This window comes from Calliphora vicina, chromosome 2 (assembly GCF_958450345.1).
Source record: "Calliphora vicina chromosome 2, idCalVici1.1, whole genome shotgun sequence".
NCBI lineage: Eukaryota > Metazoa > Arthropoda > Insecta > Diptera > Calliphoridae > Calliphora > Calliphora vicina.
In genome coordinates, this window is record NC_088781.1 from 117,580,018 (window position 1) to 117,724,196 (window position 144,179).

Consider the following 144,179-nt stretch of genomic DNA (forward strand, 5'->3'; position numbering starts at 1 on the left):
GCAATCGAATCAGGTCTATAGCTGTTATATTGATGTATGAATCATGTATGTAAGTTAATTGGGGTCTACGGAAATTTGATTTCAACATACAGACCTGACTATATCTACTCCCCTATATATGTATAACGATCCGGAATATATATACTTTGTGGGGTCGCAAATGAAAAATGTTGCAATTACAAACCGAATGATGAACTTATATATACCCTTTCTAGGGTATAAAAATAATTATAACCCTTTAATGCATATTGTTGCCAATTGTCTACATTCTAGTTCCACTTAATTTTAGACCAACATAAGTTTGATGCTAATTCAGATTATCCTTAAGCAAAATCAAATGGAGTACGAAAAGTCTCAGCTAAAGAAATTTAAGTTATAGGAAATATAATAAAAAAAATCAAATAAATATTTGATACTTTATAGAAAAATTAAAGTAGAAATCATGCATTTAAGGGATAATGAACCTAATTGAAATCTTTGAACGCTGGTTCTTTATTGAATATATCAGTTTAATGTTATTTCCAACTCATTGTACTGTTCATCACTCAATTGCCCTATAAAATGTACGGTTGAGCCAACATTTTCATCTGTGAGGAATTTGCAATATCAGCAAAATGAAATACATGTACATAAGTATATGTAACAATATGCTAAATAAATAATGCATCTTCTGTTGTACATGATTGTATAATATTTAAAGAAAAGCTAATTTTTCTGCAAACGTATGATTTTTTTTTGCATACAAACATACCAAAGGCACAGTAGTACGAAGTAGGAATAAAACAAACAAAAAACTATTTTTCAAAAAAAATAATTTTTAATACTGTTATACACTATATTTTCTATAGAAAATACATTTAAACACAAGATTTTTTTATAGAAAATACTGCTATAGTTACACAAGATTTTACTATAAAAACAATTTTATATAAACGTTTTTGTATAGGAAATACTGTTCTACTCAAGATTTTATACTACTATATAAAGTCTTCAATAGAAAATACTGTTATACACAAGAATTTATATTGAAAATACTATTATACACAATATTTTTTATAGAAAATACTGTTTACACAAGATTTTCTATAGGAAATACTGATTTTCTATAAAAACAATATAATTTTTTTTTATAGGAAATACTGTTCTACACAATAATTTGTTTTAAAAACCTTTGATAAATTAAACAAGTAAGAAAGTATTGTCGGTCAAGCCCGACCATATGATACCCTACACATATATATGATTCTAAACAGTTTTCTTTTGATACGTAACTTATTTGTATTGAATATTATTTAAATAAATAATACTTTTCGGATACGGGCCTTATATGGGAGCTATGATGCAAATTAGGCTTATATATAACTTTTTCATGATGAATTTGGGTTGGATATCTGTATAAATAAGATATTTATGAGAGCTTAACTATTTTCAGAGAGAACAATCGTATGGGGGCTAGAATAAATAATGGACCTATTCTAACCAAATTGGCTCCGTCCTTGGGACAATAGAAAAGCTTGTTCGAAATTTTGTCGAATTATCTTTAAAATTGCGACCTGTAGTTTGATTACAATGTTTATATGGACGGACAGACAGACGGACATCGCTTAATCAATTCAGAAAGTGATTGGTATACTTTAAGGTAGGTGTTGGGTCAATATTTTAGTACGTTACAAACATCAGCACTAACCAAATATACCCTCCCCAATATGGTGGTGTAGGATATAAAAATTGATTATGAATAATGACAAATATGTTTTATAGAAAATACTGATGATATACACATAATTTTCTATAAAAGTGAAATGTTTTTGAAGGACGAAATTTAGAATATAATTGAGATAATGACTTGAATTTTTTTTTTTGTTGGACCAAAAAATAATTTATCTAAACAAAAAAATTAGATCGAAATAAATGTGGATCAAATTGATCCTAATATCTGCAAGCCTATTAAAATTTTGATACATAATTTTAGTTTTAGAATGTTTTGTTTTAATAAAAAAGAGTTAAGTCACTTTCTTAAAAGTGACTTAACTTTTAAGTCACTTTTTTTCCTCCAAAAAACATCAAAAGTCTAATATTTTTTTGAATTTTTAAATTGAAAATCGTTTATTTATGGATCAATAATTGATGTTGCTCTGAAATCTTCTGCATATTATTGGTAATTTAGTATTCTAACTAACAAAGGAACTTCGAGTCTATTCGGTCCAAAATTACGACCTACATTTTTAAAAAAGCGGACCAAGGTATGGCAAAATTTTAATTTTGAGGTGCCTATAACACGGAAATTATAAGAGATAATGTTTTTGGTAACTGTATTAGTTCAGAAGATCTAAGGTTACCGTATTTACCTTTAAACTTTCGAATTTTCAAAAAATCTTAGTGGATGTACATAGGGAAAGAGGAACCTATACTCAAAGATTGATGTTTAAACGTGTTGGTTACTCTTTTATAAACGGTGTTTTTTAAGTCCGATAGAACTTGAAATATTTTTATTCGAATGATCAATAAATGTCATTAAAATTATTGCCACCGTGGCTGTTCTTGACAAAGCCTATACTGGACGTCATACTTTGACCAATTTTTCGAACATTACTGGCAGTATGTCATGGATAACTTGAACAATTGTTGGCCTCCAAGGCGTCAATTATTACTGGTTTATCAGCAAAAACAAGTGACTTCACGTGGTCCCACAGGGTATAATCAACATATATCAAATCTCATGACCATAGAGCCTGTCATTTGGGCTTTCTGGAAATCAATTTATCGGCAAATTTTTATTTCAATAAATCGATGGTTGAGATCGCCGTACACAGAAAAAATTATATTTCAATTCAAACATTTATCCCATATTGAACTGGTTTCAATTATTTCATAATTAAATCAAGTATTCATTTGCTCAAAAACAAAATTTCTTGATATTTTCTATTGAATTTTGAGTTTTGAATTTGATTATTTTGACAATTGAATATACAATTTACGTTATTGGTTGAATTTCAAACACAAAAATTATTGAATAGATAATTTTCGTAATTGAAACACAAAAAATAACAAAAATGTGTTTTCAATTACGAAAATTATCTATTCATTTTTTATTCATATTTGAATTGAAACGGTTTAAGAAATAGTTTTTTCTGTGTAGGGCACGTAGCGCCACTCTCTCGCCCGGATCAATATCATCCAAATTTTCAAACAAAAAATTGATCATTGATCATGGTGCGATCGTAACACGAGCTCTGGCTAAATTTTGAAGAAATATGGCCATCAGCGTGTAAACTGTACCAAACGATATGTACTGGAGTCTGTAGGGTCTGCTGTGGATTGGTTTCACTCCAAATGCGGCATTTTAGTTTATTATCAAACTCGTTATGATAAAGATGAGCCTCATCGCTGAATACAATTTTGGGATAAAACAGTCGTCCATAAGTTGGGCAAATTTATGACTGATTTTCAATAATTTGATAGCGTTCTTTAAGCTCAAAAAGTACCCTTTATATATCTAAGATTAATTCAAAAATTAAGGTAGCTGTAGATTTTTGGTAAAATTTCAGACATATTTGGACCGATTTTGTGGATTTTCAATACCAAAATATCCGAATGTATATATGATATATTGATACATGTTTTGAGTTCGTTATGTAGCTGAGGCGTTGGGAAAAATGATTTTATTTTTTATGGTTACAAAGTTTTCATACAAATTTTATATATATTTTATGGTGAAGGGTATAAAAAAGAATTTGAAAAATATTTTGTTTAAATATTTAGAGCATATTATTTTGCCACTGCATTTAACAAACATACCGCAAGCAGAGACCTCATCATCATCACCATTATCATCATCATCTCTGTAAGTAAAAGTATTAAAGTATCATATCCCCGCTGATATGGAATTTTTGGTATTTTGTAAAAGATTAACTCAACTTTTGGCATGTTGTAGACAATTCAAGTGTTTTTTCTATCTTCTGGCTTCGTTTCCTTCCTCTTTTCGTACAAGTTTTACTGGTTGATTTTTAAGTAATTGTTGTTGGGTTGCTGTAGCAACAGCTCATCTTCCTTTAGTTGGTCATTTACTGGGATGTGAATTCTTGTTTAACAAACATCTTGCATAATCCAAATTTTTATAATCGTAAACAATTTGAGAGCAGACCGACGACGACCACCAATAATATATCGTCAAAAAAAAAAATACAAAAAACCAGCTAGACGGAAAGTCATACAGACAGCCGGAAGGACGGACGTTCTTAGAGTCATATAGTTGCAGCAAAACAAAACATTAAAGGGTTCCGCAACATCAAGTGGAAAATTGTTTTGTTTTGTAATAATATTTTTTTGCTGGTGTTTCTTTTGGGTTAATCTGTATTGCAGTTAAATAATGTTCCAGACATATAAAAAAATAGTTTTCTGTATTACATATTTTCCCTTTTTTTAAAGGGCACATGTTTTATTAACGATTTTTTTGTTTTTTTGAAAAAATGTTTTGCATGCCATGTGTAAAAAACACAATATTATTTACTGCAACTTCCTCAAATGGGGGTTTTTACATTTTGTTGCAATACATTCGCCATGTAAATGAATATGTATTGTACAACACTTTGCTGCATTTAATAAATTATTCATAGAGAATGTGTTTGTGATTGTGTATGATGGACAAAATGGTCAGTTTTTTTTAATGAATTGTTTAATTAACCTTCGCTTTACCAAAGGTTTTTTATGTACGTGGTTTACCAATACCCACCCGGGTGCTACTGCACTTCTATACATATATCCGACGAACAAAATTTTAAAAAATCGAAAAAACCTTATAAAAAGTTTAAAATGTTTTTATTAAATAATATAGAACTCTAAAATTTGTTCATTGAGTCTAAATTTTATTTAAATCGAAACAAAATGAAAAAAATTATTAAGCTAACAAAAACCGAGTGGTCACCCGGGTGGGTATTGGTAAAGCGAAGGTTAAAACGTTAGCATATGAGGGGAAAATCCAGAATAATATTCTATAAATTTTAAAGCATTTGAGAGATTTTTATTCAAATGTTTGCTGTTGAATCTCAGTTAGTTTTGTGTGTTATAAATGGAAAATTATTTAGACAATAGTTCAAATATTTCATGAATGAGGTTTGCATTTTTATTAAAAAGAACCTGAACAAAAAATGGCTGCTAAATAATGAACTTGCAATTACCCAGCAGTTCTAGGAGACTGTTCCGAAGTTGAGATTTTACTTATCATTTAGTGTGATAACTAGTTGACCCTTTTCTATTGCAATGAGACTGTCCTATAGCTGGTCCAAAGTAGTCAATGCATTGGATTCAAATACCGGTTATATAGAGTCAGTTATGTAACTAGCTGTCTAACTGGTTGCATTGTCAGCTACATAACTAGTTATTTTAACATATACGTATGTTAATTGACCTTAAACAGTTAGTTATTGAGATATCTCCTAGGCAGTCCAATAACCGATAACATACCTTCCTCCGACAACTCTCCAATTGATAACTTCTGGTCGCTAAAATAACTACTTTCTTAAGTACAGTACAAAATAAACGTTTAAAGTGACTAAACTGTAGATTAAATTGATCGTAGAATCCAAAATAATATATATTCTGGGTCCTTATGAAATTATAAGACGATCTAGCTTTGTCCGTCCATCTGTATATCTATTGATAAAGTTTGTTTGGTATTGAAAATGGTCAATATCAGTCCATGAATGGTTACTCTATACATCCCATGTAATCTAGCGTGTAAACAATTGTTTATCATGTTAATCATGGACCGATAATGACCACTTAGGTGACAATTGTTTACACGCTAGATTACATGGGATGTATAGAGTAACCATTCATGGACTGATATTGACCATTTTCAATACCAAACAAACTTTATCAATAGACATACAGATGGACGGACAAAGCTAGATCGTCTTATAATTTCATAAGGACCCAGAATATATATTACTTTTGATTCAATGATCAATATTTCGATATGTTACAAATGGAATGACAAAATGTACACCACTTTTGTCATGGTCGGTATAAAGATTTAATAATTTCCACTTAATTTTTGTTTAACACTTGTTTAAATAATAACTTATTACATCAAACTCTGTAATCACTGAAAATATTATTTGCTACTTAAAATGTTTGCCTTCAACTAAGTATTTAAGTTTTCTCATTTATTACCTCTAATTAAAAACATTAATTTTATATAAAAAATTTTAAACAAGTATCACTTTATTATCATTTTAGATTTATCAATTAAACTAGTCCATGTGCTACTAATTAAACTTAATTAATCTTCTGTCTCTGTTATCAATCAATAGATTGCAATCAAACATTTACAAAAAAAAAAAAATGTCGCCACTACATATTGAGAAGGTGGAAAATCATTCCACAGTTTTTGGTTGTATTTAGTATTCCAGCAACCTCTACAATTATGTATTACAGAATTTTATGTAAAACATTGTTCATTTGCACAATGCAGTTGAAAATTTACACTGTTTTACATATTAATTTTAGTAATGAAGGGTTTTTCTTTTAAAAAAGAGACACTGAAAAGTACTATGATATATATTATTTGGTTTTTAAACATGGTGCTCAAGGCTACGAATAGCTTTTCTGAAGAACTACAACTTGAAATTTAGATTAGTTTAAAGGGCAGCCGCATGGTAGAGACAGGAAAGAGAGCAGCTCACTTAAGTCCAAACAGTAGGTGCTTTTGTGTTACCTGAAAATATAAATAGAAGAGGGCCAGATAGAGCTGAAAAGAGAAGATGAAATTCAGAAGAGTAGAAGAAAGAAAGAAAGAAAGAAAGAGTAAGGATGTTAGAAGAAGAGAAGTCAGGAGAATATTTGAAATTTGTTTTCCTTATAAACTTCATTCATCGACTAAGAAGAGATCAATTATATTCATTATTATGAAATATGTAATTAAACACTTGATTTTCCATCAATGTCCCCATGTCCAGGAACCCATATAAACAATGAATATCTCCCTGTATCCTCTAACTTCGCGCTGCATACTGGACATTTTAGGGATATAATGACAGTTAGTACTGATATCGGGTAAATATGGAAGATCGCAAAAGAAGATTGAAAAATAGTGGATAGAGTGAATGAAAACGTCATTAGAAGGAATCAGGGCCACCCTGAGTTTCGATTCGCATATCCGACCTTAATAGGTACCTGCTCTTCATAATGCAGGCATCTATACATCCCAATTCTCTATTAGATATTTCGGAGAGGCTACTAAAGGATCGTTTCCTTGAGAACCTACCAAGCAGATCCCCCAGTTCTGGGCAATTACATAAAAAGTAAACATTTGTCCTTCCTCTTCTTAATTTTGACAACTCCGGCATAAGTTATAGCACGGATGCCAAAAGTGCAATGTCCGGTGATCACCTCCCCCATGATGCTGAGTTGTAGTCGTTGCATTCTAAGTAGATAAGACGTGTACTTATACCCTTTTTTGGAGGCATCCGTAGAAATGAATAGATCCATTATGACAGGGGAAAGACCGTCATTTAATTCCGCATTGGCCGGAATTAAGAAACCTAAGCGATTTATTCGGGGTCGTCGATGCTCCTGTTATCGAGATTGCCATTCTCCTGAATACCTGTTCAAAGACAATGCAGTTTGAGACCATGTCCATTGTCCTGCACGGAACAGAGACCCCATGGAATAATAGCAGTTTAGTAACCATATCGACTTGCTAATTTAAGTTTCTGGGTTTAAAAACCCGGCTCTTCCCTTTCTGTCAAGAATTATTACAAAGTTTTTTGCGCTGTCCGGGTAACGGGAAAAATTCACCGAAAAGAGGGCCAACAATTTTAACAAAACTACGCTAATTCCCCAAGGCTGGAAGAAAACCCCATCCCCACTTCTGACGACGAGGGATATAATCCCTCCACAAAAAAAAAACGATTAGGGATATTCACTGATGGATCGTGTACGAAGTTGGGTATAGTGGGAAAGATTTTTATATTGCTCAAACTAGTATGCATGTGTCTTTTAGACGTTGATTAGAAATCTGCTATGTAAAGGGTGTCTCAATAAGAATGCACTTTTTCATTTTAAAATAAAAGCACGTATTTTTTGAAATAGTTGTGATTATTTTATTGGCTTGTAAAGAAGATATGTTCCAATTAAGTATGGAGTAAAATATCTGTCAAATGGCCCCCACAGGACTGGTGACAGGCCATTACCTTTTTCATGAAATTGTCCATGCATGACTTTTTCACAGAGATGTGGTGGTATCGCACTTATGACGCGGTCAATCTCGGATTTAATCTTCATGGCCACTTGATAATTTGTTCTGTTCTCGGTGTGGCAGATGGCGCCGCCCGGCCAAAATCTGCACCAGACAGTTATGGATGCATGTGTTTCTCATGAATTGCATGAGGATTTTCTAAACCTCAAATTCCACAATGTACTCACGAATCCATTCAGATAGAAATGTACTTCCTCGTGGAGGACGACTTTTTTCAAAAAATTACCCATTCAACAAATTGCCGGCGGTTTTTATGATATGCTGGTTTGAGCTTCTGAATAATCTGAATTTTGTATGCATGAAGGTCTTTTATCAAAATTATCTGCGTAGTGCTTCGTGAAAATTGAAGTTGTTGAGAACGATGCCGAATTGCTGTTTTGGGGTTTTCGGCGAAACTCTCGTTTACAGCGGCAATGTTTTCGAGAGACCGATCGGTACATTGACACACAGGAGTCTTACTGTCGATAACCTACCCAGTTTCTTCAAATTTGTAATAATGGACGACTTCCTCTTGCTTGAGTTGCTAAATACTGACTTGGGTGGTTGACACATTCATACGTGCAACGGGATGGTTTTCTACCAGTAACTGACGCGAGTCAGTCTGTAATGTTGAGAATCTGTTTAACCTAACCCCGAAAACGTTTTGCTTATGTTTAAAACACGTTGCTACAATACAAATAACTTTTTCAAAAGTGCCTCTCTTTATAAAGGAGGCTAAAGAAGAAAAGTATTTAATATCTTGGTTTAACTTGTAAATCAAAAATTTAGATTCTAAATTATAAGCAACCACTTGAGGTACATAAGCCCGCGACTTTTTGAATTTCCCGGCTCTTAACTGTCATTTAGTTTGTTTTTGACAGCCATTGATAGCAGACTACCTCGTGACTTGAAGAGAAATTGGAAAAAACATCACTCAAATAAAGGCTTAGCTTGATAAATACTATGTGAACTCTTCACCATCAATTTTAATGGTAACAAAGTGGTTTACTGAATATTGTTGTGGCCGTACAAGCACGGAAGATGTCGAACGTTCTGGGCACTCAGTTGAGGTCTCTCTCCCGAAATAATTTAAAAAAAAATCAAGATATAGTGTTGGCCGATCGGAGATTGACATTGCGAGAGATTGTGGAATCTCACATGGCTCAGGAGTTTCAATTTTGAGTGATCACTTGGGTATGAGAAAGCTTTCGGCAAAATAATTGCCGCGTTGGCTCACAATCGGTTGCACAAAAGGGTATACACATGTGCAGTTTCCATGGAAAAAATCTAGAGTTTCCAAAAAACCGAAGAATATCAAAACCGCGGTTTCGGTTTTAAAAAATTTGTGATAATTTGTTAAATATCAAGTGTTATAGAAACAAAATCCGTTGATAACACTGTACAACACCAAAAAAAATTACGAGGTCCGACCAATAAATTTTTATAGAGGATACAAAAAAAAAAGACACGTGTATCGGCGTTTTAAAAGTTTACATCCGAATTTCATTTAAGGGAGGGTTAAAGTTTCCCAACTCTGGCACATTCTTATTTTTAATAGGCATAAGAAACCATGTGATCCTTGCATTTTAGGTATAAAATGTGTTCAGCAAATTTATGTAAAATGTTAAGAAGATAATTTTTGTAGAATATGTTAATACTCTTTTTTGTCTGGGTCTTTTTTGTCATTCTTTTAAAAAAGAGCAACAAACTCCATTAAAACAGGGATTTAAGGAGTTAAAATGTTCAACAAAAATATTCTCCGTGAAATTTTACTATAAGTCCCTGAATACACCAAAACGGAAAATCCAACCAGAAAGTCAGAAATAAGACACAACAAAAGTGAGCTTAGGGTTAATTTCGCATTTATTAAGAATTATATTTTTGACTAGTTAACCCGTGCGCTTTGCCACCCCAATTAGAAGAGTGAAATAGTACTATTAAGTCTTTCTTTGAGAATCTGATTGTAAATGTCTAATTTCTTATTTCTGTGTCCATTATTATAGAAAATGCAAAAGAAAGTTACCACTCAAGTCACCTTTTGTGAATTCAAATTCATTCAGAATCATGTGTGCCTAATTTTAAATTTTTAGGTTTATTATTATAAAATATTCAAAAAGTACCATTGCAATAAACAAATAGTACCATTGATTATCACTAAACCATAACCCGTCAAGTTTGAATGTTAAATTTGTATAGCCTTTCCTGTATTATCAACTAATTTTGTTTCTATAACAATTAATAATTAAAAATTATCACAAAACCGAAAAAAACGAAACCGCGGTTTTGAAATTCTTAGGTTTTTTGGAAACTCTAGGTCCGTTATTATAGTAAATTCAAAAAAGTACATATGAGAACAAAGAAAAAGTACCAAGAAGTATGGCCTTGAATTTTCACTCACTTGGGACCATAGACGCCTAATTTCATATTTCTATGTCCATTATTGCAGAAAATTCAAAAAGTACCATTAGAATATATAAAAAGTACCAAAAAGCCCCCACTTGTGGTTTCCCACTCACTCCCATATAAGCTTAATTTCATGATTTTAGGTTAATTTGTGAAGAAATTACAAAAAGTCGAATAAAGAAAAAGTACCATAAAGTCTATCTCTAGAATTCTCACTCACTTAGGACCATATATGCTAAATATCATGTTTCTAAGTTCATTGTACCATTATAATATAGAAAAAGTACCAAAAAGCAGACACTTGTGGATTCCCACCCACTCTGGCCCACGTAAGCTTTATTTCATGTTTCTAGGTTCATTGGTGAAGAAATTACAAAAGGTACCATTCGATTAAAGAACAAGTAAGAGTACTATATTCGGCCGTGCCGAATCTTAAATACCCTCCACCTAAATATGATGGTATAAAAGCTGAAATAATATAATAATTGTTAGAAAGACTAGTTTACGCAGAAGATATTTTATTTCAAATGTACAAAAAATTGTATCTAATTCAGCAATTTATAACTGAAATTCCTATTAGAACGTTTGACACAGTTAATTATTGTGTTTTAATTGAGAAATTGTCGTCTAAATTTAATTTTTCTAAATCTTTGTGTACATTATTATTTTCTTACAAAGGTAACCGTAAACAGTTTGTTGGAACTGGGTTAAACGATCTACAATATCTGAGTGTCAAAGTGGCGCACAGTGGTATGAGAAACAAAAAGAGGGAAACAAATCTGTAACTTCTAAACCCTTAGTCCGATTTTAATGAAATTTCACATGCGCAAAGGGGAAGTGTTGTCGAGTTTAAGTCTGGACCTCAACATTTTTCCCTTTTAACCTCAAGTGAAGAAACAGAGTATATAAAAGGGTATACAAATATATTTAGACAAATTTCAAAATATTTGGTTGTGGGACTTATGCGGGAGCTATGACCTATTACGATTCGATTGTCATAAAATATTTTTACGTGATTTTTATGTATTTATATGAGAGCTGTGGCCAATTATGGACCAATATTCACAAAATTCAGTATTATGATTTTTGAATACAAATTACTGATCTGTGTACTATTTTGGTTTAATATATGGATGCTATGACCTATTATAGTCCTAAGTATTTAAGGGCTATTTTTGTAGAATTTCATATAAACAACGCTATTAACAAGAGTGGATCATATGTGGGATCTATGCCGAATTATGCACCAATATTTAAAAAATCTTGTAGTACGATTCTTGGATACAAATTACTCATCGGTGTAAAATTTTGGTTGATTGTAGATTTTTATGGATATTTGTGCAGGGTAATGTGTTTTCCTGAAGAAGTTCTTATATGGAGGTTATGACCAATTATGGGCCTATCATCATAAAATTTGGTACATCGATTTTTGTATATATTGAATAAATTTGTTTTAAATTTCAACCTGATAACTATATTTGTAAGACATGTATGAGGATATTAGTGATTTTCGGGAGTGGACCTTATATGGGAGCTATGGTTAAATATGGACCGATATTCACAAAATCCAGAAGTATGATTACTGGATTCAAATTACTGGATCTGTGTTTAATTTCATTTTGATATCGATATGTTTATAATAATAATATCTTTTTTCGGAAATGGGCCTTATAGGGGAGCTATGACCAATTATCGGCCAATCTGTATAAAATTTAGTACAGTGATATCTATATATATGAGTATAATTTTTGTCGAATTTTAGCATGATAAAGATATTTATAAGAGATATATGAGTACTTAACTGATTTTCGGAAGTGGACCTTATATGGGAGCTATGGTCAAATATGGACCGATATTCACAAAATCCAGTAGTATGATTTCTAAATATAAATTACGGATCTGTGTGAAATTTTGTTTTGATATTGATATTTTTTAGATATTTATGTAGGTTATTGTGTTTTTCGGAAGTGGTCCTTATATGGGAGCTATAACCAATTATCGGCCGATCTTCATATAATTAGGTACAGCGATTTTGGTATATATGGGGATTATTCATGTCGAATTTCAACTTGATAGCGATATTTATAAGACATTTATGCTTATTTAAGAGATTTTCGGAAGTGTACTTTATATGGGGGCTATGGTCAAATATGGGCCGATCCACGAACAATTTTGTAATATAATTTCTTTTACCACGAGACTTATTTTTGCTGAATTTTATGTGGATATTCCTATTCTGTAGGCATTTATAGACCATAGAACCATATTTCGGGAACAAATTTGTATGGGGGCTAGGAGAAATCATGGACCGATTCTTATAATTTTCACCAGAGTTACTCCGTTTATCATAAAAGTAACGAGTGCAAAATTTTATGATATTAGCTGCAATATATTTACAAAAAATGTCCAAAAATATGTGAAAATTATTAATTATTTTTTGAGGTTGTCCCACATTTTCATTCATAACTTTGGTTCCACTGTACCGATTTCGCTGATTTTCAATACCAAACTGCTTAGGACAATAATAAACATTTTTCTTGTAACTCTACTAAGTTTGTTTGCGTATTTTGGACGTGAGCGTGTTTTACACAGACGGACAGACGGACAGACGGACAGACGGACAGACGGACAGACGGACAGACAGACGGACATGGCTCAATCGACTTAGAATTTCATAAGGATCAATAATATATATACTTTGTTGGGTCTCAGATGAATATTTCTCAATGTTACACACGGAATGACAAACTTATATATACCCTCATTCACCACTTATGGTGGTGGAGGGTATAAAAAGTACCAAAAAGTCTACCCCTAAAATTCGCACTCACTTAGGACCATATATGCTTAATTTCATGTTTCTAATTCCATTGTCATATAAAATTCAAAAAGTACCATTAGATGAATAAAAAAATACCTATAGTTCAGTTCTCACATTTTGGTACCTAAATATTGTACCATATTCCTAACACAAACTTCACTCAGATACATATTAGCTAACTTTAATGTCGATAAGTGAAATAATTTAAAATATTAAAAAAGTACCATTAGGAGGAAAGTACCAATTTCCCTTTTCTTCCTTGAAACAATCAAGTTCGATCTTTAAAAATATTCCATTTTGCCAAAATTGTTTATGCTACAGACATGTCTCAAAATATTAAAATCTGTGTTAATGTGCCCAAGAAAAAATATGTTTTAAAAAAAGTACCAAACTGTTTACCCAGATTTGGCCCAATATACACCTTGGCACTCGAGTTCCAAATAACACCCTGTTAGTTAATTTTTGTACGAATCCAGGAACCAATGTTAAAAAATTATCAAAATTGGCTTAATAATTTCAACAAAATGTATTTTCCCGATTTTATCCCCTTTTTGGTACCTTTTTTATCCCCATTGCTTTGGTAAAATTTAATTCAAATAAATTTTTGTATCGTGGTGGGAGCTCATAATAAAATATTCGAATGTCTATGTCAAATTATAGAAAAACATATTTTATGAAAAAGTACCAAAAATAAACACAATTTTTATCCCTTAAGGGTTCGAATTTCCAAAAAGTACCAAACCTATATTTTTTATTTTGTGTTAGTTAAAGAATAAGATTTAAAATTTGTATCTATGTTTATTGGTTTAAAAGATACATAGGGTTCAAAAAAGTACCAAAATACAGTTTTTACCCGTTTTCTCCCCTAAAAGTTTCGAATTTCCAAAAAGTACGAAACACCTGTCAGCTTATTTTTTAAATGGAGTAACAGCTATTTTAAGTTTTTTTGTATTTTTATTAGTTTTGAAGATATAAGGTTACCGAATTTACCCGTTTTTACCCTTTTTACCCCCTAAACGTTCGAATTTCCAAAAATCCCTTCTTATCGGATCGTTTTGGGGAGGAAGGAACCCACAGTTAAAATTTCGTGATTCAGTCAGTCAGTCAGTAACGTTACTCTTTTATATATATAGATTTCAAACTTGATGGGGATTAAATTGTGGAAAATTAGTACTTTATCTTCTAATTGTACGCTTTATTATATTAAATTATTTTACTTATGTACATAATAGTTGACAATAGTATTATTTCTTTATTGTAATAGTAGTTTTGGAATATTTTATAATAATAAACCTAAAAATTAGACACACATGATTCTGAATAAGTTAGAATTCGCAAAAGGTGACTTAAGTGGTACATTTCTTTTGCATTTTCAATAATAATGGGCCCAGAAATATGAAATTAGGCGTTCATGATGCTGAGTGGGAATAAAAAATGTGGGTCTTTATGGTACTTTTTTAATTCTAACGGTTTCGGTTTTAGGCCGATTAAAATCGAACACGAAACTCTAAAAAAGTCCATGAATTAAGCTACGAAATGCTGTATTTAGCCCCGAGTGACTATTTCTTGTTTCCAAACCTGAAGAAATGTCCCAGCGGAAAGAGATTTGACTTCAACGAATCTCTCAAAAAATAACTATTTTGATGACCTCGACAAATCATATTTTTGAAAGGGATAAAAAAATTGGAGAAACATTGGACAAAGTGCATAGAGCTCAAAGGAGACTATGTTGAAAAATAAAATAATTTTTTATTCAAAAACCTTGTGATTAAAATAACCAAAAATAATTTGAAAGAATTTTATTTAAATTTAAAACACTAAAATCCTTTCCTGTCATACAAATAGATGTAAATATTACTAAGCACTGAGATAGGCAAAGTTACTTTGAAATCATATCGATTTGGTTTACAGCAATACAAAGATAGCTGAGATTAAAATGGTACGTTGGAAAGGGTTCACTAATTTGGCGCCTTTATTCTAGATCCAATACTAAGATTTCATTTCAAACGAGAAGGTATTTTGTATTGAATGTAATGGGGTACATTAACATTTCTTGCATTCCTGTCTTTATATCTTTCATTTTTCGCAATTAAGTAAATATTGAAAAATCATTGAATTGTAAATGATGAGTTTGGTTTGTTAATAAATGAGTTGGTTTAATTGTTCTTCCATATCTTTAATATTTATTTTTATATTTCAATTCAGAAAATTCTATAAATGCTCATTCATTGTTATAAATAAATTGTTGATATAAATTCAATATTTAATTACATCTATAGAACACAACGTTAATACATTAATACTCTAACTACTATGAAGTACATTGTATATTGTGAAAAGTACTTAAATATTTACTTAGTGATTAGGGTAACTATGTTCTGTAAATGTCATTTAAAAGTTCTACGTTGTTGTGGTTTCGGCGACATTCTTTAAATAAATATTTTAAATCAAAAGAGGTCAGTCATACTTAATCATTTTAATAATTTGATGAATGTTTCTTTTTGTACAATGTCTAAGGGTTTTTAAATAATTAAGATTTTTGTGAAATTGTTTTTCAGCTTGGTTTCTTTTTGAACAACAGCTAATTTAATTAAATGTTTAAGAAATGTTTGTGACCTTTGTATTTAATTAATATTCATTATGAAGTTTATGAACTTTAATAGGTTTGAAAATAGAATTTTAGCAAGTGCATGAAACTAGTTTGACATTTGAGGTGATAATTTAACAAGTGAGAGTGTTTATTTGGAAGGCTCTTGAACATAAATCTTGTACCGACCTGTTTAGTGATTAAAGGGAGCATATAAAGGGTGTTTTAGAAACGGAGAACTTTAAATTGGAATTAAAAAAACCGAGAACTGTCACATCAGCTGTCACAGAAAACAGTGCTACACAATTTAAAGTTCTTCACCTCTTAAAAAGCAACTTTATTTCAAGAAAAATAACAGTACAAAACTTAAGAAAACTTCCAAGTTATTACATTCTGTTCAGCCATAAAAATCCCCCCCATAAACTCCACTTCAACCAATAAAAATTATTTTAATCGACCCCAAACAATTCATTAACACTCCATCACATAATTTATTCTACAAACAAAATTAATTACAAATTTAAATCAATTAAAAATACAAACCATTATTTAACGGCTTCTTAATCATAATCATAAACACAACCCTTTTGTCATAAATTTTATTTTGAATAAAACAAAACAAAGAAATTCCATAATTTGTTTATTTGAATTCTTAATAAATTCAGTAAACATACTATATTTTTTATCTACACATCATACATACATTGTAAATAATCATGTGGTAGAAATTATGAGGCACTTAGAAACACATAATAATTATGCACTCCTTCACATATAGACGACAACTGCGCACTTTATGGGCGACCAGTTACTAGTCACCAACCAGCGAACTGCCTGCCTAATCAACATCACAGGCTGAATGCATTTGGCTACAACATCGAACAGCTATGCTCCCCCGATTTAATTATTGTTGCTATTTTCATTAATTTTTTTTATTTTAGATGATTGTTTTCATTATTATTATTTTCTTTTTTATCAAGTTAATTAAAAATACAATACAATACAATACATAAAAAAACAATTGGTTTTTTAGTGACATTTGGCAGTGCCCCATGCAATTTGTTTCTTCATTTCTTTCGGTTTTTCTACATCTACAAAGAGTTGCCTGCAATTGAACAATGCACAGTAGGGCCGAAACTTTAAAATTGGGAGCAAATGCTAGTAAATCCTCCCAAGGGCGTCTTCCCAATATCTTTTACTTACCATTGTTGACAAATAGAATTTAATGAAAGTCATATTTCTTAAGATGTTTGTAAGTTAGATGAAATTAACTTCGAATAATTACCCAAACGATTTGTAAAAATCATAAATAAATTTTTAAAAAATTAAGTTGAAAAATCAATGATTTTTCTTTAATTTATGTTCAATTTTTACCAGCCTATAAAAAAGTACTTTTGCAGTTAAATCTATAAGATTGTTACAATATTAATAATAAAATTGTTGATTTAATGATTCTAATGATTTTTACTCTTCATCATAAAACGGTTAAAACTTTTAAAAACTCGACGTCATTACCTTTCCATTGATATGCATAATGTAGTATCAAACTATTTATTATACTTTAAATTAATACATACAAATTACACTATGTGAAAAATTACGTTCTAAATTGATTCATATCAATTGGTGCTTACTATGCGCTTCTCATTATTTCATGTACCCATCACTATTCTCTTTTTATTGCGTTATTGTTGTTGTTATACCCTTCACCATGAGTGACAAGGGTATATATAAGTATGTCATTCCGTTTTTAATTCCTTCATTTTTCATTTTCGACCCCACAAAGTATATATATTCTGGATCGTTATAGATAGCGAAGTCGATATAGCCTTGTTGACCCCAAATAACTTGCATACATTATTCATATATCAGTATAACGTGAATTCTTCCGGCTCGGTTGCTATTTAAAATAGGCCCACAAATGGCTGAAAACCGGGGCTACCTCGCTTTTTGGCCTATTTTTGATCAATGTCTGGATTACTGAGTCATTAATATAGACAATATGGATATCTAATGATAGATATTTCAAAGTCCATTGGAACGATGTACATATATAAGGCTATAAGTTGGATTTACAAGGGGTCAAAATCGGGAAACATCTTTTTTTGTAACCCGAATTTTTTTTCATCAAAAAAATTTGTTTGTTGTAAATTCTTTTTCAAAACAAAAATTTTTCAAAACTAAAAAAAAAAATGTTAAAGAAGGAACAAAAAATTAAAAAACAATTTAAACAAAAATTTAAATTTTGTTTAAATCATGTTTTTGAAAGAAAGTTGTAATGTGGATAAGTATCTATTTACTTTCCCGTACATTATATAAAATAATAAATAATAATAAATATAATAAATAAATAATAACACAGTGCAACAGTGCAAAAAACACACGATCATGACTATATAGGTTCGACTCTACTACCAAGGGGTAGTAAAACCCTATACTCAGTTTGTACATTTTGGTGACCGATTTTATTTGATGGGCCCCCAAAGTTTCTGAAAATCAGTTGGGCCTCTAAAAAAGGTGTCATAAGTTTTTGGTTAACAGTTAATTCAGACTTTGTGATACGGCTTAACTTTATATGGAAATAATATAGCTAAGATTCCGCCAAATAAATTTTGTTACAATTTTTTTTCCCAAAAAATAGCTTTTTCGTGCACTTTTGTTGAAAAAATATAGGAAGAAAAATTTATTTTTTTACTTTTTTTAGAATAACTTCTAGGGTATCCTAATTTTTCAGTAACAATATTTAGCAAAGTTGTAGCTACGGTAAAGTTGAACAACTCTTGAGAACATATCCATGCATTCTGAACGTGTCTAGTCACTCTAAATAGCACGTAAAGATCACTTTGTACCTTAACACTTTTGTTTTTACTATTTTTTGACTCTAAAACAAAGATTTTTTGTTAAAATAGTATGATCAAGTCCACACTTCTATGTATGTTGTACTGTATTATTTACTCGGCTGAGGTGTTCGGAATGTGGATCAGTGAGTGGACCCTCAATGTCACACATTTAAAAAAAAATCGCCAAAAAGCCATTTATGATCCGAATGAGCAGGAATTTAAAATGTAGATAGTCCTTGAGAAGGTCTATATTTAAGTTTAATTTTGTTTTAAATTTTGCTCGATCTTTTTTTTGTATTTTATATATGATGGGCCTACGAAAGGTCGAAATTTGTTTTTTATATACGGCGTATACTTGCGATAAAATTATAAAGAAAATAAAATAAACCTGATCCCTATAAAAAATTACACGCATCCAAAGTTGAAGCATCTTTTTATATATTTCAACTTTGTATGCGTGTGTTTTTTAAGTTTTTTCCCAAAAAAGTCCCCATATTATTTCTTTTATAAAAAACTAATTTTCTTCGTGGTTATATACATTTTTTTATGATTTGGAAAGAGAACTTAATGCAAAAACGTATAAAGTAAAATTTTACTAACTTAAGCGGACATTGTACCCCCCAGCCCTATACAAACTTGGCCAATTTTGAAACAAAATTTTAGGTTTGAGTAAAAAATTCTAAAAACGCAAAGCACCGATCCTTAAAAGCTCGTCATATTTGTATAGCCCAATATATTGTTTATATACATACAAAACGTTTTTATTACCGTACTGTAAATAGCATCAAAGTGGGCTATTTTCTAAAAATAACTCACTTTTTGGAACACATTTTCTCCGTTTTAGGAATTTCGATGTTTGGAAAAAAAAATGGCAACATTAGTGATCCCAAACACTAATGTTTTTGTTTTAGAGTCAAAAAATAGTAAAAAACTAAAATTTTTAAGCTACGAAGTGATTTTTGACAGCTATTTAGAATGCCTAGATATGTTCGGATTGCATTGATATGTTTACAAGAGTTATTCAGATTTACCGTAGCTATAACTTTGCAAAATATTGTTATTGAAAAATTAGGAGTCCCTGGAAGTTGTTCTAAAAAAAGTGGCCCATAAAAAAACATCGGTCACCAAAATGGACAAACTGAGTATAGGGTTTTACTACCCTTTGGTAGCAGAGTCGAACATATACTGTCATGATCTTGTGTTTTTCCAAAAGTCTTCATTTGTTGCATAGTGTAATAAAACATTTAAATCATAGTGATTAAATCACTTTGATATTAATTTATAAAAGTCGACTGATACAAATCAATCAACATATTTTTTTTCGGAACGTGGACGTAGTTCGAGTGCCGATGAATACATTGTGCCAGCGACTTCATTCGATTGTTTAATACAGAGACTTCGGTCGTTTGTTCAAGACACAGGCTTAGGCCAACTGTTCAGAGATTTCAGCCAACTGTGCAATACAGAGACTTCAGCCAACTGTGCAATACAGAGACTTCTGCCAACTGTGCAATATAGAAACTTCAGACGTCTGTTCAGTACAGAGGCTTCGGTCAACTGTTCAATACGGAGACTTCGGTCGTCCCTTCAATACAGGGATTTCGGCCAACTGTTCAATACAGAGACTTCGGTCTTCTGTTTAGTACAGGGCCTTCGGACGACTGTTCAATAACAGAGATTTCGGTCGTCTGTTCAGTACCGAGACTTCGGCCGACTGCACAGTGGGGCAGAATCAAACTTTTTTGGAAATAAATCTGGCACATCTAAACGGCCTGTCCGATCGGAATAAAATTTGACGAGGGCATAGCCAAGGAGTACTCGAGTTTACGTTATTAAAATGGGCCCTAAAATGTTCCATTTTTGCAACATTTTTAAACATGTGCAATTTTATTTGTTTTCCATCCGATTTAAAGACTTTGCACTCGGCTAGGTCTTGAAAAAACATGCTTGCGTTTGCTCTTATAACTACCGAGTTATATTCTTTTTAAAATTGGATTTTAAATATTTTGTCCATACCTTGGACCGCTTTTTTAAAATAAAGGGCGTACATTTGGACCAAATGAACTAGATTGGTTTTGTTAGTTATACAACTAAATTACCATTACATATACAAAAAATTTCAGAGCAATATCCATTATGAATCCAAAAATAAACGATTTTCAATGTAAAAATTAAAAAAATTTTAGATTTTTGCTGTTTTTTGGGCGAAAAGGTGAATTAACTCTTCTTTTTTTTTAAAAAAAACTTTCTTTAAGAACTAACAAATTTTTCTTGTTTAGACAAGTTAATTTTTGGTCTTACCAAAAAAATTTCAAGTCAATATCTTAATTAGATTCAAAAATATGCCACTTTCAAACTCAGTCCTTCAAAAATATTGCACTTTTTCATATGTGTTTTCAAGACCTAGCCGAGCGCTATACAAAACTTTAAAAACGGATTTGAAAAATGGCACGTGTTCAAGATAGATGCTTCGGTCAATTATTCCCCTAGTTAAGTTCATTTATTTGTATCATAGACTAAGTATCTAAAATATAATACCTTTAGTTATCAACCGGTATAGTACCGAAGATAGACATCACCAGAATCGTCTGCATCCAAACGTATTATCGTATGTATTCGGAATATAATGTTAGTAATCATCCGATCCGAAGCTATCGTTTGTGACAAACTGCCAAGTAAGTGAGTATCGCCGGCGATTATAAAAATTCCTGAAGAATCCGGGATATGCATCACCAGAACCGTCTTCATTCAAACGTATTATCGTAGCTTTTCGTAATTCGTTATATCGCACTCGTTCAACAATACTGTATTAACTCAAAATTTTTAAAAATTCACTTTTTGCAAGAAATCAACTAACAAGATCAATATATATCTACTGTAAAAATTTCAACGTATTCCGATTACTCTTTCATCTCGAAAACCACATTTGAGACCATTTTCGTGATAATTAGTGACTACCTTGTATCAACAAAAAAGTATTATTTTGAGTTAATACAAAAATTTAAATAGAAATACATCGTATATTTTCATAGAAAAATGTATTATTTTGAATTGAGCCTTTATTCAAGTTAAAAATAATCAAATTGTTTTATTTAAATTTGGTTGTATTTTGAGTTGATACTGTTTTGTCGATAAAATATTACAAAAAATATCGAGAAGTTTTAGAAAAATGGTATTAACTCAAAAAATAGATTTATTTTGCAATAATTGCAAAAATTTTAAAGAAAAACAATATATATTTTCAAATATAATTTGTTTAATATGATGTATTCGGATTTTCAAATTCTCTTAAAATGTAATCACAAACAGTTTTTGCCCTCTACTAAACATTTAAAAATTTTGAGTTAATACAGTATTGTTGCATGAGTGCGATATATAAAACTTATTATATATAAACTGTTTTAAATATTAAATCAATAAAGAACGATATAATCGACCCAAGAAAGGGTAAATCACTTGTATTATCACTTAAGGTTTGTGGATCCGTAAGTCTACAAAAAGTCTACGACTGAACACCTCAGCAGACGACACAACCACGTTACAAAGCTGGAAATGCTTTTTACATATGAGGTGTTAACTTTGACACCATGTATCGCTGTTTGTGCTTAAAACTCGTACCTTCAGAGGCAATAATCGCTCTCTATTGATTTTTCTGGTTTCATAATAATATGACCTGAAGTTTAGAAGTTACATATTTATGTACTACTTAGGACAATGTCTGTGCTTGAAACTCACATCGCCAAAGACAATATTCTGAAATGTTTCAAATTACAAAGTAACCTCACCATTTTTTTAGAAATTTAATATTTAGTGCCATTTATTTTTCCATCAGCCCCACTGTGCAGTGTGTTATTTAGTTGCAGCAGCTATTTAAAGTCATCAATTATATAAAATGTTCATTCATTGTTACATTTTAAAGTTAAATCATTGATGAATTTATTGTTTTAAGTTCTGTTGTATTTCAAATATGAATTACAGCGGTATCGTTTGATTTACAAAGAAAGAAACCAACAAAATGTATGAATATGCTTGTTTTATAACTAATTGAACTTGGGATGCAGCAATGAATGATAAATACGAACGAAGCGTTTTAGTTTGAAACAATTTGTTGTTTTCCAATTATTTAGAATATAAAAGAAACTCAAAGAATTTCCATGATCTGCTGGTCAAAGTAAAAAATGATGGTAAACAGTTCATCAGTATTTTCATCAAAGAGAAATTTTTATTCTGGATTCTTCAAAAAGGAATGAGAGAACAATATTCATTATTTATGATGAACTATTTTGTTGTCTAGCTCAGGGAATGTATGAATTCAGGGAATGTATGGGTACACGAGAAGCGCTATTCTGTGTTCAAATATTAATTCAGAACTGCCGAGACGCCCAGAAAGATGTTTTCTTATGTTTTTTTGATTATGTGAAAGCGTTCGATATGGTCAAATTAATTTTTTTCTTTTGTTGAAAAAAATTTTCTACGTTACTATATAGAATTTTTATATGTTCCGGAAAGATAACTTAATGAAAAAGTGTATAAAGTAAAATTCGGCTCACTTAAGAGGACATATCACCCCCCATACGTATCCAAACTTGGCCAACTTTTTAAAAAAAATGTCGGTTTGAGTAAAAAATTCTAAAAAGGCAAAGCACGAAAAAGCTCTATACTTGTATAACCCCATATGTTTCTTAAATACTTGTTAAGTGCTTTTACAATCACACGGTAAATAACGTCACAGTAGGCACTTTTCTGAAAAAACTAATTTTTTGGAACATATTTTCCCCGTTTTAGAAATTTAGACATTTGGGTCTATATTGGTTCTAAATCTTGTTATGATATCTTTTACTGTTAAAATTTTACATTAAGTCAAATTTTATATTGTTATTCGTGGAAAATCACAATATTATATTTTTTTAGTTTTTAAGGAAAATGAAGTCCCAAAATTTTATAACATTATTTAATTTTACTAAAATATTAATCCTAAAGTCACAGTGTTTTCAACAGTATCAAATACTTATATAAAAAGCCTTTATTTACTCCTCAGAAGTTCCACAAACCTTGCCCCCTTTGTCAAATATGTAATTTTTTTCATATAATACGCAAAAGATTAAATGCATGGTTATTTGTAAAAAAAAATGTCCATCTCAACGCAACGTTGAATAAACAAAATATAGAAAACGAGCTATTACAGAAGTTTATATATATGGGAGTTCTAATAAATGACCAGTGGGACCCATCAACGGAAATTAAAACCCGCATAGATATGTCGCGATATCGCACCACTTTTGCCCAATTCTTCTGCAATACAATTACCCTGATTTCCATCGTGTCCAGGGACCCATATAAGCGTTATCCTACAACATCTCGCTATCTAATTTAGGGATACCCGGAATTCCTCGGTTAACCTAGATGTCGTGAAGACACCCGCTATATAGTAAATATACAGTATATCACCACATATTCCATAATACCTCAGCCAATTGGATGCTCGTTTAATGGCAGTAATTTCCTCCTGAAGAGCTGAAGTCAAGTAGCCTAAAGTAGGATTTTAGTTCTTAATGTAGAAACCTCCACGGACCCTAATGACACTTTTAAAAGTTAAAAGCTCCTTCAATATCAAGAAAGGCAACAAGTGACTACTTCTTATGTGATAGCGACTCTTCAACGGAGCCAACTAACTAATGTAGAGCTGTTTCCACCGATCTGCCCTTAGTGTAGGCATGTTGGGATTTAGAGATGAGTTCCGTCGGAATGGTCATTTGATTTGATCTGTAGTCCTTTGATTTAGTATGGGTCGCCATACCTCCTTTAGGAATGAAGACTACCCTACACCTTGTTCACCATGTAGGAATATATGTAGGTTCATCTGATAAACGCTGTGTGAGCCATGGTACAACTATTTCTTTAATATAATAGCGACTGATAATATTTCCCTGTTGGATTTATGGTTGGTATAAATATAAAATATTGATGAAATCAGAAAATGTTATTTTTCAGGGTATGAAAATTCTATATGATATCCGAAGGAGTAATCCAATTTTTAAGTGTAATTCTTCTTTCTTTTCAGTTTCTTTTCACTCCATCTGATAACATTGCTATTTAAAACACGGATACTGATCTAAAATAGAATACCACACTCATGAATAAAGTAGTACTGCATCAAAGTATATTTTGTAACTTTTCGATCGGCTACCAGAAAAGACGAAAGTACTTATCGTATCGAACTATATTATTGAATGGAGCATCACTACAATGTGGATTGGTTTTCACAGTTCTATGGCTACTAAAATGGAATGATGAAATTAGGAAGCTTTTTTCTAAAGTGCCCACCCATTTCAAGTCGATTTTTAAATAAAACACATTTTTTCATTTAGTCGTGTTGATCATCTTGTGGAATAAACTTACTGCAGAGCTATTTCCTGTTATTTACAATATATAAAAGTTTAAATCTAATCACCCTGACTTCTTCTCATAGCCTGTCTTCCTAATATTAAAACAATTATCTCACATAATACCAGTTTAAATTCTAAGATGATGATATCAGATATTTTCTACAAAATATCCCTAGAAGGAAGTGTTGCGTTACTGGTTCCTGTATGAAAGCGATCTTTTCTAGTTCTAACACTGTAGCGTTGTCAATGAAGAAGACTAATTGAATATATTGAACAGATCTCAGATCTAATATCAACGAACTGGTTCAGTTTTGGTTATTATAACTGGTGATAGGTATTGTTCCAAGAAATCCTTAATATAAAGTTCATAAATTCTGTACTACTTCTTTACATGAAATATGGTAGTGTGATACAAATTTCCTTTCGCATCCGAAATGGCCAAATTTTGGCTTTGAGAGTCTTTGTGGTTTATGGCCTATTCGCATAGACCTGAGATTCAAGAAAACTCCACATGAAAAAAGTCTAACGTGGCTAGTTCTCAATACCACCACGTGAGATGGCCATGCCCTCAAATTGCTCGTACAGAATGTCCAAAATCCACACCAAACACTGACTTTTTCGGGATGCATTGGATCTCTTGTGGATTATTATAGTCCCAAATTCGACAAATTTATATGTTCAAAAAATGGGTCTCGCCGTAATATGGGCATAAAATTTATCATTTACACGTGCTGTTGAACGATATATCCGTTAATTGTGAGTTGGCAAAACAAACTGAATAAATGACAGAAAATTCGACAGATGTAGCTTCAACAATATGGCTGCTATCAACTGTAAAAGTTAGGAAGTCTCTATATATTTATATTTATAATGAACTCATTTGTAGTTTATTTTAATATAATTTGATCCTACTACCAGAAATATTTGCAACAGTTTTATTTTTTCCAATATACAAGTATTCTCTACTAAATTATGAAAATCTTTTCTCAACTATGTTGCAGCAACATGTTGCTAAAAGCAATTATTCTACATATTCAACCTCTACTAAATGAAATTCCTTAGCGCATTGTAATTAAAAAAACAAGATTTATAAAAAAAAATGTCTTTACAAACAACAACAAGGCTAAACCATGTGCGTAGCTCCAGTTTTAAAAACTGGTTCAAAAAGGTCTTAAAAACATGCTGACAAGCCTAAAGAGGATGTTGCTACCTACATGCCGATACATACACGTACGTACGTACAAACGCACTCACGTATCTTTAAAGTTTAAACTCACAGTCAGATACATGAATAACAAAACAGAATTAAAGAAAAACCTACATAAAATTGTATGTATTTTGTTGTTGTTTGAGCACTTAAACGGTCAATGAACAAACTGCATGCTTTGTTATTGTTTTAGTGTTGTTGTTTAATATTGATTAAATGAGTAAATGGGAAAGACAATGAGTGAGTGAGTTTTTCATTTTTTTTGTATTTTTTTCTTCTGGTGTGTGTTTGAGAGAATTGTAGTAAGAGCTAATGCCGGTTTGTTGTGAGTTTTATCATAATAATGCAGTTAGTGTTGGTAGAAGAGGGATAAGGGGGCAGTTGAAAAGCAAAATGTGTACGTTTTTGATGTAAATATTACCAGGAAGGTTTTGTTAAGGATTTAAAGGTTTTATTTGGTAAATTATAAGCTGTTTCCCATATTCTGAACATTATGAAAATTTCAAAATAATGAAAATACAAAATTGGTAAAATTGTCAGCTGGAATAAAATACTAAAACCTGTTTTGTCTGCATCAGTATAAAAATATAAAAAATCACATTTTGTATGTGAATTATTGCATAGGTTAGGTTTAGTGGACAGCAATTCGTCAAGCAGCTCATTTGGGTCCATTCAAAACTGAACCCATTGCGATACCCAAATATAAACAGCAGGGTATTTATAATGCTTCTGTTGTATCCAAGGTGAACCAACCATATTCTCTAACGAAAGAGTCCCAGATTCGTCTTAGATTCATCCTTTATAGCTCATCTAAACACGATAGGAATGGGATTCCAAAGATACGTTACCTCAAGTTTGTCAGAGCCGGGCAGTGGCAGAATAGGTGGGACACAGTCTCCTCCTCTTCTTCGTTTTCGTTGTACCATCTTCTAACATGTATCCTAATTATATAGTGTCCTGTAATAAAGGAAACAATTAGCCTTATTTGCTCACGATGAAATTTAATAAGTAGATTCGTCGTAAAGGCCAAGTTGATTTTGCAAGGGAAATACCAGAATAGGGATCGATCGCCTCCTCATCCATCATCACACCCCTTTTGGCCAATTCATCTGCTATACAATTACCTTGATTTCCATCGTTTCCAGGGACCCATATAAGCGTTATTCTAGAATGTCTCGCTATCTCATTTAGGGATACCCGACATTTATTTGCACAAGAACTGAAGTGAAAGACCTACGATTGAAGCTGGAATTGGGCTATATAATAAGCAATGGCTTATACACAAATTAGACAACATAAAGGCCTATGATTAAAGAAATTCTGGACTATACAAAGATCTACCATTGAAGCTTAAATTTAACTATATAAACACCTACGATTGAGGCTGAAATTGGTCCCTATAAAGACCTAAAATTTAAGCTAAAATTTATCCCTAAAAAGACCAACGACTGAAGCTATAATTGGACTACGATTGAAGTTAAAATTGGTACCTAAAAAGTCCTACTATTGAAGCTATAATTGATTCCTATAAAAACCTACGATTGAAGATAAAATTTATTCCTATAAAGACCTACGATTAAAGCTTAAATTAGACAATATAGAGCCCTATGATTGAAACAAAATAAACCTATGATTGAAGCTAAATATTCCTATGATTGAAGCCAAATAGAACTATAATTGAAGCTATAATTGGAATACGATTGAAGCTAAAATTGACTCCTATAAAGTCCTATGATTGAAGCTGTAATTGGAATACGATTGAAGCTACAATTGATTCCTATAAAGACCTATGACTGAAACTAAAATGTTACTATATAAGGACATGCGATTGAAGCTAAAATTTAATCCTACAAAGACATACGATTCAAGCTTAAATTGATTACTATAAAGACCTACGATTGAAGCTAAAATTGAATCCTATAAAGACCAACAATTGAAGCTAAAATTAGACAATATAGAGACCTTTGATTGAAGCTAAATATACCTATGATTGAAGCTAAATATATCTATGATTGAAGCTAAATTTGATTCCTATAAAGTCCTACGAACGAAGCTATAACTGGAATACGATTGAAGCTAAAATTGATTTCTATAAAAACCTACGATTGAAGCTAAAATTGAATCCTATAAAGACCAACGATTGAAGCTAAAATTAGACAATATAGAGACCTATGATTGAAGCTAAATATACCTATGATTGAAGCTAAATAGATCTATGATTGAAGCTAAATTTGATTCCTATAAAGTCCTACGAATGAAGCTATAACTGGAATACGATTGAAGCTAAAATTGAATCCTATAAAGACCAACGATTGAAGCTAAAATTAGACAATATAGAGACCTATGATTGAAGCTAAATATACCTATGATTGAAGCTAAATAGATCTATGATTGAAGCTATAATTAAAGCTCAAATTGATTCCTATAAAGTCCTACGAATGAAGCTATAATTGGAATACGATTGAAGTTAAAATTGGTCCCTATAAAGACCTACGATTGAAGCTAAAATTTAACTATATTAACACCTACGACTGAAGCTAAAATTGGTCCCTATAAAGTCCTACGACTGAAGCTAAAATCGGTCCCTATAAAGACCTACGACGGAAGCTAAAATCGGTCAATATAAAGACCTACAACTGAAGCTAAAATCGGTCCCTATAAAGACCTACGACTGAAGCTAAAATCGGTCCCTATAATGACCTACGATTGAAGCAAAAATTGTACTATATAAAGACCTACAATTGAAGTTAAAAATGGTCTCTATAAAGAAAGACATTTTACGATGCTAAAATTGGACTATATAAATACTTGAGATTTTTGTAAATGAACAAATTATGTGTTTGAGTCAGACCTGCAGACCTTGAAAACTATTTTTGATTAGGAATAAAAAAAATTCTCTAGTCTTATTGCCTAAAATCTTATGAAGTGAGGAAGCGACTTTGGTACTTTATGCCACCATCCCCGATTTAAACACTCTAGTGTAGTAGAGTAGTTATAAGCAAAGTAAACAATAGCGTGCTGCATGTAAATATTTTGAGTGTTTATTTAATATGTGAGCAAAGAGAGAGAGAGTGTTATGAGTTTGAGTGAGTTAGTTGTTTGTGTTTTGTTTAGGTCTTGTATAGATCTTATTTAGTATAGTCTAATTTAGTAGCTAACTGATGGATTTACGAGACGGTTTATGAGATACGGTCGTTTGAAAAACAATTTTTCGTAGAAAAAAATAAAATTGTTTTGAAAATTTTATAAAAAAAAGAAATACGAAAATTAAAATTTTTTTTTGAAAGAAAATTTATGAAAAAAAAATTTAAAAAAATTCTTATAATCATTTGAAAATATGCTTATAAACCAGTTATAGTTTCTTTTTATTTGTGCATTTTTTTATTAACCAAGCAAGCATGACTAACTTACCAAATGTCAATTGGATTTAATGCAAAAAAAAAAACCTTACGGCCGTGCAGAATTAATAAACTAAAAGAAAATTCTTGAAAAAGATAAAAAAAAAATTGAAAGAAACTAAAAAAAAAATACATTAAAGCAATTTCAACACCTGTGCAGTGAAGTTGAACTGTTTGCTGCTTCTTTACAAGACGATTTTGAGTGCATCAGAAAATTTTCAAAACATATTTTAAAGTGAACAAAACAAACTAAAAAAGCAAACCAGTATTTTAACTTATTAACCAAGAAATTTGGAAAAAATCATTAATTTAAAATGAAAATTATGTATTACTAAAACATGTTTCAACATGTTTTTGTTATTAAACGCAAAACATCATATAAACGACCTTGTCTGAACAAAAATCTTTAAAGATTTTCTAAAAAATAATTACATTTTCACAAAACCATTCAAAAACGAATTTAATTAAAGGCATTCATTGTAATCTCAACATTTTAACAGCCACTACAAAACAAGCAAACAAAAATTTAAAAAGAAGTTTCACTACAATGCTTTTTACTTACAACACAAATTTATAAACAAAAAATTAAAAATTAATTAGCTTAAATGAAAATACCGCAACTAAACACGTCATTTTGTGTTTATGTTAAGTTTAAACAACTTGTAAATTATAATTTATAAACAAAAATTAAATAAATATTAAACACAAAAACTTACATAAGGATTTTTGCCACATACTTGTTTTTTTTGGGGGATTACTTTCATCTGCAAACTCTTCGGCTGCTGCTATTTTTGGATTTTTATAAACTTTGTTTGCTGATTAAATAATATAATAATAATAATTTTACGGTTTTCTTGAAAACCCAGCAACCTTAATCATCTTTTAAATCATCTTTCCTCTTTGTTCAAAACTTTAAATCTTAACTTAACAAGGTAAGTCTTTAAAATCACACAATTTGTTTGTTTATTTTTATCTTTTACATACATTTTTAGGTAATTTAACTGCTTAGACAAAAAAAAAACTGAAAAAAAACATGAAAAGAAAACTTTTGTTATTTAACTTTGTTGTTGAATCAAAGTATATACTAAGATCATCTTAATATAAATTTAATGATCTGTATTTTTTTATGATCAACATCAGCATTTTATTATTATTGAGTTATTATAATTAAAGTCAATAGTTTTTTTTAATGGAGGCTTAGCTAAGTTACATAGTTAAATAAAAATAATATAATTTTCAAACCCATAGAAAATCTTCTCTATAATTGATCTTTAAGAATTAAACTTCAAATACTCAACATTGTGCAGAAATTATCTTAGAATTCAACAATGAAAATTTGTTGTTCAAATATGAACATTTACAACCATTTCTTTTCCGATTAAGACCAATTTGGAGGTTTTTCATGAAAAATATTGTGAAAAATGTGCCATAAAAAGCGTTTAGCACAAAAAAGCTTTTTCAAGCATACATGATTTTTAGGACAAAATGAATTTTTCATGATTTTTCTATAAATCAAAAATATTTTTCTATTTTTCACTAAAAAGCTTTTCCAAGCTTAAAAGCTTTTTACATAAAAAATGCATTTCTCACAGTATTTTTATGATTTTTCGAAAAAAAATTTTAGAGAAAAACATATTTTATTTAGTTTTTCTCTAAAAACTAATTTTTTTCAAAAAAATATTTTTTTTCACAAAAATTTTCTTTAAAAAAAACTTTTGCAGAAAACAATTTTTTTTAAATTAAAATAAAATATGTTTTTCTCTAAAAAAAAACTATTTAGATTTTTTTAAAATTTTTTTTTTTTAAACAATAATTTTTGCAGCAAATAATTTTTTTGTAATTAATTCTACGAATTTTCAATTAAAATAAAAGTTTTATTATTAGCAAAATATAAATTGCATAGTTTTAGAACAAAAAATTATTTTTTTTTCAAAAAAGCTTTTTTCAGCAAAAAATTTATTATTACCAAAAAAGCTTTTACATAAAAAATTAATTTTTCGCTTTATTTCTCACGATTTTTCAATTAAATAAAAGCTTTTTCTCTATAATTATTTTCTTAATAAAAGCTTTTCATCAGCAAAAATTTATTTAGTTTTACCAAAATAAAGTTATTTTTTACAAAAATGAAAGCTTTTGCATTGAGAATACATTGTGCACGTTCTTCACTAAAATATTTTTTTAATTTTTCATAAAAAGAGCTTTTATGGATAAAAAAGCTTTTGACCAGGAAAAGTTTGTTTTGATTCCGAGCTAAAATATGACTATAGAAATATCCAAGATTAAAGCTTAAATTTAGCTTCAAAATGTGTTACAATTGCAGCTCAAATCAAAAGATCTAATGTAGAAGGTAAAAAAAGCTCTATGATTGAAGCAAACAAATATGAATCTCTATAAAGACAAAATTTCACAGAAAATCGTCTCTTCCCAAAAAAAATTACTTGTTTCTCTAAATTGATTCAAAAAAGTGTTCACACAGAAACTAATTTCATGAAAAGAGCTTCTGAGAGTAAAACAGCGTTTGACCCAAGCTAAAATATGACAATAGCAAAATCCAAGATTAAAGCTTAAATTTTGGTCCAAAAGAAGTTACAATTGCAGCTCAAATCAAAAGATCGAAAGATCTACGATTGAAGCAAAGATTTATGAATCTCTATAAAACTTTTTTTTGACAAAAAATTTACTTTTCCCTAAATCAATTGCTCATTTATCTAAATTGATTCAAAAACAGAAAATAAAATGTTTTTGATAAATAAAGCTTTTGGGGGTAAAAAAGCTTTTGAGCAGAAAAAGCTAGTTTTGGTACCAAGCTAAAATATGACTAAAGAAAGATCCAAAATTAAAGCTTAAATTTCGCTTTTGAGCAGAAAAAGCTAGTTTTGGTTCCAAGCTAAAATATGACTAAAGAAAGATCCAAAATTAAAGCTTAAATTTCGCTTCAAAAGAAAAAGAAGTTAAAATGGCAGCTCAAAGCAAATAATCTAATGTAGATGGTAAAAAAGATCTACGATTGAAGCAAAAATGTATGAATCTTTATTAAAGCTAAAATATGGCTCTATAATCTCTTTAAAAATACTTATGATTGATATTAAAATATGACTCTACAAGCAACTACGATTGAAGCTAAAATATGACTCTACAAGCAACTACGATTGAAACTAAAATATGACTCTACAAACAACTACGATTAAAGTTAAAATATAATTCCAAAAATACTTTCCCTTGAACCTAAAATAATCTTTAAACCGATCTACGATTGAAAAAACCTTAAAATATTTCTTACTAGTTGATCGCCCCGGCTTCGCCCGGTGGCATTTACTAATGTTAGTTCTTCAAGTTTCTCCAACCCACTCACACCAGCCTGTTCTTATTTATTTGCAAATAAAATATCTAAATTTGTACTGCATACTTTGGGGAGCTTTTTTATTACAGTTGACTGGACTCACAAAAAAAAGTATTTCCGAATTTTATCCGGAATTTTTTAATTTTTTTTCTTTACAAACCATCTCCTGAAAATTTCGAATCGAATAAAAAAAAATCAGCCAAATCGCACCAGCCGTTTTCACGTGATGACATTACATACATGGACCATTTCATTTCATAAAATATGACTCTAATGTCTTTAAAAATTAGGCTTAAATATGACGGTACAAGCGATTACGATTGATGCTAAAATATATTGTTTCAAAGAAAGTTTTCACTGAAACTAAAATTGGACTTTAAAATTACTTACGATTGAAACTAATCTAAGAAATATCTTTTCTAGCTGAAGTACAAACAATTTTGATAAATTTCATTGTATTTTGTTTATCTTAACAGCATTTCTGTTACTACTATCAATTGATGCCATCAAATCATTCGATTTACTGCAAAGTTAGTTGTGGTAACTAAAATTGTGTATTTAAAATGGTAATTTCTCATATTTCCTACATTTGTGAAGAGATCTGATTTGTAATGTTGAATTTCAATAGTGATCAAAACATATTTATTGTATAAGAAACAAAAATTCATAAACAAATAATATTAATATTGTTTATTAGCAAATAAATGATGTGACAAATTAATAAATAATTTATAGTTTTATTTATTTATTTAAAAATCAATAAATCTTGACCTTTATGATTTTTACTAAAAATTGACAAAGTTTTGAATATACTTTCTTTTATAAAACCGTTTGATTTGATTGAATTTAACATTTGAAAATAAAACTCCCAAGAGTCATATTTTAAAAGACTTTAGCACATAATTAAGCAAATTTTTATTATAATTATTTAAATAGCCATATAACAAATGATTAAATAAAACATTAAAAAATATATTTTATATAAAAAATATTGCATAACAAAAGCTTTATTATAATAAAATAAAAGGCTGTTTATAGTTTATATAAATATTTATGGCACCTTTAACAAAACAAAAAAACTTTATATAAATAATTACTAGCTAAATTAAGGTAATTACTGAAATAATGAGTTAATTAAACATTTTTATACATTCATATTTTTTAGTTAATAAATTAACTAATATATTAACTAACTGTAGTTTTTTTTATAAAATAAAATTATTTAAAAACCTTTTGCTTTTTCGTTAATTATGATTTATAAATCATAAAATTTCTTTGGAATTCCAGTGAACTTATTGAAATTCTTCGTAATCATGAATGAATGTTTTTTAACAAATTTTAAAGCAGGTTTTTTTATTAAACAATTTATAACAAAAATTCATATCAATGTTTTATTAATGACTAAACATTAATTCTATGTTAAATTGGTTTAAATAAACTATGTAAATTTTTGGTTTATTTTATCAATGAAGCTTTAAATTTACGACTAACTTCAAAGCTTGCTTATCAACAAAGTTTTAAAAAAAGCCTAAGACATTATGTTTAAATTAATGTTTAAGTTAAGGTTTTGTTGACAAAATATTAGGAAAAAAGTTCCCACATTAAAATCATTATTTTATTACTCAAAATATTGTAATAAAATTACTTTATTTAAACCTAATTAAGCAGCTTATTAATTAATGTGTGTGTATTTTCTTCAAGCCATAAATAAATTCTCTGTTGTTTTTTTTTGTATTTTATGGCCAAAACTAGATGATAAGTTTAATTACAGTTTTGCTGTTTGTTTTTGGGGGTTTTGTCTTTGGCCTAGACAATACATCATTAAGTTAAGTTTCTTACGGTTTTTGGAGACAAAAAAGAAGTAAAATTGCTTTGGCAAGATAAATAATAGAAAAAGATGACCTTCAAGAAAATGAAAAAGACCATAAAAAGTAATAAATTTGAAATAACTTAAAGTGCAATAAGAGAACTTAGTTTAAAATCATTTCAATATCACAAATATAACAAAAGACAAGCTAGATTTAAGGGTGCTGCAGTAAAGAGAGCGATCGTTCAATTTGCAAGATTAACTAACTCTCTCTTTTCGCTAGATTACGAGTTAACCCGCTGAAAGCGAACAAATAAATTCTTATTATTAAAATTTGTTTATTATTTAAATAAAAAAGTTAATTTTTAACTATAAACTTTTTTAAGTATTGTAATTTGTTTAAAGTTTATTTGAAATTAACAAAATTATTTGAAAAACCTTGCAATTTTCATAAACATTTTTATTTTCCACTTAAAAAGCAACAGAATACAAATTTTATTTAATTTTTATGTCTGTTCTTCAACATGAGCTAATTGCATTCAATTCTAAATGAGGTAATCTTAATTGCTAAACTGAATTTTTTGTATAGTTTTCAAATATTACTTTTAAATACTTAAATGAAATAAATTATTACAACATTTAATTGCTTTCAAATGCTCGGCATCAAGTGTTTTTTCTATAGAAAGCAGACATGGATTTGTTCATAACAATTAAGAAAATTGATTAAGTGGAGTTAGGTAAAACTATAAATTCATTATTGATTTCTGTTATGAATTATGTAAATCTTTTATGTTTTAAACATTTTGTAAATCGAAAAGAAAAAGTAAGAGGCTTTAATATTAAAAAAATGATTAAAGAAATGATAAAAATATTAAGAAATTTTATTGCACAAGTTTTAATTACACTGTCCAACAGCATTTTTGAAACCGACTAGCGACCCTATAATTCTGAAAGGGCATGTTGAGTAGATAATTTTTGTAGAATAAACTTATAGTCCAGCTGGTCTGAAATTTTTTTTTACAGTGAGTCAAAATTTTCAATTTTTGATTGAAGGTAGCATTATACTAACTGAAAAAAATGTTGTAAGTTAATATCTGAGAGAATTCTTATTGTCAGAGTTATATTGTGGAATTTTATGGGGATCATTTTTGTAGAAGATCTTAACCCCCTATCTCCTCTCTTTAGGGGTCAATTTAATACCTATTTTGAGAAAATCAAGAAAAGTCCTTTCAAAAAGGACATTTAAGGATTAAAATATTCTACGAAATTTTTGGGGGTAAATTTTCATTGGGGGTCACCAAAGACACAAAAGTTGTAAATAGAGCGCTTTACGCTTAATTAGCAAAATTACAGGCCATATCGGGTCTTACATTTTTTAAAAAACAGCCCTATGCTGGATTTTTATTTCCGAGAGATTTTAAAAAATGTTAAATTGCAAGATTATTTTTTGATCCAATTCCACCCTATTGTGCTTATTGGGAAAATGTTTGCAGCCAACTTATTTTTTAGTGTAAAATCTGCCCTATTCTGGAGTGAGAGTTTCAAATTTAGACATTTTGAATAGCAGACAAGTTTTTATTTATTGGATGTATAAATTAAAAATGTGAGATTAGGGAGGGTATTATGCGTTTGTGCAGATGTTTGTAACGCCCAAAAATATTAGTCTAACACCCACCTTAAGGTATACCGATCGACTTACAATCACTTTCTGAGTCGATTAAACGATGTCTGTCCGTCCGTCCGTCTGGTCGGCTGGCTGGCTGTCCATGTAAACCTTGTGCGCAGAGTACAGGTCGCAATTTTGAAGATATTTCGATCAAATTTGATACATATTATTTTCTCGGTCCAAGGACGAAGCCTGAAATCGGTCCATTATTTCACATAGCCCCCATACAAATGTCCCTCCGAAATTGGACTTTATCGGTCATAAATGTTTAATTTATATATGTATCTTCACTAATTCCGCTCCAAATAAATTTTATATATACGAAATTCATGTCACCAAATTTTGTTACGATCGGTCCATAATTAGTCATAGCTCCCATATAGACCCACTTCCGAAAATCACTTTAACGTGCATAAATCTCTTAAAAATGTTGGTAAACACACAAAATTCAACATAGTTAACTTTCATATAGACATTAATCGTATGTACTAATTTCATGGTGATCGGTCCATAATTGGTCATAGCTCCCATATAAGGCCCGCTTCAGAAAATCACTTTAACGTGCATAAATCGCTTAAAAATGTTGGTATACACACAAAATTCAACATATTTAACTTTCATATAGACATAAATCACACGACATAATTACATGGTGATCGGTCTATAATTGGTCATAGCTCCCATGTTAGGCTCACTTCCGAAAATCACTCAAAAATATATATTACTGAAATTTTAAAAGAAAAATGTTTTTGCTCTTTTACTTAGTGTAGGGTATTATATGGTCGGGCTTGACCGATCATTACGATTGTTTAATAGAATTTCAGCTGTAATAATTTTATAATTATTCTGAATATTGTATAAGCTAAAGATACAATATTCAGAATAATTATAACAATTCCCAAAAGAGATTAAGTTTCCATTGTTTACTTAATGTAAACAATTAAAATGTTGTTATTAATAGCTTGATATAGTTATAAAGCAAATTCTTTACTTTTTGCTTACCTAGACAAAAATACCTTTTAAATTGTTCATGAATTTAATTGAAAATTTATGCAAATTATTTAAATTATTTGGCTAGAAATCAATTTTACTTTTCGTATTATTACACAGTACAACACATGATTTTGGGACTCAATTCTGACAATTGCACGTGAAAGTAGCCCCAAAAATAAGAACTTCCGCATCATTAGTTTTGTCAAGTTGGCTGCCGTATTAATTTAATGGCCATACGAATTTTTTTTCCTCAAGGTGGATTTTTATCACTTTTTCTATATTTTAGCACGGTTATATCTCGTATACCGTACGGAATATCTCTTTTGTGGCTGAAGCAAAATTGTAGATATTGAATAGTAGAAAAAAAGTACGGAACATACCTACCCAAAAAGGATGCATCCAGTACCTTAAAAATCGCCAAAATGCCCATTTTTTTAATTTTTTAACCAATTTTTCACATTTTTTCCTCAATAACTGGATTACAAATCCAGTTATGGACCGATCACCATGAAATTAGGTCTTGTGATTTGTGTCTATATAAAAGTTATTTATCATGAATTTTGTATGTATACCATAATTTTTTACAGATTTATGCACTTTAAAGTGATTTTCGGAAGCGTGTCTTATATGTGAGCTATGACTTATTATGGACCGATCATAAACAAATTCGGTACATATAATTTGTTCGGCCCAAGGACGAAAACTGTTGAAATTGGCTGAAATCGGTTCATTATTTCACCTAGCCCCCATACAAATGTCCTCCCGAAATTGGACTTTATCGGTCATAAATGTTTAATTTATATATGTATATACACAAATTTCGCTCCAAATAAGTTTTATATATACAAAATTCATGTCAAAAAATTTTATAATGATCGGTCCATAATTATTCATAGCTCCCATATAAGACCAGCTTCCGAAAATCACTTTAAAGTGAATAAATCTGTTAAAAATTATGGTATACATACAAAATTCATGATAAATAACTTTTATATAGACACAAATCACACGACCTAATTTCATGGTGATCAGTCCATAATTGGATTTGTAATCCAGTTATTGAGTAAAAAAGGTGAAAAATTGGTAAACAATTTTAAAAAAATTGGCATTTTTGCGATTTTTAAGGCACTGGATGCACCTTTTTCGGGTAGGTATGTTCCGTACTTTTTTTCTACTTTTCAATATCTACAACTTTGCTTCAGCCACAAAAGAGATATTCCGTACGGTATACGAGATATAACCGTGCTAAAATATAGAAAAAGTGATAAAAATCCACCTTGAGGAAAAAAAATTCGTATGGTCATTAAATTAATACGGCAGCCAACTTGACAAAACTAATGATGCAGAAGTTCTTATTTTTGGGGCTACTTTCACGTGCAATTGTCAGAATTGAGTCCCAAAGCAATGAACTGAAAAATGTTGTACAGTGTTATTTATGTATTTAAAACAATTTGTTATGGTTTGTTTGACTTTTTTTCAAATTTCTAAACAAATTCTAAAGACCATATATGTTGCTAAATAAATTTATAACAATAATTTGTTTTTGTTTGTTAATGTTATTGTTTGGAAATCCGTTTTAATTAAATAAAATGGAAAGTATTTAAGCCATATTTAATGCTTTAGTTTGACAAAAAATCGTGACACACCTTTTCAATTCATGACATATGGGGATAAACAATTTGTAAAATATGAATATGAATACATTAGACTTGATTTTGAAAAGATTTATATAGAGATTTATTGTTGTTTGTTTTTTGCTTTTATTAAAAAAAATATATATTATTTATTGAATTTGTTGCTAAAAAGCTATAACATGATAAACAATGTAAGAATGATTTAGTGGAAAAAATAAGCTAAAAAGAACCAGCGACATTTTTGAATACAAATACTTAGTTTTGAATTGTATCTTTTATAAAGCCTAAAATTTACTTCATAATTTTGAATTTTGTATACAGATTTGCTATTAAATTCTTTTATAAGGCTTTATATTTCTAATTTTATATAATTTTCAAAGGGGTTCAAACGCCACCTAATAGTTTTATGCGAAATTAGTCTATGGTTGTTATATTTTACAGTGTTATAGATGTTTTAATTAATAAAGTTCTTTTTAGAGTCATTTATTAGACTTTATTTTAAAGAATTTGGAATATTTTGAAAAGGGATACATAAGCCACCTTAATGTTTTATGCGATATTAGTCTATGATTGTTATTTTTTACAGTTTTAATGCTTTTGACTTTAATAAAGCTCTTTTTAGAGTCCTTTATTGAACTTTATTTTAAAGAATTTGGAATATTTTGAAAAGGGGTTCAAAAGCCACCTTATTGTTTTATGCGAGACTAGTCTATTATTGTTATATTTTACAAGGTTAATGTTGTTGACTTGAATAAAGCTCTTTATTAGAGCCTTTTATGAAACTTAATTCTAAAGAATTTGGAATATTTTGAAAAGGGGTTCAAGCTCCACCTTATCGTTTTATGCGAAATTAGTTTATGGTTGTTATATATTTACGAGGTTAATGCTGTTGACATTAATAAAGCTATTTTTATAGTCCTTTTTGGAACTTTATTTTAGAGAATTTGGAATAATTTGAAAAGGGGTACATAAGCCACCTTATTGTTTTATGATTGCTATATTTTACAGTGTTAATATTGTTAATATTAACAAGGCTGTTTATTAGAGCCATTTGTGGTACATTATTTTATAGAATTTGGAATATCTTGAAAAGGGGTACTTTAGCCACCTAACGTTTTATGCGAAATAAAGTGTTAAAGTTGTTGACATTAATAAATCTCTTTATTAGAGTCCTTTCTGGAACTTTATTTTAGAGAATTTGGAATATTTTGAAAAAGGGGTACATAAGCCACCTTAACTTTTTTAGCAAATTAAAAAATTCCGTTAAACTCTCTTATTAATATAACAGTTTCCTGTCCATTATTTTATTGTAAATATTATATTTTATTATAAAGTAACTATTTAGACTCTTTTAATAACTAAAACTCTCTATGCCAAGCACGTTCTAAATACCTGTAATATTTTCTTTTGGATAGCTAAGTTTTTACACCAAAACCAAACTCAACTTAAATCAAACTAAGAAAGAAACGTTTAGGTATTTTATTAACAACTGTGACAGGTACTTGGCCGGATACTAGACAATAGTTCAACATACACACAAGAACCCAATAATTGTTTGAACATAAAAATATCTATGTTTTCTTAATACTTGTCTTTTAATACTTATATCAATTGTTAACTACGTGATCTTATACGATGTCTGGCTTTTTTTAAACACAGGTGTATCCTTGTTTTTTTCTTTGTGTTTCTCACACATAAATTTCGTAAATCTATAACAAACTACGTGCTTAAGGTATTTAGCGCCTGTTGAGTAAACTCCACAAACAAAATTGTTGTCCTTTTTTCCGTTCTCGTTATCGGCAATTGTTCTAAATTCTGGGCTGAAGTGTATCAGACAGATTTGTTTAGAAATATAAAGCAGAGATTTGTGGTTGTTTAAAATTAATATGCTGGACATGTTTAAAAGGAATATTGAGAATTAATAAAAGATTTCTAAAGAAACTTTTTTTTGTTAGTAAAACAATTAATAAAAAGAAATATTTAAGAAAAAGAAAAATGAATTTTTTGAAAAGATAAAAAAGTTGTTATGTTTTGGAAATTAAAACAATAAGTTTGGTTTTAAGGTATAGATTTTCCTAAGCTAGAAAAATATTAAAAAAACAAGTAAGAAAGTATGGTCGGTCAAGCCCGACCATATAATACCCTACATCAAGTAAATGAGCGAAAACATTTTTCTTTTAAAATTTCAATAATTTATATTCGTGAGTGATTTTCGGAAGTGGGCCTCATATAGGAGCTATGACTAATTATGGACCGATCACCATGAAATTAGATCGTGTAATTTATGTCTATATGATAGTTATTTCTGTCGAATTTTATTTTTATACCAACATTTTTAATTTTTATGCACATTAAAGTGATTTTCGGAAGCGGGTCTATATGGGAGCTATGACTAATTATGGACCGATCGTAACAAAATTTGGTGACATGAATTTTGTATAAAACTTATTTGGAGCGAAATTTGTGGAGATACATTTATAAATTAAACATTTATGACCGATAAAGTCTAATTTCGGAAGGACTTTGTATGCGGGCTAGGTAAAATAATGGACCAATTTCAGCCAGTTTCAATAGGCTTGGTCCTTGGGCCGAAAAAATTATATGTATCAAATTTCATCAAAATATCTTCAAAATTGCGACCTGTACTCTGCGCAAAAGTTTAAATGGACAGCCAGCCAACCAGGCAGACGGACGGACATTGTTTAATCGACTCAGAAAGTGATTCTAATTTTTTGGAGTTACAAACATCTGCACAAACGCATTACCACTATGTTGATGTAGAGTATACAAAATTGAAAACAATCCAGAATTGGGGATAGTTTCTCTTTAAATAGTAATTTTACAAGACCTTACTATAGAATTGTATCTTTACAAGGTACTTTTCTTTAGAATTGTATATTTACAAGACTCTTTTCTATAGAATAATATCTCTATTAGATACTTTTTTTATAGAATTTTATAATTACAAGACACTTTGCTATATAAATATTTACTAGACAGCTTTCTATGGACTAGTAACTTTACAACTCTTTTCTATAGAAAATTGTCTTGTCAAGATAGTTTTCTGTGGAATTGTATCTTTGCAAGACATATTTCTATAGAATAGTAAATTTACAAGACTTTTTTCTAGAGAATAGTATATTTACAAGAGGCTTTTCTCTGGATAAGTGTTTTGTCAAGATACCTTTCTATGGAATTGTATCGTTACAAGACACATTTCTATAGAATAGTAAATTTAAAAGACTTTTTTTTAGAGAATAGTATTTTTACAATGCCATTTTACAGTAATATAGTATCTTCACAAGACAATTTTCTTTACAAATTCAGTTTTCAAATTTCCATCTCATATCATTTGGTTTTTTAACTTAATTTAATAAAATTATTTAAAATAGTTTTAAAGTTGTTACTTTCCTGTTTAATATTTTTGCTATTGTTTAACTTTGAAATTTATATTTTCCCATAAATGTCACTTTCTTTTTTTCTATGTGTATTTGTTTATAATTTTTATTATCAATTGTTTTAACTTAATTTCCCTTTCTTTGTTTAAACATTAATGCAGTAAAGACAGCAAGAAGATTTACAAATCAAGATTTTCTCTTTATAAATAATAAAACCTTAAAGAAAATGAGGAATAACAATTTTTTAGTAAGTAAATAAATCTAGATTACAAACATTTAAATGAAGAAAAAAAATTAAAAATTAAGATCATGTAGATTTCCGTGAATAAATTTGCTTGGCAAATCTTATTTGTAAGACAAATCTTATAAATATTTTAAACAAAATGTTTTAAAAGTTTAAAATTATGAAATAGAATGGAGTTGTAAAATCTGAGTTTAGGTTAAACTTTTTCTTTTTATAAATTTGTTTAATAAAGTTTATTTTGATAAAATTATTATAATTTAAGCTTTGTTGGCTGAAAAAATGAAAAAAATCTGTTTTAAACTTTTCAAGTTAGACAAAAAATAATGTTTTAAAGAAAATACGAATTATAAAATTTTTTTTTTTTTTTGTATTTTTTTTAATGGAATTGAAATTTTAGCTTGCGTTATTTGAAATTTTACTAAAACCGTTTAAAATTACTTCGGTTATTTTATAAAATTTGTTTTTATATTTACAAGGTGTCATATTTAAAGAAAGCATTTCTTATTTTAAGTAGCTGAATCATCTCTTTTTTTTTTGCTAAATTTTTTGATTTTTTATAAACCTCAGTTAATTTCTTTGTTTGTATGTTTTACACACTTGTTATTAACATTATTTATTATTAATTTACTAAAATTTTGTTGCGGTTACCGGCACCTGTATAGCAACAGTAGCAGCACATTTGTATTAACATTCCAATAGTGTTGACTTTGGGGTTTTACACTCAGCCCGCAAAAAAAAAAACTTTTCAACTTAAAAATTCCTAAGAAAACAAATGAAACATGACTAATATAAAAATTATGAAGAATTTTTGAAACAAAATTCAAAATCTTATGAATACAAATTTAAAACGAAAAACCTCAAATAAATTTGTTTATATTACTGACATAAAATTCAAGAAACAGGTTAAATGAATTGCTCTAGTTTTGAAATAATTAAAACAAATTTAATTTAATTAAATTTAAATGATTGTTTTTGTTGTCTAATCGTTAGAGTAATTGTTGTAAATTTACCATAAATTTATTTGTTTACCCACCAACATGCAAACTTAAATACCTATATAAAGTCTCAAAAGAAAAACATTGTAATTTAATTTAATTGAAATTTTTATAGTTTCTTAAACCTCAATTTTGTTTTTAACTGTTTTTATTATACTTCGATAAATTTAGATATTTACACAAATGAAAAATTGTTTTTTTCATCAAATTAATTTGTTAGTTAATGGTGCGGTAAACCATCATACAAATCATAAAAATAATAGAAAAAAAGTGAAATTACTTTAGTTTAATATATTGTAATAAAACAGCAAAACAAAAGGAAATAAATTGTTAACTACACTTTCTTTTATTAAAGGTTCAAAGTCATGACTTAAACTCTAAACTTTAAGATTTAGCCTTGTTTAACTCATTGATGCCACCCATGAAGCCAATATGCTTCTTTCCTTTATTAGATTAATAATTGTATTTATTTGAAGTATATTAATTGTAAGTAATTATAAATAATGATGCCTCACTTAATAATTTAAACAAGGTATTAGTCATTGAGGAATGTTGTAAACAAATTGTTAAATCAATAAGTAAATATAAAATAGTTGCTTCATTACTTAAGATTTTTAAGAAATTTTAATTTAAATTCATTGCAATTTAAAATTTATTTCATACTACTTTGTTTTCATATGCATATAATGGAAATTAATTTAATATATGTTTTTTATATTAATTGTATTATTATAGGAGACATTTTCAATTGTTTACCTATTATAAACATGAGGTAAACATGAGCAATTTTTAAAAACCTTTCAAATTATTTTACAAGTATTTTCAGTATAATTTTACATTATTTACATTGTGTAAAAAACTTAAAATTTAATAAAAAAAACTTTTAAATTCTAGAAATATAATATTTACAAGTAATTTTGCCTTAAAATTATACTATTTAGCTAAAATTTACATCATGTAAATAATATAAAATTTTAGAAAATTTATTATTCCTAAAAATTTTCTCTTTGTACAAGAAATGTTTAATTGTTTGCCTATATTTACACCATATTTACCTATTATTTACATTATGTAAAAAACTGAAAAATTAATAAAATCTTTTAAATTCTTGAAAATTAATATTTACAAGTAATTTTGGTACATTTTTAACTATTTACTTCATGTAAATAAAGTAAAATGTTAGAAAATTTATTTTTTCTAATAATTAAATCTTTGTACTAGAAATTTTCTATTGTTTACATGATGTAAATAATTAAAAATATTTAAAATCAGAAAAAAAAAATTCATTAATTTAGAATTTTTATACTTTGCAAAGGATTTTTGCCTAATTTTACTTTATTTACATTGTGTAAAAAACTGAAAAATTAAAATCTTTTAAATTCTAGAATTTTAACATTTACAAGTAATTTTGGCTTAATAATACATTATTTACTTATAATTTACATCATGTAAATAATGCAAAATATTAGAAAATATGTTATTTCTAAAATTTAACTCTTTTTACTAGACATTTTCAATTGTTTACCTATTGTTTACACGATGTAAATAATGAAAGATTTTTAAAATCCCTTAAATTCATAAAAATTAAAGTTCCACAAAGGTTTTCTGTCTAATTTTACATTGTTTACCTATTATTTACATCATGTAAAAAATCAAAAACCGTTCCAAATGTAATTTCTGTAAATATTTTAAGTTTTTTATTACAAATTTGCATTTATTTACCTATTGTTGACATGATGTAAAATATGTAAAATAAATTTCACATATTTTACACACACATCTATTTATACTTACCGTATAGTAGTAGTATTTTTGATGTTTTGTGTGAATATTTATACTTTTAGCATTTTATGTCTAGAGTATATAGATATACAACTTCCCCGCCAGTTTCATTTTCCTAAACTTTAAAAATCCATATCTTCAGTTACAAGCAATTTTTTAAAAAATTTCTTTTTGATTATGAATCGCACGATTTATTACTATTATTTGATAAATAAAATTTTTAATTTTTCTAAAAAAATTTTTTTTTAAATTTTTATTTCCCTAATTTACAAAAGTTAGCAAAAATAATATTGATCGATTTTGATAATTTTTTTTAAGAAATTGCATACCATGTGAACTAATATCAACATCTAAAAAGATTTTCTATTCAAATTGTTCAATATTGCAAAATAAAAAATTTATATCTTTTATTTCTAATAATAAATTTTATTATTTCATGAAATATTTCCTTAAATTTTACAAATTTGTATGAAATTTATAGTGTTCTTTATTATTTTAGTTTACCTCAAAAATCAACGACTTTTTTGTCAAACTAAAGCATTAAATATGGCTTAAATACTTTCCATTTTATTTAATTAAAACGGATTTCCAAACAATAACATTAACAACAGCAACACATTTTTAATATACATTTATTTAGCAACATATATGGTCTTTAGAATTTGATTAGAAATATGAAAAAAAGGCAAACAGAACCACAAACAAATTGTTTTAAATAAATAATAATACGAAAAGTAAAATTGATTTTGAGTTAAACACATGTATAAATTTAAATAATTTGCATAAATTTTCAATTAAATTTATGAACAATTTAAAGGTATTTTGAACAATTTGTTTAGGTTAGCAAAAAGTAAAGCATAAGGCAAACAACATTTTAATTGTTTACATTAAGTAAACAATGGAAACTTAATATCTATTGGGAACAGACGCGGGTCCAGAGGGGGTGAAATAAGAATTCCGACCGGAAACCAAAACGTTTTCATATAAAAATGTAGAACAAATTCTAATTTTTAACCCCCTCTGATTGGGAAAGTATTGCAAATTTTAATAGCCAATTGTAAGGGTTTTTACGATGTTTCTAGAACTTGCTGAAAAAGTCTAAATAAAGAACATCTCATAACCTTGTTAACATTATTTCAGCATGAAAAATTACCCAAATTAATGTGTAATCCTTTAATAATTTGATAAAAATCTTGATATTCATCCCTTTGCTAAACAAAAAAAAGCAGCCTGTTTGACACCATAAAGCAACACGTTTCTGTAACAAGTAACGCCTTGCTGTTAAACAAAAGAGATTAAACCAAAATTCTATTGAAAATTAACAAGATTTTCATAATGATTACAAGTGAAAAGTGTGAAAAAATCTATACAAAAACAGCAGAGAGGAAAAATTACAGAAATAGGTAATGAGATAATTGGCTTAAGAAAAGGAAAAGGAAAATGAAAAGAAAAATAAACTGAAACTGAAAACTGCAAGAAATTTAAGAATTTAAAGTCTTAAGATTACATCAATAATTTAGTTTAACTTATGAACAAATTTACATCATTAACAAACATTCATTGCTATAGGACAAATTATTCAACAAATTTCACATTGTTACATACATTTTTGCCTTTACTGCAGTTGCATTTGGAAACTGAAGTGTCAGTCATTATTCCCGGCTACTCAAGTGTCAACATGAAGGACACTTTTTTTGCTACATATTTACTGATTAAAAAGTTACTAAAGCAAAAAAAAAAAAACTAAAGTAAAATTACTATAGTTTAAAAGCACATAAACCCATAACATGAAAGTAAAATGAAGCCAGAAGACTTGCTCTACATTGTAAATTATAAAAATCAGAAGGATATTCTCACAGTTTAACAATATATATTTTTTTCTTTACACTTAAACATAAGCTCAATTAAACTTGCATGTCGGACTCAAGTACAGCATAATCTGAGCAAAATTTTTTCAACAAAAAAATAAAATAGTACTTAATGAGCTTTTTTTTCTTGTTGTGGCCCCTATATAATGGAGACCAAAAATGACATACACACAAGAATGCAGAAGAAAACACGAAAAGAAAGATGAGCAAAATGAGGGCAAAAAGAATTCTTTTAAATTAAGTATGAAAACGAAAAAAAAATAAATTAAATTTAACAATACTTTCAATTAATTACACTTTAAAGGCAAATGAACAAGAGAAAAAAAGACACTATAGCGAAAATTTCAAAGCATACAAGTTCAGTATTAAAAGCTTCCGTTTTGAGGCGGTATTAAATGTATCAATTTCAAAAAGAAATTTTGAACTTTATTCCCAGATGTGCAAGAAAGAATTTCACACGTTTTTAGGGTTTTATTTGAAATAAAAAAATCAGAACAAAATAAAAATATTAAGGCATTTTTAAAGTTTATGTTAAAAATCCCATGAATGCAAATGTAAATATGTCAATCAATTAATATTTTCAAACAAAACCTAAAAAATATATAAAAAAAATCTTTAAATTTGTTTTAAATCTTATTACACAAATAAATTTTTTTGGAAAAACACACGGACTGAACAGTATAGATCGGGGTAGTAAAACCCCTATACTCAGTTTTTGGTTTTTGATTACCAGTCTTTTTTTATGGACCTCCAAAAATTCTGAAATTCAATGGGCCCTTAAAAAGAGGTGTCATCAGTTTTTGGCCAACAGCTAATTAAGTCTTGGTGATACTGATTAACTATATATGGCATTAATATAGCTAAGAGTCCATGAAATAAATTTTGCTTACAGCTTACAGGTACCAACTGACCTTTATGAGCTACTTAGAGTGCCTAAACACATTCAGATTGCATAAATATGTCCACAAGAGTTGTTCAGCTTTAATCTAGCTACAACTTTTTCAAATATTGTTAGTGAAAAAATAGGAGTTAGTGAAAAATGTGAAAAAAATTTTTCAAATTTTTAAAAAAAAAAAAAACAAGAAAAAGCTTATTTTTTTAAAAAAATGAGAACAAACTTTTTTTGGTGGACTCTCAGCTATATTCTTGCCATATATAGTTAAGCGGTATCACCAAGTCTGAATTAGCTGTTGGGAAAAAACTGATGACACTTTTATTTGAGGGCCCTCAGATTTTCAGAATTTTTGGAGGCCCATAACAAAAATTTGGTAACCAATATCGCCAAACTGAGTACAAGGTTTTATTACCCTTTTGTAGTAGAGTCAAACCTATGCAGTCATGATCGTGAGTTTCTTGCACTATTGCACTGTGTTATAAATCGAACATAGATATGATATTTCTGTTAATTTATTAAAAAAATATAATTTTTTTTAAGCATAGGACACGAAAAAGCTATTTTTTGGACAAAAAGTTAAAACAAAACTTGTTTGGTGGACTCTTAGCTATAGTATTGTCATATATAGTTAAGCGTTATCACCTAGTCTGAATGATCTGTTGGCCAAAAACTGATGACACTTTTTTTTGAGGGCCCACTGATTTTTAAAATTTTTGGAGGTCAATAAGAAAAGACTGGTAATCAATAATGCCAAACTGAGTACAGGGTTTTTCTACCCTTTAGTAGTTGAGTCGAACCTATACTGTCAAGACCGTGGCTTTCTTGCACTGTGCTACGAATCGAACATAATTTAATTAATTAAAAAAAATATTTTTTTTTAGGTGTAAATTGTGACAAATGTTATCACAAAATCATTGCTATGGAATTAAATGTCCTTAGTTTTTCAAAACTTATCTTCTCTAAGAACATTTTAGACGGGCCACTTTCATTTTCCCTTAAAAAAAATTAAAAATTTAATATTTCCTTTATAAAACCTTACAAATGTACAGTTTTAAATCAATTTCCTTAAACATTTTATTTATTTTGGAAAACAATTTCTTTTAAAATGTTTTCAAATACTGACCATATTTACTGCATCTGCTTTTTTCTCTTTATATATTCCCATTTAATTTACATATGTCTATCATTTTTAAAAAAAATAAAAGTAAATCTTGTTTATGTAAACCGGAAATATTTTACTATCACATTTATTTTTTACCATTTAATGTTCTAAATTTACATTGATTTGGTATGGCTGATATTTTGATTTCCATTTTCAATATTAACGATTTCAAAAAAACACTTTCCTTTCAATTCATGCACAATATGAAAAATCCAAAAACAAATAAACATTTCATTTGAACATTAAACTGATTTCACTACCTGCCTTAATTCAAACAAACATGTGTGTAGAGACAGACGGACCGACCGACCGACAACATTCTAAAGAACCCAATATGTTTGTTCAGACTTCTGACAACTGCATTCCAATGGTGGTTGGTGACTGATGATGATGCTACAGCTTGTTTTTTTTTATTTTTGCTTCATTCTCTCTTTCTCTTTATTTCAAATTCAAGTGCAAATGTAGAAAATAAATTTTAAAAATTCCCACACTTGTACAGATTGAATGCAGTTTTTTTTTTTTTGGTTTTCGTTGGATGTTGCTGCTACTGGAGTGTCTTGTGTTTTGTTTAACATAAAAAAGGACTACTTATTTAGTTTTGGAGTTTAATGAACGTTGGGTAGCTTCTTTTGTTGTGATTTTTCCATGGATTCCTTGTGTAGAGCATTTAGTTTAGATCTAGTTGGAAATCTTAGACATCTGCTATTAGAGTAATTTATAATATTTCACGAATTTTCCATGCTGCTGCGTATGTTGTTTAGCAGATTTTTTTTTTGTAGTGTAAAAATTATAGAATTTTGTATTTGGTGTATTTTTTACAGCTGTTGTACTCTTGAGAGGCGTTGTAAATTTAGCAATTGCAACAGATGGATTTTGTAAATAATATGAGTTATTGTCCTGGGAAATTTTTTGTTTTACAAATGAGTTTGTGAAGGCTTAACATTAATGAAGCAAGAATATCTACCTCAACAAAAATTTAAAAATTAAACAGAAATCTCAAAATTTAATAAATTGTTAAAGGCCCTCCTGAAAACTTTCTGAAATAACAGCAGATTAGTATAAACAAAGAAATGTTTAAAATGCATGGACAAATTTAACTGCTTTCTAAATGGACCGCCAGAAAACCTTTTGAAATTGTAGGACAATACTGAAAAGACAGCTAATTCTTACACTTCATAAACAAATTGAACTAATTTCCAATTAAACTGCCTGAAAACTTTTTGTTGTAGTAGCAGGGTGGTAAAAATAAAGTAAATTTATAAAATATCTAAAGGATTTAACTAACTGTTAAATGGCCCGCCTAAAAATTTCCTGAAATAGCTGAAAAATGTTACAGATCAAGCAAATTCAAAAAATGTATGGACATTTTGAAATTGCAGCACAATACAATCCACAAAATAGCTGACATATTTAAGCAATCATTAAAGGTCCTACCTAAAAACTTTCTGAAATAGCAGCAAAATTCTACAATTAAAGGCAATTCATAAAATGGAAGAACAAATTTAACTAATTGTTAAATAGCAATAGATGCTTTTTATTTAGTTTTTGTGAAGATACAATTTTTTTAAATTGAAATTAAAATTTGATTTATGAATATTTTTTAATGAAATTTTATAGATTTTTCCATTGAAAATGAAAAGATTAAAACAAATTTTGAAATTTGTTATTACAAATCCCGCAATTTCCAATAAAGTTTGAAAAAATCCCAAAAATGGGTTATAATATCCATACCAGGGGCGAGGTTATCGGAATCATTTACAGAAGGGATTACTATGTTTTGATATCAACTACGAGATTTGAGCATTTTTACTTTAAATTTAAATTTTACATAAAAATAGGCTTTTTTTAATGAAACTGGTCTTCTCGGTAACAAAAATTTTTATTTTTCAGTTAAAAAATTTGGCGTAAATTTAGCTTTTCAAAAAGTATAAATTTTCTTAGAAATTTTTTAAATCATTTTGAAAGATAAAAGTACTTTTTTACAGAAAGCTAACCAAAAATCGATTTAATTTTTTAAATTCAAATGCATATAACTTTGGAGTCGATCACGATTTTTAAAAAATTTTTTTCTGTTTGACATATACATTTATTGTTAGCCCAACAAAAGAAAAATCTACAAAATCGGGGATATTTGGATCCGATGTTATAAAAAAAACTGAAGTAGGGTAAAAATTTTGAAAATTTAGTTTTCAAATGTCAATATCTCCTAAGCTATAATAGATAATTGAAAGCTTTTTTTGATAGGTTTTTTTATAGAGCTCAATGAGGGGATTCTATATTTGTAATCGCGCTCCTGGTGAGCTTATGAGGTCCAAATTCAAAACTTAAAATCGACATCACTTCCTCTTTGCGCATAAGAAATTCAAATCTTTTTATTCTAACCAATGTGTAATTTCCAGAGGTTTTTAGGCGAACCATTAAATTTTTTAAGTTTTTTAGTTTATTTTGTTCTTGAATTTTAGGAATTTACTTTATTTTTACTATTGTGCTCTTAAGTCAAACAGTTTTCAGGCAGGCCATTTAGAAATTAGTGAAATTTTGTCAAGAATTTTAAGAATTTGCTTTGTTTTAACAATTATCTGATAATTTAAGAAGTTTTATCTTTAACATTAAGAAATTAGTTAAAGTTTTTTAATATTAAACATAATATTATATATAAATAGGCCACACGTTTTTTTGTGGTACACTTTTAAGTATGTTATTGTCCACCAATATTGATGAAACATATATGGTTTAAAATGTTATTTTCTCTAGATTTGCAGAACGTCATATTTTTTTTTAATTCTTTCCATAAAAGTGGTTAAAAAGCGTTTAAAAGTGGTCGAATTTCGGCCACCGGGCGATCCTAGTATTATATAAATAACCAATCAATGTTTGTTTTTCTTAAGTCTTTAACTTAATTGCACAAGCTTTTCTTGAGTGTTTTAACTTTCAAACTATTTCAACAATTTTTTAATAATTTTAAGTGTAACTCTACTAGAATTATGGCCAAAACGTATGATATAATAAGAAAGTTTGTTTTTATAATTTTTTTTTGCCATCATAACTCAACTGGTTTTGCCAGTCTTTCTAAAGAAATTCCTTTTTAAACTCTTTCATCTAAAGGAATTTTAATTTCTACTCCCCTTTTCTTTAAAACCACAAAAAAAAATCATATAAATTTCCCCCCCGATTACTGGTTGGTTACAGTCCTGTTTGGCTTATATTACTGGTTTTAAATTAACTAAGAATAGCTAAGAAGATCATTCATTGGTAACCAAGAGGAAGAAGATGCTGTTGACCATTATCATCATCATGGTTTTGCTGATGACTTAAGATTGCTGTTGTCAAACAAATGTGGTCAGTAGTAGTTACAGTACGAGTAATAGTGTTATTGTACTGCCAAGTTGTTAAACTAACAGATCATAAAATTTGTTCAAAAAAAAAAACATGTTTTTTTTTTGCCGGTATGTAAGAGTTTTTTTTGTTGTTTTCCTTTAGTTTCTTCTTGTATTTTGTTGCTGGCTTCTTTTGCCATCTATGAGATTCTTTTTTTTTACATATCCGTTGGTATCATGTCTTAATGGAATTAAAGGTTGGTTGGTCGGTTGTTTGTTTGCTTTATTTGTTGTTGTCATATCATTTAACAGCAGTTTTTTTTTTTTTTTGCTTTTGTTCATACCTAGATTTTTGTTGTTTGTAAACAAGTACTTGTACTAAAGTTAAACGGATGTTTTATGACCACAATGAACAAAAAAAAGTAGCAAAAAAAGTTTTTTTTTGCATTTTTTTTGATGGATTTGTTTAACAAAAATTGGTTAAATGTGTAGAAAATTATACGATTTTAAGGTATTAAACTATGCAAAGAAGGTGTTGGTAATGTATTTAAAACATAAGGTAGTGACAAATTAAAAGCTTTACTTTTAACTTAATTTAAAAGGAATTTCTTATAGCATTTTTTAAGAACCTTTAAAGCTATTAACAAAAATGTTTGACGGGCAAATGTTGACATCTTCCTCTGTTTACTTATACATTTTTCAGGCGGCCCTGATTTCGTACATACATACATTTTTAGGGGTCTGCTTGATTTACAGTATATTTTGTTTAAATTTTTAGCTTTTATTTTGAAACATTTGTACAATATAAATATATTCAAACTATTCGCCATTATTAGCTATGACTTTTTCTCATCTTTCTGACAACATATGGATTCCGCACCAAACGAACTGCTCATCTTTTGAGATCAAGAACGAATTAAGCCAAAATCAGATATTCTCTTCAAAAGTGAAGCTTATCCCAGAGAGAGCGTTCTGCATTAATCGAAACAAATAGTAGTCGGACAGGGCATGGTCTAACCTATAAAGCGGATGATGACAAAACTTCCCAACCACTTCATTCTAAATATATTTTAACATGTATTGTAACATGTGGCCGAGCGTTGGTATGGTTTCGGCTGGTTGGCTGAGCTTCACATACGATATATTACACTTCGGGTTATCATAATGGATTCATTTTTCATCGCAAGTAATAATTTGGTGCAAAAATTATTTTCTTTTATAGCATTGAAGCAGCATTTCAGACATACAAAAATCGTCTCTCGTCTTCAATTCGTATGGTATTTAATTTCCCTGCTTTTGGATGAATCCTGCTGCTCACAAACATTTTGAAATTGCTGATTGAGCTCCCAATGATTTTGCAAGCTCCTGTTGAGTTTGCCTACAATTATCATGGAGTAATGCCTCCAATTCTTGGTCTGCAAACTTTTGTGGTTGACCTAAGCGATCTTTGTGTTCTTTGTCACAATCACCACTTCTGAACCGCATAAACCATCTCTCGCACATTGAAACCGATAGAACATATTCACTATAAGCTCTGATGAGCAAATGGTGTGCTTATGCCAAAATTTAAAGAAGTAAAGCAAAACTTCCCGCATATCACGCTTTGCTGGTACAAAATTCGATATTTTCGAAGCAAAAAAACTTTGTTTTTTTCACTATAATGTTCAGTAACTAAGTGAGAATAAATGACAGATATGCACCTTCAGAATGACATATAAATTATTAAAACCTAAAACCGCTTTAAAAATATACGCACTTAAATTTCCAAAGCCAACAATTTCATATATGATTGATACATCAATGTAGCCGCTAAAGTCCGACTTAGGTTTTTATTTAAAATCGAGAAAATCGGCTGAGATATAAGCAAAAAAACCGTGACTTTTTCACTTATTTTCATAAAATTTGGTTGCAGTAATTTTATTCACCAAAATTTTGTTTTACACTAAATTTTAGTTTTTCACTAAATTATTTTTTTTCCGAAATTGTTTTCCATCAATTTTTATACCACCAAGGGTATATATAAGTTTGTCATTTCTACATTTTTCATTAGCGACCCCACAAAGAGAGCGAATTCGATATAGCCATGTCCGTCTATCGGTCTGTATGTTGAAATAAACTTTACGTAGCCCTCAAATAACTTAGATACATGACTCATACATCAATATATCGGGAATTCTTCCGTCTCGGTTGCAATTTATAAGGAAAAAACCGGGACAACCTCGATTTTTGGCCTATTTTTGATCTATATCTGGATTACTAAGTCATTAATATAGACAATATGGATATCTAATGATAGATATTTTAAAGTCCATTGCAACGATGTATATAAGGCTATAAAAAGTTGGACCTACTATAGTTCAAATTCGGGAAAAATACTTTTTAGCCCGATTTTTTTTTTCATCCAAAAAATAATTCCAAAATTATTTTCCAACATTTTTTGAAAAATTAAAAAAAAAATTTCCGACAAATTCCACCAATTTTTTTTAAGAATTTTTTTTCGTTTTTCTAAAATTTTGTTTTTTATTAAAATTTCTTACCGCCATTTTTTAAACAAAATTTAGTTAATCATCAAATTATTTTTTTTCCACCAAATTTTAGTTTTTCACGAAATTTAGTTTGAAAATATTTTTTTCCCTCGATTTTTTTCTTAAAATTTTTGTTTTCCCAAACTTTAGTTTTTTCATTAAAATGTTTTCCTCCAATTTTTTTCACCAAATATCTTTCCACAAAAATGTGTTCCCCCCAAAATTTCTTTAAATATTTATCTTGAAGTAGACTTTGGTGAAGGGTTTATTATCTCTCTTAAGTTAATTTAGAGTTTATACAAAAAAATCACTTAATTTTCCTTTTAGTTAAAGTTTAAATGATCAAAACAAAATAAATTCATTAGCATTTTACAGACAAAACTACAACGCCTTAAGTAGTTAAACATTTTCTTTCATATTTCATGTTTTAGGAGTCAGTCTAATGATTGTAAGCCGCCTGTCTATTTAAAATAAATTAAATTGTTTATTAATCAATCATTAACTTAAAAACAGTAAAATTGTTATTAAATTAGTATCTATGTATATAATTTTGATAAGTTTCTATATTTTTTGCAATTCGGCTCTTTTGTTAAGGCCAATAAATTAAAGACTTGTTACAGCAGACCCCCCCCCTGATTTATTAATAATAACAAATTTTAATCATAGTTATAAATTATGTATGAAGTTCAATTTCATAATATAGAACGTTTGAACTGTTAATTAGTTAAAGTAAATGAACAAATTTGCGGTTTTCAACTAATGGTTTTGAAAGAACGCAAAAGAAACTGCTGAAAAAAAATGCCAAGGGCTTATGAAAAGATAATTTGTTAAACAAAAATATAATGGAGAATAGAAAATAAAATGTATTTTGAACATAACAAAACAGGTGGAATGTAAATTTTGATAGGTTTGGAGGGGAGACATTTGAAGGTAAACAAGTAAGAGTGTTATATTCGGCTATGTCGAATTTTGTATACCCACCATCAATATAGCTATAACTTTTCAAAGTAACTTATGTTGTAATAAAGCTTACTTACATAAATATATCGAACTGCAGTTTCGATACTTTGAGCTGATTCACACACGTAAAGTTTTTTTGCACAAGTCTTGAGTTTGTAGATGAGAGAGGAGAAGAGATTGAAAAGAGTTTCCTTTTTTTCTTCCTCTCTCTCTCTTCTATAAACTCAAAACTTGCTCTACACCCGAAACAATTGAAAGAAATTTGTTTCGGGAATGATCACATGGCTCAATGGTTTCAATTTCGAATGATCACATGGGTGTGAAAAAGCTTTCCGCAAGATAGCGGAAAGGCTGCGTTTGCTCTCTTCTTACATTTCCAAATAGCTTTAGTTGTATAAATTTATTGCCATTTGTATTTTTGTATTAAAACACATTAGTTTTATAATGTTTTTTATTTTATTACCCAAAAATTAATTTAATTTCTTTTTTTTTATTTGCAGGTATGTAAACTATTGCCCAACATCTTTATCTTCATTTAAATATCTCAAGATTTCAAATGTTTGTATTAAAATATTAAACAATCTTTCAAGTGAGTATTCAGCATCATCCTTTCAGGGTAAAAAAAAAATATTTTATTTTAGTTTTTGAGTAGTTTTTTTTTGTGGACGACTTGAAATTTAATCTTTAAGAAAACAGTAGTTGATCAAATGCCGGCTATTTGCTGTTGAGCCACTTGAAATAAACATTTAAATAAACATTTCAAATCAGGTCCAATAGATTTTGGTAATTTTCAAAGACATAGTCTTCTGTTTAAATATTATTTAATGTTGCAGTCAGAGGAGTGTGTGGGTTTTTTGTAGAAAATAAATATTGATATAGATGCAAAATAAAAAATCACATAAAAAGTAAACAATTGTAAAGTATTTAGAAAACATAATGTAGCTGTGATAAGGCAAAAAGGCGTCATGAAGTAAATAAATAAGGTTTATCAAATAAACAACATTTAATGGAAAATAGTAAGGAATGTATGCAAGACGCAAAAGTTATACTTTAGAGTTTAAAAAAAGTCTTTAAGAAGATCTCACTGAGACTTACGCTTGAAGCTAAGTTGTGTCTTTATAAAAATCTTCATTTTGTTTTGCTCATAACTCCTAGATTTTTGTTACAATTTTGCTGATTTTCAATAGGTATCTATGCTAAAGTAACACGAATTGATAGATATCAAAAAAAGTTATAACAACCTTTTGTTTTTTGATTAACCTTGATTTAAACATACTTCTATTCAAGATTTTAAACAGGATACTGATTTCTTTTAATTGCACCTGTAATTACTCCAACAATTCTAATCATAAAAAACGGAAATCTATACAAAATACTTTAACTCTTACTCAAGAATATTTTTTCTTTGAAAATCCAACTCCAGTCTTAATAATATTTCCACATAAATTCTATGCTATAGATTTTACTTCCGTTCAAGGAAATTCTTTTAAACCGGCTTGACTGATACTTATAATGTTAAACATATTAAAAACTTATCAAATATCGTCAATAAATGACATTAAAACTAAACACAAGACATGAAATAGTTTAAGAAAAAGGCAAACTTAAAATCAGGGGGGGGATAATAGTCTAGTCTATCTATACACGCAACAGGAAATCTTTAAATGAAGAACAGAATGAAGAAAAAAATGTAAGTACTTCCTTGCTGGCAGGCATCATTATAATTATAATGATATTTAACACTTGAAATTAAACACAGAATTGTTATACCTTAACAATAAATCTAATTAAAAGATGTTAAAATAACTTTTCATGTAAATACAAATTAAACAAAAAAAGTTCCTAAGAAATCTTTGACAATTACTTCCTGTAACTTCCGTTATAAAACAAACTTACAAATAATAATAATTACATTTACAAAATTATTTATTACTTTATTTATATGAACTTTGTCTTGAAGCAAATATTAAGTTTTTTTTGCTCACTTTTTTTCACAACTAGTTTAAGCTAAAAACCACATTCTTTTAAACAAATTCTGTTTGGTTTTCTACTACTTCTTTTACTTGTTGACTTTTTTTTGGCTTAAACTCATTTATAGCTGACTGGCTTGTTAAATCATTGAGGCTTGAACCAAAAAGTTGGAAAAAATAAAGAACTGACGTGTTACAACCAACCGGTTACAGTATCCGGTAACAGTTTAACTATAAATAATTTAACAAAATTTTTGTTAATTTAAATAATAAATTTAAATGCTGTTTTGTTTTGTTTTTAGAAAGATTTTAATTTGTTTTTTTCATTAACTTTTCATAAAAATTTTATTATAAAAAAGTTAAAAGGAAAATTTTTTCAAACGTAATTTTCCTTTTATGTTGTGTGTGTGCCTGGTTTTTCATTTCAGGTGATTATTGTGTTCACAAAAAAGTTAAATTTATATTAATGTTAATATGATTTGTTTAAATGTAAAAGCTAATAAGGGAAAAACACAATTAATGCGAACGCAAAAAGGTAATTTTAAGGGAAAAAGAAAAGTTTTACAAAAAAAGCTTTAAAAAATATTTTCAGCAAAAAAAATAAATAAGATAGGAAAAAGCTCTTTATAAGGAAAGCACAAAAAAGCTATTTTCAGCTAAAAATTAAAAAAGCTTTTTTATAAAAAAGATTTTTCCATCAAAACTTTTTACTAAAAAACTTTTATAACACGTTTTTTTATAAAAAGCTTTTTTTGTAAAACATTTTGTTATAAAAAGTTTTCCGGAATTCATATTTTTTTTTTTGTAAAAAGTTTTATTTCAAAAATCTTGTTATGAATTAATAACGAAAAAAGCTTTTATAACTTTAGCAAAAACTTTTTGAAATCAAGCTTTGAAAAAATACTAAAAAATCTTTTTTTAATGAAACTGTAATAGAAGCTTTTAATGAAGAAGGTTTTTTTTAATATTTTTTTAAAAATTTTGTCACTTTTCTCAAAAGAGTCAAAAGCTTTTAATACGCTTTTGACTCTTTTGAGAAAAGTGACAAAATTTTTAAAAAAATATTAAAAAAAACCTTCTTCATTAAAAGCTTCTATTACAGTTTCATTAAAAAAAGATTTTTTAGTATTTTTTCAAAGCTTGATTTCAAAAAGTTTTTGCTAAAGTTATAAAAAAAGGTTTTTTTAAAAACAAGCTTTGATATAAATTCATATCAAAAAGCTTTGTTCGTACAAAATTTTTCTTTTTTTGAAATTAAATATTTTAATTCAAAACATTTTTGAGCTAATTAAAATCAATTTATCAACAACTTTTTAAAAATAAGCTTTGAAGACAAAAAATATTTAAGTTTTAATCACTTCATCTTAAAAGCTTTTAAAAGCATATTACAAAATTATCTCAGAAAGCTTTTTATAAAAACAAGCTTTGAAATAAATTTATATCAAAAAGCTTTTTTCATTTAAAATACTGTTGTTAACATTTTTGAGAAACCATTTAAAAGCTTATTAATAAAACAAATTCAATAAAAGAGCTTTTCTGACTTGAGAAGGTCTTTGTATAACAACTGCTTTGAAATAAATTAATTTCTTAGAAAATTTTAATAGTAAAACTTTTAAATAAAAGAAAATATTTAAATTTCTTTAACCTTTTTATTAAAAACTTTTCTGCTAAGGCTTAAAAAAGCTTTTTAAGTGTTAGAAAATACCCTTCTGTTCAATATGAAAAACTTTTATACAAAAATCATTCCATTTTATTATAAAACTCAATACAAAAACTGATTTAAAAACGATTTACATCTAATGAGATTTTTTAGAAGCTTTTAATTTTTTTTTTCAAAAAATGTTTTTAGTCGAAATGATATTTATTAAACAAAAGTTTTATTATTTAAAATTTGTATCAAAGCTTATTAGAACAAATTTTATCAAAAATGCTTTTTATCGCAAAAGCTTTCCTTAAATTGAAAATCATTTTAATTTTTTACAAAAAAATATTTTTCTTTACTAAAAGTTTTTTTGTTTAAATTATTTCTATTCAAAAGCTTTTAATGAAAAATATTTTTATCAAAAATATTGTTTAAAAAATTGTTTCTTGAAAAGTTTTTTTTAACACAAAATTTCTTTCTGGAAAGCTTTTTATCAAAATATTATTTTTAAAAAAAAACTTTTTTTCTGGGAAAGCTTTTCATCAAAAAGCTATTATTACAAAATATATTTATCAAAATGAGCGAGTTATTACACAAAATATTCTTAAATTTTTAAAAAAAATTTAAATTTTAAAAAAAGCTCTTAAGAATAAAACATTATTTGGGAAAGCTTACCATCGTTTTGTCTACAAGAAGCTTTTTATTAATAAAAAAAAACTTGATTAAACATTTTTTTTGTTTAAAAAATTCAGAATTAGAAAAAACTTTTCTAGAAAAAACTTTTTTAAAAGAGTTTTTTATTTATTTAAAAATGCAAAATTAGAAAAAACTTTATTTGGGAAGTTCGAAAAGCTTTTTATTCAAAAAGCTATTTATTTAAAGACTTCAATTCCAAAAGCTTTTTATTCAAAAAGCTTTTTATTTATTAAAAATACTTTTTACAAAAAAGCTTTCTATATTTTTATGTTAATTTTTTTTTTCTTTCTTGAAATATTCGCTTTAACGCGTTAAGTTTTTATTGTGTTTCCCCTATCTTTATAAAGAAAACGCAATTCGTCTTCACATATACAATTGTCATAAAACCATCTAATGTTTATTACATTTGATAAGAGACACACCTTGATTTTATGTACATTTTAACGTTTTTTTTTTTCTTTGTGCGTCTTTTTCCTGCATACGCTACTTAGTTAAGTACTTAAGGTGTAAAAACGTAACTAACTCATACGTGGAAACATATGAATACCCTCCATACTTCCCAAAAAAGGCGCACACACCCCAAAAAATAAAAACACTCCCACTCTATTTCCTTTCTTGTAAATATTTTATATGTTTCATTCTTTTTTTTTTAGGAGGAAGGAAAACTTTTTTCAATTTCTTTGTTATGGAGACATTTTGCCTTTCCACTTCTTTAAAATAATTGATTATTATCGCCAAATAGAAGAAAAACCTTTAAAAATAAATCAAACAGTATTAAATTTTAGGGTATTAACAGAAAAAAATAAATCTTTATTGAAGTTTCGATATAGGGGTTAAGATAGTAAAGCAGACTTTTGTGTTTGATTTTTTTAAGATAGTAAAGCCTATGTTTAGGTGTTAGTTTAAAGAACACTTTTAGTTAATAGCCAAAAACCTTTAAGTTGTATGATTTCCTTAAATTTAATTAAATAAACTGTAAATACATAACTTGGATATAAATGTTAATATTTGTGTTAATTTTTTTCTTCTTCAAACCATATAATCTGCCATTTAAATGTTTGTGTCTGCAACATATGTCTAAAATTAAGTTGAAATTCTGGCCATTACAGTATTAATGTACAAGTTGTATGAACAACACATTACATTAAAAATTAACATGACACTTGTTCCCAAACCAAAAGCCAGCAACGAAACCCCTTTTTCTGAAGGACTTCTGCAGCTGTAATAGACTGACTATGCCATGTAATGTCACCAGCAATTTTTAGCTTAAACAAATTTTGTTTTTTTTTTTTGGGTATAAATTGCAATTTTTATGAAATGATTTTTTGGTTGATGTATTTTGTTTGGGTTTTGCAAATGACATGTTTAGCATGTTGTTAGTAGTATTAATAAAACCAAATCTTTTTACTACTTCTGCTACATACTACGCAGAGTTTTTCATAACCCCTAAAATATGCAGTAGAGATTTTTTTTGGGAGTGCATTATTAAAATTGTAGTCACAGATTAAATGCTATCCAGCTGTGCTATAATGACTAAAATGCAGTATTTAACTGAGAAAAAAAGAGAGGGAACTAGAGGAGACAGAGAGAGGGAGTGAGATAGATGAATTCAGGTTGTTGTAGTGGTTATGTGCATATTTTGTTTTGTAAAGTTCCCTGAAATTTTGCTTATTTTATTTGTTAAATTTGCCGTCTGCTTTAATGGCCACAATTCAGGGCTATAATGTAACCATAATGTAAATGATGGAGATTATAAGTTAAAAAAAAAACATTTATGCATTAAAATCGATTAAAATTTTAACAAAAATATTACAACATGTTTAACATATTGTACATTTAGGGTTATTCTGGGAAGACTGAAGTGTACAATAACATGAAAGTAACTTTCACTAAGCCCCTATTAAAAAATTGAAAATTCTGCAATTTTTAAACCATAATTTGAAGCATTACTGTTTAAATAACAAATAGTAAACAAAATATAGCATACCCTAGGGATTACTAAAACCAAAAAGTACTTAGCCAAACTTTACAAAGCAAAATTATGAGCTTTAAATGATAACAGGCTTTAAAGTTTAGTAGAGACTCTAAATACAGAATCAATATCCAGTTTTTTTAAGTTTGCAACAATAAATTTCTAATTTTTAAAGTATTTTAGTTTATATTTTCGTTTAATGTTGTAATTTACTATATTATATTTAAAACATTTTATTTTATTCCTCTGAAAATGATTTATTTATTTATAGTAATTGTTTTTCCAGAAAGCAATTAAATAATATTGCCAAGTATTGCCATTTAAAGTGTTTAAATATGAAATATATAAAAAGTATAGCATAACTTAGGGGATTAATACAATTAAACAACACTTAAGCAAGAGAGAGAGAGTCACAAAAATTAAAGATTTAAATCACAGCATACTTTAGAATGGTCTAGAGATTCTAAATACTAGATAAATATTTTCCTTAAGAATCTTAATCCATATATTTAAAATTTTCTTAATATTTTTAGCCTTTTATTCAGATTATTTTTTTTTTTATTGTGATTTGGCATTTTCTTTAATTTATTTATATTTAAATCATTTTTACTCCCTGGCAATAGATTTATTTATAGCAATTGATTTTCCCAAAAAGCAATTAAATACAATTGCAATAAATAAATAACCGATTATGAATTTTTTTTTCGTTTATAAATCTGACTCATAAATCCTGCACAAGTGACATAAGTTAAACACAAATATTTGCACAATTTATTTATTTATTTATAAAATATGTTTATTTTCAAAACATGAGGCATTAACAGTATTAAATTCGAAATGAAATGCAACAACAATATAACAAAAAAAAATAACTATTTACTTGATAAATAAATTAAGAAAAAAACTATTAAAAATAACTTAAATGTTGAATAAATAAATATTTACAAAACAATTAAACAAACTATTGTGAAAGCCTAAAAGTAGACTTCGTAAATTGTGTATAAATTGTACTTTTGACTAGGCACTTCTTTTGGAACCAGAGACTCACTAGTGAATTTTAATAACTCAGTCTACACTTTTGGTATTTTTTGAAAAAGTCACCAAAATAGTGGACAAAACTGGTAACTTAGATTTCAGGGTATGTTCTTGAAATACAATCAAAATCCTGTTAGTTATTTCCAAATTTTATTTCTCAACAGGAGATATTGATTTAATAAAGGTTGCTGATGATAACTTCTGCGTGCCAGAAAATCCATAACAATGAGCTAAGTGTTTATTTATCAATGTGTTTTTTAAATTATTAAAAATGAAATAACTTTTTCTTAAATTTCAAAAATCTGTTTTTTAAAAACATAAATTCACATGTAAATATTTAATATATTTTAATATTGTACTTCTACACATATTTAATCGTTTTCACTTAATACAAATCATATTATTTTAAACCCACACCCTTTTAAATTACAAACATCAATACCTACTATATGTATAAAACACATTTATCAATTTTGCTGTTGCCTACTTTAAGGCTTACAGAAAAAAGAACTTTGTTTTATAATGAAATTTTATAACCTGCAAATATGTGAGCCATAAAGAAAAACATTATAAACTGCAAAAAACAAGAAATATTACAGCATTTTTTTATAGCCATAATATAAAAAATACTTTGTACAGATTTAATACATTTTTTTGTTTGATGCAACACTATTTATTAACTATTTCAGCAGTTAAAAGCATACCACAAGGCTGTTAATGTTAAATGTTTGCAAAAAAAAATAAAACTTATAAAGAAGAACAGAGGAAAAAAATCTGTAAATTTTTAATACAGAAAGGAAAAAAAATTAAAAACAAATTGTAAAAAATTTCAATGTAAAAGCTTATCGACTCGTTTAATCATTAAATTATAAAAGTACAGCATACTTTATGGAGTGTAATGCTTTCAGGGAGTGATTTATTTATTTTTTAAGTTTTCACTTGATTGTGTAATAAAGTGATTATTAAAAATAAAAGTATATATGTATATTGAATTAAAAAGCAAAATTTTAATTTGTGAGCAGTAATAATTTGAATTTTTCAGTATTTTTTCAGATTCTTTAAAATTTAGAAATTATTTAGATTTTTCAATAAAATTATGTGCATAAAGCACCATATTGAGTTCTGATTATTTTTTTATTTTTAAAAAAATTTAAATTATTTTTTTAAAAATTTTTTTTTATGAAAAATAAAAAAAAATTCAAAATGGAATTTTGTTTTTCAATACAATATTTCTTTTGTTTAAATACATATAAAATTTTTCATAAAATTAATTTTTTTTTTTTTAAAAAAAAAAATTTTTAGTTTTAAAAAAAAAAATTTTTTTTTTCAACTAACATAAAACTGTTTCTTAATACAAACATTTTTTTCAACACCAAAATTTTTTTAAATTTATTTCGCTTAAATTTCCCTCCGTTTGTTCGAGCTCTAGCTCTGCTATTTTCTAAAATTTTTGTATTAAAAATTTTCAAAGCTGTTAAAAAGTGCAAATATTAGCAATCAAAGGAACAGACCTATTAATTTCCAACCAATATTTTCCCTCTAATCTAGCAATTTTTTTTGTTTTAGATCCAAATTAGTTTCTCATTTTTTTTTTTATTTTTTTCATGTTTTTTCCTTAAAAAGTCTTTAAAAAACCTTTTAAAGTTCTTAAGTTTAATTTAATATTATTTCTTTGTTGATTTAAGGCACAGAATTTGTTGCCCATGTTTCGGTTTTTTATTTAAATAAGTGTGAAATTCAATTTAAAATAAAATTTTTTATACAAAATTTTTAAATTTTTATTATCCTTTTTTGCTCTTTAAGCAAACAAATTTACTCCTTTTTGCACTGAGCCACTACTGTTGATGAATAATGGTATCCAAAGGTTTGGTAACATCTTTAAACTCCTCAAAAAATTTAGATAAGCTCGATTTTGTGTTAAATTTCAAGACAATCTAAACCTGCCTTTTAGTTAAAAGAAATGTTGCTTCTCAAACTAAACTTACCATATTGCCTTGTCTGTTAGTTGAAATCACGTTCAGATTCAAAATACTACCTTGAGAGTAATATTTTTATCTCAAATATATTCACTAATGTCTTAGGTAGTTTGAGTTTAAAATTAAACAAAATTGGCCATGTAGAGAAAAAGTTATGAATTAAAATGTGAACCCATTCCGAGCAAATTTTGGTTACTTTAACATTTTATGTCGATTTATGTGAAATTTTTCTTAGCTGGCAGTGGAAATTACAATCATGAATGTAATATTTAAGAAAGTCAAAGTACAAACAATGTGAACCAATTTATTTTTTCTTTATGTACAAATTCTTTAACATTTAATCCTTCAGAGAATGATTAAGTTACCTATAAGGTATTTAAGATTCGTTTCTGCCAACTCTATTTTGTTTCTGTTGATTTTTTGTTAGGAAACTCTATGTACTATTTTTTATTCCACTCTGTGGTCGCTTATGCACTTAACATTTTATGATGTTTTCCTAACGCCTTAAGCTATGCTACACTAGTAGTTGTTGAAGTAGCAAAATAAAGCAAACAAGTTGTGGTGTCAACTGAAAGGAGCTAAACTGAAAAGAGTTTTCTTTTTTACAGAATTAACTAGACAAATTTGAATTTGTTTAGGAATTTAATTCTTTTTTTTTATTAAAAAGCTTTAAAAAAAAGTATTAAAGGCTAAATACCACTAGCGATTTTTATAAAAATTACCGAGGGCAGTAAATTTTAGCTTCAATTGATAAAATAAATTAATAGTTAGGCTAGTTTTTGGGTTTCAAAGTTTCATTTGATAACGAGGAACTAAAGTTTTTCAAACAAATGTTTACGACTCTGTTTTATTTCGTCATAGAAGTATTGCCAGATAATGTCGTTTTACTATGTACTTGTCTAATTTGTTTAAACAACACTCTCCAAATGAAAATTTGTTTAAACTTTTTTCTGTATATTTTTATCTTTTTGTTTTTAAAATAACATTTCAGTTTGAGTTACTTTTTTTTTGCAAATGTTGGAGTTGTTTTATTTTGGGTTCTTATTTAATTTTCTGCATATAATTATAGCCAGCAGTTTTGGCCAAAATGAAAAAGAAAAATGACTGACTGACATTATCGTCTATAAAATAGTTTGGGGTCAAAACACAAGCAAAAATTAAACATAAAATTTATGCAGAAAACTAGAAACTTTATAGTTAAGAGAGAGAATTGCATGTGACTATAAAGCAACTAAACAGTTTATGATAGTTTAAATAATATGACAAATAAATTTAAAGAACATTTTTTAAACTCCTTAAAGTAGGCTATAGATTTTTCCTATGACTTGTTTAAATGCATGTGAAAGTTTTGAAAATGTTAATTAAACATTTTTAAAACAGGCTTTAAGATTTTTCCTATAATTTATTAAAATTGATGTTAATGATTTTTAATTAGCCTGCTAGTATACATTGCTTTTTGTTTTATTTGTTTACCTGTTAGGTATGCTTTACTTATTTCTATTCTATTTATTTGTAACTGCTATTGAATGTTAATACTACTCGTTGGCATTTGAACTGTCATTCATTGCTTTGCCCTTTAAAAAAAAATTCTTTATAAATTTGCATTTTTTCGAAAAGAGAAACAAATTCCATTTTTTTTTTTAAATTCATGCATTGTCACGGTATATTTACTTTTAATTTTGTATTGAACTTGCTTTGAGTGAGGCAAATATATGCATTGATTTCTTGTCATCAACGTATGCAATGTTATTGCTAGAGTTTACTAACCTTAAAGTATGCTTTGGATTTTGTGCTCATTTTATTTGGCTCATCAATTAACATATGTATTGCTGTTTATTTGATTTGTTTTGCTAGAAATAGACTTTGCAATTAATTAAGATAGTTTACCCTAAAGCATGCTTTAGTTATTAAACTTGTTGTATGAAGCATGATTATTGTTAAATTACGTTAAAATAAGATATAAAGTCTGAACTAAAAAGTCATCATCTATATTTACTTGATATGTATTTGATTGATTGTCCTTCAGATACTACGTAAGTACGTTTTCAATTTTTGCTTAAACAAACTTGTAATAACCCTGAATTATGTTAAGTTATTTTCAATTGCACTAAAGTTATGCTTTAGTTTATTTTCTATACATGTCTTATTTATGAATTTCTTTAGTTTAGTTTATTTACCTGTCTTCTCTATAGAATTTCTTATAAAGTCGATTTATTCCCTTGGTTTTGTCTTCATATTTATTGCTGTGTAATTCCCTGTACATGAGAATTGGATTTGCTTTGAACTCCCTAAAATATGCATTGATTTTTGCAGATTACAGGTTATTGCTGTAATGAATGAATTGTAATGCTGATTGAGGTTTTTTTTTTAACAACACATGGCAATTTTAAATTCTGTATGAGGATTTAAAGGGCCAAAGACCTCTAATAGGTTATAATATTAGGTTACAGAAAATAGCTTTAAATTTTTAAATCATAGTAGAAATACTAGAGCATAGAGATGTGTGTTTGAAAAGGATTTTTTTTTGTAGAATAACAACCCCTAATTTTTTAAATACTTTGTGCAAATTTAATTTAAGGGCAGAAATTTATACATTCACATTTTAGTTTCAAACTTAGGAATTTATACAGTTGAAATTTAGCTGCAATCTTAGGTCTTAATACAGTTCAAATATAGCTTTAATCGCAGGGCTTTATACAGTGAATTTAAGCTTTAGTTGTTAGCTTTTATACAGTAAAATTTTGCCTGCAATTATATGTCTTTGTACAGTCCAAATTAAGCTTCAATCAAATGTATTTATACAGGCTACACTTAGCTTTAATCGTAGGTATTTCTAAAGTCCAAATTTAGCTTCAACATTAGGTCTTTATACTTTCCAAATATAGCTACAAACTTTGGCTTTATACAGTACACATTTAGCTTTAATCGTAGGTCTTTATACAGTCCAAATTTAGCTTCTATCGTAGGTCTTAATACAGTCCAAATTTAGCTTTAATCTTAGGTATCTATGCAGTCCAAAATTAGCTTCAATCGTAGGGTTTATACAGTCCAAATATAGCTCCCATGGTAGGTCTTTATACTGTCCAAATTTAGTTGAATCGTAGGGTTTAATTCAATCCAAATTTAGCTTCAATCTTAGGTATTTATACGGTCCATATTTAGCTGCAATTATAGATCTTCATACAGTCCAAATTTATCTGCAATTATAAGTATTTATACAGTCCAAATTTAGCTTCAATTGTATGTTTCTATGCAGTCCTAATTTAGATATAAACACAGGTCTTTCTACAGTCCACATTTAGTTTCACTCGTAGGTTTTTATACAGTCCAAATTTTGCTTCAAACGTAGGTGTTTCTACTGTCCATATTTTGCTTTAATCGTGGAACTGTATGCAGCCCAAATTTGGTTTCTTTATTTGCATGTTTGGTATTTTGTCTCAATGACTGGTTATTTATTATCGCTACGATATACTGACGATAACCAGACTAATTCTGTTTCATTTATTTGCTATGATCCCTTTTTGCTCTTTGAACAAACTAAGCTAATTCCATCCTTTGGCCATGTTCCCTGTCTGTATTTGTTTTATTATTGTGTTATTTGTCTAACAACCTTCTTAAAAAGTCTATTGTAATAAAATTTAAATATTTGGCTTTGTCTGTTTTCTTTTATTTTCAGTAAATACTTTTTCACGCCTTTGACTCAAACATTATGTCTTGGGGTCAAATGTTAAACCCATACACATATGCTATATTTTTCTACTGCTTTTTCTGCAAGCACCCTGAAGTATGCAAATATTATTTTTTTTAAAACGTAATTTGTTTTCAAATAAAAAAATTGCCTAATCAATTATTCACTTATCTACTGAAAGGCCTTCTTTAATAAGAAATTACGCCTTTAAATTTGTTACTAGAAAGTGTAGGAAAATGTGTTCTTAACACAAAATATTTTATGGTCTGGTGAGCATAAAAATTTTTTTTTTATAAATAACAAGCTTAAGAGAGGCCATAGTGTTAAAAAAAAGGAATCAATAAGCTTTAAAAGCCAGCAGGCATTCATTATATAAATATGTGGGAAAATGTAGTAAAAAGTAATTGAAAATGTTAAACAAAGAAAATTTAAAAATTTTGTAGAGAGAAAATTTAATTAAGATTAAAGAAAGAATAAATTAAATTTCATTTTAAAAGATATTTTTTAAATAAAAAATTGTTAAATTGTTCTAGCAGAAAATATGAAATTAAAAATATTGCACACTTTTTTCATTGCTAAATATTATGAAATCTTGCACAAATGAAGCATAGTTCTAGGGGTGTTTACAAATGAAGCACACTTTTAGGGGAATACTAAATTCTATCCGTATTAAAACTAAAACAATTTTAAATTTAGTTGCCTATATTTACAATAAAATCTGCCCTAAAAAATATTGTTATAAAAATAAACCAAAATTTTTGTTTCAGCTTAAGTGATAAAGTAAAATTTCAAATTGTTTTTAAATTGAAACTGATGTTTTTAAAAACTATAAAATCAAATCATGAAAATGCTGTGTTTTTTTTTAGGCCTGAATTATTTAAATTCTATTTCCGTTTTCCAAAAACAAAAATCATGTTCAAAAACTGCATATTAATCTAGACATAAAGTTATTTTTAGCCATAATAAATAAAAAAAAGCAAGAGTGCAATATATGTAATGGTATTTAACTAAAAAATCAACCATGCAAAACACCCCTTTAGTTCAAGTGTAACTGGTAATTTATGGCTTGTGTTTTTTTTTCTTTTTGGAGTGGGCCCTTAACACAAGCAGGAAAAACATTATAAGAGGTGGAACATATAGGAAAACATATTAATAACAAATAAAATCAATGATAAAAGCAACAGTTTTTGAACAATATTGAAAAATAAATCTAGAAAATTTAAAAGCTTTATGAAATTGTTTAAAAAACAAATATTTTTAAGAGTCTTAAGTAAAAAAGAAACTTAAACATTAAAATTATGGAGGGTGTTTTGCTTTAAATATAGAAATTTATACAGTCCATAATTTAGCTGTAATAATACAGCATTATACAGTCCAAATTTGGCTGTAATATAGGGGTCCATAATGTCAAATCGTAGTTTTAATCGAACTTTTTAGCTTCAACATTAAATCATAAACCTGATACAGTCCAAATTTAACTGAAATATAATTCACATATTTTAGCGTTTATACAGTCTAAGTTTAGCTGAAACATAGGTCTTAATAATATAAAATTTTAGCTTCAATCGTAGTTCTCTATACAGTCCAAATTTAATTTCAATCGTAGGTCTCTATACAGTCCAAATTTAGCTTTAAACGTAGGTCTCTTTACAATCCAAATTTATCTTCAATCGTTGGTCTCTATACAGTCCAAATTTAACTTCAATCGTAAGTCTTTATACAGTCCAAATTTAAATTCAATTGTAGTGGTCTATACAGTCCAAATTTAGTTGCAATCGTAGGTCTTTATACAGTACAAATTTATCTTCAATCGTTGGTCTCTATACAGTCCAAATTTGACTTCAATCGTAGGTCTCTATACAGTCCAAATTTATCTTCAATCGTTGATCTCTATACAGTCCAAATTTGACTTCAATCGTAGATCTCTATACAGTCCAAATTTATCTTCAATCGTTGGTCTCTATACAGTCCATATTTAAGTTCAATCGTAGGGGTCTATACAGTCCAAATTTAGCTTCAATCGTAGGTCTCTATATAATCCAAATTTATACTCAATCGTTGGTCTCTATACAGTCCAAATTTAACTTCAATCGTAAGTCTTTATACAGTCCAAATTTAAATTCAATTGTAGTTCTCTATACAGTCCAAATTTAATTTCAATCGTAGGTCTCTAAACAGTTCAAATTCAGCTTCAATCATAGGTCTTTATACTGTCCAAATTTATCTTCAATCATTGGTCTCTGTACAGTCCAAATTTAACTTCAATCGGTGGTCTCCATACAGTCCATATTTAAGTTCAATCGTAGGTCTCTAAACAGTCCAAATTTATCTTCAATCGTAGGTCTCTAAACAGTCCAAATTTATCATCCATCGTAGGTATCTATATAGTCCAAATTTATCTTCAATCATTGGTCTCTATACAGTCCAAATTTAGCTTCAAGCTTAGATCTCTATAGAGTCCAAATTTTGCTTCAATCGTAGGTCTCTATACAGTTTAAATTTAGCTTCAATCATAGATCTATATAGAGTCCAAATTTATCTTCAATTGTTGGTCTCTATACAGTCCAAAATTAGCTTCAATAATAGATCTCTATACAGTCCAAATTTATCTTCAATCGTAGGTCTCTATACAGTCCAAATTTATCTTCAATCGTAGGTCTCTAAACAGTCCAAATTTATCATCCATCGTAGGTATCTATATAGTCCAAATTTATCTTCAATTGTTGGTCTCTATACAGTCCAAATTTAGCTTCAAGCTTAGATCTCTATAGAGTCCAAATTTATCTTCAATCGTAGGTCTCTATACAGTCCAAATTTATCTTCAATCGTAGGTCTCTAAACAGTCCAAATTTATCATCCATCGTAGGTATCTATATAGTCCAAATTTATCTTCAATCGTAGGTCTCTATACAGTCCAAATTAAGCTTCAATCATAGATCTATATAGAGTCCAAATTTATCTTCAATTGTTGGTCTCTATACAGTCCAAATTTAGCTTCAATCTTTGGTCTCTATAAACTCCAAATTTATTTATGATTAGTTAATTATGCCTTTTAATAGCACAAATTAAAAAGTTTTTAATATTCTTCTTAATTTTAGGCTAAATTGGCTTATAAATGGGTTTACATGGTCGCTTTGAATGAAAGAAGTCATATTTTATAGTCACTTTCTAAACAATATTAAAAACTATAAATAAAACTATGTTTTGTAAATTATAATTAGCAATTATTAAAAGAATTTAAAATACTTTTGAAAGTTCCCCTAAATTTAGTTTATTTAGTTTCATTATTTAACATTCTTTTAAAAGTTTCCCTAAATTTAGCCCATTTATATTAATTATTTTGCATACTTTTAGGAGTTCTCCTAAATTTAGTCTATTTAAACTAATTATTTTGCATACTTTTAGGAGTTCTTCTAAATTTAGTTAACAGAACAAACATTGCTTAAATGTTGTTATTACATTTAAAAGCTAATATTTTTCCAACCACAAAATCATTATTTTTGTTCATAAATTTAATACTAAATTGCCTTGAATTGTTTGTTCTTTTTCTTAACACAAAAAAAGCCAGCATTTTAAACTTTATTTTAATATTTCTTCATTGTATCTGTTTCTTTCATAAAAAAAACTTTATAAATTATATAGTTTTACGCCAAAGTTTTTTATTTCCCTTTAACATTTACGCACAGAAAACATATAATACTTTATTATTTCTTGTTTCCTTCAGTTAAACACAGATGGATGTGTTTTTTTAATTACTACAAATTTAACTTGCTATTGTAATATTTCTGAAGTTTTTTCCACAAAATCTGCTAGCTATTATAGTAAAAAAGTTAGGGTTATATAAAAAAATTTGAACAAGTGTTACTATGCTTAAGTTTTATTTGGAAAGTTTTTTTAAGGCATGGAAAAACAAGAAAATCATGAAGAGGAGGTAGTTTGCTTTAAAAAAAACTATTAAATTGGTGAAGAAAAGAATTTTATTTAATATGATTTCGTTTTTAAATTAAAGCTTTAATCAAAATATGTTATCCCCCCTAAAAGTATGTTTCATAGATTGCTAACCTCATTTTCAGCTGGTTGTTAATTTGTTTTGCGATCCTTGCTGACTTTCTTATAACTTTAACTGTTTTAAGAAAACTGTCTTCTTACAAAAAGAAAAAAAAAACTCATTTATGCCATCAAAGTGGTAAAAGTTTTTATTTCATTTTGCTTTTGGTGTAGCCAACCACAAAACTTTAGATTATATAGAGTATACTTTAAGGCTAAGTAATAAATTTTGTGGTCAAAATATTAACAATTGTTGTCTTGACGCAAAAGTAAAATGAGCAACAACAGACATAAACCAAAAGTATTACAACAAAAAAAAAGTTATTAAAAGGAAATTAAAAAAACACTTAAGGAAATAATAAAATATTTGTAGCATACTTTAAGGAGTTTTACCAAATTTGTTTTCAAACATTAATTATTAAAGTCAGCTTAAGGGCTAAAGACAATGAGGTTAAAAGCACACAGGAAATAATATGAAACAAAATCTTTTAAATTTAAAAGCATACGTTAAGGATTAATTCAAAAAAGAACTAAGACTCTGAATGAAATGTTAATAAATAATTGATCAACAATAAATTAAAACAAGCCAACGTTTAAATGGAGAGGGTTGAACTTAAATATATAAACAAAAAATTAAAAAGAAGAAAAAACAACGGCATACTTAAGGGAGTTATACTTACAGAAAAGTAGGCATTTTTGTATAAATTAGAAAATTAAAACATGTCAATAAGAAACTAAATTTATTTAAATTATATAGAATATTTTATAACTGACAAAATTTCCATTTTACTTCTTTGTACATAAATTTGAGTTATTTATAAATTTAATTTTAAAAATAAACCTTCAAACCCTTTTTATATAAACATTCATGTTTTTTTCTATTTAAAATTCCCTAAATAATTATGCAACAATTGTTTGTCTAGGATATTTAAACACAAAACTACTATAAATAGTATTCCACGAATAAAGACTATTTTGAGGCTCTTGAGAAATTCCTCTAAAATTCTCAGAACATTAAAAAATCTGGCAAAATATTTAACATATTTTCTTTTAACAATTATAGGTATTTACCATATTAATAAGGGCCAACATTAACACATAAATTAATAAATTTTGCCTTAATTTAACAAAGAAATAACAACAGCTGTTATTATACAAACTAAAAATTATAATAATAACAAAGCATACTTACAGGCTTTCAGTTGAAATCATGACAACATTTGCTTAAATAAATTATTGTTAGATATATTTACATATTGCCCCAAAATAAATTATACAGTTTTTTTGTGGCCGTAATATAAACAAATCAATCAATTTATAATTAATAAACCATAAATAAGAAAATAAGAAACAGATAAAATAAATATTCAACAATGAAGTTAGTTTAATAAAAAAGAGCATTGAACTCATTTTAACAACCAACATTTGCATACTTTCGGGCGTTTCTTTCACTGTATTTAATTGTATAATTTAAATTTGAATAAATCGGAAAATATGTATAAAAACATTTGAAGACAGAAAGAAACTCGAATTAAAAGACAGATTTTGTAATATATGCAAAACTTAAATTAAATTTAGAGCCTTTTGTTTGTGAAAATGATTACATTTTAAAAGATATTGTATGAGAAAATTAATTTTTAGGGTGATGTTCGAAAATTCGAACTTATATTTTAAAAATAAAAATGTATATGTGAACTAAAGGTTCACATGTAAATATTTATTTGCAAAAATCAACTTTTTTAGCAAATCGAACATTCAAATTTATTTAACGGATTTCAAAATTAATTTTTTTTTTACCAAAATTCAGAATATTCATGAAGTTTTTTTTTACATTTTGAAAGATATAAACAAAAATCAGCTTGTGGAGTTATGTTCGAAAATTCAAAGACAATTTATCAATTTCGAAATTAATTTTTTTTCACAAAACTTAAAAATTTTAATGAGTTTTAAGAGTTAATTGCTAAAATTAAATTTGTTCGTAATGTTCGAAAATTCGAATTTAAGTTCGAAAAATATTTCGACTTGGAATGGTATTTAGTGTTGAAATTAAATTATTTTTAATAAAATTTAATAACTTTTAGATAATTATTTGCATAAAAACATGATTTTTCTTCATGTTCGAAAATTCGAATTTAAGTTCGAAAAAATTTTAAAAACTTCAAAATGTTATTTATAGCCTTTAGATTATGAAAACATAATCATTTTCCTGATTTTCTGAAAATTTTCATTAAATTACGTATTTCGAATTAAATCACTAAAATTTTAAACTTTTATGAAATTTTATCACATTTTAAAAGTTATGTTCGAAATTATAGATTTTTTTAACAAGAATTTTTAGCATATTTATTGTCTAATTTTAAAAGTTATTTGCAAAATTCAAAATTTTTCTTCATGTTCGAAAATTCGAAATTAAAATTTTTTACGAAAAAAAATAATTTTTAATGGATTTTTATCACATTTTAAAAGTTACTTAGAAAACATAAATTTTAATTTTCTTAAAACTTTCCTTAATTACGATTTTCGAAATTAAAAATTTGTTAAAAAATTTCGAAATTTTTTCGAGTTTTTATCATATTTTAAAAGTTATTTACAAAACATTCGAACTTTATTTCGGAAAATCAAGCGATTTTTAGAAAATTTTGAAACATAATATGAACATAATTTTTCATTTTCGAACATTCGAACTTAAGTTCGAAAATATTTTAAAACTGAAATGACATTTTTGTTTTTAATTTAAAATTTATGTTTCATCATGTTCGAAATTATTTTGTTAATTTCGAACAAATTTTAGTTTTTAACACATTTTTTAATTTTTTATTATATTTCAAAAGTTATTTACAAAAGTATTTTTTTTTTTTCGAAATATTCTAAATTTCGAATTTAAGCTCGAAAAATTTTGAAGACTGTTTTTTGAGTAAAATTATTATTTTTTATTCTCCTTAGGAAATTTTGAAAGATAACATGAACAAATAATTTTTTTTCAAAAATTTCGAACATTCGAACTTACGTTCGAAAATATTTTAAAACTGAAATTGAATACTTCCTATATCAATTTAAAATTAAAACAGCTCTATATCAACAATTGTCATATTCATTATTGATTTTCATCAAGAGATAGGGAGAGACGTGGGTGCTCTTATCTCTCTCCCCCCTTACATAGAGAAACCTTAAAATCTTTAACCATAATTTCCGGTAATTGTGTGCCTAAATTAATTATTTCCACTAATAAAGCCTCATTTCATGTATAATTATGCCAACATAAGCTTATTGAATTCAAACTACAACAGAGACCCTTCTTCATACAAATCTTCACATGATTGCAGTCCGTTACAGTTGGCCGCTTGCATGTTCATTCGTTCATTCATACCTTCTACACCCCCAAAACAAAACAGAACTGCACTCATACAGTGTGAACGCACGATGGAATTATGATTCTGCCTCAATGGCTGTCATATGCATCAGCCAACTACACACAAAATTTAATAAAATTTTTTTAACTAAATTTTAATTGTGGGGAATTGTAATTGTACTTGTACTCATGTTGTTTAAATTTTTTCCATTTTTTTTTTGTTTGAAATTTAATTGTTATTATTGTTTGTTTAATATTTGTTGTTGCTAGTTTGTACATAATTTCGCATTGTTCGTAGTACGTCTAATTTAGCGTGTGAAGATTTTCGTTGTTGAAAAAAGTTGTTTTTTCATATGTCTGCGTTATAATTTATGAAAAGATGATGATGATGATGTAAAAGAAAACTTAGCTGAAATATGAAATTGAATAAAATAAATTATTTTCAAAATGATTACAATGGAAAATTGTGTGAACAAATTGAGGGTGATATATTAATTACGAATTTTTTAGTTACAAAACTTAATAAAGTTTCTGTAAGCTGAAAAATTATGGATTTTTTTCTACTATTTCTACCATTTTTTTGAGCTCTTAGAAAAAAGCACTTCTCAGATGCTGTAGTGTAAGGGCTCACATAAACCTTGTTTCAAGTGGAAACTCACTATAGAAGAATCATGAATTCTGTAAGAGAAAAAGAGAGTAATTGCTAGAACTTTCTTTACCTTACTGAAAAAAATATTTTTATTTCTTTTTCTATTGAAAACTATGCTTTTATTTTGTTTCAATTTAAGTTTTCTAATAAATTTTCTTCTTTTGTCCAGAAATTTTTAAACATTTCTTAAATATTTTGTAACAAATTGATTTAATAAGTAGGTCTTGTGTAACTTTAGACTTTTTTCCAAACATAAAAGTAAAAAAGAAATATAAGAAAAAACTTTTCTATAATTTATGGCCATTTTGTTTTCAATGACTAAAGTTTCAAGTGATGATATTTTTTCATATATTTTTACACTTATGTATGTATAGATGTATGTTGTAGTTATTGCTTTAAAACGTTTCATTTACTTAACACGTACTAAAATATAATGTAATATGTACTAACAGTAAAACCTCAATAAATTTAAAAAAAATATTAAAAAAAACTTTTACCTCCTATGAAATTTTCTTAATATAATTTGAAATCTCCTTAAAAGTTTGATTTTTCTTATAATTTACTTTATGTTTTAATCACATTTATCCATGTTCCACTGTAGTTTTCCCAACTTCTGTTCATTCCTTACACAAAAAAAAACCTTAACGTTATTTTACCTACATACTCATATTTGTACAATTTTTCTAAGCATTATATTTTTTTGCTGCCACAAAAAAAGCAAGAAACTTATGAAACTATTTCTTTTTTTTAGACTCTACAAGTTTATTTAATGTTTAAAAGTTCACAAATATGTCTGTATGTATGACTAGGGTTTACTATAAGCAACATTTGCTTACTTACTTGCAGAATATTACACACTTTAAAGTGACAAGTTATGAACATGCATGAGATTTCTTAAGAAACGAACTCAATTTAAATATGTTCATATTTAAAAGTGTCAAATATTGTGACAAAAGTTGAATTAAAATGAAACTTTTAAAGAAAATATTCTAGGTATTTAAAAAATTTGATAATGAAAGCATATATCTGGAGGACTAAATAAGGCTGGAAGCAAGTTTATGTCGGAATATGGTCTTTAATAAACTGAAACAATTTTTCAAATCTCTTGATTACTACTAAAGTTTTGATAAAAAATCGGCTATTAAAAAAACAAAAAAGCAGTATAAAATAACCGTAGATTTTTTTTAATATCACAAACCTTCAGTTAGATCAGTTGAAAATAAATTTTTGTCACTAATTTTAAGTTTTAAGAATAAACCGAATTTTTTTTTTAAATTTTGAAAAAAAATATTTTTACTTAAATTGAGATTACTCAAAATTAAGTAAAGCTAATTAAACCAATTTTCATAAACATCAATTTAAAGTAAAGGACTATAATTTTACGAAACAATTATTTAAATATAATGATTAAAGCAAAAGTTATAATGAAAAATAGGCCATTAGAAAAAAAACAAAAAAAAAATATTTTATTTATATTTATATTAAAATAACTCTAGATAGCCTTTTATTACGAAAAATTAACTAAATCAGCTAAAAAATAAATTTAATTGACAAATTTAAGGTTTCAAGTATAATTTTAAATTTTTTCAAAATTATTTTTTTTTACAGAAATTAACATTACTCAAAATTTAATGTAGATAATAAAACCAATTTTTATAATAGTAAATTTTAAGTAAACAGCTATAATTTACTGGAAAAATTATTGAAATCTATGAATTACTACTAAAGTTATGATAAAAAATAAACCAATAAAAAGAAAAAATAAAAAAAATTCCAAAATTTATTTCTTATTTTCATTTAAAATAACTCTAGGTTGTCTTTGATTCTGAAATAAAATTTATTTAAATTAATTTCAAATAGATTTAAACCACAAAATTTATGTTAAGAAATAAAAAGCAAAATTTTTCAAAATTAAAAAAAAATATTTTGTACTTAAACTAACATTACTCAAAATCTATCAAAGATGAAACCAGTTTTAATTATAGTAAATCTATAGTAAACAGCTACAATTTACATTAAAAATGATTGAAATCTATGAATTACTACTCAAGTTATGAAAAAAATAGGCTGAACAAAAAAAAAAAAAAAATCAGAAATTTATTTCTTATTTTCTCTTAAAATAACCCTAGAATGCCTTTAATTCTGGAATAAATTTAATTTGAATTAGTTGCAAATAAATTTAAGCCACAAGATTTATGTTACAGAATAAACAGCAGTTTTTTTCAAAATTAAAAAAAAAAATTATTTTGTACTAAAACTAACATTACTCAAAATCTATCAAAGATAATGAAACCAGTTTTTATTATAGTAAATCTATAGTAAACAGCTACAATTTACATTAAAAATGATTGAAATCTATGAATTACTACTCAAGTTATGATAAAAAATAGGCTGAACAAAAAAAAAAAAAAAATCAGAAATTTATTTCTTATTTTCTCTTAAAATAACCCTAGAATGCCTTTAATTCTGGAATAAATTTAATTTGAATTAGTTGCAAATAAATTTAAGCCACAAGATTTATGTTACAGAATAAACAGCAGTTTTTTTCAAAATTAAAAAAAAAAATTATTTTGTACTAAAACTAACATTACTCAAAATCTATCAAAGATAATGAAACCAGTTTTTATTATAGTAAATCTAAAGTAGACAGCTACAATTTACATTAAAAATTATTGAAATCTATGAATTACTACTCAAGTTATGATAAAAAATAGGCCAATCAAAAAAATAAAAAAAAAATCAGAAATTTATTTCTTATTTTCATTTAAAATAACTCTAGATTGCTTTTAAATCTGTAATAAACTTAATTTAAATTAGTTGCAAATAAATTTAAGCCACACAATTTATGTAGCAGAATAAACAGCAGTTTTTTTCAAAATTAAAAAAAATACTTATTTTGTACTTAAACTAACATTACTTAAAATCTATCAAAGATAATGAAACCAGTTTTTATTATAGTAAATCTAAAGTAAACATCTACAATTTACAATAAAAATTATTGAAATCTATAAATTACTACTCAAGTTATGATAAAAAATAGGCAAATCAAAAAAAAAAAAATAATAAAATTCCAAAATTTATTTCTTATTTTCATTTAAAACAACTCTAGATTGTCTTTAATTCTGTAATAAACTTAATTTAAATTAGTTGCAAATAAATTTAAGTCACACAATTTATGTAGCAGAATAAACAGCAGTTTTTTTCAAAATTAAAAAAAAAACTTATTTTGTACTTAAACTAACATTACTCAAAATCTATAAAAGATAATGAAACCAGTTTTTATTATAATAAATCTAATGTACACAGCTACAATTTACATTAAAAATTATTGAAATCTATGAATTACTACTCAAGTTATGAAAAAAAATAGGCCAATCAAAAAAAAAAAAAATAAAGAAATTCCAAAATTTATTTCTTATTTTCATTTAAAATAACTCTAGGTTGTCTTTAATTCTGAAATAAAATTTATTTAAATAAATTTTAAATAGATTTAAACCACAACATTTATGTTACAGAATAAAAAGCAGTTTTTTTCTATCAAATCTATCAAAGATAATGAAACCAGTTTTTATTATAGTAAATCTAAAGTAAACAGCTACAATTTACATTAAAAATTATTGAAATCTATAAAATACTACTCAAGTTATGATAAAAAATAGGCCAATAAAAAAGAAAATAAAGAAATTCCAAAATTTATTACTTATTTTCACTTAAAATAACTCTTAATTCTGTAATAAATTTAATTTAAATTAGTTGCAAATAAATTTAAGCCACACAATTTATGTAGCAGAATAAAAAGCAGTTTTTTTTCAAAATTAAAAAAAAACTTATTTTGTACTAAAACTAACATTACTCAAAATCTATCAAAGATAATGTAACCAGTTTTTATTATAGTAAATCTAAAGTACACAGCTACAATTTACATTAAAAATTATTGAAATCTATGAAATACTACTAAAGTTATGATAAAAAATAAGCCATTAAAAAAAAATAAAAAAATTCCAAAATTTATTTCTTATTTTCACTTAAAATAACTCTAGATAGCCTTTAATTCTAAAATAAACTTAATTTAAATTAGTTGCAAATAAATTAAAGCCACAAAATTTATGTTACAGAATAAAAAGCAGTTTTTTTTCAAAATTAAAAAAATATATATTTTGTACTTAAACTAACATTACTCAAAATCTATCAAAGATAATGAAACAAATTTTTATAATAATAAATTTTAAGTAATCAGCTATAATTTACTTGAAAAATTATTCAAATCTGTTGATCATAACTGAAGTTATGATAAAAATTAGGCCTATAAAAAAAAAATTTGAAAAGAAAAAAATTAATTTCTATATATTATTTGAATTACTTACTGAATTGAACACGTACGACTACTATTTGTTTCGATCGATGCAGAAAGCTTTCTCTGGGATACGCTTCACTTCAGAACAGAGTATCCGAAATTTGCTTGATTTGTTCTTGACCTCATCAGATGAGCAGTTATTTTGTCTCGGAATCCATATGTTTACAGATAGCTTAAAACATCCAATAATTTGAATAAATTTATATTGTATAAATGCTTCAAAATAAAAGCTAAAAATATGAAAAAAATCCCGCATTTTTAAGTTATACACCCAATAATTTAATTAATTCTTTATTATTTAGTATAATTATCTTTAACTTTTTATCAAATTTGTAAAATACTCTCCAAAGATTCTCCCCTTTAAGTTTGTTTAAACTTCATTTTTTACTTTATTTCAAAACTATGACTTAAAGTAATGTATGTACTTCCCTTTTATTTTATGTTGTAGTTAGTACTTTTTTAAAATATTTAAATATATAGTTTGTCAGAGTGTACAGATTTTCTTCTATTTTATTTATGTAAATGCGTAAAGAACATGTTGGCATGTAGGAACACGTACGTTTGCATTATTATTACATACTGCTGAGTAGAAAATTATGAACAAGAATTTATGAATTTAATAATAAAATGAAAGAAAAAAGAAATTTAAAAAATGACTGATAAAAGAAACTACATATTTTCATAATGAAGATAAAATGATTTAAAGCTAGAAATATAAGAACATATATGATTAAGTTTAAGAGAAAGAGAAACGCTTTCTCATAAATCTAGCTTACTATGTAAGCATTAGAGCTTCTTATCTAACTACTTAATTACATACAAAGTAATGCTTAGTCAGTTTTAATAAATTAAGCTTAACATAAAGCTAGTTAAATTTTATAAAATAAAAGGATTTATGGCTGACTGCTTTGAAACTTTTGCATAGTTTTAACCACCCAATATGGTGCCCTCTTTTTTTGAACTAAACTCTTTCAAATACTTTAAATATGGGTGTGTTTCATGTACTTTAAATATACTTTATAGTTATTTAAAAAACATAATATTTATTTACTTTACTTCCCGGTAATTAAGCCAGCAAATTCCCTCTACTCTTTATAAATATATTTTATGTAAATATTACCCATTTCTCCCCTTTTTTTTAATACAATCAATAGTTAAAGGCTTATCAAACAAACAAGCCCCTATAAAGAGAATTTGTTTATGCCCCTTTTTGTTTTTTTTTTGACAAACTTTACCAACAATTTAAATCTTTAATGTATGCAATACATTTTTTTCCAAAACCAGAAGAAAAAAAAGGTATGAATTTATATTTAGACAAAAAAAACATACTTTTTTGTGTGTTCTGCCTGAATGAACCGGATACATCTTCTTAAGTTTTTTTATACAAAAAAAAAGTGTATTTGTATATTGAACTGTAGAGGTTTTTTGTTTGAAATTTTATCATAATCAATTGTTTGGAACAATAAGGTTGTTGATTTCTTTTCTTTTTGTTTGCTTGCTGATTTTTTAAATAAAAGAAAAATCTTTATATTTTGTTTAAAATCTAAAATTCTTAGAAATTTTTATTAAATTCCTTTATTTTTCCTTTTTTATTTATTTATTACAGATGCTAAAACACGTACAAATCTCACCCTTGCGCAATCGTTCGGATTCAGTTTCCATGCGTTCAAGTACCTCTTGTGCCTCCTCCATGTGTGGCAGTCCTGAGCCACCCAGCGATTTACAACGAACCCCCTCCAGAGCCTCCAGTTATTCCAGTTTAAATGAACAATTGCCTCAGGTAGGTTTTAGTTACAACAGCTCTCAATAGCTTACTAATAATGGAAAAATATTAATTTAATTTTAAATTTCTTTACAGACAACTATTAAAGTATTTACCAGCTGTTTGAAAATTGATATTGAATACAAAACTTTGGGCATACAGTGGGATACCACTAGTAAGGATGTTATCATGCAGCTTTTAAGACGGTAAGTTTAAGAAAATTTTAAATAAAACATTTATTTTGTTGTGTTTACCGAATTCTGTATCATCAAGCAAGTTTTTCTCAAGTTATTACACAACTTTAGTTGTGACAACAAAATTTATTAAGGGAACTTTTGATTTCTGTTTCAGCAACTAAATATTTCACTTGTTGTTACAAAATTTTAGTTCCAACAACAAAAATTTTTAAAAGAAATTTAGCTTTTTGCTTTATCAACCAAATTTTTCACTTATTGTTACAAAATATTAGTTCTAACAACCAAAATTCCTAAACAAACTTTTGGTTTTAGAGTTTTCAACAAAATTTTTCACTTGTAGTTACAAAATTTTAGTTCTAATAACAAAATCTCTTAAAATAACTTTCGGTCTTTATTTCATCTACCAAATTTTTCATTTGTTGTTACACAATTTTGGATCTAACAAAAAAAGCTCTTAATAGAACTTTAATTTTAGTTTTCACTTGTTGTTACAAAATATTAGTTCTAACAACAAAATTTCGTAAAAGAACTTTCGGTTTTTATTTCTTCAACCAAATTTTTCAATTGTTATTACAAAATTTTAATTCCAACAATAAAATTTGTTAAAAGAACTTTCGGTATTTGTTTCATCAATAAAATTTTTCACTTGTAGTTACAACTTTTTAGTTCGAATAACAAACGTTGTTAAAATAATTTCCGGCTTTTATTTCATCAACCAAATTTTTCACTTGTTGTTTCAACATTTTTTGTTCTAACAGCAAAAGTTCGTAAAAGAACATTCGGGTTATGTTTCAACAACCAAATTTTTCACTTGTTTTTACAAAATTTTAGTTCTAACAACAAAAGCCCTTAAAAGAACATTCAGTTTCCATTTTGTCAACCAATTTTTTCACTTGTTGGTACAAAAGTTTTGTTCTAACAACAAAACTTCTTAATAGAACCTTGGTTTCCATTTCTTTAATCAAATATTTCACTTGTTGTTACAAAATTTTAGTTCTAACAACAAAAGTTATTTTGGTAGAAACCCTAATTCGTTTATTTTAAATACAATTCTGTTATTACAATCATTATAGATCAGAAAATTGGTTGAGATTAGAAACCCATTTTATTTATCTCTCAAAAATGTCCTTAAATTCATATTAAATCCATAATTCACTTATTACAGCCTTAAAATGCGTCATCGTGATCCCCGTTTATTCTATTTATCCATGGAAGTTTCCGTTAGACGTGCTGGCGTTAAAACCATTTTGGTTTTAGATGAAGACACCCGGCCAGCCATATTGCAAGCATGTCATCCCAAAGGTGAATCCAGATTTTGTTTGCAGCTTAAGCCTGGTGGTCTAATAAGAGTCCACACATCTGCTTTGCAACCCTCTTCACAATATAAATCCCTGGTAATATCCGAGGAAACCACCTCAGATGAATTATTGCAATTGCTGCTATCCTGTTACAATTCCATGGAACCAGTGGAACAATTCTCCATATATGAAGTAAGTGAACCTTAAATTTCTTAAACTATTTAAAACAAATATTAAATTTTATTTAAATGTTTCCTTTTAGGTGTGCCCAGGACAAGAGTATCAACGTAAACTACACCCAGATGATATTCCCCTGAGAGCCCAGGCCGAACGTGCCAAACGTGGTGAAACTTGCCATTTTCTGGTGAGACGTAATCCCAACTATGCTAGACGTCGCCAAATTTTGAATGCCCTCGATGAAGTGGTGAAAACCTATGGCTCTTCGACGTCCACCACTACCGCCTCTGCCCACCCTAATAAGTCCTATGATACTGACAGTAGTCTATGCTCTTTGGATGACAGCTCTAGTTTATTGGATGTTTCGATGGACTCACTATCGGATGATATGCAAAGTTTAATGACCAGCGATGATGAATGTGCCTCCTCAACATCTGGCTCTTCAGATAGCTCCTCGGATGGCTGCAGCAGTATTACCAGAACTCCCTCTACCCTCACCATAGTCAAACAGCCCATAGATATGTGTGTGCACTGTCAAAATAACTACAAGTCATGTGATTTTTGTCACAAAAATCCGAACATGAACTTGCTATTGAGAAGTCCCAAATGCAGCAATACCTCCTTTAACAACAACAACACCTCCATCTCCAACCTACCCACCTACAGTCCTGTATATAATATACGCGAGATAAGAACAGCATCGCATTCCTTTTCGTTTTTGGGCAATGATAAGAAATTATTGGATATCGAACTAAATGGACGTTTTGAGGCGCCTGCCAATCGTTTACGGCCCCAAAGTGTGTACATGGGTCGTACATTGCCACGCATGATTATGGATGCCACCAGCACCTATGAAACCACTTCCGCTGATGAATTACTCACGCCAGATGTTAATGGCAATCATAAAGTTAGTTCGTCTACGGAAACTAGTAATGTAGCGGGAGAAGCGGTTAATAATAATCCAGCCAAGGGTTTGGGCCATTTTGTTTATATATAAGTTTGAGGGGGGACCTAATAAGGCCTAGTTTAAGGGGTCCTAATGTATATTTTTATGGTCAAGTATTTTTTTTGTTGTTGATAAATGTAAAAGAATAGACGCTTTATTATTTAGAGTAATGCCAAAATAATGATTTTATATAAAGAATTGACGAATAACAGCACAAATTTAAAAGAATTTGCACAAATTTTGGAGATTTTTATAAAAAAGAAAATTTAAAAAAAATAATTTAAAAGAAGATGCGAAAAATAAATTTAAAAATTTTTAGATTTTAATAGAAAATATTAACTTTGTTTAAGGATTTAAAGTTGTCGATACTATTTCATATTTAAAGCAGTGGTCGCCACAAATTTTAAAGAATCCTAAAAATATTAGAGATTTTTACAAAAAATAATTAACAAAATAGACCAAATTGTGCCTCAACTAAGTTCATAAAAATTATCAAATACGAAACATAAATCATAATCAACATACAATGAAATTCAATGTTCTCGTTATGCCTACCACTGCTTTAAAGTTTATTGAACATTTTATAAAAAATTTTTGGATTTTCTGCAAAAATTTAGACCAAAAGTTGATTTTCTTTATGGCGACCACTGATTTTGAATTATTGATACATTTTCTAGAACATTTTAAATATTTTATACAATCAATTATTTTTCTTTAATAATTCCTAAACATCAATGAATTTGTCTACAAAATTTTAAAGTTATCGGTATTTTTGTATAAAAAATTATAGTTATCGATAATTTTTCCCTAAAATGTTGGAGTTATCGATAAATATTCTGAACAAATTTGGAGTTATCGATCATTTTTTATTACTAAAAATTCATAAATATCGATAAAATTCATTAAAAATTTACTTAATTTTCTATAAAAATTGATAGTTATAAATTTTCGAATTTTAATAAGAATTTATAGTTGCCGATAATTTGGAAATATCGATAAATTTTCTCACAAAATGTAGTTTTCAATTTAAATATTTTTTAAATTACGGAAATATCGAAAATGTTTTCTGAAAATTTTAAGTTATCGATAAATTTTCTTTAAAAAATATATAAATTTTGTCCAAAAATGTTTAGTTATTGTTAAGATAAATCAAAAATTTGAAGTAATCGATACATTTTCTACAAAATATCAAAAGTTATTGATAATTTTGTATACAAATTTAATGATAATGATACATTTTATTTAAGAAACTTAGAGTTATCTATAAATTTTCTATGAAAATTTAGATTTACTGATAATTTTCTATAAAACGAAAAATTGTATCTAAGAATTTTCTCTAAAAATTAAAATTTTTCGATAATTTTTTCTAAAAATTCAGACATAGATAAAATTTTAATATGTGTTTTACAATCGTTAAATTTTCTATAATTTTTTTTTAAATATCGATAAATTTTCATTAAAAATTTACAGTTATCGATAAATTTTTTAAAAAAATTAACTGATATCGGTAATATTTTCATAAAGTTTAGAAATTTATCGATAAGTATTTTATAAAAATTTATAGTTATCGATAAATATTTAAAGTTTTCGATAATTTTCCTTAAAAAATCTATGTTATCGACAATTTTTTTTTAAAAATTCAGACATAAAGATAAAATCTTAATAGGATTTCACTACCGTTAATTCTTTTTTAAATATCGATAAATTTTCTCTAAAAATTTTATATTTTCGATAAATTTTCTCTAAAAATTTACAGTTATCGGAATTATTTTTTAAAAATTACAGTTATCTTTAAATTTTCTTTGAAATTTAGAGTTATCAATATGTTTTCTTTAAAAATTTTAAGTTCTGACTTATCGACATTTTTTTTCTAAAAATTCAGAGATATAGATAAAATATTGATAGGAATTTCAATATCGTAAATGGTTCTTTTTTAAATATCGGTAAATTTTCTCTAAAAATTTAGAGTTATCGATAAGTCTTCTATAAAAATTTTTAGTTTCGATAAGTTTTCTTTAAAAATTTATAGTTATCGATAACAATTTGAAGTTTTCTATAATTTTCCTTAAAAATTTTATATTATTGAATTTTTTTTTTAAAAATTCAGACATATAGAGCAAATTTTAATAGGATTTTCAATATTGTTAAATTTTCTTTTAAATATCGATAAACTTGCTCTAAAAATTAATTGTGTTTTAATCAAAATTTACAGTTATTTATAATATTTTGTAAAAAATTTGAATTATCGATAAATTTTCTCTAAAATTTAGAGTTCTCGATAAATTTTCTCCAAAAAATTTCAGTTATCGTTATGTTTTCTATATAAATTAAAATTTTTCGATAATTTTCCTTAAAAATTCTGGGTTTTCGAAAATTTTTTTCAAAAAACTTAGACATCGATAAAATCTTACTAAAAATGTCACTATCATTAAAATTTCTTTAATTTTTTTTTAAATATCGATACATTTTCTCTGAGAATTTAGATTTCTTGACAAATTTTTAATAAATATTTAAACTTATCGATAACATTTTATAAATATATAGAGTTATCGATAAATTTTCTATAAAAATTTATAGTTATCGATAAAATTTTAATAGAAATTTATCATTATCGTTTAAGTTTCTTTAAACATTTTTAAATATTTATAAAATGTATCTAAAAATTATGAGCTGGCAATATTTTGTTTATGAAAATTCAATGATATCGATACAGTTTTGCTGAAAATTTAGTTTTTGTATTAAAGTTTAGAGTTATCGACCATAACTTTCTCTACTTTATAAAGGTGTATAGCAATCTATAAAATTTCTATCCAAATTTTTAAATATCGCCAGTTTTTCTATAATAATTGTTAAATTTTCTATGCAAATTTTTAAATATCGATCAGTTTTATAGAAAAACTTAAAGTTAATGATCAGTTTTCTCTAAAATTATATCAATTGAAAAGTTCTCTACACAAATTTTGTAAATATCAATAAGTTTTCATTTTAAATATATTATTATGGATAAAATTTGTATTAAAATTTATTTTTTTTTATTGAGAAATTTTCGTTGAAAGTTAATCATTTCCAATTATGTTCTTCATTATTTTGTTAACTTACATATATTCAAACCTTCAATAAAAGTCATTTATTTTCTAATTTAAGAGGCATGTATTAATTTTAATTCAATAATTATAACAAAACCAAATAATTTGTAAAAATATAATATACTTAGTTATAGATTATTACCCATATATGTATTGTATAAAGAAATAATATCAAGTGGCCTTTATAATTGCAATTAATTCTTTAGTTTTATCCAAAAAAAAAATACAGCTATGACATGTGTATATATAATTTTAAATAAATTTTAAGTATTATTCAGCAAAATAATTGATTTAAATTTTTGTATATTATTTGTAATTGTTAAATCTTTTTTTTTTTTTTTAAAATACCTTCTTTCTGTGTCTCTCTTAGTATGTAGTTTGAAATCCAAAACCAAAGAAAAACTTTAACACAAATTAGTTGGTAGTTTTCCTTGTAATAACTTTTTTTAAAATACATATTACTATAAACATTTTAAATAAATTTTATGAAAAACAAAATTGGCTTTAGTTATTATTATTTTTTTTTGGTTAAATATTTATGCTTTAAACATATTAAATATTAAGTAAAAAACATTTTATTTTAAATATTCATTAACATAAAACAAAGGTACATATTAAAATAAATCTGTAAATTTTTTATGATTGCAACAAAAATATCAGCATTTATTCCAAAAAATAGTTAATTGTACAACTAAAACAAAGAAAGAATGAAAACAAGCACGCACATTGTAAACATATTTCAAATTCATAAAACACATATTTGACATGAAAATACAACTAAACAGCCAACAAGCAGACATATGTATTAAGGATATTCACAGTTTTTAATAAATAAAACAAAGTTTAAACCGGTATAAACACTGAACATACCCTCACTGACATTGAACATATACCCTAAAGGTATGTTCAGTGTTATCATTAACGCTTAAGTAATATTATTGTTTTTATTTGCCTTTTTGTAAACTGTGCTTACCCCCATTGCTTTATTTTCAAAAAATTCGTATGTCATTACCAAAAATTACTCATACAATTTAATGTTAATGTGAAATTTTGTTACATTTTTTTTTTTATTTTCCGACTACATTAAAATTAATTTGCCACAATATGAAGGAGTCTATAGAATATGTAGAAATTTTGTTTTAAAAAAATATATATTTAGTATTATATGTATTAATATACGTCGTATATGTATTGATGTTGTATATGTGTCTGTGTGCGTTTTTTTTTATAAGATCATGATTAAAACAAATTCATATTAATAATAATAATAAAAAAATATTATAAAATTTGCAAAAAAATTAAGAGTTTTTTGATTGAAATGATATTGTAATATGGTTCAGTAAGTATATAAGGAACATATGTGGTCTATGAAAATATAGAAAAAACAAGTAACCATATTGAGTAAATGAACAGAAACATTTTTCTTTTAAAATTTCAATAATTTCGGAAGTGAGCCTTATATGGAAACTACACAGAAAAAATTATATTTCAATTCAAACATTTATCCCATATTCAACTGGTTTCAATTATTTCATAATTAAATCAAGTATTCATTTGCTCAAAAACTAAATATCTTGATATTTTCTATTGAATTTTGAGTTTTGAATTTGATTATTTTGACAATTGAATATACAATTTTCGTTATTGGTTGAATTTCAAATACAAAAATTATTGAATAGATAATTTTCGTAATTGAAAACACATTTTTGTTATTTTTTGTGTTTCAATTACGAAAATTCTCTATTCAATAATTTTTGTATTTGAAATTCAACCAATAACGAAAATTGTATATTCAATTGTCAAAATAATCAAATTCAAAATTCAAAATTCAATAGAAAATACCAAGAAATTTTGTTTTGAGCTACTTGATTTAATTATGAAATAATTGAAACCAGTTCAATATGTGACAAATATTTGAATTGAAACGGTTTAGGAAATAGTTTTTTCTGTGTAAGAACAATTATGAACCAATCGCCATGAAATTAGGTCGTGTTATGAATGTATATATAAGTTCCCGTCGTTCCTACAAGGAGCATAGGGCCTCAATTAAATGTTTGAACATCTCTCTATTTTGTGCTAACGCCTTAACTTCTCCATAACTCTTGCCACTGCTATTTACTTCGGCCTCAATCTGCCTTCTCCATGTATGAGCTGGGCGTCCCCTTCTTCTGTTCCCTTGCAGGTTCTAGTCTACGGCATTTCTAGTAATGTCGTTAGGCTGCCTTCTAAGGGTGTGGCCGATCCATCGCCATTTTCGTCTCCTTATCTCAATCGATAGGATTTGTTGGCCTGTTTTTTCCCAGAGCGTGTGATTAGATATGGTTCTCGGCCAGAATACACGTAGGATCTTGCGAAGACAGCGGTTCACGAATACTTGCATTTTCCGTATATCACGAGTGACAGTGTTCTAAGTTTCGCAGCCGTATAAAAGGGTCGATTTTACATTTGCATTGAAGATTGCTATTTTCGTAAGCAGAGATAAAGACGGTGATCTCCAAATTGGTTTTAGGCGACCAAATGTTTGACGTGCCTTCTGCAAGCGATTGTCGATGTCCTCACCCGATCCCCGTACGTAGATATAATGCTTCCAAGGTAGCAGAATTGGCTGACATCTTCTATTTCGCTTACACCTATTGCAATATTGTCCAGAATTATATTAAATAGAATTATATTAAATCCCAACTCCCACAGTTTCACTCAGCAATTTGCCATGTTTTATCACATCGTGGTTTAGTTTCCTGCCTTGGAGTTGGTGTTAACCTGTCGGAAATCCTTTTGGCAATTATCTGGGCTATCACCTTATTAATCACGCATAGTAGAGTAATGCCGCGCCAATTTTTAGGGTCCGTGAGAACGGCCTTTTTTGGTATATTTATTATCACGCCCTCAGTCAGCTCGTTGTCGTGATTTTTGCTCTCCCAGAATGTACGAATGATTGGCAGTATTATTTCAGCACTCGTATGTGGGTCGGACTTCAAGAGCTCAGCGGATATTCCGTCAACACCAGGGAATTTGTTTCCTTTGAGACTGCTAATTGAATTTGCGATCTCCTCAATGGTGGAATATGCGCAAACGATGTATGGGTCATCCAGGGGAGACTCACATACGCTTTCCGTTCGTAAAGGATGAACATTTCTCGAAAGCAATCGGCTATAGTGATCCGCCCATACCTCAACCTGTTGCTCTTCTGTCTTCACCGTTCGCACATCTTAGGGGCCTTTACGATGTCGTATGGCCATTCGTGAGTTTCCTCAGAGATCTATACATATCGCCGGTACGATGACTATTAATGTATACATAAAACTTACTTGTGTTGAATTCTATGTGGATACCAAAAGTTTTAAGAGATTTATGCTCGTTAAAGTGAATTTCGGAAGTCGGCCTTATATGGGAGCTATGATACTAATGGACCGATCATCTTAGAATTAGGTCACATGGCTTCCGTATATATAAGACTTATTTGGAGCGAAATTTGTGTATTACCTACATAAATCAAGCATTTACGACCGATAAAGTCATATTTCTGGAGCACATTTGTATGGAGGCTGGGTGAAATAATGGACCGATTTCAACCGAAATAGGCTGAAAAAATGCATGTGTCAAATTTGATCAAAATAAATTTTTTTGGTCAAATATAGATCAATATTGAGGTTATGAGAAGACACAGTTGATACACATATTTTGTGAAGAGAAACCTGGTGAAGGATCATTCAAAACTCATTGGAGGAGACCCATTAAAACTCAATTGAAGAAATTCTGGTAGAGAACCAGATTAAACTCATTTTTGACGGAAAATCTGGTAGATGACCATACAAAGCTCTGTAGCAATGAATAATCTGGAGGAGTACCATTATTTAAAAGCTCGAAATCAAAATTTCATATTACCTGCTTCATATAAGAAGGTACAAGTCGAGACAGGATAACTGTGGAATATCCTGGCTTATAGCTTTAATAGCATGCCAGTTAATCTTAAAGTTGTCCATGTTGTTTTTTGTAAAGTTTTAGTTGTTGAATTGAGACCACATGTAAATAAATTCGCTTGGTTTAAAATAAACACAATTTTTAAAATAAATATACTCGGAATTATTTAAATTTCTGTAAACATTTATCATGAGCTTTACATAGAAGATATGGTCAATTATATAGCGTCTTTCATTAAGATTTCCCTATCTTAACCCTTTGTCGACCGTCGGTACTTACAAGTACCGTAACAATAATAAACATACAAAATGAAAACAAAACATATTTTGAACCTTTATGTAAAAAAGTACTTTGAAGTACACTATCATCTTTGGAATAATATATTTTGTTCGCCTATTGGCAAACTCGCTTACCCAGAATAACGGTGAATTATTTCATGTTCCCATTGTGGTGATTATTTATGTTGTAATGATAAAAAATACTGTTCCGTAAAATACCATAAAATAGACTTGTACACAGAGAAAACAGATTCGTATACACAACCGAATTTGGCGCCAATCGAATTTTGTCGGTTGCATGTACTATCACATAATTCGATTCAGACTACTGTGTATTTGGCAATCACAACTGTTAATTAAAAAATAATTCGGTTGGAATAACTAGCAATTTATATATATTTACATTAGGCTGGCACAATGAAAAATATATTTTTTTATTATTACTAAATATGTGTTTATTTATTGCAATTTATGTAACATACATTAATATAGAAAAATTTAATATACGTGAAAGATGTAAAGACGTTCAAATTTGTCCGTTTTCTTTTATGACATAATTCAGTTAAATTTGGTTTACTTGAATGCTGCACATGTTCCGGGTAACAAAATAGATATTTCCATGGACACCGGTAAACTTATTACCAAATAAATCAGTTTATACCACGTATCAACAGTGAGATATGACGACGAATGGCGACTTACCATAACGATATTGATCTTTACGAAAGAAATACTTGACGATAATGCTAAAGAGAATTTACAAAATAATTAGATCATTAAATAAGTGAATGATTGTAACAAAACGGTTGACTATATTGTAAATTCACAATTTCCTTACTGTCAGACATCTAACTACCAGACATTAAAACATGGATAAGCACTTAGAAGTATGCACAACGAGCTGCTTTAGTGAAGAATTCTCCAACTGGATTATCACATCACCAGAAATCATTGGTAAACATGGAAAAGTAATGTTTGTTTGTGGGATTGTGTAAATTTTGATTATTATTTACAAGAAGGAGTACGATTAAGTCCACCTTACCCAAGGTCTACCGATAAATCATCAAAAATTCGCCAATTTAGTGTTAGTCTATAAAATCTTCTGTAATGAAATGCAGTGAGAAAAGTTAAATTAATACATATTTCATAAATTACCCACAAATCTCTTACTTACACTTCTAAGACCGAGTGTTAATGCACTCTGTGATAACTTATCTTTTTTGTATTAATATTTTACTTTTAAGTGTGTGTATAAAATTTGTCTTTAATTTCTAATTAATTTATTGTTTATTTTTGAAAACTGTCAAACAAATTTATAATAAACATAATCGTTTGTCGGTTGGAATCACCGAATTTGATTTTTTGGTTTTATGACCGAATTTATTGGTTATTGTAACTGAAATCGTCAGTCCTCTCTGCCGAATTCCTTTATTTAATATTAACCAGACTCAAATTGATTACGTTAACTAATAATACAATTGTAGGAACCTCAATTTTATTACAATTATGATTTTTCACTTATAAATAAAGATAATCTGTTGAATTTATAAATTGTCAATGACTACAACACAATATTGATTTATTCTACTAAATTTTCATAGTTGCAACGGATTTCCAACCAATCCGTTTTCTGTGTGTAATAGAAAATGTTGTGAATGTTTCAAAACTAATTAATATATTAATAACTAGCTTGACCCGGTGCGCTTCGCTACCCTTGTCGAAGTAAAATAAAAAAATGTGAAAAGATTTTATAAGCTAATAAATGAATATAATTAATACCGGAATTTCTTGATTGTGATTAATTGCATACTATGCCGTTGAAGGTATGAAAAATATGATGTGATATAAAAAAATCTTGAAGCTTTTTTTAAGACATTCGCCTATTTTTAGTCTGACTCCTTATAATGATATAAAAGCTATTTATTATAATAGTTAAAGTAATGCTTCATATGAGTTATTTTGTTACCATTGTAGATAAAATATATAAATATTCGAATATCAAGTGAATCTAATTGTAAGAGTCTTTAAACTTTGTGTAAATTACGTTGATGCCAGTGTCCTGTTATGCCAGAAATTAAGAAGGGGTGCCACACCCCGTTTCCGATCCGTCCCATTTTTAGTTAAACTTCAAACAGTGATACGAAATTGATTCGTATAAAGTTTGAAGATAGTCACAATTTTATTTCTGCAGATATTCGAAAATAACTATTTACTTTGTATGGGTGGTCCAAGTTAAGAAAAACTATATAGTCTATTATTGCTTCCAAGTAAAGGAATATCTACGTTCCAAATTTCAATAAAATCGGTTCAGTCGTTTAGGCGTGATGCTCAAACAAACCAGCAAACCAGCAAACAAACAAACTTTCAAAGACATTTATATATTTATATGGATACTAGCTGATCCGGCAAACGTTGTTCTGCCATACAAATTATTTCTAGTGAATATTTTGGTTGTTAAATATAGGTATTTTTGATGCCAAATGAAGAGAAATACAAACAAAATTTTTTGGCGAAAAATATTTTAAAAAATGGGTGGATAGGGACATCATAATGTCCTAGCGGTATGATATATAATATTCTCGTACCTACCAAAAATATATACAAAATTTCATAAAAATAGTTAAATATTGATATTTGGATATTGCTCATACAAAATACTAAAATCTCGGCTAAAAAAACGGGTGGGTGAGGGTCGGTTGATGAAAATTTAGGGTTATAGGTATTTTTTAATGCCAAATGAATAAAATGCGAAAAAAAAGCTTTTAGCCAAAAAATGGTAAAAATAAATTCTGGATAGGGTCACCCTAATGACCTAGCGGTATGAAATATACTTTACGACCTATTCTCATACCTACCAAACATACATACAAAATTTCATAAAAATCGGTTGAGCCGTTTCGGAGGAGTTCAAACACTAACATTGTGACACGAGATTTTTATATATTAGATTTAAACAAAAATATGAGTTTTTTTATTTTTTGGCTGGTGCTGACCCAACGGTACCAGGTCCATTTCGGATCCTTGCACGTCCTTTCGGTTCCTTGCAGTTCCTCCATAAAGTTAAAATTTTGTAAGTAATTTCCTGAACTCCTTATTTTCAATATTTCATAAAAAAATTAAAACTTTTTCAACTTTTTCAAATGACTCTGGCGCATATCAGGCTAAATTTGACCGATGGCATGGGTTATGTTGTTTTAGAACCGCTGTGGTTTGTGGTTTATTCGCAAAAAACTGCGTCTTAAGGAAAAGTCTCACTAAATCGCATGATCTCGGTGGCCAGTTCACATTACCTTCACCTGTGATGCCCATGCCTTCAAATTGCTCGTTCAAAAAAATCTCAAGTGGCATGAGCTGTGAGGGAATTAGCTCATTCCTTTCTGTGTTCTAGTGTTCTGGCCAACGTCGTTCGCTTTAGAATATGGACCGATGACGCTGCCAGCCTAAAATCCACACTAAACCGTGATGGGCCTCATCGTTGAAGAAGAATTTTTTTAAGAAAATTAGGGTCAATCGCCAACTGCTCTAGGTCCCATTTAGTGAACATACGTCGTTGTCTTTGGTCTTTAAGCAGTTGAATTTTGTATGGTTGCAGGCCGAAGTCAGGACTAAAAATTCACCAAGTTGGTCTACGACAGGCAAAGTTCTTGTGAGGCACGCGAAATCGAGAGAACTGCCTCGAATGTTCTCATAGCACCAATTACCAATATGTAAGTTAACGATCAATATTTGCCAAGGGTAATGCGCGTTGTTCCAAAATGCTTTATAATGATTTTAACTAGAGATTTTAGTAACATTGACACTATGTGACAAGTCGCGATGCCAACTCAAACGAACTTATTCCATTTTGGACATTAAAATACTGATAGATATTTTATTAAAATTAATTTAAAATATTTTTTATCAAATTGGTTTAAAATACATTGAACAGCTTGTCAACTTATTACTACAATTAGACAAGTTAAGAGACATGTCCGCTTTTCACAAATCAATGAAGATTTTTTCACAAGATTTTCGTATGACAACATGATTAAACATCAGTAGACTTTCTCAACCTCTTATTTTCAAGAAAATTTATTTCAGCTCTAAGTTGCCCCTTTTTTTGGAATTGTACGCCTCGAAATTATTTAGATAACCACATATCGTCACCTATCAGCACTTTTTTTTTTAATTTTACAGGAGAGACAAAAAACATAACAAAATTTAAAGTGCTGTGGTTACAAATATAATTTTCTTTCACCAATAAAGTAGTTCTTTTTAAAAATAGAAAGCTGTGCCTTGATGCGCTCAATTTTGAATTGTTTCCTCAACCAGAAATTACTGTTTAAGAAATGTACATTCAAATAATTCTACATGTCACTTTTAATAGACAACAATATGAAATTATTAAATTATTAAAATCTTTAACAATTTAACATGTCACCTTTTATTGTATTTACAGTAAAAATAAATTATTGAAAAATGCTAATGCCATCACAATTTTCCCCCTTAATATATACATTTTCTTAAACAATTAAATTATTTTTTATTTAATAAATCCTCTTAAAAAACAATTCCATAAAAATGTTCATGTAACCAGTCATATTTACAACATTTTGTTATAAATATACCTTGAAAAAATACTCCACCTCCAACTCTTGGGAAACGAAAATGTTTATTGAACTTTTCTTGTCAATGAAAAGGCACTGACTGCTTAGTTGTGTTATTATACCCTTCATCATGATTGGGGCAAGGGAATATACAAGTTTGTCATTCCGTTTGTAATTTTCACATTTTTCGACCCCATAATATTTACATACATATCGTCGAAATCAACTTTCCGAAGACCCAAAATAACTTACAGACATGATTGATACATCAATATATTCCCTATTGTGCAACTTAGATTTATATTTAAATCGCCCCGCAAATGGCTGAACTATAAGCAAAAAATCACGACTACCTCGATTTGTTCCCCTATTTTGCACAAATTTTTTTTTAGCAAAATTTTTTCCACCAATTTTTGTATCACCAGATTTTTTTTTACAAACAAAACTAGTTTTTAATATTTTTCTTGAAGTATAGCTTAGTGAAGGGTATGTAAGATTCGGCACTCTTCCTTGATTTTTCTTTAAGCGTATTGAAGTTACAAAGGAACAATTTTTGGGGTCCCAAACTACCTCATATTTATACGTAAATATATGACAGCTGTTTTTACATACTTAAACCGACTCTTGGCATATGGAAAATGAGGGAGGGTTGAGTTTTAAAATATTTCCCACACAAGTAGAATATTAAAAAAAACACACATGAAAAATATTCTAAAATCTTTTTAAAACACTTCATTAATAATTATGATTTAAATTTCAAACATAAATGATGCTGATGATGAACAATTTTCTTTTTAAATTTTAGAAAAGGGGAAATAACATGTTCCTAAATACTCGTGTATTTTAATCAAGGTGTTGAAAAGTGTTGTCTAAATTTAGAGTTGTACTAATAAATTAAGTTATTAGTTCTTATGTATAAATACATTTAAAATGTATCTTAAATTTAATACCCAGAATCAGTTTGTGTTTTTTTTCTAAAAATTCTTTAAATATAAACGAATGAGTGAAAGCCATGTTGAAGATATTTTAATATTTTCCCATAATTAAACATCATTTATTTTAAGCTGTCAGTTTTGCCTAATCCCACAAAGAAAATGTGCGTGTCAATTGAATTGTTAATTAAAATTTAAGTTTATAGTTTCATGATGATATTTAGCTGTTTAGCACGCTCTTAATTGTTAGGGGGAAATTATTGAAATGTGTGCAAACTATTAGTGGTGAATAATTTAGGAATACATTTGCAAGTAAAGCCAGTCAATCATAAACCTTAAGCTCATAAATACTATTTAATTGTATAAATATTTCAGATTTGCTTTTTAAAGCTTACAGAAAATTCTACAAAGAAAAAATTGTAACGTGTCATTACAAAAATCAATATAATTCTCACTTGGTTAAGAAGTTTGAAGACAAATTTTCAACCTCCCAATCAGAGGTGACTTTAGTCTTAACTTTGGGTAAACAAAATTTGCGGATTAAGAGTTGTGGACTACAAGGATGACAATTAGGTCCTGTATATTAGCAAAAAAACAATTAAATTTAAGATTTATCTTTTAACTAGAAATACTGACCTCACGATTGTTAACAAAGACGACAATAGTAAAGTTTCTCTCAAACTGCTCTCAGTTACGAAGCTGCAGATGCAAAAGAGTGCTGACAAAGTAATCATGACAGATAATGAGAGGATTAAACTTGTTGGAGATATAAATAAAGGGATGAATTATTGCTTCCGTGATCTTGTAAAGTATTGGAAGAGGACAACGGACATTTAATTTTCATGCCATAGTAGAATCATATTTAGATTTGGGTGCCAAAATAGACTAGACCATAGTGTGTTGGACTATCAATCTGAGGGTTGTGGGTTCAATTCCCACCAGAGAATGAATCTGCAGACAAGCAAAACATTTTCGCAGTTTGATTTTGTTTAAAAAAATAAGTTAAGCTAATTTTACTTTATTCTATTAAAACAGGAACACTTTACAAATGCGAGTCGTAAGAACTCTAACTTTTAGTACGCAGGATCATGTAAAGGGTTGGAGAGTTTTGGCAATGGACAGTTCTTTTTTGACTATGGAGGATCACTTTCAGACTGAATTTTAGAAATTCGAGACGTTCGAACAGATAAATTCACTTGTTCCAAGAAGTAGAAATGGCTGCGATTATATTCACAGATATTTTGAAAGAAGAGCGAAAGAAGGTCTCGTGCCACATGGGCTAACTACTGAATTATCAATGGTCAATAGTACGAATGTTGCTTAGAAATTACTATAACTGTAATGCATTGCTCGTAATTCAGTTCAGCTGGTTTCAACGTGCGAGTGATGGTTTATGTGACTTAGAAGATTATGACACAAAAGACAAAGATCTCCCAGGCCAGGAAAAAAGACAAAGAATTTGAGGCATTATTCCATGAAGATTATGGTAAAATTCAACAAGAGCTTGAAAAATCATTAGGAGTTACTCAAGCAGCACTTTCAAAATGTTTGATTCAGCAGTATTGGAAGACAATTTTGAACGTCCGAAATGATGTTTCAACGCTATAAAAGAAAATCAAAATGGATCCATTACAATGACCCGAAGCGTAAGTGGCCGTATCTATGGCGCAAAGGTAATGCTCTATATTTGGTGGGTCCAAAAGGGTCCCATATATTATGTGCTGCTGAAATCTGACAAGACCACCATACGAAACCTGTGCCGAACGCAACTTATTCATTTGAAGCGAGAATTGGCCAACAAAAATTAGAATATTCCATCATGACAACTCTCGGCCACATGTTGTAATTAGAGATGCTAATCGGGACTGATTTTTGAAAATTTCGGGGATCGGGATTTGGTAAAGAATCCCGAAAACCCGGGTCGGGAAATCTAAAATCCCGAAAATTATGAAAAAGAAACGTACATGATGTAATAAGTAAGGTGAGAGCGTTTCGACAACAAACACAATATTTCTTGCTGATAAGAGCATAGGTTTTGTCAAAATTGAATTTGTCAAATAAAAAATAAACAAATTTTATTTTTGCATATTAACTAAAAAACGGCCGTTAAATTTAAATTATTTTTGAGAAAGAACAACGGTTTAGTAGTGCATTATCCAAATTTCATTATATGACATCTTTCTATTCACATTTTCATTCATGTTTTTTGATTTAAATTTTTTTTTCTTTGCAAATAAAATTTATTATTTTTTCAAAATAAATTCAGTTTGACAAAACACAAGCACTTTCAAAATAGATAAATAAAAATCAGCTGTGTGGTTGATTTCACCTTACTTAGTGCATCCTGGAAACGTACATAATTATGTCTTTACAATTGAAAGTAAATTTTTTATTTAGCAATTCATTTTTATTAGACACTAAAAAGCATATTATTGCATCTATGGTTTCGTCTGCCATTCTGGAACGAATTTTGTTTCCGACATATGCTGCTGCCGAAAAACATCTTTCAGATTAAATCTGTCACTTTGGCAAAACCGTTTGCAAATAATTATAACAAATCTGCAAGTATTTTCCTCTTGTTCCTTCAGAAATAAAGTGATCTATTTCTTTTGCAAGTTGCAAATCTACATTATAACTTGGTTTCGTTATTGTTATTTGGGATTTTTACATTTATTGATAATATCTTTTAGCCTTTGAGCAATCGAAATATTTTCATTTTGTTCGAGCTCCTCATCTGAGAAAAAATCAATTTCGTTTGAAGAGGATTTAAATTGAGTTTTGTTAGATAACTTACAAAAAAAGGCGAAGATTTGATTTTCCTGACCCACATTCTAGGAAAACCAAAAATACCGTTTTCCTTTATTAACTATGTTGTAGCAGGAGTTAAGCTTAACATCTTTGCTGAACATCACTTTGCAATATTCGGGCATGTAGAATGTAAAAATGCATGAAAAAGGCACACAAAAATGACAATTCCCCTGTTTATATATGCAATACGGGATTTGGAAAATACCAAAAATCCCGGGATTTAAAATTAAAAAATCCCGGGCTTCAGGATTCCCCGTTTCGCATCTCAGTTTGACAAAACACAAGCATGTTAAAAAGTATTTAGAATGAAATGGTTGGCAAGTTTTGCCTCACCCGATTTAAAATCAAGACGATCTATTTTGTCCGACTTCTATTTATTTCGATCAATTTAGAACAATCTCTCTGGGATACGCTTCACTTTGGATCATAGTATCCCATATTGCCTTCATTAGTTCTTGGCCTCAAAAGATGAACAGTTCTTTTGGCTCGGAAACCATATAATGGCAGAAAGATGGGAAAAGGTCATATCTAACAATGGTCAATACATTAACTAAATTTATATTGTATAAATGTTTCAAAATAAAAGCTAAAATTTTAAAAAATTACGCATTTTTAAGACTGGATGTATTTAAGTTTAAATTTTAGTTTTTTACCTCGACTTTATTTCGTTTTTCGCCAATATCTTTGGTACTAGATGAAATGTTTTTCTAAAAATATCATCCTATATATGTAATTTCTTATTATGTCCGGATGTTTGTATGTATTTCGTATTCTCTTTCCGCAACTTTTTGAAGCCATCTGATGACATAGGAAGCTGAAATTTGGCACACTTAAAGTACTTTCTCTGCGTAATATCATAATATTTCTCCAAATAACTCACTATTATTTGTAAGAGATTCTAATTTTTTACAACTTTCTGATGACATGTATAGCTGAAATTTGGCACACTTAAAGTACTTTCTCTGCAGAAGATCGTAACGAAGCCAGATTTTCGGTCTATGGGTGCCATGCGAGGTAGGGAATTTTTATATTTTCTATATTTTAATGAAGACTCAATTGTGGAGAGCATTTTTGGTGAAAAATTTAATTCTTCTACAGTAGAAAAATATTCAAAATTTGCCATTCTTTGTCCTAGAAATAATGACGTTTGTCAAATCAACGAGGAGTTGATTTGACAAACGTCCTACCCTAAAACAGTTTTTTAAAAATAACTCAAAGTTTTAAGGGTGTTTCAAAATCTTTGAAAACGGTTTTAGTATGTCCTCACCCAGGCCTACAAACTCCATTAGGTGGCTTTTCAAATTCTGACAAAAAGTGTCATTTTGTAGCACAGTGTTATTATACTTTTTAAGCTTTTTGTTTGAAAAGCTCGCCCTGCTTATAAGTATGACAACATTAAAAGCTAAGCAGCGTTAAATGCTCTGGGTGATCATTATAGGAATCTCTAGAAGATGGCGGTGTATATAAATAGTAACAGCGAGTTGCTTAGGAGTTAGTGTATCTTAAACACAGCAGTTAAACCTTTTAGAGGGCGGGCGTTCTACATACTTGAGTATTGACACAGTAGAGAAAACTGTCCGGTCGAGTTTTTGAACATCCTTTCACCATCTGATATACCGCCCCATAAATTAAACCTCAAGGTCGGTGCTATTGCAATGCTTTTGCTAAATTTAAATACGAGGAGAGGACTCTATAATAACACCTCATATCTGCAAATATCCAGACAGGTACTGCCGATGTAAGTCCCGCATTTATCCCGAAGATTGACCTGGCTCCTATTAATCCAGACCTCCCATTCGTTTTGCGCAGAACACAATTCTCCATAAGGTTGGCATTTTCCATAACAATAAATCAGCACATGGTCATACGTTGGAAAAGGTGGTGATCTATAGCCTAAATCAGTTTTTAGCCATGGGCCGATTTCGATGAAATTTGTTGTGTGTGTTTGAGTGGGTCCCTGGATGGTTTAGATTCACAATTGACCTATATAGGAACAATGGGCATGGCACCTCCCATACAAAGTAAAAATTTATTATTGCATATCTGAAGAACTATTATAGTGGGAGTCTTCAAAATTTGTGTGAGCTATGGCAGAACAACGTTTGCCGGGACAGCAAGTATAAGATAAAATACTGAAAACTGAAAAAATTTGACTACTTTATGTCCGCTTAAGTGAGCCATATTTAGCTTACACGTTTATGAATTAAGTTCTCTTTCCGGATGATATATAGTCCCAAAGAACATTTTTGTTTATAAAAGAAAAAAACATGGAGCCCAGTTGGATGAGTGTAACTTTTCTTTTATTGCATTCAGAATTTTATCGCAAATATATCTAATATTTTATAACAGATTTTCGACCTCCCGTAGGCTCCATATCTAAAAAACCAAAAAGACCTTAAGATATCTTTAACTAAAAGAGATAACACATGTAAGCGTATTATATGTAGATTTTTTAAGGACTATTTATGTTTTATATTTCAGCTTATTGGTATTATAAATTGTTTTTTTGGCGATGTTTTAAAAATGTGAGACAAGAGGTGAACACCTCAAAATGCATTCTGCCTAGGAAGCCTTGTGATATTTCGTTACGTGTCTCCAATAGATCCCGAGATATCAAATAATTTCCAAATTAAATTCCACGATGTACCGTGCTAAATCTGATAACCGAAACGATATGGACCACCAATAACAGTCACTGTTTCGCCTGACTCATTTTCGAAGAATTATGGTCCAATAAATCCTCCAGCCCAATTTACCTTTGGTTTTCGTCAACCACTTTTTGACAACAATCCATTTAACAAACTCTTTTCACTGTGAAGGATCATTAGGCTACAGTCGTTGCTACAATTATAAGCTTGTAGACGCATATCATCATTGTAGAGATTTTATGAAATTTGCGATTCTAGTTCATGACGACGAATTAATGTTCTTGGATTTTTAATATCAATATTTCTTTTTTGTTATTACAAGCTGATCTAGTCTCCTTAATTTTGTCAATTACTCTCTTCACAGTTGACGAAGGTAACTGAATATTCCGACCCTATTTTGCAAGAAGTTTTCGAGCTGTGTCCGCCAATCTTTTATTATTTTTGAAATAGTATTCAACAATGAACATGGTTTATTCTCTCGTGTAACACTCAATTTTTGCTAACTATAAACTAGCAGCTGTCAAAATGTTTCTTTTAAAACACTTCATTGTACAAATGACGGCATATTCGAATATTGCGTAAATTTGGGGAAACCTTTTACATCTACTTAAGTTATGTATCATCCTACTTATAAGTAAACAGAATATCCATACTTACAAGCGGATGGACATATTTATTTTTGCCTTATCACTCATGATGAAGGTCATGAAATCCAACCACTTGATTTAAAACAAAAAACAAACTTTTGTCTAAATCCCAAATTATTCGCAAGACAAACAAAACAATAAATATTATGCTGGAGCTATACAGCAGGTATAAATAATACAAAATACATTAACAAGTTTTTGTTATTTTTGGATGCCGCTGAAGTGAAACTAATATTGGGTAAATAAAACAAGTTGAAAGTTTTTTATTTTAATTTCCAAAAAAGTAAAGCATACCTCAAGGCTGTTTGCTTAATTTTAGTTAACAATTTCCCGCTTTTCCTATTGTAGAAACAAGTTTAAAATTACCTTTTATTTACTAACTTGTTTTCACTAAGTTTTAAATTTTAGTTAAAAAACTTTCTAGCTAAACTTTACTTTTCAAGTTGCCTTTTTTAATTATTATTATCATACTATTATTGTTATTAAAGGATTTGAACTCTCAGCACTTAAATACATTTGAAAACCAAAAATGTTAGAGAATAATTATTATTATTACAGGTGTTTTATAATAATAATAATAATTTTTCATTTCTATTAAGTCAATTTGCCAGAAATAAGAGCAAATTTTCTAAGTAAATAAATATGCAGGCATTAGTTAAGTGTAGCATATGTACGGTTTCTTGTATAATATAAATCAGTGGTCGGCACTCATAGCCAATAGGGGCAGCTCGTAATCGCAAAGCTCACAAAAAAGTAAGCTTATATCAGACAAAGAAAAAGCTTAAAATGTTATAAAAACCTATGATTCAGTTACTCTCTATGCCGACCACTGCTACAGATACTTATACTTTGTTATCTAGGGAAATTTATAAAGTTTTTTTTTTGGGGAGAGTACAAAAAAGCCAAACAAACTGTAATAGTTTTCTCAAAGCCTAAGTAAATATTGTATTTGAAAACTAAATCTCCAGCATCCTTAATAAAATATTAAGGAATATTTTAAGCATTTAATCCCTCAGTATTATGACTATTAAACTTCTTATCAATTTTAATTTACAGCTTACGTTGAGGAAAACGAGACCTTAAGGATGTTTAGGAAATCCTAAACAAAGTATCCAGAAAATATGAAAAAGGTTCAATGGTTGATTGGGGATTACTTTGAATCATAGAGAATATATAGAGTTCTTTTGTTTGTTTATCGATTGCTATTTATGATGTTGTATCCTTGTGCTTAAACATATGAAAGTTTTAGAAGTAAAGTTTTAATTTATTATTAATGTTATTAGTATCTGCATAGTGTATGTGTATTAGCACTTCTATTTAGACAGCTTGAGGAAATTATTTTTGGAAAATGTTTAAGTAGATTTAGCAACAAAACAATTTTTGAGTAGTTTAGGTTTAGGTTAAGATTGATTGATTTCATTTGTATGGCTTGGGTTTAGCAGAAGGTGCTTGGTAAGCACTTTAGAATTTGTTTAACCATAAACATAATTGGTGTTTTTAATAACCAAATTGAAGTGGAAAACTTCACATTTGTATTGAAGACTGGCAATGTGATAGAGTAGTTGTCAAAGTTTGTGGTAGTTGAAGGCTTATTTACTCCATATCAATAACTGCTGTTGCATACTTTAGGGGTTTATAATCCATGGAGTGAATTTAGGCAGTATGCTTTATATTGGAGATACTGGAGAGAATTAGAGGAAAGCAAGTAATAAAGTATGGTCGGTCAAGCCCGACCATATAATACCCTACACCCAGTAAATGAGCAAAAACATTTTTCTTTTAAAATTTCAATAATTTATATTCGTGAGTGATTTTCGGAAGTGGGCCTTATACAGGAGCTATGACCACTTATGGACCGATCACCTTGAAATAAGGTCGTGTGATTTATGTCTTAATGAAAGTTATTTATGTTGAATTTTGTGTATATACCAACATTTTTAGGAGATTTATGCACGTTTAAGTGATTTTCGGAAGCGGGTCTATATGGGAGCTATGACTAATTATGGACCTATCATAACAAAATTTGGTGACATGAATTTTGTTTATATGAAACTTATTTGGAGCGAAACTTGTGTAGATACCTATATAAATTAAGCATTTATGACCGATAAAGTCCAATTTCGAGAGGACATTTGTATGGGGGCTAGGTGAAATAAGGGACCCATTTCAGCCAGTTTCAATAGACTTGGTTCTTGAGCCGAAAAAATAATAAGTGCCAAATTTCATCGAAATATCTTCAAAATTGCGACCTGTACTCTGCGCACAAGGTTTATATGGACAGCCATCCAACCAGCCAGCAGACCAGACGGACGGACGGACATCGTTTAATCGACTCAGAAAGTGATTCTTAGTCGAGCGGTATACTTTAAGATGGGTGTTAGACCAATATTTTTGGGCGTTACAAACATCTGCACAAACGCATTATACCCTCCGCACTATGGTGGTGTAGGGTATAAAAATGCTGCTCTATGAGAGCAATCTCACTTAGAAGAGAATCACAGAAATCGGATTTGCATATTTGGCAAAAATTGTGAAATTGTAGAATTCGTTAACATATCGCATTGAAATATTTTGATATCAAATATAAAAAATGGAAACAAATATACGATAAGGCAAATGTTAGGTTCCATGGGCAGCCTCTCATAAGGCAACTAACTTTAGTCCATTCTAAACTAATCTCATTTGGATACCCAAGAAGTAAACTGCAGGATACTTATACCACATCCCTTGTTTCCAAGGTGAAGCAAACAGATTCTCTGATGAAGGAATGGATACATCTCAGATTCGTCCTTGATAACTTATCTACGTTTCCATAAATTTATATAAAAATTTAAGCAAATAGAAATCAGAACACAATTTATATGGTAAAACACAGCTGCTTAAATTTGTATGAAAAAATCTGCTTTAGTAACGTTTTTCTTTATAACTGCCGAAAAACCGGTAAAAAACTTTCGGTTTTTGTCTTCAAAAAACTGGTTAATCGGTTTATATTTTTTATGATATAGGTCTCCTTAAATTTATCGTGGTTGGCGTAATAGTTTTACGCCTACGACAATTTAGTACTAGATTAAAGAAACATTTAATATTTTATCTTTAATTTAGTACGAAACTGTCGAAGGCTTAAGACATTTGCGCCAACCACGATAAGGGTGATTATTATTTGTGGCCGCTGATAGGAAATGTGTAACGGACGAAATGAACTTTTACGTTCAAGAAAACTATTTGCTACCTATGGTTCCGGCTGTGCTCAGGGATAATGGGGTGGAGATCTTGTTTCCCGAAAATAGAATGCACGTTACAAATAATTTAAAGATATAGGTAGCTCTACTATTTCCAATACTGATACAAAATAACATAAAGACAAATCAAAAATTATAAGCAATAAAAAAAAATAACCAAAAATAATAATAAAGTGAAGCATACCAAGAAGGGAAGTTAGATGGTATTACCCCCTGTGGTTCTTAACCTCAGTTAAATTTATTAATAATAAATGTAAAATCTACAAACAAAATTCATATTTAATTCAATATTCAAAATTAAGACAACAATAGTGAAAATGTTTGTTGGGAGTTAACAAGGTTATAACAAAAACAATAAAAAAACTATATTGTTAATAGTAACAAACGTTATTAACATTAAATATGTTTACAAATTAAAGTGTTAAATCAGCAACATAAATATGTTAACATCTAACATTAATGTTAATAACATATATAAAAAAAAACAAGTAAGAAAGTATGGTCGGTCAAGCCCGACCATATAATACCCTACACTAAGTAAAAGAGCAAAAAAAAATGTTCTTTTAAAATTTCAATAATTTATATTTTTGAGTGATTTTCGGAAGTGGGGTTATATGGGGGCTATGACCAATTATGGACCGATCACGATGAAATTAGGTCGTGTGATTTATGTCTATATTAAAGTTAACTATGTTGAATTTTGTGTGTTTACCAACATTTTTAAGCGATTTATGCACGTTAAAGTGATTTTCGGAAGCGGGTCTATATGGGAGATATGACTAATTATGGACCGATCGTAACAAAATTTGGTGACATGAATTTTGTGTATATAAAACTTATTTGGAGTGAAATTTGTGTAGATACATGTATAAATTAAACATTTATGACCGATAAAGTCCAATTTCGGGAGGACATTTGTATGGGGGCTAGGTGAAATAGTGGACCGATTTCAGCCAGTTTCAATAGGCTTGTTCCTTGAGCCGAAAAAATAATATGTACCAAATTTGATCGAAATATCTTCAAATCGACTCAGAAAGTGATTCTAAGTCGATCGGTATACTTTAAGGTGGGTGTTAGACTAATATTTTTGGGCGTTACAAACATCTGCACAAACGCATAATACCCTCCCCACTATGGTGGTGTAGGGTATAATTAATAAAGTTTAAATGATTATGTTAACGTTAATTTAAAAGAAAATTATTCAAACCATATTAATTAAACATGTAAATCAAATATTGTGTTAATGTGTGTAAATAAAATGAGAAATAGAATAAATTAAATAAAAACAATACACTCACCAAAAGATAGATCCGATGTTACAGCAGGCCTGTTGTCCATGGATTTGAAACTTTGAATTTTTACGTAGTTTTAAAATTCTTTTCTAATTTTTTTTAATGTGTCAAAAATGTAATATTAAATTTAAAAATGTATGTTTTTGTTTTTGTGTTTAAATTTATTAACAGACAGACATGTTTAAAATAAATTTAAAATAATGAAATATACAAAAAAAAAAATGACAAACAAATTATAGAAAACAATCAAAACTGAAAAAAAAATTATACTTTTTAGGAAAAAAAATTTAAATTTATAATGTTTTATCAATTTTTAAAGGTCACTTCAAATGATTATAACTTAATGTTATTTGGTTATAAAGGTCTTGTCCAGGTTATAAAGGTTTGATGTCAACCAAATGTCTAATAATATGTTATTAGAAAATTTTATAATAAATAGTTTGATTTTCCTTAAAAATTCTTGATCTTGATATGGAAGATCGATGATAAATTGTTGCAGGAAAATTTGACTTGATTGGGAATTCTAGGGTTAGAGGTGTAATAGTTTGAGGGATGCAGGAATAGATAAAATATATTATTCCACAAATAATAATAATTGTTCCTTGAAAAAAAGGTTTTTCCGAATGGTTAGTTTGTTCCTTCCTTGTTTCCTCTATTGAGGAAACTAAACGTCTTACCAATGGAATATGTAAGTTGTTCTCAAAATTTTTAAATTGAATATGTGACCAAATAGAATCTAAAACAAAAAAATTACAATTCCGACCATAAGTCTAACATAACAAAATTTCAAAAAAAAAACTTCTAAATTATCTTACCAATATTCAATATTTTCACTCCTAAAAAAGCTTATTATTTAAAATTTACAAAATTCCAACAAAAAATCAAGAAAAATCAAATTAGTTGCAACGAACTAATATTTTCAACAGACTATTTTATAATGAAAATTTCATATACGTACACAAATTTTTTTATTTCAAATGAAATAAAATATTATTTTTAAATATACCCAATAAACATTATAAAAGAAATTAGACCTCAGAAATATGTTAACAATTGTGTACTATATCTTCGGAAATTTATCATTTTTGAATTCTTAAGGCTCTATCTTTATGCAATTATTTTATATCTTTTACAAAATACTGTCAAAAGCTATAATTTTCTATAAAATAAATCAATATTTTTAAAAATGATATAAAATATGTTTGAATGAGCTTTAGAAAATATATTTCATTAAAACCGGTTAACCGTCTTACAAAAACCGATTTGTCAAAAAACCGAAAAGCTAAATGCATGTTGAAAGATTTTAGGTTTTGAGCAAAAACGTTTATGGTTAATTTTTCAAAATAAATTACTTCAATTTTATTGGGGATATGTATGCAATTTTTTTCATAATTTTTCATATTTATAAATTTATTCAAAATATTTGCCTTTGTAAGGACTATAGTACAATAAAGCGGGTGAGCCAAAACTTCCAAACTTCTTCATTCTGCAGCTCATACCTTAGAGCTATGAATATTTGGCTTTGGTGTCAATTCGTCTGTTTGGTCGAGTTACCATAATGGATCCGTTTTCATTGCAAGTAATGATTTGGTGCAAAGTGATTTTCTTTTATAGCATTCAAACGGCATTTCAGACATGCAAAATCGTCTTTTATGGTCTCTCGGCTTCGTATGGTATCCAATTTCCTTTGCTTTTGAATGAATCCTTGAGTAGCTCCTAATGCGTTTGCAAACTCTTGATGAGTTTTACAATAATCTTCATGAAATAATGCCTCCAATTCTTGGTCTTCAAACTTTTTTGGCTGACCTGGGTGACCTGACCTGAGCCACAAAAACCACCTCTCGCATGTTGAAACCGATGAAACACATTCACCATAATCTTCGGTGAGCAATCGTAGTATTTCAGCGGCACTTTTTTCAAACTGAAGAACTAAAGCAAAACTTCCCGCATATGACGCTTTATTGGTACACAATTCGACATTTGCGAAGAAAAAAAAAGTTTTGCCGTTTATACAATAATGTTCAATAACTAACTGAGGATAAATGTCAGATAACTCAGTTAGACTACATGTATACATGGTATACCCTTCAAAATGACATATAAGTTATTAAAAACAAATACCGCGCTCAAAAGATACCCCATCTATTGTAGATCCCGCATTTTTAAGGCATACACCCAATAATTTGTAGATCTTTTAAAAGCGTTTTTATTTGCAATTTAAAAGAATCCGATTAATTTAAAGAATCAAAAATAAAAATGTTTAAAAAGAAATAATGTAACATTATATTAATCAGTAAAGGCATATCAGTATCTACTCAGTTTCTGCTTGGTTACCAAAAATATTCGATAAATTAGATTGTAGTCTCAAGAGAGCAAGATTTTAAACATTTAGTTAAATTAGTAATTCAGTACGTATGATTAATATTTATTACAGAAGAAATTTTTAATATTAATTATCCGCACTAGGTAAATCAAAGATTACATAAATGTTAGATGTGAAAATTCTCGGTCCAATTTAAACAAAATGTTTACGATAATTGAAGATCAAAACTTAAGCTTTAAGAATATTTAACTTATAGTCAGCCTATTATAAGCAAAAAGCGATAATTAGTAAAAAACAAATAATAAAGTATTCAAAATTATGACTTGTACTTTGCGCACAAGGTTTACGTGGCCAGCCAGCCAGCCAGTCAGACGGACGCCTTGGATTCTAACTCATTTAGGATCATATGTGCATAAGTGCATGATTCCCGGTTCATCATAATTTCTTCTTTTTGGAAAGATTGAGGAAATAGCTATCAAAATGAAATCCCCTATATAGATATACCTTGCATTACACTTTATTCTGCCGTCAGTCAGGTTTGAAAATTATTAAAAATTAGTTTAGAATTTTTAAGTAATCTCGAAATAATCTGGATCTCGCTCGCACTAACCTTTGTGCAAATTTCATCCAGGTCGGAAGACATCAATTTCAAAAGTTGGTTCACTTGACATGAAATGCCCCAAATATAAGTAGATAGATAAAACCGGTATTTTAAAAAAATCGTCAATTTAACAAAAAATTAATTATTTAAAAAAAAATTCACCAATATCATAAAAGTGGTGATTTTGTTTATTGTAAGTGATTATCTGTTCCTTAAATCTTTCAATGTCTTTTCTACTTATCCCTTCTTTTTCCAGAATCCCTAAGAAAACCTTGAAAAATATTAACTTTAAATTCCATTTAAGTTGTAAAATTTTATACCCTTTCTTATTTCTATTGTTGTTACATATACATATTTTCCAATGTAATTCAAAAACGTAAAAAGTTGTGTGCCTCATCTGCGTTAACAGTCTGTCTCTGTGAAGCCGCAAAATTGTTATTATACTTATTTAAATATATATAGATGTTTTTGCTGGTTTGGTTTTGCTATCATTTACATTTATTCGCATTTTCATATACTTCTCTGGCATTTTTCTACTTTCAGTTTTCAATTGTAGTTATATGGGTTACTTTTACATTCATACTTAAACAAATATGTTTGTAAATTTTTCTTAGACATATTGCATGAAAAAATACATTGAAATGTGTATTCAATTTGTAATTTTTACACCATATGTGTGGCAAGTAAGTGGAAGTAAAGTTCAGCGTTACGTTGGTTACATGTAGGCGTAATTTTTTGTTGAGAATACCACAATATCTAAGATTTTAAATTAGAAAATTTTACAGGATTTATGACAATATGTTGCTGTGGCTTTATACATATGTGAACCTAATCACTTTTAGGTTTTCAGTATCATTTCATGTCTATTCATCTGCAAAATTAGTAACTCAGAATTGACTCAAATATTGTCAATTCTGAGTCAGACAGTTTAGGAGATAGTTTGGGACATAGAGAAACATAGAGCGGAAACTAGAAAAAAACTCAAACAAAAAATTTACTCAAAATAATCACACATACGAGTGTTATTTTTGTTTTCACATAGTTTTTTCTACTAATACATTCTTAGCACTTAGGTTTCTGACAACTGAGTTAGGTCTTTGACAGGGGAGTTTCCACTCTATGTCTATTCTCTATGGTTTAGGATCTCTTACTCTCACATCTTTTAAATATATCTCTAAGATTATCTCCCATTTTTCACAAAAAACGATTGAATGATCGGGAATACATACTTCGGAGTTGAAAGAGAATTTTTTCTCGACTTCAGAATGAACACGTACTTCGTATACCTTCACGTTCATCCCACAATATGACGAAGTCCTCAAATGTCTGAAATGCAGTTATACTGAAACCAGTCGCTCTGAGTAGCTTTTAGTAGCTGATTTGCTGATCGCGAAATTCCTTAAATATGAGGATCCAGTTAAACTGATTAAGACATGTCTGATCAAATAAAGGAAACATTCTTTAAAACATTTAACTAATATTGTATGTAGGGTATCATTCTTTTACCCATCGAACTAACTCAAATAAATGCGTTTGATTGTTATTTCTCTCAGTCTCTCTTCATCTTATTCGATTTAAACTAATTTAAATAAAATTTCTATATGTGAATGTCTGTCGGTCTGTCTGTCTATTGCAAAAAGAATTGTAGATTTATATAAATGTCTAAACTATGTATATACGAATGTGTGTTTTCAGTCTAGAGCTGAGTATAGAAAAATTGCTTTTTCATGTCGGTTTTCATTATTCTTTCAGCACAATACTCCTTCACTCATATAATAGTTGATGATGAGCCTGATAATGATGATTACAATTTCCAACCACTATTTTCTTTAAACATTCTCTTATAAAATAAACTTTAAAGCACAAACATAAGCATTCTTTTTTATCTATAAATTTTGTGGGGAAAAAGTTGAAAGTTATTTTGCTATCAATGTTTAATGAAAGTGTTATAAATCATTTTGTTTAATTTGGTAAGATGTAACAGTTGCCAGATAATAACAAGATTAGCATAAAATCTAGTTTACTATGAAATGCAGTAAGTAATATATTGCCCTAAAGGTTTAATGTTATTTTTGTGATTGGTAAAATGTTAAGATTTTAATTCACTTGGACTTTTCATTATATGACTAAGGAACTTTGACAGTAGCTTTAATTTACAAGTCATTTATAGTTTATTTAATATTGGTTGCAAATTAAAGTCAAACACTTGAAGATTTCCTAAAAAAATTAATAAAAATATGAAACAAATTGTGGTAAAACAAGTAAGAAAGTACGATCGGTTAAGCCCGACCATATAATACCCTACACTAAGTAAAATAGCAAAAACATTTTTCTTTTAAAATTTCAATAATTTATATTTTTGAGTGATTTTCGGAAGTGGGCTTTATATGGGGGCTATGACCAATTATGGACCGATCACCATGAATTTAGGTATGTAGTGTGATTTATGTCTATATGAAAGTTTACTATGTTGAATTTTGTGAGTATACCAACATTTTTAAGAGACTTATGCATGTTAAAGTGATTTTTGAAAGCGGGTCTATATGGGAGCTATGACTAATTATGGACCGATCGTAACAAAATTTGGTGACATGAATTTTGTATATATAAAGTTATTTGGAGTGAAATTTGTGGAGATACATATACATATAATTTAAACATTTATGACCGATAAAGTCCAATTTCGGGAGGACATTTGTATGGGGGATGAACCGTTTTCAGCCAGTTTCAATAGGCTTCGTCCTTGGGCCAAGAAAATAATATGTACCAAATTTGATCGAAATATCTTCAAAATTGCGACCTGCACTCTGCGCACAAGGTTTACATGGACAGCCAGCCAGCCAGACGGACGGACGGACATCGTTTAATCGACTCAGAAAGTGATTCTAAGTCGATCGGTATACTTTAAGGTGGGTGTTAGAATAATATTTTTGGGCGTTATAAACATCTGCACAAACGCATAATACCCTCCCCACTATGGTGGTGTAGGGTATAAAAATTAGGGATTAATTATTGATAATTATCTTGTTTACATATTAAAAAGGTAGATTGCTTGAATGCTTACCGATCGAATAATGAACGAATTTTCCTTTCGGTTCCTATGAAACAATTTGCTTGCATTCTTGCATGTATTTATTTTGCGCTACCTGGCTTCTGAAGCAGAAGTCTCTTTTAATAGCCTCAAGATAGATAATTTATGTGAGATATTTAAAGTGACTCCTTAGCAGTCTCTATGCGTTGTACCCAAACATTCGTGAATCTTTTAGAATGAAAATTTAAGGTAGTAATCATGGTTCTTTAAAATAACATTAATGTAATGCAATCACTGCTCTTTAAAATTAAAACTTGGGTTCTTTAAAATAGCACTCGAAGATTATTTATAAAGGTGGTTCCTTAAAATAGCAATCGTGGACCTATATTGAAGGAAATTTAAGACAGTAATCGTAGTACCTTAAATTAGCAATCGTGGATCTATATTTAGGGAAATTTACGACAGTAATTGTGGATCTATATTTAAGGAAATTTAAGACAATAATCGTGGTTCCTTAAAATAGCAATCGTGGATCTATATTTAGGGAAATTTCAGACAGTAATCATGGTTCCTTAATATAGCAATCGTGGATCTATATTTAAGGAAATTTAAGACAATAATCGTGGTTCCTTAAAATAGCAATCATGGATCTATATTTAGGGAAATTTAAGACAATAATCGTGGTTTCTTAAAATAGCAATCGTGGATCTATATTTAAGGAAATTTAAGACAATAATCGTGGTACCTTAAAATAGCAATCGTGGATCTATATTTAGGGAAAATTAAGACAATATTCGTCGTTCCTTAAAATAGCAATCGTGGATCTATATTAAAGGAAATTTAAGACAGTAATCGTGGTTAATTAAAATAGCAATCGTGAATCTATATTAAAGGAAATTTAAGACAGTAATCGTGGTTAATTAAAATAGCAATCGTGGATCTATATTTAAGGAAAATTAAGACAATATTCGTCGTTCCTTAAAATAGCAATCGTGGATCTATATTAAAGGAAATTTAAGACAGTAATCGTGGTTAATTAAAATAGCAATCGTGGATCTATATTTAAGGAAATTTAAGACAGTAATCGTGGTTAATTAAAATAGCAATCGTGGATCTATATTTAAGGAAATTTAAGACAGTAATCGTGGTTAATTAAAATAGCAATCGTGGATCTATATTTAAGGAAATTTAAGACAGTAATCGTGGTTAATTAAAATAGCAATCGTGGATCTATATTTAAGGAAATTTAAGACAGCAATCACGGTCTTTGTCCTGTCCAAATTAAAAAAAAAGCTTGTGTTCGATTTGTAAATTTGCGAGAAGCGGTTTGAAATGGGAATAAATAAGTAGTTAAAAAAAACGTACTGTTGAATGATAATTTTTGTTCATATATGTAGGCTTGGGTTATGTTTGATGTAAAATGAATATTAGGTCATAGAATAAAATATACATAGAAGCGTTAATGAGAGATAAAGAATCCAAGTCTGTTGTCAAAAACCTAAGTCTTGCAACAACAGAATACATGTAAATCAATGTACATATTTTGAGTTTTTATATAAGTAATCGAATTTTGGTCTGAAATATGAGTGATCAGAGAACGAGCTCCTTTTCTTGATTAAACGCTTATTGGACATGTTATCAGTGAATTTAGATATTGTGAGTTTTTATATAAAAATCGATTTCAGATTCAGAAATATAAGTGATCACAGATCGAGCTCCTTTACTTGATTAAACGTTTATTGGCCAAGTTATTAGCGAATTTAGCTATTTTGAGTTTTTATACAAAAAATCGATTTTTTGTCAGAAATATGAGTGATCACAGATCGTGCTCTTTTTCTTGATTAAAAGCATATTGGCCAAGTTATTAGAGAATTTAGATATTTTGAGTTTTTATATAAAACAATAGATTTTTTGTCTGAAATATAAGTAATCAAAGATCGAACTTCTTTTCTTGATTAAACGCTTATTGGCCAAGTTTTTAGATATTTTGAGTTTTTATATAAAAAATCGATTTTTTATCAGAAATATGAGTGATCACATATCTAGCTGTTTTTCTTAATTAAAGGTTTATACTTTTAATTAGATTTTTAAAGTTTAGGGAATCCCTTATATAAAAATTGTGTTTGCATTCTCTAAATTAATGTTTTTGTATATGACGGGTATTTTCTCGTGATCTCGTTTTCGAATTTTAATTAAAAACACTATCCAACAAATTGAGACTTTTTGATTGGAGCAGAATAGCGACCCTATAATTCGTAAAGGGCATATATTGAAAAAAAGTGGGCGTGGTAAATTTTTCTAAAGAATTTACTACGAACATTTAAACAAAAAATTAGCCAAATAGTTACAGCCGTTTTCCGATTTTATATAAATTTAAAAAAGTGGGCATAAAAGTGGGGTGGTCAATTTTTCAATCCGTAAAAACCTAAGTTGGACTATGGGCAACATGTTAAAAAAAAAATTGTCTAAATCTGTCCCGCCGTTCTCAACTGATGCAATTACCAACGAACTACATTTGACAAAAATTTTAATAAATTTAACCGTGACCTTAGTTCTTCAGTAATCGTGGATCTTTTTGAAAAAAAATTTAAGGTAGTGATCGTATTTCTTTAGCAATATTGGATCTTTTATATAAAAAATTTTAAAAAATAATCCTGACTCTTCGAAAGAGCATTCTGGGGAGAACAATAATCCTGATTATTCGAAACAGCCGTCGTAGATATTTTATAGAGAAAACTTAATGCAATAATTCTGATTATTCGAAACAGCAATCGTGGCTCTTTTATTAAGAAAATTTAGAACAATAATCCTGATTATTGGAAACAGCAGTCGTGGATCTTTTATGGAGAAAATGTAGAACAATAATCCTCATTATTCTAAAGACCAATGGTGAATCTTTTATAGAGAAAATTTAAGACATGATTCCTGATTATTCTAAAAAGTAATACTGGCTTTTTTATTAATAAAATTTAAGACAATATACCTGCAATCGTGGCTATTTTATAAGAAAAAGTAGAACGATAATCCTGATTATTCTAAATAGCAGTGGTGAATCTTTAGAGAAAATTTAAGACATGATTTCTGATTATTCTAAAGAAAATTTGGAACAATAATCCTGTTTCTTCGAAAGAGCAGTCATGGATCTTTTATATAGAAAATTTAGGATAATAATCCTGATTTTTCTAAAGAATATTTAAAACAATAATCCTGGTTATTCGAAAAAGCAGTCGTGGATATTTTTTATAGAAAATTTAGGATAATAATCCTGATTTTTCTAAAGAATATTTGGAACAATAATCCTGATTTTTCTAAAGAATATTTGGAACAATAATCCTGGTTATTCGAAATAGCAGTCGTGGATATTTTTTATAGAAAATTTAAGACAATAGTCCTGATTCTTCGAAAGAGCAGTTGTGGATTATTTGTATAGAAAATCTAAGTCAATAATCCTGATTATTCTAAAAAGCAATCGTGGCTCTTTTATAGGGAAAATGTAGGACAATAATCCTGATTATTCTAAACAGCAATCGTGGTTCTTTTGTAGAGAAAATGTAGGACAATAATCCTGATTATTCTAAACAGCAATCGCGGTTCTATTATAAAGAAAATGTAGGACAATAATCCTGATTATTCTAAACAGCAGTGGTGAATCTTTTATATAGAAAATTTAAGACAATATTCCGATTATTCTAAAGAAAATTTGGAACAAAAATCATGATTTTTCGAAAGAGCATACGTGGATAATTTATATAGAAAATTTAAGACAATAATACTGATCCTTCGAAATAGCAATCTTGGATCTTTTATAACAAAAATTTAGAACAATAATTCTGATTATTCGAAACAGCATTCGTAGATATTTTATAGAGGCAGTAATAATTCTGATCCTTCGAAAATGCAATCGTGGCTCTTTTATTAAGAAATTTTAAGACAATATTCCTGATTATTCTAAAGAAAATTTGGAACAATAATCATGTTTCTTCGAAAGAGTAGTTACGGATCATTTATATAGATAATTTAAGACAATAATCCTGATTATTCTAAAGAAAATTTGGAACAATAATCCTTGTTATTGGAAACAGCAGTCGTGGAACTTTTTTATAGAACATTTAAGACAATTCTAAAAAGCAAACGTGGATCTTTTATAAAGAAAATGTTGGACAATAATCCTGATTATAATCGAAAGAGCAGTTGTGGATCTTTTATAGAGAATATTTAAGACAATAATTCTAATTATTCGAAACAGGAGTCAAGTGTTTTTTATAAAGAAATCTTATACATCCCGTTGAATTTCAATAGTTGTTACGTTGTTGAAGCTACCTTCAATATCTAAAGCTAAAGCTGTCATCGTGCGTGTATTGTAGAAAACGTTGTCTTTTAATTATAGATTTACAACAATAATCAATTATTTTACCCGAGTAATTAGTCAAGTATCGACGTCTGTGACAAATCTCATTACTCTGGGCTAAAGCTAGATATAAATTAGTCAATAATAAAATTACAATTTCTTCATTCAAGCCTACACTAAACATATTAAGTGTGTTCTTCTCATTTTTTTAGCATTTCACAAACGTAACCATATTGTCTACAACTGTAATGAAGTAGGCAAAAATAAACTCCATCTTTAAAATAAGTTCCAGACCCCTTTGTTCATATGATGAATAACAGCTTTTTCCGGCTCCTTACATTTTCACTTAAAACATTCATTAAATTTAATATGTCTTCCCATGTGAAATAAATACCATTCCTCGGAATATTATTCACATATTTCTTGGTTTCCTGGAAAAAGCCCATATAATATTATCCTCTTATTTATTCCTTTATAATTCTTTCCGTAAAAATATCCATAGAATTCCCATATAAAATGCAAATAAACTGAATGTTTATGTGAGTTTTCGTATGGTTTTGTTTGCCACACACAACTGGTATAAGAAATTTTCAAACAACATTTGCTTTGTCTCCAGTACATTTCGAAATCAGTTAGAAAGGAAATAAGAATATATTACATTTGAGTTTGGTTCATGTTGTTAACGTTTATACTTTTCTGCGTCTTACTTTTGGAATGGGATGTTGGTTGGAATATGAAGCAGAAACACATGTAAAATGTTCTCGAGAATTTATAAGTATTTTCGAGTTTGTAAGAAATGAAAAAAATAAAAATATTCTTGGCTCAAGTTGAGTGCCATTAAGAATATAGCATTGTTTTTCATTTTTTTGTTTTGCTATTTAACTAGTTAATATTCCAAATATACAGGCCTGGAGGAGGTTGCATAAAGATGTTTAGCATTTACTGGCTGTTTACAAAATAATTGTTTCAATAGCTTTGTTCTTATACGTTTTCCTAAGGTAAATTTTCCTTCGTGCAGTATCTTTACTTGTATATGTTTGTGGAAACATGATTTGCATTTCTAAATAGAAATGTTATGAGTTTTACCGGAAAAGCTAAGTTTTTTCTTTTTGTTTTTTGCTACTCCCATATTTTTTTTTTGTTGGTTTATATTTTTCCGTTTGTGGCATTATTTTTTATACGAATTTTTTCTCTGATTGTGACAGCTTCTATATAAAATGTATATGAAGCTAATGATTTATTAGCCGCATAGGAAAAAAACTGTTTCAAATATTGTGGAACATTTTAGTTTCTGAAAACTAATAAAAAAAAAGCAGTAACATGATGTTAACTAGAATGTTTTTAGTATTAGTTATTTTGGATTTTTTTTCAGATTGTTTTTTCAATAATACAAAAAATGTATCCAAAAGCGGGGAAATGGTAAATTCTGTTGGGTGTATGATTTAAAAATGAGGGACTATAGATGGCGTATCTTTTGAACGCGGTTATTTTAAACAAAAAATTTATTTTTTGCTTGAAAATTTAGAATTTTGTGCCAACGAAGATTCATATGCTAAAAAAGAAGTGCTACTGAAGCACACCGTGAATGTGTTCCTGTTAAGAAGTGTTGATTTTGAAACGGAAGACAAAAACCGCCCAGGGCAGCCAAACAAGTTTGAAGACTTCATGAAGATTGTTGTACAACTCATTGGAAGCTACTCAAGCTGAAATATTAAATGTTTGCGATCAGCAGCATTCATCAAAAAGCAGTGAAATTGGGTATTAATCAAATAGAGGTCCAGAGACCTCGAAAGACGATTTTGTATGTCTGAAATGATGCTTGAACGCTATAAAAGTAAATCATTTTTGCACCGAATCATTACTTGCGATGAAAACTCGATTCACTACTATAACCTGAAGCGTAAGAGATAGTATATGGAGCCGGAAAACCAGCCGAATCGACACTAAAGCCAAATATTCATGGGTAATTCTATGTATTTAATGGGAGCAAAAGGGTCCTATCTATTATGAGAGACCTGAAACCTGCTACGGAAACAACTGATTTCTTGAAGCGAGCATTGGCCGAAAAACGCCCAGAATATCCGACCAGACATTAAACCGTAATATTCCATCATGATAAAGCTAAGCCACATGTTGCAATACCTGCTAAAAACTATTTAGAAAGAAGTGGTTGGGAAGTTTTGTAGTCCAGACCAGCCCACCTTCGACTACTATTTGTTTCGATCGATTCAAAACGCTCTCTGTGGTATACGCTTCACTTCAGAACAGAGTATCCGAAATTATATTTTTCAAGTCATACACCCAGAATTGTTATTAACTTGGGAGCAACATCTTCCAACATCTTCAGTTAACAAACAAATTCTGTTAACTGAAAGTCTTATTTGAATAAGACTAAATCATTCTATAAACTCAGAAATGGTCCTGCTGATACTGAAAGTACCAACCCAGGCCAGTAAAGGATCACCAAGCAGAACTGTGATATTGGGCAGGCCCAAGAAATAGTTGAATAGCTGCGAGTAAAATGGTTGATATTCAATGCCATTACCCTAATTCCACAAAACTCCCTATTTCATCGACATAGATATTACATAACATTTACAGACTTTTGACACCCTCCAACGTATATGAAACTGAGTGAAAGTTAAGCGAAACTGTCGGCGAAATTGATCGAATTAATTGTAGCAGCATAACTTGCAGATGGTGTCTCCACTAGGACGGTGACACCAGGAACGCTTAGTAGAATAGGTAGATAAATGTGAACAACCCCATAACTCTGCTAGTAAAAAGCTTCATATTCAATATTAACTACACTTAATATTTTCACAAACATTTTCTTCAATAATATTCTGAAACCGTCCAGCTTACAAGAAATCGGGTGGAAGTGGCACGAAACTCTCACCGCAGTTTCTTTTTTAATGTGGCTACTCGTTCCAACCTTGGGTTGTTGGTAAATGAGCCAAATTAGTGGTAAAAACAGTTTGGAAACTTCATCGGCATTGATATTATATTGTTACGTTTTAGCCTTTTCAAAACGTTTGTTTATTTCCTTTAAATAAACCGGATACTTTTGATTGCAAATAACAGCCGTTTAGTAGTTTTAAAATGGTAACAACTCTTTATTTATTCAAATGTACAACAACAACAGAATTAAATAGTCACTCAATGTTTTTATACACGTTTGTAAATTCGCAGAAATACAGACACAATTTATAATGTACACGAATTTATTTGAAAAAAACACAACACACTTTAAGGCACTCAGTTGATGTTTATTCGAAAAGCGTCTCTGATAAACTGACTAACGACTGCAACCTCTGCCACTATTTATAACACTGCATTACCATATAGAAAGCTCTATTTCTACAATGTTCTTTAACTGAATATTCGAATTCGAATATACGGTCGCAGCAAACAGCGTTGCAAAATGGTGCTTGAACGCTATAAAAGAAAATAATTTTTGTACCGAATCATTACTTGCTATGAAAACTCGATCCATTACTCTAACCTGAAGCGTAAGACATCGTATATGGAGCTAGCCAACCAGCCGAATTGACAGCAAAGTCAAATATTCATGGCGCTACGGTAATTCTCTATATTTGGTGGGCCCAAAAGTGTCCTATATATTATGAGCTATTGAAATCGGACCAGATCATCACAAGGAACCTGTACCGAATACAGCTGATACGTTTGTAGCGAACATTGGCATTGAAAAATGCTCAGAATATGCAACCAGACATGAAACCAAAATATTCCCTCATTAATATTTAGAAAGAAGTGGTTGGGAAATTTTATAGTCCAGACCGTGTTCCTTCCTACAACTAGTTTTTTCGATTCATAGAGAAAATAAGCTTTTGTAACTTCCAATGTTGTTTCACAACCAATAAAGATTGCTCAAATTTAACACGAAATCCAAATGCTGTTGAAACTCTTGTTTAAATTGATCTAAACCATTCAATAAACTCGGCAAGGATCCTGATGATACCCAGAGTACCAACCTAGGCCAATAAGGGATCGCCAAGCAGAACTGTGATATTGAACAGGTTGTTACATAAGGACAAACCGAAGAAATAGTTGAATAACTGCGAGTAAAATGGCTGATATTCAACGTCATTACCCTACTCCCACAAAACTCCCTTTTTCCACAAAACTTTTACCGCAGTTGCTCTTTTATTCTTGCTACTCATTCCAACCTTGGCCACTGTATCGTTGCCTAGAAGAACCATGATATCAGGCTGGTTGGTAAATGAGTCAAAATAACAGTGAACACTGGCGAAGAACAGCAACTTATCTGTTTCGTCGACATTGATGTTACATTACATTTACATACATTTTGTACAGTAATCTTCTTATACCCTCCAACGTATACTAAACTGAGTGGAAGTTACGCGAAACTGTCAGCAAAATTGATCGAGTATCCATAATCCGGTCGCATATTGTACTTGTAGTTGCAGAACTTGAAGATTAGTCCTAGTGGTAACACCAGGATCGCTTAGAATAACCACAAAACTCTGTCAATTTCATTACCCTACATTTACAAACATTATCTTCAATAATCTTTGAAACCCTCCAGCTTACAAGAAATTGGATGCAAGTTGCACGAAACTCTCACTGCTGTTGCTTTTTTAATGTGGCTACTCGTTCCAACCTTGGCTGGTTGGTAAATGAGCCAAAGTAGTGGTAAAAATAGTTGAAGAAACAGTTTAAAGACTTCATCGGCATTGATATTAAATTTACAAACATCCTGTACTATAATCTTCTGATACCCTACCAGTTACGCGAAACTGTCTGCGAATTCGATTGAGTATCCATAATCCAGTCAAATTTTTTACATGTAGTAGCATAACTCTTAGATGAGTCGTAGTGGCGACACTTGGATCGCTTAGCAAAACAGGTTGGTAAATGAGAACAAGCTATATCAACTGAATAACAGAATTAATTATGTTTGGCAATTTTTGGTTTCTCAGGTTGGTCCATTCTCTAGATTAAGTTTGAAACTATAGTTTAAAAGAACCAAACTCGAGCACTCCACAATTTATCTGCCAACTATATTTTCAGAATCCATCAACACAGCCAATACTTCAAAGGATTTTAACCTCAATAAAATATAAATGCAGGTGCCTTCCCGAACTTTACAGCTATGCATATTTCACAACAAACACAGCACGACATTAGCACTAACCTCTTTATCTATGTATTCAAATCTCACAGTTCTTAAATCAGCATAGGCCCTGTAAAATGGCAGTCTTTGTGGCGATCGACCAAACGAAGTCTTTCAATTCTGTCAGCTACTCTACATTCCCACGAAAATTGAATTTATGTTCCGGAACTATCCTAGTTGTACTCATTCAAAGATTATCAACTGAGCAACAGCTGTATCAACATAAAGTTGTTTTCCAGCAAAGAACTCTCGATAAGATTGGAAAAGTTACGAAAACAATAACATTCTATAGGTCACAATGCCAATCGATAGAAATAGTTTGACCATGACCTTCAGTCGCTCAAAACTCTACAGAATTAAACCAGAATTTCCTCTGCAGAGAGGAACGGACAATCCTAATGATATCCTTCAAATAGATTGATCGTGGCAGTTAGTCTCTCAATGACCAACGGAGATAAGTAAGCAGTTTCTCGGGATGAGGTCCTGTTGTGGGTTCTGTGAAAGGTGATCTCTTTAGTAACCGAAAATTGTTGCAGAAAATAAATCTAGCTAACAGTGAACTGTTAAAACAAACAGATATATCGTGACCATCAGTCACTCAAAAACCCACCGAATTTTACAAGGAGTTCCTTCGAATGTACAGTCCTCGAGCCGTCCTTCAAATAGATTGATCGTGTTCGCCAAAACCTCCAGATTTAAGTAAGGAGGTCTTCAGGAAGAGATTCTATCGCAACCCCTATTAGACTTCTAAGACTCTAAACTCCTTACTTACCCAAGGAGTTGAGGTCATCTCGTACTAGAACGACTGAATTATCATGCCGATGGTTCCACTTTTTTGAGGAGCTATGCTCTATTTCAAACGATTATCTCAATGAAATCCAGAATTTATTCACTGCACGCAGGCCTCAACAATGCCTTAATTCAACATAAGCATCGTTGTCGATGTTGGAAAAATTCCAACTAACTATGAACCACCAGCAGCACCTGGAGTATGGATTAAGAAATAGTGTTCGCTACCTGTTAAACTATAGGCCAGTCAGTGACTGCTTAATGAGTGAAACCCAATAGAGAATTTTTCAAAGCTGCCAAAACAATTTAAAGAAATGTCATAGGTTACCTTCAAATAATCTCTGAATGCCATCTTCTTGAGAATACAACGATTTTACAGGGAAAAAAAAATTATGTTGATCCATGCGTCGCTAAAAACCTTAAAAAATTCATTAAAAAAGAAATTTTTCTTCAAACTCTTGAACATATAATTTTCATAACTTACTTTTGCTTGTAACCCAAACGCCATTTCAATCCCTTAAAATGTCTATTCGATAAAATCATGTTTCATTGCAGTGTCTTGAGGTTTTAGACAAATATTTTCCATAGAGACCATTTTTAAAATGATAATTTGGCTTAAAATCCAACATCTCCATCTCTTCATCATTAGCATTTCAAAATCACACAAAATATTCTATAAAAACATGATTCTTATACAGACTCTTGTTAATGATTGATTGATTCTTATGAAGACTCTTTCTTGACAAAACGTTAGATATTTATGTACTGACCTCGTAACATAACTCCGGGAGTTAATTTTGCCAGCAATTGCTATCTATTAAAAGCTTGGGGTAATCAATTTCAAGCACCAACAGCTTTAAAATGTAAATTCTTATTTCATTGGACTCTTGAAGTTTTAAACAAATCCGAAAATCCACCATTTATTGTAATCTTGCTTTAAAATCTATAGAAATATTTTTTTTTGTATTTAATAAATTTTTTTCTTTTCAATTTGACACATAAACTTTATTTAGAAAACAAAAAATAAAAATTCACAAAACAAAATACAATAAACAAATTTTCCTTTCGGGAGTCTCCATTTGTTTAAATCGCCAAATTAGCATACCGTCATGAGCCGGACTTTAAAAATACGCAAATATTAACTATAATACAACAGAATTTTCACAAAATCTTAAGGAATATTTACATTTTGAATGATAGCAATAAAAAATCTTGTTTTTTTTTTTTTGGTATTTCCAGAGAGTCTCCCTTTAAGTCAAAGACTTCGCAATGATAATATGGACCAAAGAGGGAACTAAGATATGAAAATAAGTGGAAATTAACGAAGACTATAGGCTTTATTCATCGCTCTGCAAAAAAATTGAATTTTAATGTAATAAAGATAGAAAATCACATAAAAAAATTCATATTTTATATTTTGTGTTTTTTTTCAAATTCAAGAAAATTTTACGTCCTTTCGGAGCTAAAAAATGTGAAAAATGTTCGTTGGAAATTTTGTGAATTTGAATTTTATTCGAATTATTATTTATACAAATCCAGAGTGGCTTTGTTAATATTTGAAATATTTTTTGTAAGACAAAGTATCAAATTGAATATAAAAAGCATTAATAAAAAGAAGAGCACATAAAACCACAGAACTTAGTAAATACTAAGCCGATTTTAACAAAAGATATATAATTTTAAAGCTTATAAATTAAGCTATTTACCTACCATAAATTCAAGACAGCCAAGTAATTAAAAATTACTGCCTAAAAGGTAAACATTGAGTTCTTTAGTAGTCAATTAAGTACTGCTGGAAAAGTTTAAGGTGACTACACTCTAGATTACTTAGAGACACTATAGTGACAATTAGTTTCATTTCAGTTTACCAAGGATGTATAAAGTATGAAATATATTTCATTAGAAAGAGCACATATGTACATAATAAATGTCCCAAAAATAGAGCCAGTCATATAATTAGTCTAAAATAAATTAACTAGTTATAAAACTGCCACTGAAATTTCAATAAAACTTTCATATCTAAAATTCATATCTAAATTCTGTTATATCAACAGAAAAGTTATCCATGCTTTGAGATGACACAGTTAGAGGCTTCCTCTACAAGTTTAAAATAGACAGTTCTTAAGTATTTACATGAAGATCGTACGGAGCTGTACATCCCAACGTGGTTCAAGCTTAGAGATGTCATTAATTCAGTGATCGTAGTCCATAGTTAGAGTAAAATTTCAATAAAACATTCGTATCTAATTTCTGTTATATCAGCAGAAAACTTATCCATTCGTTGAGATGGCACAGTTAGAGGCTTCCTCTACATGTTCAAAACAGATAATTTCTAAGTATTTACATGAAGTGGAACTGTGCATCCCAACGTGGTTCAAGCTTAGAGATGCCATTAATTCTGCAATCGTAGTCCTTAGTTAGAGTATAACAGACACAGAGTAGTTCTGTTACCACTGGATTGAAATGGAAATACAGGCATCCTTTCCGTCCATAATTTATGTTAATTTTATGTTGTCATGACACCCCCATGTATTCCACTGCCGAAGTAACAATCACGAACGGTCATAAATCATTCCTTTTTTTCAGCAATCTTTAAATTTAAAAGCACGTAACAAAATCAATGTATAATGAGTTGAAGATCAGTATCCAGATCAATGTTAAAAACCAACTTTTGAACAACTTTCGTATAAAATTCAAATTCACAAAATTTCCAACGAACATTTTTCACATTTTTTAGCTCCGAAAGACGTAAAATTTTCTTGAATTTGAAAAAAAAAACTAAATATAAAATATGAATTTTTGTATGTGATTTTCTATATTTATTACATTAAAATTCAATTTTTTTGCAGAGCGATGAATAAAGCCTATAGTCTTCGTTAATTTCCACTTATTTCCATATCTTAATTCCCTCTTTGGTCGATATTATCATTGCGAAGTCTTTGACTTAAAGGGAGACGGAAAACTAGTGCAGATGAATTTACTTAAGTTGTAGAAATAGTAAAGATTTTCTTGAGTTAACAAACAAAAATAAGGGGACAAGACAGAACTTCATATGAAAAAGTTGGTCATTGGACAAAAGGGTTGGGATTTACGGATTTACAGTTATAAACATGATCATTGCTCTGCATCAGGTACATGATAGATTTAAACTAGCTTCACAGACAATCATCAGCATAGAGCCATCAACTCCGTAATTGAGTCCACCCACCGCCTATATCAGATTGTGGAAGATTCTGTCAGAACCTCGTTCAAAAATAAGCTAATGCTGGAATGGAACAGTATAAAGGGTTAGAGGCTCAGGTTTCATTAATGATATGACTCTACCCTTTCCCAAAGCTCCTACTCTTTAATCAGGCTCCTCACTGAGAGGTTAGACATCGTCACTCCCCGCTCGTTACGGTGTTTTACCAACAGCATGGACAGCACATTGGGCCCAATATCCTTTTATAGTTTGGCTGCGTTGATGACCTCTGCAAATTTTAATTGACATGTAAAGTTGAGGTGTCTTCGTGACTGGAAAGCTTTCCCAAAACATTCGAGATCAGATATGGTGTTACCCGCGAATTATGTCACTATCCTAACATCAATCTTCATTGCTGTACTTTCAGAAGTTGCGGTTTCTTAAAAAATCTTATAAATGTTTCCTCTTGTCGTCATTTATCACTCTACTGTAGTTATCACCCTACCTGATGTCGAGATTCAGTTGGTTGATCCTCGGGTTATCAAGATGGTAGCTATATCATCACTCTCCTCTTGTAGTCATCAGGCCTCTTCTTATAGGAAGCGCTGTCACTTTAAGGATATTTGACAATAGGAAGGAATTTCTCTCTGCTTCATGAAGATCATTGAATATGCACAGAGAAAACAGGTTCGTGATAGTAACCGAATTTGTTGCCAATCGAATGATTCGGTTGCACATATAACATTTTTCAGTTCTAACAACAGAAAGTCAGTTGATAAAGAAGAATTTAAGTTGAGACAACCAAACTTTAGTTACGCATTCCAAAATATTGTAGCCACAACTGTAAAATTCGGTCACTAAGATAGAATCATTCGATTAGCAACAAATTCGGTTGCTATCACGAATCTGTTTTCTCTGTGTGCGATCGTTAAATTTTCTAAAGCCGTGATGAAATTGTTAGAATAACCAGTAAATTCTTTCGGTATAAAATTTTACGCGGGCGTAGCCAAGGAGTATTTGAGTTCAAGTTATTCAAATAGGTCCTACAGTTGCTCCAGGGGCGGCACTATGGGGGCTCAAAGTAGGGTACCTTCGACATGTAACATTTTTAAACACGGCCCATTTTTTTTGTTTCCTATCCGATTTCAAAGAATTTTATATTTTGGGAAAGCGCTCGGCTAGGTCTGGAAATTTGTCTGTTATAATTTCCGAGTTATAGACATTTCAAAATTAAAACTGATTCCGATCGGATTAGCCGTTTAGAAATGCCAGATTTAATTCCAAAAAATTTTGATTCTGCACCACTCTGCGCCGTTTAGAGATCACTTAAGTCTTTGGTCGATCCAGGAAAAAATTGAAGAGGTTCGGTAAATTATACTTGCCAGTATGCTTTCGATTTAGAAGATCATTATAGATCGGTAAATTCTCTGAAGACGCAATAGTCTTATTTCTTTTGGTTGATGTAATTACGGCGTGTAGAATCATTGAGAATGCGATCGAAAAGGTATAGAGGGTAAAAAATAACAAAAAAAAAACCTCAGGCGAACTGTATAAAATATTCTGTACAGATGAACATAATACTTTAACATGTTTCATTTTTCTCTATTTATTCCAGATTACTTACCTTGAGTAAAAATATTTTTCTGTCTTAACCCAAAAGTTTTGTATTTTTCCGGTTAAGGAAATAATCATCTTTTATTCATAAATTCCAATTTATGAATAATAAATATGATTTACCCACGTGTTTCAAACTTGTTTTACAAAAAAAACGATTTTCTCTAAAATCCTACAAATAGTCATGAATCCTTTAAATAACAAGGTAAAACATATATTTTTACAAGAACGTGATCATCATCACCTACATGGTATGGTGTTGTGGATTTTCTAAATATTTCTAAAAGTACATATGAATGCATATGTTTTGTACTACAAATTCAGGTATGTAATAAACTACAGAAGCCTACATACTCAACAGAAAAAAATATATTATTTCACTTAGAAGAACTACACATGGTATCCTTGGATATACTGAATTTTTTATCCCAGCTACATACCAATTGTTGGGTACCTACTAATTCCTTTTAACTTATGTATTAGACAGTCTTCCTCAATTTACTACACAAGTTTGTTATACTATTTACTTGTATTTTGTATTTTTTTTTAACTATTTTACAAACAATTGTTAAAATAGTTTTAGTCAGAAGTGTTTCTTTTTCGCTGTCTCACTTTGGTCTCCAAATAAACACAATTATAGTTTAAATGTGGGTGGCTAAGACCTGTTAACATGAAAATGTTTTCCTTAATGTAATTTTACTGCTAGTGTTATTATAGCTAAATTAATAACTATTTATAAATTGTGTGAAAATTACAGTATTTTTCCAGGAAGTTTTGCAGCTTTCCACCTGGTACTTATGCTGTAAAATATATTGCACCCACTCTTACAAAATTATTAAAGGATCAACTTTTACCCCATATGTTGAGTGTTTATGTTAGACTCAAATAGAGACACAACTAATTTAATTTAAAAGTTTTCCTTTTATAAACATTTATGTTTACGTTGAACACATAAGAATCTACCCACTAATATTACGCTTTGTACGACTTTAGTTTATAGATTTTTTTCCAGTTATTTTATTCTTTGCAATATGTTTGGGATTTGGTTTAGTGTTGATGTGAAAAATTAAGTTTTGAAAAGTTGTTTTTTTGTACAATATGTAATTTAAATGTAAATACATTGTGAGTTAGATATAAAACCCATTTTTATAAAGAAAACAAGTAAGGAAGTATGGTCGGTCAAGCCCGACCATATAATACCCTACACTAAATAAAAGAGCAAAAACATTTTTCTTTTAAAATTTCAATAATTTATATTTTTGAGTGATTTTCGGAAGTGGGCCTTATATGGGGGCTATGACCAATTATGGACCGATCACCATGAAATTAGGTCGTGTGATTTATGTCTATATTAAAGTTAAGTATGTTGAATTTTGTGTGTATACCAACATTTTTAAGCGATTTATACACGTTAACGTGATTTTCGGAAGCGGGTCTATATGGGAGCTATGACTAATTATGGACCGATCGTAACAAAATTTGGTGACATGAATTTTGTGTATACAAAACTTATTTGGAGCGGAATTTGTGGAGATACATATATAAATTAAACATTTATGACCGATAAAGTCCAATTTCTGGAGGACATTTGTATGGGGGCTAGGTGAAATAATGAACCAATTTCAGCCAGTTTCAATAGGCTTGGTCCTTGAGCCAAAAAAATAATATGTACCAAATTTCATCGAAATATCTTCAAAATTGCGACCTGTACTCTGCGCACAAGGTTTACATGGACAGCCAGCCAGCCGACCAGACGGACGGACGGACATCGTTTAATCGACTCAGAAAGTGATTCGATCGATACACTTTAAGGTGGGTGTTAGACTGATATTTTTGGGCGTTATAAATATCTGCACAAACGCATTATACCCTCCCCACTATGATGGTGTAGGGTATAATAAGTCAGTGTTATATTATTGTTGTAACATCCAAAACCATATTCTTTACTGAATGGGAGGTTTTGCATCAATCTGAAGGAATTGAGCTATCTTCACTGGATTGGTCTAAAAATCTACTGGATGAAGTAAAGTAGAACTGACAGGGAATAGCATGACCACATGGTCTTTACGCGACCGTTAGACTTTAAGTTACACCACCTTAGTTGTGGCAGAACTGCTACTGTTTTCTGCAATACGTTCTTCATGGTGTCTGCTTCAAAGTATCTCTATGGATGTTTTTCGATACTGCCGTATAGAATATCAGATACAATGGATGTAACTATATAACATTCATGGTTGGACGACTTCTCCTTTGAAACACACCAACTTCGACGCCAATCTTCTTCTATATATATATATATATGGGGCATTTCATGTCAAGTGAACCAACTTTTGAAATCGATGTCTTCCGATCGGGATGAAATTTGCACCAAGGTTAGCTCTATTGGATAGTAACTCAGACACAATTTTTCAACAACATCGGTCGAGAACTGTCTGAGTTATAGGGGGTAAAATTTTGACAATTTGGTCAAACAGGGGTTTTTTCTTATCCATGTAACTTATTACCTATTGTTCTTAGCAAAATGTGTCCCAAATAGTATAGATAGCTATTTCTTCGATCTTTCGAAAAAAAATATTTAAAAAAAAAAATAAAAAATTTTTAATATTTTTTTTCCGAAATCAAAAACTTTTTTGACTTTTTTTTTAAATTTTTTTTTTTTTTTCTTAAAATAAAGTTTAGATATTTTCCTTGAACACCTACTTGGTCGCTTAGTGGGATGCGAGTGGGATATCTATCAAAATAAATATTTTGTAACTCAAAACATAAAATTTTTGACTTTTTTTGCAAAATCAAAAACTTTGTTGACTTTTTTTTTTCAAAATGGACCCTTTTTTAATCTTTTTTTTTAGGTCAAACAAAAGCTTAGATATTATCCTTGAAGACCCTTTTGGTCGCTTAGTGGGATGCGAGTGGGATATCTATCAAAATAAATATTTTTTAACGCAAGACATACAATTTTTTAATTTTTTTTTTGCAAAATCAAAATTTTTTTCCAATATGGGCCCTTTTTTAATTTTTTTTTTTTGCTCAAAAGAAAGCCTAGGTCCATTCCTTTAAGATATTTTTAGTCCCTTAGTGGGATGCGAGTGGGATATCTATCAAAATAAATATTTTGTAACAATTTTTTAATTTTTTTTTGCAAAATCGAAATTTTTTTCCAATATGGGACTTTTTTTTAAAAATTTTTTTTTGCTCAAAAGAAAGCTTAGGTCTTTTCCTTTAAGACCTATTTTGTCACTTAGGAAGATGTGAGTAGGATATCTATTAAAATAAAAATGTTGTAACTCAAGACATTCAATTATTGACTTTTTTTTTGCAAATTCGAATTTTTTTTCAAAATGGGCCCTTTTTTAAAAATTTTTTTTTAGTCAAAAGAAAGCTTAGGTCCATTCCTTTAAGATATTTTAGGTCCCTTAGTGGGATACGAGTGGGATATCTATCAAAATAAATATTTTGTAACTCAAGATATACAATTTTTGATTTTTTGGCAAAATCAAAAACTTTTTTGACTTTTTTTTAAAATGGGCCCTTTTTGTAATTTTTTTTTTTGCTATAAAGAAAGCTTAGGCCTATTCCTTTAAGATGGTTTTGATCGCTTAGTGGGATGCGAGTGGGATATATATCAAAATAAATGTTTTGTAACTCAAAACATAAAATTTTTGTGTTAAAACATTTATTTTGATAGATATCCCACTCGCATCCCACTAAGGGACTAAAAATATCTTAAAGGAATGGACCTAGGCTTTCTTTTGAGCAAAAAAAAAAATTTAAAAAAGGGTCCATATTGGAAAAAAAATTTTGATTTTGCAAAAAAAAATTAAAAAATTGTATGTCTTGCGTTACAAAATATTTATTTTGATAGATATCCCACTCGCATCCCACTAAGGGACTAAAAATATCTTAAAGGAATGGACCTAAGCTTTTTTTTGACTACAAATAAAATTTTAAAAAAAGGGCCCATTTGGAAAAAAATCGTATTTGCAAAAAAAAAAGTCAAAAATTGTAAGTCTTGAGTTAAAAAATATTTATTTTGATAGATATCCCACTCGCATCCCACTAAGCGACCAAAAGGGTCTTCAAGGATAATATCTAAGCTTTTGTTTGACCTAAAAAAAAGATTAAAAAATTGTCCATTTTGAAAAAAAAAGTCAACAAAGTTTTTGATTTTGCAAAAAAAGTCAAAAATTTTATGTTTTGAGTTACAAAATATTTATTTTGATAGATATCCCACTCGCATCCCACTAAGCGACCAAGTAGGTGTTCAAGGAAAATATCTAAACTTTATTTTAAGAAAAAAAAAAAAAAAAAAAAAAAAAGAAAGGACCCATTTTAAAAAAAAGTCAAAAAAGTTTTTGATTTCGGAAAAAAAATATTAAAAATTTTTTATTTTTTTTTTTAAATATTTTTTTTCGAAAGATCGAAGAAATAGCTATCTATACTATTTGGGACACATTTTGCTAAGAACAATAGGTAATAAGTTACATGGATAAGAAAAAACCCCTGTTTGACCAAATTGTCAAAATTTTACCCCCTATAACTCAGAGAGTTCTCGACCGATGTTGTTGAAAAATTGTGTCTGAGTTACTATCCAATAGAGCTAACCTTGGTGCAAATTTCATCCCGATCGGAAGACATCGATTTCAAAAGTTGGTTCACTTGACATGAAATGCCCCATATATAAATGGATGTTTGTATGTATGTTCCATACGGACTTAAAAAAGGTTGGACCGCTTTTCAAGAACTTTTTTGGGAATCTTCAGAATAGCCTAGCAGGTAACACTAAATGCCCTTTGGCATCTACGTCTAGAGCGTAGATGCGAAAGGGCATCTACGTCTAGAGCTGCAGAAACGTAAAGAGAACGGGAATCAGGGCTTCTGTAAATGCTTCGCAGTGCAGCTTCATCGAGAGCTGCAGAGACACTCCAACAGTATATCGACAAATTAGAAGCCAATCGCTCCCGAATAGCTCGATCAAGAGAAAGAATCAAATTAAAGTTTACGGCATTTAATTACAATACAGGAATCATAAGGACATACCGATTGTCACAATGAACAAACTTTGCTTACATTGAAGCATTTGAAAGTTCCCTAAGGGATCTCCGGGAATGTGCAGTTCGAACGGTAATGTCACCAATTTTGGACAGTCTGAGCCGCTTCTAAGTAACATTTCCGGCGCCAATGCAAGACCTTTCTGCCGAAACATTCTCAAAACAATTGTTGGACATCGGAAATGGAAAAATTCCGAACTTCTGCCTAATATAAATATTCAAGCGATTCTCTACAAGGTTTTTCCAAGTCTTACAACCAACTACAAAAACTTGGGTTAGCTGTGGGAATGTGCACCAAAAAAATTATGATTTCAACAAGCTCAATGAGTAAATTCAATTGGAACCACCTGGCGAAACAATGGAATACAAGAACAAGCCGTCAATTATACTGCAGAATTTTTGAATTCATTACAAAGTGCCGGAATTCCACCACATATATTAACATTGAAGGTTGGATCAGCGATAATCCTTATTCGCGTCAAAATTATGCAAAGGAACAAGATTGACCATCAACAAATGTTCACCAAATTTAATTGAGGCAACAATCATTGGTGGCAGATTCAAAGGCGAAGACGTACTGATTCCATATATACCGATGATTTTCAACGACTTACCATTTGAATTCAAGCGGCTCCAGTTGCCGTTTTGTCTTGCCTTTGCTATAACCATTAACAAAGCACAATGCCAATAGTTGACTATTGCTGGATATAAATCACATCCATCTCTTAATATAGTTGGACATTTTTAAAAGCTGTCTTAAGTGAGTGTGTCGTGCCAGGAAAGACATTCGGAAAGACTAGGTATGGAGAAGAGCTGTTAGAGTTTTTGTGACAGCTGATAAGAGGGATATCGGTTTGTAAGATTGTTCCTCGGTTACGTCTTTCTCAGGTTTCAGTAGTAGGATGACTCTACCCTTTATATAAGGGTATAATAAGGCTAATCAATGACAGGTCAGAAACCGTCACTCCCCTCTCGTTAAGGTGTTTTACAATCAGCATGGACAAACAATTGGGGCCAATATCCTTGTATGTTTGGCTTCATTAATGACCTCTGCGAATTAAGTTATGCTTCTTCGTCGGCTTGGAGACCAAACTCTAGAGGAGAACTAGAAAACTCCAGAACAGTGCTTTAAATACTCTTATACAATTTCCCTCTTATCCTCATTTATTTACCCCCTTGGGACAAGTTTGAACAACTTGCTGAAGCTCCACATCTTGATGTTATACCGCAAAGGGAAATATGGGGCCACACCGGTGCTCCGATGTTCACGGACCTCATTCCTGGTAAGAATTTAATCCTTTTATATTCGCAGCTGACTAGAGCTTTTTTCTAGAAGGGTGGGGATCCAGTGAGCCCCAGGAGTTTGTCCTGTCTGAATCATTGGTGAGATCACTTAGGTGAACATGTGGTGGCTGTGATTTGAAACCCAAAGCGGGTAGAAGATCGTTGGTTAAAAGACGGATATTTGAGCTAGTGTCAAAATTTTGGGCCACCAATTGTATCTTATAAGGAGCTGTTAGCCGAAGCAATAGAGCCATTGAAAGTAGCAGATTACAATTGCAGCTGTGTTCAGGAAACGTATTGAGGTGGTGGTATAATGATCGTTGGGCTTGGTTATCGATCGAGAACAAGTGTGTGTCAAAAGCACATGCTTTGACTTTTATCTGTCGAGAGCCTTTGAAGTCAGAGATCATATATCGGACTGGAGTACTATTCCGGATATTACTGCTTTGATAATTGTCCTGGGCTTGTTAATAGATTAGCTACGGATGTCAGGGATTATATAGCCCGAGCTCTCGAGCAAGGGATTTGTGCATTAATCTGTGCAGTCAATGCACGAGAAGTGGCCAATTGTGTGGTCTGAGAAAGTTACACAGAGTCACACACGGTGTTGAGAGCACCGTGAGGTTGAACCATCATGGCAGGTGACCACGATCATCTTAGACACATTCCTAATTTATCACCCAACTGAAGTCTATATTCTGCTGGGTTATCCTTGGGATATCCGGATGGTGTGTTTATCATCAATTCCCTTTTATAGAAAACCCGCCCACTTTTAGATTATTCGATAACTGGCAGCAGCGGTGACAGTTTCTTTGAACTTTCTCTCTGCTTCATGTATATCACTGATTATGCGATCGGTAAATTCTCTGAAAAATTGTCAGTCTGCTTTATGTTGGTTGATGAAATTACGCCATTTAGAGATCACGAAAGTCCGATTGGCCCATCCAGAAAAACATTGAAGAGGTACGACAAATTGTTCGTAGCAGTATGAATTTTCGACAGGCGATTGCAGGACAATATCGTGATTGTTGCTTTCTAGAAGAGAAAACTGAAGAGCAATTCCTGTGTGTACTATTGCAAAGATTACAGAGTTCTTCGAAAAAAAAACACCAAAGGTCTGACACTTGAGCTTAATAACTTGAAGTTCAAGGTATTGCGGTCAGATTGGTGAAAACAGAGTCTATGTTCGGCCAGTTTTCAGTTGTCCAATAGGCTAAAGATTCCATATCACGATGTTTTAGGACGGCGATACGTATTTGGTACTCCAGAGGATGATCAGATAGTTTTGTTGTTGGTGAACAAATTTAGGAATTCACTTTCTGATCTCTGAACGACAATTCTCCACACGAATTATTTGTAACCACTTATCACAATAGCGATTTATGCTCTGAACAACTGCCCAATCTTCCGAAGAGCAGATTATCTTATCACTTACCCATAATTGGTTTTCCGGATAGATCTTACGATTTGATCGTAATTACGTCGTTCAAGAACGCCGTAATTAAATTTTTTTTCTCCATTACCCCACTTGGGGGCATTTGGCTTCCACAAAGCATCACCATCTTATACTAATTGTTGCAGTTGTTTTTCGCTTATTTCCCATGTAGATTGCACTGTCCTACTTATTGTAGTATCATGCGTCTCCATATACGATGTTGCCATTAGATCCATTGTTATTGTTTGTAGCAGTTTAAACGGTTGTTGTTTCAGCTAAGTAGATGATTGGTCTGCTGTAGCGGATCCTCGGATACATGTATGATGTTGCCATAAGGATTCAATCGGTTGTTATTATTGCCTTGTGTCAGTATCGTTAATCGGTTGTTGTTCCAGCTAAGTAGATGATTCGTCTGCTGTAGCTGGTCCAGAGTAATGGTGCTGCCATCTGTCGTTGCCTAGAAACAACGCCCTCTGTGTATTTGGTGTAGTGGTGGGGAACCTTGCTGATCTTTGATTCCTACCTTTTTTTCTCCCAGTGGGTGGCGTGCTGCCTGACCTTTTCCATGATGTTATCCTCTTTTTTCAGGTGTAGGAGTGGTCAGGGGGCTTCTTGAATGGGTTGTTTAGAGGGAGGTTAATTTTAAAAACTCGAAAACCATGGGTTTCTTGGTTTTGTAGGCATTAACCAACAGACAGCATACTGGCACTACATCATAGAATTTTTCGATCTCATTTTCATTGATATTATAGGCTTGTGTGTCTTCAGTGAATTAATCGATTGCAATCGCCTGTCGAAATTATATTATATTCCAGGGTGTATTTTTGAGCTCAAAGGGTTGTGGTTTGGTATAAAACTAAATCAAAATGTACCAATATTTTGATTCTCAAGGGAATAAAAAGTTCAATTCCCCTCCTCTTTACTTCAAATATAAATTCTACACCTAACAAAATACTTTTTAAACTTTCCTTAAAATTTAACACTTTTAACGATTCCTATACATATTTTGTCTTTAAAACCCTCAACATTATTTTAAATCTTCGACACACTTAATATTACTGTAATACAAATTAATGCATTTGGCTGGAAAAAAATAACTTAATCACCGAAAAACACATAAAAACAGAAAACAAAAATTTTACATTAAAACTCAGACTTAATGCTTTTAATGCTTTTCATAGATAAACTAGTCGTCTACTGGACAAAATAAACAACAATAAAAACCAAAACCTTAATAGAAAAGGTCAACTAATGGTCTTAAAATAAATAATACGACAATTACTCCACACAATGGACAAAAATAAATGAATTGTTTCATGGAAACCAGGAAAAAAATAATGATGTACTTTAATATAATGAGTTTAAATATAAAAACAAGAATGTTTATTTGCTTATTTTAAGGTCACAGGATTTTTTTTATTTACATCTCAAGTAACTAAGAAACCAATAGGATTTTTATCCATAATAAGTATTGTTAAAGGGAACTTAAAGCCTACTTTAAGTTAAAATTCTATAGAAGTATTATAGCATACTTTTAGTAGTTAAAATTCTATGAAAGTATTATAGCATACTTTTAGTAAAGCATACTAGCATTCAGCTTTTGTTTACTTAATTTCTTTTGTAAAATTTTTGCTTCGATATTTTACACAAAAGTTTGTGAATAATCTTCGAAGCATATGTTGTTGACAATCATACTCTTTAATTGTTTGTCATTAAACTTCCAACTTGGTCAATGTTTGCTAAACCATGAAAATGTGTACTTTAATACTTTTACTTGTTTTCCATTATAATTTTTCGCTATGATTAATTAAAATGTACTTATTTTCTTGTTTTCCCATTGCAGTTAAGTTTCATGTCTGGTCTGTTTGTCATTGTTCTTAATGGACAGTGGCTTTTCTTGTTAATTCACTCAGATGACTGGAGAAGTGGAAGTTCTGCCAGTTTAATTACGAATGTACGTCAATAATGTTGTAGTGATTTTGGCCTGACATTATTAAGTAGTATTAAAAATAAATAATATGGTTTTGAGGTTTTTTTTTAAATGAACTGTACTTTTTTCATCAACATAAAATATAATAACTGATATGTATTCTCCAAGCTACATAAAAGAAATCATTGTGTTCATATTTGTAGATTCTTACGTCACTCAGGATCATTTAGCCAGTATGTATGGAATACAACATCGTGCAAATGTCCTCTGTGGCTTCGCATGGATTATTTTGGCTTTGAGGACTGTTGTAGTTTGTGGCTTATTCGCGACTTAAGAAACCCCCGCAAGAAAAAGTATAACGGTTCCAAATCGCACGATCTCAGTGGCCAGTTTACATCACCTCCACATGAGATGACCATGCCCTCAAATCGCTCGTGCATAATGTCTAATGCTGAATGAGCTTTGTAATGCGTAGCGCCGTCCTTTTAAAACCACATGTCGTTGGTGTCCCTATCATCCAATTCAGGCCAAAATATGTTGTTAATCATCGACCTATGGCGCTCGCCGTTCGCGGTGATGGCCTGAACAATGTCGTTCTCAATGAAATATTGACCGATGACAGCGCTAGCCCTAAATCCACACAAACAGTGACTGTTTGGGAATGCTTTGTATACTCTGGATTTCATGTGGATTGGTATCAACCCAAATTCGACAAATGTGTTTGTTGACGAACCCAGTCATCAAGAAATGGGCTTCATTGCTGAAAATGATTTTTGATAAAACAATTTTATCATTTGCATGTGTTGTTCAACGCTATGACAGCCAATTCGACAGATATAGCTTTAAGAATATAGCTATAAAGTACCTTTAGAAGAAAGAAAGGGTCAACTTAAGCACAACAATTGATTACTGCTCATCCATACGTTTCTTCCACAGGAACTTTAATGTTGATATGGCAAGCAAATCAACAGTTAGGATACAATCTCTCAAAAAGAACCCATGAATGGTCGAACACGATGGGGATTTTTATATTATACGGTCAAAGACTGATGTAAATTTCAAACTATTTGACACAGTGCAACACGAAAAATAATAAATATACATAGATGGACACCACTACGTGCTAAAACACCAAAGCCCAAAGTCATTCACTTTTTTTATGGGCCCCCAAAGATTTGGGGTCTCGGATTAATTTTTACAAAAAAGTGATAATTTTCTCAGGCAAACAGTTCGGAATTTTGATTTACTCTCTGAGGCAAAGTTGTAGCCCTTGTCATATAGAACAAAAATGATTCTTAACACCGTTTAGGTAGATAAGTTAGTAAGAAAAAACTAAAGGAATTAAGTGTTTTGGGCCATTAACTATTAAATTATTATAAACTGAAGCATACTTTTAGGCAGCTTTAGAAAAAAATTATTTCGAATTTCTTAAAGTTTTTTGCGATTTTGATCTTGAAGATGAAGTTTTTTTTGACTTTATATATTCACAATTTTTATTCTTTATGACAAGGGCTACTTTGCCTCAGAGAGTAAATTAAAATTCGGAACTATTTGTAAAATGTGAGTGATCCTGAAAAAATAATCACGTTTTTGCAAAAATGACATCGAGGCCAAAAAGTGCATGACTTTGGGTAAAACTGGGAGATACAGGTCTTTTTGTTTTGGTCTTATATCACGTAGTGGTGTCCGTATATGACTCAAAAAATACACAGTGTTATATTTCAGATTCATATTTCGGCCATGAAAGGCTACAAATTCATAGAGAGTTAATCGATTATACGACAAGGATATTCTTCAGAGTTTCTTATCTTGTCAGGGAATATCGGTAGTATTTGAATGAGATACCGAGACATTCTACAGTTGGAATCTATTGGATAATCGGGCACCAAGAAGGTTTCACTGGATTGATCTCGAATTCACCATGGATCACGAAGGAACTCTACGCGACCACGAAGACAAGATGATCTCTTGAGAGAATCTGTGTAAAGTCAAGGGTTATATAGTCTATGTAAGATAGACATTTTGTGAGATCAAATGCGTAATGTTTTAGAAGTGATCACTGCCTATTCAGAGATTAAATGTAGTTTTCATAACGAAAACTATGTAAATTCTGCGTGATCAAATGTGCCTGTTCGGAGTGCACGCTTGAATATTAAATATAATTGTCGTAAAGAAGGAGTCGTAAAGAAGAGTGAGGAAATGGTCATTATGAATTTAAGTTGGCTTCTTTTGGATCTATCGGATACGGATATAAGAAAGTTTGGTAAATGATTCGGACTGGTTGGATAGAGTTGTGAATAACTTATCTCCTCGTTATGTTTTTGGGTGGGTTTCATTACTTTTCTGGCTATCATGGGTTTATGGTTATACAGCTTACTAATTGCATAATGGAAAAAGTGGGTTTATTCAAAGCATTAAAGAAATGGGATCTAACACAAAATAACAATAAAAGTTTAATAGGAGACTTTTATCTAATAAAATGGAGTTTTCCCCATGAAGAATCATTGAATGTTTTAGGACCACTTCTGACTCCTCTCTGTCGATACTATATGATTATCTAGCTGATCAGCTTACAGTTTTCTATTCCGTTCTGTATACTCTGTGAATGAGTTTTAAAGATAATGTTTATCCCATTAACAGAAACTTTGCGAATGTCTTTACAATGATCAAGGGGATTCAGGTCGTTTTAATGGCCAGAAAACTAGTATCGAATATGGCGTGAGGTATTGCTAGCATTATTATTGGCCTCTACGTTTAAGAGGCCGCCTCTAAATGGGAGAAAATAGATTTGGCTGTTTTCATATATGAATTTGGTATAGATCAGGCTGACATATCAACAATAAAATATCAACATTAGATATAATATAATATTGGATATGAATATTTGTGAGTTTAGAAACTAACAGTCAAACCGTGATAAAATTCCTGATAGGTTTGTATATAACATCGGGTCTAGTCCATAAATGCCAGACATTCTTAAATGGGATGTCAAGATATTCGACAGTAGCACATACTAATTTTGCGGATTAATTGAAAAAACAAATTTTAAGTATCGTGAAAACTGAAAGCACCAGCTTAAAGAGCACAAAAATTAATGTGAAATATGAAACGGTATTTTTATAGTCACGTGTTGAAATTACATATTGTACGAAAAAAACCTAAAAAAGTGATAAAAAAAATAAAAAATTTCGCAAAGAAATACTATTCGTAATAGGTAATTTAAAAAAATTAACAAATCTAATTATGCAACCATCAAGTTCAGATATTTATTGATATGTTATGGTTATGGTTAAATATAAATTTGCATTATTTGTGGAAGTGGCTTTGTTATTAGTTTTTAAATTGGAAGTGCAAAAAAAAATTATCAGTTCAAATGGACATAAAGTTATTAGCTGGGCTCAGCTGGGTAGAGAATTTAAAATAATTTAAAAGCCTGGACAGTTAAGCGTTGTTTCGGAAAAAATTAGGTTGCGCGTCGCTGCGCCTTAAATGTTATATGTAAATTAGTAACAGCTACACCCGTTAAGTCTACCAACAAAAAGCACTTTGCGATTCTGCTAAACGTTTTATCGCTGTCGTTACTGTCATTTTTTTTTCGTTTTATAAGAGATGTGGAAGTGTTGTGATTAATAATACTAGAGTCACGTGTAAGTCAGGCCTGGACGTGGCTATATTCTTGTATTACAATGAGATAAACAATAATAAACGTTTGCCAATTACGTTTCTTTATTTCAGTTTAGTTAAGTTTTCCATACGTTGAGTTTCTAATCGTGAA

The 144,179-nt window shown here is 29.2% G+C and overlaps 1 protein-coding gene across 1 annotated transcript; it reads left to right on the forward strand.

The window, feature by feature from the left end:
• The first annotated feature begins 29,739 nt into the window (after positions 1–29,739).
• rau (RA domain-containing protein rau) lies at positions 29,740–86,389 on the forward strand. The gene is made up of 5 exons (XM_065500468.1): positions 29,740–30,813; positions 83,452–83,625; positions 83,704–83,813; positions 84,970–85,294; positions 85,365–86,389. The coding sequence occupies exons 2-5, from the start codon at positions 83,452–83,454 to the stop codon at positions 86,274–86,276; spliced, it is 1,521 nt and encodes a 506-aa protein (XP_065356540.1). The 5' UTR covers positions 29,740–30,813; the 3' UTR covers positions 86,277–86,389.
• Positions 86,390–144,179: the final 57,790 nt, after the last annotated feature.

Coding starts and splice junctions, on each gene's coding strand:
- rau (XM_065500468.1), top strand. CDS start 83,452: ATGCTAAAACACGTACAAATCTCACCCTTGCGCAATCGTTCGGATTCA. Junction 83,626..83,703: donor TAAATGAACAATTGCCTCAG/GTAGGTTTTAGT, acceptor ATTTCTTTACAG/ACAACTATTAAAGTATTTAC. Junction 85,295..85,364: donor AACAATTCTCCATATATGAA/GTAAGTGAACCT, acceptor GTTTCCTTTTAG/GTGTGCCCAGGACAAGAGTA.